The 131,905-nt window shown below is 31.2% G+C and overlaps 11 protein-coding genes, 1 non-coding gene and 3 pseudogenes across 16 annotated transcripts; 9 read left to right on the plus strand and 6 right to left on the minus strand.

Moving 5' to 3' along the window:
* Positions 1–9,207: 9,207 nt before the first annotated feature.
* On the plus strand, positions 9,208–13,368 carry LOC137830581 (zinc finger CCCH domain-containing protein 30). Of its 2 annotated transcripts, none has more exons than XM_068638015.1 (2): positions 9,208–9,571; positions 10,636–13,368. In XM_068638015.1, exon 2 carries the CDS (start codon positions 10,736–10,738, stop codon positions 12,836–12,838), a length of 2,103 nt encoding a protein of 700 aa, XP_068494116.1. In that variant the 5' UTR covers positions 9,208–9,571; positions 10,636–10,735; the 3' UTR covers positions 12,839–13,368. The 2 variants fall into 2 exon arrangements, with proteins under 2 accessions (XP_068494116.1, XP_068494118.1); XM_068638017.1 differs by having other exon boundaries at positions 9,360–9,571; positions 10,633–13,368.
* A 2,275-nt stretch (positions 13,369–15,643) lies between these two features.
* On the minus strand, positions 15,644–24,189 carry LOC137829465 (uncharacterized; annotated as a pseudogene).
* A 7,680-nt stretch (positions 24,190–31,869) lies between these two features.
* LOC137828374 (putative disease resistance protein RGA3) lies at positions 31,870–34,405 on the minus strand. The gene is made up of 2 exons (XM_068634910.1): positions 32,135–34,405; positions 31,870–32,043 (listed from the first exon to the last, which is right to left on the minus strand). Exon 1 carries the CDS (start codon positions 34,403–34,405, stop codon positions 32,153–32,155), a length of 2,253 nt encoding a protein of 750 aa, XP_068491011.1. The 3' UTR covers positions 31,870–32,043; positions 32,135–32,152.
* Positions 34,406–36,145: 1,740 nt separating this feature from the next.
* LOC137830582 (disease resistance protein RGA2-like) lies at positions 36,146–40,987 on the minus strand (annotated as a pseudogene).
* LOC137829466 (putative disease resistance protein RGA3) lies at positions 40,903–41,758 on the minus strand. The gene is made up of 2 exons (XM_068636267.1): positions 41,015–41,758; positions 40,903–40,920 (listed from the first exon to the last, which is right to left on the minus strand). The coding sequence occupies exons 1-2, from the start codon at positions 41,756–41,758 to the stop codon at positions 40,903–40,905; spliced, it is 762 nt and encodes a 253-aa protein (XP_068492368.1).
* Positions 41,759–42,119: 361 nt separating this feature from the next.
* LOC137830583 (disease resistance protein RGA2-like) lies at positions 42,120–47,533 on the minus strand (annotated as a pseudogene).
* Positions 47,534–48,403: 870 nt separating this feature from the next.
* On the plus strand, positions 48,404–52,375 carry LOC137830584 (putative disease resistance protein RGA3). Of its 2 annotated transcripts, XM_068638019.1 has the most exons (3): positions 48,571–50,293; positions 50,567–51,354; positions 52,011–52,375. In XM_068638019.1, the coding sequence occupies exons 1-2, from the start codon at positions 48,766–48,768 to the stop codon at positions 51,316–51,318; spliced, it is 2,280 nt and encodes a 759-aa protein (XP_068494120.1). In that variant the 5' UTR covers positions 48,571–48,765; the 3' UTR covers positions 51,319–51,354; positions 52,011–52,375. The 2 variants fall into 2 exon arrangements, with proteins under 2 accessions (XP_068494119.1, XP_068494120.1); XM_068638018.1 differs by having other exon boundaries at positions 48,404–51,354.
* An 898-nt stretch (positions 52,376–53,273) lies between these two features.
* On the plus strand, positions 53,274–62,538 carry LOC137830585 (protein DETOXIFICATION 42-like). Of its 2 annotated transcripts, XM_068638021.1 has the most exons (15): positions 53,274–53,694; positions 54,331–54,442; positions 56,632–56,766; positions 56,919–57,040; positions 57,778–58,086; positions 58,215–58,384; positions 58,782–58,917; positions 59,120–59,216; positions 59,336–59,436; positions 60,065–60,228; positions 61,169–61,240; positions 61,323–61,439; positions 61,511–61,606; positions 61,843–61,964; positions 62,115–62,538. In XM_068638021.1, exons 3-15 carry the CDS (start codon positions 56,735–56,737, stop codon positions 62,173–62,175), a joined length of 1,599 nt encoding a protein of 532 aa, XP_068494122.1. In that variant the 5' UTR covers positions 53,274–53,694; positions 54,331–54,442; positions 56,632–56,734; the 3' UTR covers positions 62,176–62,538. The 2 variants fall into 2 exon arrangements, with proteins under 2 accessions (XP_068494122.1, XP_068494121.1); XM_068638020.1 differs by lacking the exons at positions 53,274–53,694; positions 54,331–54,442 and having other exon boundaries at positions 56,337–56,766; positions 62,115–62,396.
* A 639-nt stretch (positions 62,539–63,177) lies between these two features.
* On the plus strand, positions 63,178–66,740 carry LOC137829467 (putative disease resistance protein RGA3; the record flags this gene model as incomplete). The annotated part of the gene is made up of 2 exons (XM_068636268.1): positions 63,178–65,796; positions 66,523–66,740. A coding segment is annotated over one exon (2,589 nt), but the record flags the coding sequence as incomplete, so codon positions are not given.
* A 1,948-nt stretch (positions 66,741–68,688) lies between these two features.
* Positions 68,689–75,757, plus strand: LOC137830586 (uncharacterized). The gene is made up of 7 exons (XM_068638022.1): positions 68,689–69,053; positions 69,146–69,336; positions 69,976–70,083; positions 70,179–72,295; positions 74,105–74,192; positions 74,496–74,738; positions 75,422–75,757. Exons 1-6 carry the CDS (start codon positions 68,960–68,962, stop codon positions 74,652–74,654), a joined length of 2,757 nt encoding a protein of 918 aa, XP_068494123.1. The 5' UTR covers positions 68,689–68,959; the 3' UTR covers positions 74,655–74,738; positions 75,422–75,757.
* Positions 75,758–77,186: 1,429 nt separating this feature from the next.
* Positions 77,187–78,569, plus strand: LOC137828376 (dehydration-responsive element-binding protein 2F-like). Its single transcript, XM_068634913.1, is given in 2 exon segments — positions 77,187–77,321; positions 77,323–78,569. Coding segments are annotated over 2 exon segments (1,026 nt in total). The 3' UTR covers positions 78,214–78,569.
* Positions 78,570–80,546: 1,977 nt separating this feature from the next.
* Positions 80,547–89,035, minus strand: LOC137830588 (uncharacterized). The gene is made up of 15 exons (XM_068638023.1): positions 88,517–89,035; positions 87,810–88,240; positions 87,520–87,613; positions 86,078–86,264; positions 85,732–85,987; positions 84,772–84,987; positions 84,584–84,670; positions 84,365–84,499; positions 83,739–83,852; positions 83,381–83,628; positions 83,167–83,247; positions 82,683–82,914; positions 82,105–82,203; positions 81,782–81,967; positions 80,547–80,877 (listed from the first exon to the last, which is right to left on the minus strand). The coding sequence occupies exons 2-15, from the start codon at positions 88,161–88,163 to the stop codon at positions 80,779–80,781; spliced, it is 2,388 nt and encodes a 795-aa protein (XP_068494124.1). The 5' UTR covers positions 88,164–88,240; positions 88,517–89,035; the 3' UTR covers positions 80,547–80,778.
* Positions 89,036–96,649: 7,614 nt separating this feature from the next.
* LOC137830589 (1-acyl-sn-glycerol-3-phosphate acyltransferase 2) lies at positions 96,650–105,564 on the plus strand. Of its 2 annotated transcripts, none has more exons than XM_068638024.1 (11): positions 96,650–96,894; positions 97,154–97,276; positions 98,506–98,545; positions 98,723–98,796; positions 99,068–99,127; positions 99,437–99,514; positions 99,942–100,100; positions 102,883–103,008; positions 104,089–104,181; positions 104,384–104,470; positions 105,008–105,564. In XM_068638024.1, the coding sequence occupies exons 1-11, from the start codon at positions 96,823–96,825 to the stop codon at positions 105,245–105,247; spliced, it is 1,152 nt and encodes a 383-aa protein (XP_068494125.1). In that variant the 5' UTR covers positions 96,650–96,822; the 3' UTR covers positions 105,248–105,564. The 2 variants fall into 2 exon arrangements, with proteins under 2 accessions (XP_068494125.1, XP_068494126.1); XM_068638025.1 differs by having other exon boundaries at positions 96,699–96,894; positions 97,154–97,422.
* A 2,564-nt stretch (positions 105,565–108,128) lies between these two features.
* On the plus strand, positions 108,129–120,809 carry LOC137830590 (DNA-directed RNA polymerase I subunit 1). Its single transcript, XM_068638027.1, has 21 exons — positions 108,129–108,310; positions 108,399–108,568; positions 108,792–108,951; positions 109,070–109,345; positions 109,801–110,016; positions 110,150–110,320; positions 110,887–111,046; positions 111,561–111,745; positions 112,607–112,870; positions 113,234–113,322; positions 113,454–113,601; positions 113,853–114,071; positions 114,273–114,593; positions 114,686–114,830; positions 115,910–116,118; positions 116,640–116,842; positions 117,042–117,240; positions 117,325–117,584; positions 118,318–118,458; positions 118,569–119,331; positions 119,928–120,809. Exons 1-21 carry the CDS (start codon positions 108,293–108,295, stop codon positions 120,522–120,524), a joined length of 4,914 nt encoding a protein of 1,637 aa, XP_068494128.1. The 5' UTR covers positions 108,129–108,292; the 3' UTR covers positions 120,525–120,809.
* A 9,348-nt stretch (positions 120,810–130,157) lies between these two features.
* On the plus strand, positions 130,158–130,231 carry TRNAT-AGU (transfer RNA threonine (anticodon AGU)). The gene has a single exon. It is a non-coding gene; the product is annotated as a tRNA-Thr (tRNA).
* The last annotated feature ends 1,674 nt before the right edge of the window (positions 130,232–131,905 follow it).

Consider the following 131,905-nt stretch of genomic DNA (forward strand, 5'->3'; position numbering starts at 1 on the left):
TTTTAGAAAAATAATCACTTAATTAGACTAACTAACTTTATCATTTGAGCACATTGCAATTACATACAATACCACTTATTGATATTTGTAAAAAAAATAAATCACTTGAAACACATTGAAGTATAAAGGAAATAAGGACGTTGAAAGAATAATTAAATTTATCTTAGTAAAAACACTATAAGAACATATTATATATATCTAATTTGAAGTTAAAAATATGGATATTCAAAACAAAAGTTGTTATAAACTAAATATCTTAAATCCATTTAAGGGCAACGGCTTTTTATAAATTAAAGTTAGTTATTATAAATTATAAACAAAAAACTTTAAAAAAAATATGTGATCAAATCTCAATAAATTAGTTTATACATAAAATAACTATAATTTTTAAAAAAGTATTTATTATTATTATTTTAAAGTGTTATGAAAAAAAATATTTATATATATTTAATATAATAGATTTAATTAGTCGCATTTTTATATTTTAAGTATAACGGTTTGATTTAATTTTATATTACCACTTCTTCAGATCAAACATACAATATTTTTGTTTAATTCAATTTTAATTTAATATAACGAAACAAATATTTTATTTTGATTTTAGACAAACTGATTTTTGTTACTATAAAGTTATTCATATCCTATAATAAAAAAATGTTAAATAAAATATCTATTATCGATTTTCTTATAACCATTAACATATTCATTTTTTTGTACTTGCTCTCACTAGATAAATTATATAAGTTTTATTTAAAAATTACAATGGTCATGTTTTTAATAAAGAAATACACTTAACAGTAATTAACTCCAAATATATAATATTATATTTTTATAAACAAACAATTTTATTCAGTTCTTAATTTTGAAACTAAAAACTAAACTCAATAATAGAATGAAAAAAATAATTTTTTTAATAGATTTACGATTTTTTGTTATATATTTGGATGGGTTATGTTTTAAAAAGTTATCCCAAAGTTTTTTGTATTACCCACTAATATGTCACCTAAAGTAGTTAAGCCCAACAACAACACCAAGGCTTCAGATTTACCCCATGCACCTATATTCCCGTCAGTAACTGTAATATTGAATGATTTTTTTTTTTTATGTATAGTAATGGTTTTTCTTTGAGAAATATACTCATCTTTCTGGGTATTTTCTAAATTTATCTCTTATATTTCTCTTAATCTTTACATTCGTTTCAGTATTTATTTATATTTTAAATTATTAAAATATTTATATTATTTTATTTTATTTTATTTTTTGTCTTTTTTTGTATACAACTTTTTTGTTCTCTCTCAAATTTTCAACTGGTTTAATATGTATAAAGTTTACTCAGATTTTCAGAGTATTTTTTTTCTTCTTAAGAGAACATTGATTACATAATGTTTCTTTTTAGGATTTTGTTGAAATGGTGTATAGTATTTCAGAGAATACAAACATTAATTAATTTCAATTAATCAAATAATTCATAAGGTATACACTTCTACTTTTACTCATTTTTAATATTTTTATATATTTATATATTGTTACTTGTTTTTTTCATTAAAATGTGTGAATTTCAATTTTAAGTGTGCAAACCTTTTCATATTATGTTTTGAGATTTGTGATTTTTTTTTATATATTTGATATTAAAAAATATGTATTATTTTAATATTGAATATTTGATAATATCATGTTTCTTAGTTTATTATAAGTGGGTGTCACTAACAACTTAAACACAAAGAACACGAGAAGATAAAAATCATCAATCTTACTTAAGTAAGTAATATTTGTTATTTAAGTAGTCGATATTGCTTAAACAACTAATAATGCTAGTTTGAGTGAATGGATATGTAAAGGGAAGTATAACGCTAACTTAAATGGATAGAAATGTTATGAAAAAACTTATTTTATACCAACTTTATTGGTGTAATGGTTAAAAAGTTATTTATATACTCATAAGACCTATATTTGATTTCTCTTAAAGAAAAATATTAATAATAAATAAAAATGTAATGAGAAGTAAAATCTTTCTTCATCAGTAATATAAATATCCTAGATTTCTCTTTAATAACTATAACAGACTATATTTAACAAAGTACACAAGATCATAAAATCCAAACTTATTGATTTAGTTAATATATAAATTTTTAAAAAAATATAACTAATTGAAAACATAAATTCAATGAATTAAACATTTAAAAGATCAATCTAAGATAAGATGCATAAAGTAGAATTATCACAATTTATTATAAATACAAATTTATTTAAACTTATCATATTAATTAATCATAATCTCACACAATTTTAATCACAAAATCATAATCCTAAAACACGTATAGAAATAGGAGTGAGACATAGAGAAGAATTCGTAAAAGGAAAGCACAGATTGAATTCAAATTCTAATCTCAATTATTGGAATCTTGAATTGATTAAAAAATTTAGTTTTCTATAACAATCATCATAAAAGAACGAACGAAGAAATCAAGAACCATTAAAAAACATAAAAGAGAATATGAAAAATAAAAGAAAATGAGAGAAACTTCAAATGCAAGAAAATGAAAGTGTAAAATGTGAATTAATATCTCTAAACTACTAGGTAAATAACTTATACTACTGTGTTTATTTCATAAAACTCTTAATATAAATCTGAATTAGAAAGAAAACTTGTGCACAGACATAAACTTATAATAGACTTTTTATCCTGAAAAAGAATTGAAAGACTTCAACCGAAGAGAGATAAACGTATAAATATTTGTCTCATCTTTCCATAACCATCAAATTCATTTAAATCCAAATTTTGTAGTCATTTATAAATTGTGAAAAAAAAAAAACTTGAAGTAAAAAATAAATTTAAAAATAAACAAAATTAAAAAAACTAAACTCAATTAGATTAAATAGCCAACAATTTAATAAATATGTGTACTAAGTAAAAAAAATTCCTTCACCAACTTACTATACACATATTTATTAAATTGGCTATTTAATCTAATTGAGCTTAGTTTTTTAAGAAGGAGGAGGTTGCATGGTGGGATTTTGGGTGAGATTGTCAACTTTGGTGAGGATTATCTCTGTCTCCATGCCTAAGGTGTAGACGCATATAAAAGGGATTTTTTTGTTGTTATGTATTTGTTTTTGCCTGGAAGGATGTTAGAGCCTATTTGTGGGATGATGTATACTTGTTTTGATGAATTATTTTATCTCTCTTATATATCAGTTTTTTTATATTTGATTGGTTCACTACAAGAAAATCATGAAATAGAAACCAATTTCTAGAAACCAAAATAATTAGTTGCAATAGTAACTAAATTAGAGACCATTTTAGAAACTAAAAAGAAATTTGGTTTCTAAATTAGTTTCTATTATTGTCTATTATTGTTAAATAGTTTCTAAATTGGTATCTAATTAGCAACCAAGGTTTTAGAGACTAAATTTAGAAACTAAATAATTGGTATCTGAAACCTTAGTTGCTAAATACTAAGTAAAAAAATTTCCTTCACCAACTTACTACACACATATTTGTTAAATTGTTGGCTATTTAATCTAATTGAGCTTAGTATTTTAAGAAGGAGAAGGTTGCAGGGTGGATTGTCAACACATATTTGTTAAATTGTTGGCTATTTAATCTAATTGAGCTTAGTATTTTAAGAAGGAGAAGGTTGCAGGGTGGATTGTCAACACATATTTGTTAAATTGTTGGCTATTTAATCTAATTGAGCTTAGTATTTTAAGAAGGAGAAGGTTGCAGGGTGGTGATGACTTTTTACGGCAAGTGCACCGCGTTTGTCAAAAGTAATAATTATCCCTAAGGACGGATATCGATCCCACAAGGAACAGTGAATTATCGAGTACAATAATCGTTAAATATAAAAACAGAACAATTAAAAGAGTTTTGAATTAATTGTGTTGGCACTGATCAATAAGAAAACAAACAAAGAATTAGTTGTTTCAATTGGAAAAATAAGGATTAGTTTCATCTCTCTCACTCTCAAGTATTTTGATTAGCATGTCAATATTAAGTTCTTTGATTGAAATTGATGTCCGTATAAAAATCATTTATATTGATTCCTCGCATATAAAATCCTTAAGAATGTCCCCTAACTATCGATCCCTCGCATAATTATAAGAACAACTTAGAACGAAGCTCAGATGTTTAATAGCAATTAACATTTCAAGTCTATTCCTAGCACTCAAATATGTTAAGTATTGTTGTTTAGGTCCGAACCCTAAAAATACCTCCCGGTCAGATTTAAGATTCTCAATTTGTCACGGAAAATTAAAAGTAAAACAACAATACCAATAATCAATCAAGAACTGAATATTAATATATAAAATATCACCTCAATACATAAGAGTTTGAGCAGATTACTCTCAATCCCAAAGGGTAGAATTAGCCACGCATACTTCTATCACCTTCCATTCTCCCAATTGGGTTACAACTCACTCTATGGTGTTTTCCTCTCAATCTGGCACACTAAGGTTGAGTCGCGCTAATGGGCTAAATGATAAAACATAAAAAAGGCCCAATCTTCCTTTGCATCTTTTTCCATTCTGGGACCTTCTATCTTTATCTTTTTAGCTCAAATCATTCATCTTTAATCCAAATCTCCAATCTTCCTTAGAAATCTGCAATTAACACCAAATTTGGAAATAAAATACTCTTATTCAAATAAAGATCATAAAAAATGTAAAAAGGTATAAATTCATAAATTAGGGATTGTTTTATATGTAAATTAACAATAAATCCTCATAAGTGCCTATATTTTAATATGAAATATTACTGAAATTAGACACTTATCAGGTGGATTGTCAACTTGGGTGAGGGTTATCTGTGGCTGCATGCCTAAGGTGCAGACACATTTATTAGGGATTTTTTTGTTGTCATGTATTTATTTTTGTCTGCAACTAGAAGGATGTTAGGGCCTATTTGTAGGATGATGTATACTTGTTTTGACGAGTTATTTTATCTGTCTCTTATATGTCAATTTCTTGAAGTTTAATTTGTTGACTTGTAGTGTTTCTTGGAACCTTTGTTGGTTAGGTTTTGAACAGTTTGATTTTCACAATTTTTTATATAAAGATTGAGACACTCTTAAAGTGTCTCATTCTATTTTATTTATTCTTTATTGATAAAAAAATTAAATAAAAAATATTCTAATTATGTTCAATCAGAATAAAAATTAAATGTCTCAAAAGTGCTTATCAAATTAATCTTGATTAAGTAAGCTAAGGTGATAGCAACTAAAAGTAAACATAGAGGTGTACTATATAGTTTTGCATAAGTGGGAGTTGCTTAACCAACACTGACTTAAATTAGAGGATAACTCAAGTGAGTAGAAATAGAGTTTTTTAGTGGACTTACTTGCATTCTTTGTTAATTTTTGAATCTTTCTCACTTAGAGTTATTTGCCTTCTGTAGGTCATAATTAGAATTATAAATATTAAATTTGGATTCTAGTGTTTTTGAGAGAAAACACAAATATCTTTAATTTTAGTTCTCTCAAACTTAGCCTAATTATCATATATATGTAAGTAAAAATTATAATTGAAGTTGGTGATTTTGCACTATGAATTAGACTTTACTGTACACAAAGTTTTTTTATATATATATATATATATTATAATTGTTTCTCTGTCATATAACATTCTAGTATTGTGTCTCTTCTTTTTATTACAGTTTTCCTTCTACAAATTTAACATTTTTGTAACTTTGATGTTTGTTGGTCTTACTTTCCAGTTGTCTTTCTTTTGAGTTCTACTTTGATTTTCCTTTTCCTTCTTCTAGATTTATTGCTTGTCTTTAAATTTTCTGGATTTTTGTCTTAGAGTTTTCAATTTTTTTTATCTCTTTAGTAGAGTTAAGATTTGTTACATCTTTTACTTTGAATGCAACACATTGGCGAGTGGATTGAAAGTTCTTCTTTAAGAACTAAATATGAATTTGATTGAAGAGGAAAGTTCATAGGTTATAGAAAAGACGTTTCAAGATTGAAACACAAGTGAATTGAGTATAAATATATAGAGAATGATGCCCATATTTTATTACTTGTGTTGACTATTTTTTTTTATATGTATGATTTTTCTTGCTTATCACAAAAGTGGTAAAGGCTATTGGGAAAAAAAAAGTTTAAAGTCTAAAAGATGTAAAATATTTCTAATATAAGATTTCTTATATTTTTTGTATTACTGGTAATTATGATGTAAAATGGAGGAGAATGTTAAAAGGAAATAATTGAAGAGTGAAAAAAGTAAAGAGAATTGTTAATATTTGTTTTCTTATTCTAACTCTTTGTCTGTAAAGATTTTTTTGTTGGAGTTAAATGATGAACTTCCTTTTCAATGTCTTCTTGTATTCCACATTAGGGAAAAATGAGTTGAAGTAAATTCTTTTTTCTACAAATGCAACTTCACTTTCTTTTGATACTTCAATTGTTTAGTTGTTTGGTGAATCTGTCAGGTATTAGATCTAAAAAATATGCCAAGTATGAATTCAATGTAAGTGTAGAAAAGTATGTAAGGAAATAAATTGATAGAAAATAAAAGTGGAAGCATCTTGATCAACATTCTCGACCTATATATATAGGAAATCTAAAATATATGGAATGAAAGAAAATAAAAAGGTCATGAATGTCTGAAAAAAGTTATTTTTGAGATTCTTGATAAGAATTTATACTTATGCATTTATTTAAAAAGTTGATAATTTGGTAAATGAGTCGAGGTTATAAGGAATATTAATTATTGAACTTATTTGAAATTTATAGATGAAGCATGTTTAAATTCTAAACTAACATTTCATTCAATTCATAAATTTATAAATCTATATATTACATTGACGATTGCCACTTAGAATTATGCAAGCACTTTTATTGGGTCATTGAACTATTATGTCAATTTATACATATATATCATTTATAAATAAAAATCACTTAAAATTAAACAACCAATTCTCATTAAAAATTTCATTTAACTTGATTCAATAAACTATTCAAATACATTCATTAACTCATTCAATTCCAAATTCATACATTTCACAACTTCTACAATTTTACATTTCAATTACAATCAAATTCCAATCTACTTAAAACAAGAAATCCTATAAACAAAATTTTTGGAACTAGTGACCACGTTACCCCACATCCAGATCTTTTAGTCTAGGGTCCTATTGAAAATTTAAACTAGCTTCCCTTGCGTGAACTTAAGCAAGTACTAACTAAGAATTCCAAATCTACCAAAAGCTTAAAAGTCACTTAACTTGCACCAAAGAACCCTGATCACAAATCTATACCACTAGGACCCTAAGCTAGCAGATACTACTCTTAAAGATAAAAGCATCACATGCAAGATTAAACTAAAGGCAAACCTAACCATATCAAAACTACTTAAAATGAGAAAGAGTCAAGAATGAACTTACTCTATCTAAGATTTTGATCGGACAATCTTGTAGAGTTTACTGCTAGGAACCCAATGACGGGATTCCGACTGTCAAACTGATGAGCGAGGAGGTCAAAATCTTCTTAAAGAGAAGATAGAGAAAAAGAAAAAGAGTTTTTAGATATATTATTTTAAGATGAAAGCTGAATAACTTAATTTCTATAATTTCTATGTATATGTTCTTTTAACTTTAATAATAAAATATCCAGGTGCCATTTTAATTATACCAATTATACTATAAAATTACTTTTATCGATCCTTATAATATTTATTATAATAATTTTTTTAATAAATTCCAATAGATTTAATACAATATTTGATTTGTCTCTTTATTTCATTCAAATTAAAAATATTCTAAAATTAATAGTTAAGATAATAACAGTTTACAAACTCATTTATGAATTTCAAAGAAGTAATTAAATGTGAACTAATTAATTAATTTGATTACTTCTATGTCATTTAAGACCTAAAACACTTGAATTTATCTCTTTGTTTTAAGTTAGTAACGCATTCTAGTTTTTAACATCTAAGCTAACAATATTTAATTATAAGTTGACTCTTTTTAATTAAACTAACACTGGAAGCGAAAACTTTAATTTTTTAATACTATATAAATTAAGTCAGAATTTGTATACTGTTCCATATAATAAATGAATATATATTATGTATATGAATTCTGAGGTGAACCATCTATTAGGTTGTGCAAGAAAAAAATTTCTATGATATAAGTTCAATTCAATTTAATTTATAATAAAATGAAATTTTAAAACTAATTCAATAAAATTGAAATAAATTTTGAAAGTATTTCAATATAATTAAATTAAATAAATAAAATTAAATTGTGTTATGCTTTGAGTGACATGTAAACTGAACTATTTTAATCCTTTTAATTACTTGAAACATATGAATTCTTTTAGTTACTATCTATATCCCATTTTAAAAGAATATTCTCCAATTTTATAGCTTTCATTTAAATAATTCGAGTAATTTATTTTTTAAAAACTAAATTAATATAATAATTTTGTGTCAATAGATGTTTTATTTTAAAATATATTTTCAAATTTCATAAAATACATTTTAATTTAGTTTAATTAGTCCTATTTAAGAGCAATTTAGTTTTTAAAAAACAAACTCATATAACAGTTCAATACATTTTCTTAATTTTTTTTTGAATAATTGTAATTTTTTACTTCATCTTTTCCAATATAACCTATTGTGATATTAGTGTGGTTTTTTTTTTCTTGCATGATCACATACTTTTTTTCATAGTTAACACAACTCATTCTCTTCAAATAGTATTTTTCATATTTAAATTTTGTTCTTACTTTTTAATCTCTTTTTTTTATCACAACCCAATAGATTTTTTTTACTAAAAATCAACATGAAATAACAATATTAATTAAAAAAAGTAAATTATGAAAAACCAAATAATAAATACAAAATTACTCATACCAAATAATATCTTCTTATCATATACCATATCATTCAAAACATCACACCAAGGCAAATTGGATGGTTGTTAAACAAATGTTATAAGTTAATATACTTGACTTAACCTAAATTTGGTGTTAAACCTAATTGGTAAACAAATCCAAACATGATATTAAGAGAAGATTCACATCAATCAACAACTGAAATTTAACTCCCTAGGAAAAGGAAAGGTGTAAAAACACATTCAGAAAGGGAAATTACAGATCTATCCCCAAAATATTAGGAGAATGACGATCGTAGCCTTGGTGTAGTGACAAGGCATGATGTGATTGGTAAATAAAAAAAGGCACAAAGGTGAGGTGCAGTGCAAGAATAATGAACCCGTAACTCTCCAGTGCGCTTAGCCTTTTTCTCCTTTTCTTTTTCATTCTCTCTTTTTATTGGTTTGGCCATTTTATCCGAAAAAAATAGTAAGAATTAATTAATTTAAATAATAAAGTTTTTATTTTTATTTTTCTATTCAAAGGGCATAGGAAATGGAGAGAGAAGAAGAAGAAGAAGTTCTCTTGCTGTCTCCTCTTTTCTCGCGATCGTTTCCTCTGTCAAACTATTTTCCTCTCCAAGTCCCAGTTTTTCTCGGAATCCAAACACCCTTTTGCTGAACCTCCCTTCTGTTGAGATCTACCTTCTCTCTCACTCATGGGTTTCTCCTCTGCACTCAACAAAACTGGTAAGATTCACTTCCATCACACTTCAGATCACCTTCAAGTTTTCTTCTTTTCATCTATCTTTTATGTTTTGCTGTTTTGATTCTACCAGACCAAACAAAACTGTTTTCACTTTAATTGTGTTTCTGTTCTGTGCGATTTTGGTTCTTTTTCCCTTTTCTTGGACCTGCTTTTTTTGTTTTTATTTATTTTTAAATGATGATGATAATTGCAGTAATGCAAATTTTGAGTTGGTGTTTTCATTTCTACTAATATAATTTTTTTAAGAGACTATATGTATTTTTAGGAGACAATCTTTGGTATCCCATGTTTTGCAAAGGTTGTCTTTCAGTTACTCATTCTTAACCACTGGGTAAACTGGAATAACCGGTGTGAGTTGAACTAGTAGTCTCAGTTCCAGAACTTAGTGATCTTATGTTTTTTCTTCAGATATATAAAAAATGGGTGGCGGAAGTATTTGTTAAAAGTTTCATCTTGTTGTTTGATCGTGAGTTTGTTTTCTCGTTAATGGGTGTCCGAGGTCAGCCGATATCTTGTTGGTTCAGTAGCTGTCTGTTTTTGACTGTGTCTTGGATGACATAATCTTGATTAATTTTTGTTGTATGTCGATGTGTTGAAAAGTGAGGATAGCCCTTGAGGACTTAATCTTGTACCGAGTGACGATCTTTTGTGGGGCTTCTGAAAATCTGGATTTTTTTAGTAGCAGATTTAATGTCGAGTGAGGTTCACTGGGTTGATCACTGTTTGATTTACATGTTCTTTAACAAATGGGTTTGTCTTGTTTCTAAGCTATGTCCTTTGATATCTTTAGTTTCTTTTTTCTTTTGAGTGTCTTAAAATTGGAAAACCATTAGCCTTTCCTTTCTTCCAGTTTAGAAGATTAATTTGATAGATAGTTACCTGCATGTCTCATGGAAACTTCGTGAAGGTTCAGTAACCTGACTGTTATGTCAAGAGTGTTTATGCACTTTGGTGCATAGTTATTTTGTTTCTAATTTCAAATAATTAGGCAATTGTATCTTTAAAGTTTAGTTTCAAGGAAGATGTGATTGTTTTTTTTAAGCAGGTAAAGCTGCTGCAGATGAAAGCATTTGGAGAGGTTAAAGTCAGTGCTGTTACCAACTCTTTTTGTTATTTTTGTAAGTGCATCTCAACCCAGAAGCCACATGATGAACCACTTGACCATTGAGACTGAGGATTCTTTTGCAAGCTTGCTTGAGCTTGCTGCTAACAACGATGTTGAAGGTTTTAAACGAATGATTGAGAGGGATCCTTCCTGTGTAGATGAGGTAGGACTATGGTACAGTCGCCAGAAGGGATCTAGGCGGATGGTCAATGAGCTCAGAACCCCGTTGATGGTTGCTGCTTCTTACGGGAGCATTGATATTTTGGATCTGATTCTCTCACTTTCTGGTTATGATATAAATAAACCCTGTGGCCTTGACAAGAGTACTGCTCTTCATTGTGCCGCTTCGGGCGGGGCTGAAAATGCTGTTGATGTTGTTATATTGCTCCTAGCTGCAGGAGCCGATCCAAACTCTGTGGATGGAAATGGTCATCGTCCAGTTGATGTCATTGTTTTTCCTCCCAAGCATGAATCTGTTAGAAACAGTCTTGAAGCACTTCTTCAAACTGATGACTCCATTGGAGTGTGTAATCTCAGGGTGATCACGGCCCCATCAAATGCATATTCTCCACCTTTGTCAACTTCACCCGAGAACGGGTCTCCTTCTGCACCAGATTTCCAACTGAAGTCAAAGTTAAACGATGGCTTTGTTTCTTCTGCATCAGAGAAGAAAGAGTATCCTGTTGATCCATCCCTTCCTGACATCAAGAATAGCATATATTCAACCGATGAATTCCGGATGTACTCTTTCAAAGTTCGACCTTGTTCACGTGCTTATTCACATGATTGGACTGAATGCCCTTTTGTTCATCCAGGGGAGAATGCTCGCAGAAGGGACCCCAGAAAGTACCACTACAGCTGTGTCCCTTGTCCTGATTTTCGGAAGGGTGCTTGCCGACGTGGAGATATGTGTGAATATGCCCATGGAGTTTTCGAGTGTTGGCTGCATCCAGCACAGTATCGTACCCGTCTTTGCAAAGATGGGACAAGTTGCTCCAGAAGAGTTTGCTTTTTTGCTCACACTGCTGAGGAGCTTCGGCCATTATATGTTTCAACTGGTTCTGCTGTACCATCTCCTCGTTCAAGTTCATCTTCTGCTATGGAATTTGCTGCAGCTATGAATATGTTACCTGGCTCTCCTTCCTCAATGTCTGTCATGTCTCCTTCACCGTTCACTCCACCCATGTCACCCTCTGCCAATGGCATGTCACACTCATCTGTTGGCTGGCCCCAACCAAATGTCCCAGCCTTGCATCTTCCAGGGAGCAATCTTCATTCCAGTCGATTACGATCTTCATTCAATGCCAGAGATATTCCTATGGATGAGTTTGACATGTTGCCTGAGTACGATGCTCAGCAACAGCTTCTTAACGAGTTCTCTTGCCTCTCTAAACAGTCTAATGCTATGAACCGCTCCGGTCGCATTAAAACCCTGACCCCTTCAAATCTTGATGATCTATTTTCTTCTGAGAGTTCATCACCTCGGTTTGCTGATCCAGCATTGGCTTCGGCTGTTTTTTCTCCGACACATAAATCGGCTATTCTTAATCAATTTCAGCAGCAGCAAAGCCTGCTGTCGCCTGTGAACACAAATTTTTCTTCTAAAAATGTTGAGAATCCTTTATTGCAGGCTGCCTCATTTGGGGTTCAAGCATCAGGGAGGATGTCTCCTCGGAATGTGGAACCTATCTCTCCAATGAGCTCTCGGATTTCTGTGCTAGCTCAACGTGAGAAGCAGCAACAATTCCGAAGCCTTAGCTCCAGGGAACTTGGCTCCAACTCTGCTACTGTTGCTGCAGCTGCTGCTGGGTCCCCAGTCAATTCTTGGTCAAAATGGGGACCCTCCAATGGTACATTGGATTGGGCTGTCAATGCTGATGAGTTAAGGAAACATCGTAGATCATCCTCGTTTGAGCACGGGAATAATAGTGAGGAGCCTGATTTCTCATGGGTCCAGTCACTTGTTAAAGAATCTCCAACTGAGATTAAGGAGAATTCAACTACAACTGTCTCGAGTGGTGCAGCAGCTGGATCCTCCAGTGAGGTATCAAATATGAGCACACAAATGGATTCTGTTGATCATGCGGTGTTAGGAGCATGGCTTGAACAAATGCAGCTCGATCTTGTGGCTCAGCAAAATTAAATAAGTTTTGCTGATCCTGAGGTAGTCAACCAGAAAAGTTTCACTTAAGATTAGAATGCTTTTGTTTTAATTTTTGTTGTGTTGATGGAAAAAGATAATGGTAAGTCTGAAAGGAAGCAGAAGAGGAAATTTCAAATGTAGTGTTACATGAGTAGCTTAGGAAGCTCACAACCACTGGGTAGTATTAATGCAACTGCTCCCAGTTTTGGCTTGCCCATAGTTTCAAATTTTAGCTTCACATTCCAGTCCTTCAACGAGTAAATGTTCTGTTTTTCTTCCTTTTTCATTTTGGGGTAGAAAATTACAAGGGTCATTGGAGTTATAATTTCCTTGAGACTCCTTTTTGGTCCAGTTTTGGGGATGAAAATACAGGATGTTGGATATCATATTTTTCATGTAATTTGGAATAAATAATAGTGAATATGTTAGGTAGTGGGTAAGTCAGGAATATTGAAAGGTTGATACTTGGATTATGTAACATTCAATTAATGTTTGTTGCTCTATTAATCCTAATGCCTTTGTTTTTTGTTTTTGGTTTTTGTTTTTGTTTTCTTATTCCATGTCGATCCATTACGTGAACTGTTCTGAATTTCTAAATATCCATGGATCTTTTATGTGCATAGGTTTCAACTAAATTAATATGTTTGCTTGGATTCTCCCTTTCAGAGTTCAGATATCCACAAACATTTATATGTCCTATAATCTTGTGGCGGTGTAAATATTGAGGACCAGTTAAACCCTTTTGTACTTCAATACTAATTTTACGTTGAGTACACAAGGTTTCATTTGGAAAACTTCTTGTACAAACATAAATAGTAAGTTTTGTGCAATTAGAGAAGAACACAAAAGTTCAATAACTTACTCTGTTACTGGCTCTTGATGTTTCACGTGACAGCTACAAATGTTTGAAATGATCTTACCCAGAAATTCAAATCAATGGCAATCACTTGGTATTTTATGATGGAACAAAAAGTTAAGAGGTGAAGTGCCCTTTAATCTTAACTTATCCCAAAGGAATTAAGTAAGAAGCTTCAGAACCGCATGATCTCCTTTTTGACAATTTTTTGGCTTGATCATGTTGATGATTTGTTCTGTCTTTTATTCCTCCTTTTGCAAAAGGAATTAAAATGGTATCAGCATACATGCATTAGCAAGTGTTCTCTTTTCAGTAAGATTTTTATACTCTTCTGACAAAACGTGTTTGTAGCTTTAACATAGTCATAGTCACAACTCACAAAGCAACATTGTTTTTTGTTGATAAAGAATTTACACTGTCGATGTTTTCATTTTTTACCCCTTTCTGAATCCCTCTTTTTCTCTCTAGCATCTTCAGATGTCAACATTGCTTTAGTTTCTTGTCATGGTAACCATTCGTTTTAGTTATAGGGTTACGATTCTCTTTTCTTCTGTTCTTCTTTCTCACATATTTCTTGTGTAATCTCCTTAGTATTCTTATTACTTTAGGATATTTTTATATAATATAAATGTACTTTTATTAACGAATGATAAACTCCAATCACTATTTTACTGCAGAGTAGGACGACACTATCAAAATGAATTTCTCATTAAATATCTTTTTACATGTAAAAACCATAAATATATATAATATTCGTAGTTGAATCCTTGAGTTTTGAAAAGGAAGAAGATAAGTGAGGTGAGATTCTAGCATCATGTGTGCCCATTGGAGACGCAACCAAAAAGGCTGAAATAAAGATAATTTTTTTTAGCCTTTTATTCCTTTTTCTTACCATTTTCATAGCTCTCAAAAAACATTTTACACTATATAACCTCAAATTATTTCTGAATTTTAAATATATATTTATAATAGTGCAATTTTAAACATATTTTCAAATATTGTAATGTGAAAATATAAAGTATAAATATTTTAATTTTTTTCAAAACCTCCATAGAATCAAGTAAACATGGGGTATAAAAAGAAATTCACCTAAAAAGAAAGCCAACCAAAGCCTGATAGAAATAATAACCCGAATGAAATATTATGAATTCGCATAAATAACAAAAAAAATTTAGCATCATTTCCCTAGTCTTGTCAGTTTCATAGCATTCTAATGTTATCATTAAGGAAAAAATTATTTTGACACTATATTAAATTAAAATATAAATTAAATTATTGAAGAAATAATCATTATAAAAAATTGTTAAGGGATTGTAAGAGTTTAAAGAAGTTGTGAAAGAATCACTTCTCTATCAGTTATGTATGAGGATAATATGTCTTCTAAGATCACCTCTCATTCTTTTTTTGTTTTAGTTTTATTTTAACTCTGGAAACATTGTTAAATGTAGTTGTCTTGGTTTTGGTTTAGTTTTTCATTTTCATTTTAAAAATATTGGTTTGACGAAACTTGTAATGGTTTGAATTGAAGTTGTACACATCCCTCCTTCATAATCACAAACTTTTCACTTGAGTTCCTTACAGTTTTAATTTTTATTTTCATTTTAAAAATAATAACTTTGGTATATTTGATATGATGAAATAGAATATCTTGAAGTTGGAAATGTTAATAAATTAATTGGACATGTTTTAAATTTATATTTATAATTTTTATTCAATTTATAAGTAATTAAAATGTCAAAAAATGAATTTTATAAATTTAAAAGTAAACTTTTATTTTTTAAAGTTGTTTTGAAAATTAATTTAAAAAAAATTATTTTTTAATCGATTCGTTAAAAAAAATAATGATATACTAAAACATCTAAAAAAAAGGACATATTCTACTTCTTTATTTGATCTACACTTCCTCTTGACACCGTTATTACAAAATTGTATAAAAAAATTGTTTTCAAAGTTCAGAAGTGACAAAATTGTACAAATTTATAAGTACATAGTTTGTATGTGAACAAGATATTCCACAACTTCCTCCTAGATTAGTTTGGAGACACTGTTAAAATGGTATAACCTGTGCAAAGAAAAAAAAACATTTATTTTAAAATTAAAAAAAGGTAAAAAATAATCATCAACTTTTTGTTAAAAAGGTTAAAATTATTACCTTCAACTTTGTGTTATTCTGAGAACTCTTGTTCATTTTCTGATTCATCAATGTCAACTTTTTGGATATGAGATATCTTGTGCCAATCCTGTCCAACTTCATGCTTTAATCTTTTGCATAATTCAGGGCAACCAAAGATTTTTAACTCTTTAAGATTTGTGAGGTGATGCATGCTATCAGGGAGTGACAACAAATTTGGACAATTTATAATTACAAGTATTTTAAGAGAAATCAGAGTTGGTAGCCAATCCGGAAGCTCCTTAAAATTGATGCAATCTGCAATAACTAATGTTTCTAAAGAGTTGGCAGATCCTTGAAACCACTGAGGCAGCGTAACCAGTTGTGGTAAGTCTTGAAGAGTAAGAGACTTTAACCTTGAATCGGGGATTTGGTTTCCAACACCCATCCACAATTCCAACTTGTAGCATTGAGAGATACTCAAACCCTTTAGATTTGTAATGGCGTCAAACGACACGAACTTTAAACTTTTACAGTCATGTAAAGATAGTTTTTTAAGAGTGGGTAGTAGTATTCCTTCGAACAATGACTCCAAATTATCACAATGATAAAAATATAAATTTTCTAATGAAGTCAAACTTGCAATCTCTCCTTTTGGAAAATCAAGTTGTTTGGTGGTTATAATAAGGTTTCGAAGGCTGATAAGATTTCTTATTCCTTTGGGTAATTTTTGTAGCTTTATACATCCACAAAGATCCAAAGTTTGCAAATTTTGAAGTTTGCAAACCGAATTCGGGAGTCCTTCTAGGTTTTCACTAACTTGAAGATTAAGATATCTTAAATGTTTCAACTTTCCAATGCAGTCAGGCAAACTCTCGAATTCATAAGAACTTAATTCTAAAATCCTCAAGTATTTGCATCTTGACAAGAATGTATTCAACAAAGCTTGATTGTTCATTCCAATAGGAAAACACAGACTTCTCAAACCTGTGAGAGGAAAAGCTTGAGCAAGCAAATTATTATCCATAAAGACTAAATGTTGGACATTCTCAGATATTTTTGGATTGCGGAGATCTATTCTTTCAAACTCACCTTTTGCAATATAAGTTGCAAGATCGTGCACCAAATCATGTAACTTAAATGTGCAATCGTTCCCCATGTCATCATAATCTGAAAGAAAAGATCTTGACCATAGTTCATGCATAAGTTGATATGTAATATCAATCACTGATTCACTTTCCTTTGACGGTGGCAGAAAACCAAGTGCTCCCCATATGATAGAAATGTGAGCACAAGTAAAACTCAAGTCCTGTGGGTAAAGGGAGAAAGAAGCAAAACATGGTTTTAAGTATGAAGGCAGCTGATCATAACTCAGTTTGAGAGCTGGCAAAATTCCTTTTTCATTTTGTTTTAAATTCCAAATCTCATTGTCTCTTATGGACTCCCACTCTTTCTTATCAACCCTCGAGAATAGTGAACTCCCCACCGTTTTCACTGCCAATGGTAACCCTCCACATTTTCTTACAATTTCTTCTCCAATCTCCAATAGTTGTGGGTGTTTTTTCTCATCTCCATCTTCAAAAGCAGACTTCACAAATAGAGAACGAGAATCCTCTTCTGAGAGACATTGTAGAAAGTACGAATTTGAGAATTTAGTGCGCATCATGGTAGCTATTTCATGGCTACGAGTAGTCACTAGGATTTTACTCCCTTCAACACCTACATCTATTATTTCCTTCAACTCATCCCATCTTACACGATCCTCGTTCCACACGTCATCCAACACAAGAAAGAACTTCTGACCTTGAATTATATTTCTCAAACGATTTTGAAATTGCTCTGTCTCAAAGTTATTGAAGTTTTCCCTAGTTGAGTTTGGAACAGAATTGAGAATTTTAATAAGCACATTCCTAAGTTCAAAATCATTAGAGACACACACCCACATCTTTAGTGGAAAACATGCATCAATGATGGGGTCATTGAAGACCAACTTAGCAAGTGTGGTTTTTCCCAAGCCTCCCATTCCCACAATGGGAATAACAGAAAGAGTTTGGTGATGAACATCTTGCACCAAAAGTTTGACTATTTGATTTTTGTCATGTTCCCTTCCTGTAACATTGGAAGGGTTTACATGAGAATGAGTCATTTCCCTCACGTGCACCACACGTGTATCTTGGTCAATGATTTGAAGGCCAAACATGGTTCTTTGGACTGCAAGTTTGGCCAACCTGGTGTTGATATTTTGAATGCGATGCGCCATTCTAAGACGATAAACAAGAGGATTACTTGTTGAGAAGAAATGGCTTACCTTCCTTGAGATGCCACCATAGGTTTTGACAACGTGCTTCCGCAAGGCTTCACACTGAAAATCATCGACTATATCTTCAGCATCAGAAAAGACGCGTTTGATCTGTCTCAGCCATTCACTCAGTGCACTGCTGAGGAAATTCTTTTGCTGAGCATCTAAGAGAACACCTCTGATGAGTGCCATAGTTGCTTTCATCTCTTGTAACTCGCTATGCACACCAAGGATCAAAGAAGCTTCTTGAACGACACCAGAAGCGAGCTTTTCTATGACCGATTCTGCTAAGCTGAAAAGAAGTGATTCGGCCATGATATTTTGGGAGAGAAGAATGCAAGGCTACAATAGTTGTGTGGTGAATGATTTCTCATGATTATGATTATGGTATTTATAAAACAAAAATGTATAATCCTGTGCTTAGTTTGGTATATCATATTCCCACAAACCCAATTAATGTGACATAAAATAATTTGTATTTGGTAAAGGCGGATTACCTTGTTATCAATATATGTTTTTTTTAGAATAAGGTGATTTCTTTAAGTTGATTTTAGTGTAAACATGTTTATGATAAGTTGATTTTAGTGTAAACATGTTGGTGTGTAAATTCTGACTAATTCAAATCTATAAAACCCATTACCACTTTCTTCATTTCTTTAAGTTGTTACGAAAATATTTTGTTTCTTAGTTCAGTTCTCACTGTCCCAAAGGGTTTTTTTTTTTATGTTCTTGACAAGTTTTATGCTACATCGGTCCAATGAAGTTGTGATAAAAAGAAATCTGTAAATAAAATAAAAAATGAAAAAATAAATTTAATGGTTTTAGTTACATAACTACATCTAGATTGCTTCTATTTAATACCGATTCTACTCAACCGTGTCAGGTACGGGAAAACGACTGCATTAGTATTTAAGAGACTTCAAGTTTTATGGTCAATCATATAAAATGTATTAACTAATTTCTATTATTACTATATTTAAACTAACATTTGTATTTGTAATTTGTAATTAATTTTTGGTAATAAATTTCGAAAGTTCTTTTTAATCATTCTTTAAAAGGTGAACACATAATTATTTTAAAAACGATTTGGATTTTTTAAATTTAAATATTAATTTAAAACTAAAACTAATAATTTACTAAATTTTGTGAATTAGAAATTAAATTACATTAAAAACTAAAAGCCATGCATATTTAGTTTCATGGAATGTCCAGAGAATGATTCGGAACGGGTGAATAATATCTCTTATGTGTATCTGTTGTTGAGAGTTTGATGTATGCTCAAACATGTTGAGTCAGACATCAGATTCAGTTAATGATGTTTGGAGGGCAATTTGGGTTGGAATTGTGAGTGAAATTTGGAAGCATAGGAACTCAATCGTCTTTAATGGAGGAGTGGCAGATGTGTTAGAAGTTTTTGCCTCTGCGCAAGTAAATGTATGGTCTTGGATTGCTGCAAAGTCCCGCGAAGTTTACTTTTCCTACCCCTGTTGGGTTATGGATCCTTTGGCATGTATACGGCTGATTCGGTAAAGCTAGTTAACGCTTGGTTTGGTTGGTCCTTTGTCCGACGATTTTGGGTGCCAAGTTAGGAGTTAGATTCTATGTGTTCTTGTAAAAGGGTTGGACCACCCCTGAAGTGGTCCCCATTTATTTATTTTTTATTGCTGATAAAAAAAAAAATGCTTAAACATGTACAATGTCATATATTAGTTTTGGAGTTGGTATGCTTGGTAGATATTAGAATCTATGATTGGATTATTGAAAAACTGCAAAGAAAGTCTTAAGATATTTACAAGGGTCAAAGAATCACATGCTTACATATGGGAGATCTAATCATCATGAGATGATTGGATATATAGATTCAGGTCATGTTGAGAATATGATTATTATGTCTACTAGTGTATGCTGAATGTTGCTATTTGACACTCTTAGCTCATTGATATACATGTTTCTAACATCTATGTATATGCATGCAAATTATGATGTGGAAAACAAATAATTTTATTGTTGATGAAAATGACATTATGTTTAAACTTATTGTAGACTTCTCATTGTAAAGTTGTATTAACGAGAATGATGATATAGTAATACATGGAAGAAAACTACTACTGCATATAAAACAAGACAAAATATCATTTTATTACGAAACTACTACTGCATTCTATTTCATAGTACATTACAAGAAAATCATTAAATAGAAATCAATTTTAGAAATAAAAAATAATTACTTGCTATATTGACTAAATTAGAGATCATTTTAGAGACTTAAATTTTTTTGGTTTTTAAATTAATTTCTATTATCGTTAAATAATTTATAAATTGATATATAATTAACTACCAAGGTTTTGACTATCAATTATTTAGATTCTAAATTTGGTAACCGAAATTGTACCAAATGTGACATGACTTTAGTCTTGGTGTTAAATAGAAATTATGCCAAGGTGATATAACTTCAAGATAATGGTTTGAATTTAAGTTGTGCAACCTTAACATGACTTCTTATTCTTGCAACACTAAAGTTGTATTACTTTGATACGACTCCACTTTTGTGTGATCAAAGTCGTGTCACCAAGATATGACTTCTTTAAAACAAAATTGTATCATGTTGGCATCACATGTTGATCTCAATAATTTTTAAAAAATGCTACATTTCGATAAAAAAAAACCTTTAAAATTACCTTACTTTTGGTAAAAAAATCATTCCAATTTTGGATCACGTGTCAAGTGTTTTTTTATCTAACCAACTTTGATTAATGACTTTTCATGATCAATCCCCCTCTTTCTTAATCAAACTTTTCACTTCAGTTCCTTGCACTTTTATTTTTTATTTTCATTTTAAAAATAATAACTTTGGTATGTTTGATATGGTGAGATAGGATTATCTTGAAGTTGGAAATGTTTATTAATTAATTGGACATATTTTGAATTTATATTTATAAATTTTATTCAATTTATAAGTAAATAAGATGTCAAAAAATTGAATTTTACAGATTTTGGAAACACGAAAAAAATAATAAAAAACCTTTAAAAGTAAACGTTTATATTTTAAATTGGTTGTTTTGAAAATTATTTTTTAAAAATTATTTTTTAATCGATTCGTTAAAATATAATGATATAGAAAACATCTAAAAAAGATATATATTCTTCTTCTTTATTTGATCTACACTTTATGTTGACACCACTATTACAAAATATTGACTTTTGCCAACACTTTATTTTGTATAAAAGAAATTGTTTTGAAAGTTTAGAACTGACAAAATTGTACAAATTTCTAAGTACATATTTTGTATCTGAACAAGATATTCCACAACTTCCTGCTAGATTAGTCGCTTATGAAGGGAAGACACTCACAAAATGGTATAACCTGAACAAAGAAGAAAAACATTTCTTTTAAAATTAAAAAAAGGTAAAAAAATAATCATCTAATAGAAAAACAAAAAGTTTAAATTATTACCTTCAACTCTTTGTGTTATTCTCAGCACTCTTCTTTGTTTTCTAATCCAACAATGAAAACTTTCTCGATATGTGATATCTTGTGCCAATCTTGTCCAACTTTAGGCTTGAATCTTTTGTATAGTTCAGGACAACCAATGATTTTTAACTCTTTAAGATTTGTGAGGTGATGCATGTTCTCAGGGAGTGACAACAAATTTGGACAATTGAAAATTACAAGTATTTTAAGACAAATGAGAGTTGGTAGCCAATCCGGAAGCTCCTTAAAATTGATGCAATCTACAATAGCTAATGTTTCTAAAGAGTTCACAGATCCTTGAAACCACTGAGGCAGCGTAACCAGTTGTGGCAAGTCTTTAAGAATAAGAGACTTTAACCTTGAATTAGGGATTTGGTTTCCAAGACTCATCGACAATTCCAACTTGTCGCATTCAGAGATATTCAAAACCTTTAGATTTGAAATGGCGTGAAACGACACCGACTTTAAACTTTTACAGTCATGTAAAGATAGTATTTTAAGAGTGGGTAGTAGTATTCCTTCGAACAATGACACCAAATTATCACAAGAACAAAAAATTAATTTTTCTAAAGAAGTCAAACTTGCAATCTCTTCTTCTGGGAAATCAAGTTGTCTGGTGGTTATACTAAGGCTTCGAAGACTGATTAGATTTTTTATTCCTTTGGGTAACTTTTGCAGCTTTATACATCCACAAAGACTCAAATTTTGCAAATTTTGAAGTTTGCAGACCGAATCAGGGAGTCCCTTGAGTTTTTTACTAAACTCAAGATTAAGACATCTTAAATGTTTCAACTTTCCAATGCAGTCAGGCAAACTTTCGTATTCATAGCAACATAATTCTAAAACCCTCAAGTATTTGCATGTTGACAAGATTGTATTCAAGAAAGCTTCATTGTTCATTCCAAAAGGAAAACGCAAACTTCTCAAACCTGTGAGAGGAAAAGCTTGTGCAAGCAAATTATTATCTGTAAAGGCTAAATGTTGGACATTCTCAGATATTTTTGGATTGCGGAGATCTATTCTTTCAAACTCACCTTTTGCAATATAAGTTGCAAGATCATGCACCAGATCATGTAACGTAAATGAGCAATCGGTCCCGTAGTCAATATAATCTGAAAGAAAAGATCTTGACCATAGTTCATGCAAAAGTTGATATGTAACATCAGTCACGGATTCACTTTCCTTTGATGGTGGCAGAAAACCAAGTGCTTCCCACAAGGTAGAAATGTGAGAACAACAAAACTCATTGTCCTCTGGGAAAAGTGAGAAAGAAGCAAAACATGGTTTTAAATATGATGGTAGTTGATCGTAACTTAGTTTGAGAGCTGGAAAAATGGATTTTTCATTTTGTTTTAAATTCCAAATCTCATTGTCTCTTATAGACTCCCACTCTTTCTTATCAACCCTTGAGAACAGTGAACTCCCCACCGTTTTCAGTGCCAATGGTAAGCCTCCACATTTTTTTACAATTTCTTTCCCAATCTCCAACAACTGTGGATGCTTTTTCTCATCTCCATCTTCAAAAGCAGATTTCAAAAATAGAGAAAGAGAATCCTTTTCAGAGAGGCATTCAAGAAGGTAAAAATTTGAGAATTTAGTGCGCATCATGGTAGCTATTTCATGGCTACGAGTAGTCACTAGGATTTTACTCCCTTCAACATCCGAATCAATTATTTCCTTTAAATCGTCCCATCTTACACAATCCTCGTTCCACACATCATCTAACACAAGGAGGAACTTCTGACCTTGAAGTGTATTTCTCAAACGATTTTGAAGTTGTTCCGTCTCAAAGTTATTAAAGTTTTCAGTTGGGTTTGGATCAGAATTTAGAATTTTAATGAGCACATTCCTAAGTTCAAAATCATTAGAAACACACACCCACATCTTCAACGAAAAACATGCATCAATGTTGGTGTCATTGAAGACCAACTTAGCAAGTGTGGTTTTTCCCAAGCCTCCCATTCCCACAATGGGAATAACAGAAAGAGTTTGGTGATGAACATCTTGCACCAAAAGTTTGACTATTTGATTTTTGTCATGTTCCCTTCCTGTAACATTGGAAGGATTTACATGAGAATGAGTCATTTCCCTCACGTGCACCACACGTGTATCTTGGTGAATGATTTGGAGGCCAAACATGCTTCGTTGGGCTGCAAGTTTGGCCAACCTGGTGTTGATATCTTGAATGCGATGCGCCATTTTAAGACGATAAACAAGAGGATTACTTGTTGAGAAGAAATGGCGTACCTTCCTTGATGAGTCACCATAGGTTTTGACAACGTGCTTTCGCAAGGCTTCACACTGAAAGTCATCAGCTATATCTTCAGCATCAGAAAAGACTCGCTTCAGCAGTCTCAGCCATTCGCTCAGTGCACTGCTCAGCGGATTCCTTTGCTCAGCATCTAAGAGGACGCCTTTGATGAGTGCCATAGTTGCTTTCATTTGTTGTAGCTCGCTGTGTACACCAAACGCCAAAGAAGCTTCTTCCACGGCACGAGAAGCGAGCTTCCCTATGAGTGATTCTGCAAAGCTGAAAAGAAGTGATTCGGCCATGATGTTGTTTTGGGAGAGAAGAATGCAAAGGTAGAATAGTTGTGTGGTGAATGATTTGACATGATTATGGTATTTATAAAACAATGGTTAGTTTGGTAATACAGCCAAAAGTCGTATGCCAGCCTAGTATACATCATCTAATGTGACATAAAATAAAGTGTATTAGCTGGAGTTGGATTATTGTGTGAATCTATGAATTTTATAATAAGTTCATTTTAGTGTAAGCATGTTGCACTCTATATTAATTCCGACTATAATTCAAATGTATTAAACACCCATTACATTACCACTTTCTTCATTTCTTTAACTTGTTTGAATTCAGAAATATATTAGTTGTTTATAGGTTTGATGCTACGTCGATCCTATGAAGTTGTGATAAAAAAAATCTGTAAATGAAATAAAAACTGAAAAAATAAATTGAAGTGTTTTGATTACATATTATTTTTTATGGTAAGTGGATCCTATTTCTCCTATATTTAGGAAATCATATCCTGGGAAAACAACTACCTACTATTTAACGACTACCTTAATTTTTTTTTTCCTTTGATGTGGGAATTCAAGTGGAGAACCGAATATTAAAAAAAAATTAATTTAACAAATTTGAAGTTTCATGGTCAATCCTTTAAAATGTATTAACAAATTTGTATTATTACTATTTTTAAACTAATTATTTTTTGGTAAGAAATTTCGAAAGTTGTTTTAAATAACTGTTTAAAAGGTGAACACATAATTATTTTAAAGGCGATTTGGATTTTTAAAATTTAAATATTTATTTAATATAAAATTAACAATTTACTAAATTATTGTGAATTAAAAATTAAATCATGTTAAGAATACTAAAAGACATGCGTATTTATTAGAAAATATTAAATTTAAATTAATTAAACAAATAATTAAAATAAATATGAAAAATATAAATAACATTAAACACAAATATTGTTAACTCTGGCGATACTAATAACTAAAAATGAGATAATCATCACCATTTTTTATTTAAACATTATAAATTATTGAACATTATAAATTGCCAACTTGTAAGTCATTGATGCTTTAAGCTGCAATTTTCAAACTGAAAAAAGATGCTCACTAAATTTTAAAACTTATTCAAATCAAATAAAACTTAATCACCTTCCACACTTTGCGAAAAAAAAAAGAGCTTAAAATTACATTCTTCTTTAGTTCACATCCCTCTCACTTTTATTTATCCTTATCTCATTTATGCAATATATGTTTTTATTTTTCTTGATTTGTTATAATTTGATTTTTTTACTTCTCTTTTTGCATGTATAATTTAGGGTTTGTGGGTTGTATAAACGCAATCGGTAAGTATATATTGACGGAATCTTTTCAAAATAACAAAGTTTTAATTTTTTTACTTAAATAATATACAGTATCAAATAATTACTTAAATAACATAGTTTAATGCAACGCTTCAGAATTCAGTTTTTGGAGAATCAAATTCTCAACATGATTGAGTGTAATTTCGCAGAAAACTAGTTCAGAATTTAGTTATTTTTGTTTTAATTTTTTTATTTAAAATGAAGGAAAGGAAATTTATAATTTTTAGATTTTAAAAAATTAATTGATTTGGAAAATAATTTCTTAAAAAAAGATTTTATATACAAAGTAGTTCTACAAAAGATGCACCAAATGTGCATAAGAGAACCAGATCGAAACATATTACAAGAAAGAGATACAAGCTTAGAGTTACATAAACAACAAAAGAAAATTAAGAAACTAGAGAGGGATAGAGTGAATATGAAGAGGAAAGAGAATGGTCAACCCAATGCTCCCTCACCCTTGCCTATTTCTCACAATTTTGGTTCATGTGTTAAGTCTTCTTTTTCTCCAACAAATTTTGATTCCCCACTTTTCATGATGAGTGTCTCCACTTTTAGTCACAAACTTTGCACATGAGTTTCTTACAATTTTATTTTTTATTTTAAAATTAATGACTTTGGTATGTTTGATATGGTGAGATCAAATCATCTTGAAGTTGAAAATGTTTATTAATTAATTGGACATGTTTTAAATTTAAATTTATAAATTTTATTCAATTTATAAGTAATTATAATGTCAAAAAATTGTATAAAAATGTACAGATTCATTCATTTATATATATATAAAACCACTCATGGAGATTGGGAAACAATAAAAAAATAGGGTTTTTTTATCTGTAAATGAGGTTATCTCACGATTGGTCATTAAGAAAGAGTATGATAAGAAAAAATATGCAAAAGATAGATTAAGAAAAAGTTATTGAAGAAACTACTCACTCTTAAGTGCATATCTCTATTATAATTGAATGTATGGTATTTGATAATCATATATGGTAAAATTCTTATATTTTACATTCTTGTATGTTTAGATTTTACATAAACCAACTTTAAAGTTTTACAGTCATATAAAGATAATTTTTTAAGAGTGGATAGTAGTTCATTTTTGAACAATGACTCCGAATTATCACAATAAGAAATTGACAATTTTTTTTTCAAAAAAATCAAATTGTCTGGTTATAATAAGGTTTTGAAAACTCATTAGTTTCTTATTCCTTTAGGTAATTTTTGTAGCGTTATATACATAAATATTGTATTTGTTGCTCTTGTTTGAGGGTGTGACCTCTCTGGTGGGGAGATATAATTGTATTTGTTGGGTTTATTTATCTTTGTATGGGATTTAAGCTTGATAAGTAGTACAATGTTTGTTGGATCCTTAGTTGGTAGGGTTCTAGGAAACTTGTTTTGGAGTTTTGTATAAGGGTTGAGACACCCCTGAAGTGTCTCATTTTATTTTATTTATTCTTTGCTGATAAAAAAAATATATACATAAAAATTAGTTTATAAGTTTTGAAGTTTCCATATCAAATTCAGAGAAACATAATGCTAAAACCTAGAGTATTTGCGTCTTGACACAAATGTATTCAAGAAAATTTCATTGTTCATTCCATATTTTATCAGCAATACTCAAGAAAATTTCAAGAAAACACATATTCCATATTTTAAGTAGGCTTATATTTACAAATGATATAAACTTATACTATTTATTAAATTTTATCTCTTTCTGAAAATAAATATAATTATAAAATATAAATGATTAAGTACAAAATTTGTTATTATGTATAAATGCATAAATATAGAGATAAGGAATCAATTATAACTGTTAAAATATTCAAAAATAAGTTTGAAAGTTATAATTTAGTAAGTTATAACTAAATCAGTTATCATGTATTGTTCAAATTGTAGATAATTATCTCCACAGTTTAAAGAAGGTACATCTCCAAATATCTCAAAGTTAAGATACAAATAAGATGTTAGTATTTAGGCTTATTATGAGAAAAATGCAATTATTCTCTTTGAAATTAGGTTTATCAATGTTGTTTTACAAAAATATGCAGTGAAATTTATCATTAACATGTACAATTATTTAATTGTAATTATTACTTTACTGTGAACCTTATAATATATTTAAATAAATAATAAAATATGAATATAATTATATTTAAGTTAATATATAATCAATGTCTATTGTTAAATAAAATAAGATAATTAAATATTACTTTATTAAAAAGATATAAAAATTTAACCTCATTTATTAAAATAAAAAATTATAAATTTATTTAAAAAATTAAAAAAAAATAAATGTTATTAAAAGATTATGAATTTTTTTTAAGAATATAAAATTTTGTAACATTTAACATGATCTTTATAATGAGATAATTATATTTTTAAATTAAATTATAAAAAAAGGCATTTTTTTAAAGTAAAATTGAAGAGAAACTGTTGTTATTTTGAGCTTCTTAGATGGATCCATTACATATGTAACCTTAGGATTAAACATCTCCTCAACATTACTTAAAACTCATGTTTATGAATATCTAAAGTTGAAGTAGTTATTTTCGTGAGATATCTAATATAAATAATAATAATAATGAAATTAATAATATGAATGCTATTAAATATATAAATAATATTAATAATTTTTATATTGTTACTTATATTAATATTGATAATAACATTAGTAAGTGTAATAATAATCTTAATATAACAACAAAATTTGATTGGTGTAATGGTTAAAATTTCTTTAGTAATTTAAGAGATTTGGCTTTGAGTCTCACCTATTGCAGTCTATTTCTAACACATTAATAATAATTCTAAAAATAGACAAATAATTTTTGTAAATAATAAAAATATTAGTTACATATAGTGATAAATATTCATATCACTAAAGTTTTTTTTTTTTTTTTTTTGCAGTGTTAGCATCAGTTTTAAGTGAAAAATAGAAATATGAAAAAACAAACTTTTCTTTTATCGGTTTGTTCAAAAATTGATTTAAAAGACCATTTTAAATATTTATAACACAAACTATTTAAAAGTAACTGTAATCGATTTAAAATGTTACTTTTGAATTTATCAATAATACATATTAAAAAGATTTCTTTTTATAACTTATTTTAAAATTGATTATCAAACTTTTTTAAAAGCTCTCAAACAAACAATGTTTAATTACAGGATATTTTGAAGTTCTTTTTTAAAAGTGTGGATCAAGTTAAATATCTCAACATAAAGTAAGACAATATATTTTTCTTCATTTGATCTACACTTAAATGTTGATACCATTATAACTACATATATGGAATATAAATAGGATCTAGATATTTCCTAATTGCATGCCATAGATTACTTTCCTTTGAGGTGGAAAGACCGACAAAGCTGGTATAACCCATAAAAAAATATTTAACTACCAATTATTTAGATTCTAAATTTGATAACAAAAATCTTGATTGTTAATTAGATACCAATTTAGAAATCATTTAACAATAATAGAAACTAATCTAGAAACCAAATTTTTTTTAGTCTCTAAAATAATCTATAATTTAGTCACTATAGCAACTAATTATTTTTTATCTCTAACATTGGTTTCTATTTCATGATTTTCTTGTAGTGTATGCTTGGTAGATACCAGAGTAATCCAAGATTGTATTATTGGAAAACTAAGAAGAAAGTCTCCACTTATATTATTGTTGAGGTTCATGAGGTTGAGGTTTGCACCCACTTATATACAATGAAAGACTCTAATCTCTAGTCGATGTGAGATCTCCAACACACACCCCCCTCACGCCGAGACTGCCAACTCGTGCGTGGGACTATTTATTATGGTTGGTCCGATAGAGGCTCGATAGCGGGTGACACGATAGGCCCAACACAAACACTCGCTAGGATAGGCTCAAAAATGGCTCTGATACCATATTAAAAAGTGGACTTTAAACCTAACTCAACCCCATAAAACCGGTTCATGAGGTTGAGGTTTATACCCACTTATATACAATGAAAGACTCTAATCTCTAGTCGATGTGGGATCTCCAACAATTGTCAAACCGCTAAGAATTTATTGTGATAATTTTTGCAGTTGTATTTTTTTTGAAGAACGGTAAGTATTCCAAAGGTGCTAAACATATGTGATTGAAATACTTGTCATTAAGGAAGAAGTTTAGAACTAGAGTGTCAATAAAACATATTAATACTAATCTTATGATTGATGACCCTTTAATAAAAGGGTTATCGCCCAAAATATTTATTGGCCATGTTGAGATATGAACATTATATCTACTAGTGTATGTTGAATATTGTTATTTGACACTGAGTTAATTGATATACATGATCTATGTTTTCCACTTTATGTATATACATATATGTGGAAAACAAATTATATTATTGTTGATGAAGATGAAAAATGAAAAAAAAATTAATTGTTTTGGTTACATATTATTTTATGCTACGTGGATCCTATTTAACACAACTACCTTCTAGATTGCTTCTATTTAATACTGGAAAACGACTGCATTATTTTCCCCCCCTTTGAGGTGGGAATTCAAGTGGGTAACCGAGTATTAAAAAAAATAAATTTAACAGACTTGAATTATGGTCAATCATCATTTAAAATGTATTAAAAAAATAATTTAAGAGACTTCAAGTTTTAAGGTCAATCTAAGAGCACACACTCATGAGTGCCATAGTTGCTTTCATATGTTGTAGATCACTGTGCACACCAAACGCCAAAGAAGCTTCTTGGACGACTCGAGAAGTGATTTTCGTTATGAGCGAATCTGCAAAGCTGAAAAGAAGTGTTTCTGCCATGATGTTATTTTGGGAGGAAAGAATGCAATTGGAAGTTGATAGTTAGTATAGTTGTGTGGTGAATGATTTCACATCATTATAATTATGGTAAAGAATTAGAAGAAACGACCCCACCATCCGTATAAATATATACTTAAATATATACTTTAGATACTAATTTAGAAAATATTATTAATGATAAAAATTACTTTTGCACAAATTTTTTGAAAAATATATATTTTTTTTAAATTTCACGTGAGAATCTCGATTGAATTTGAGACAAAGTGTGACAAATTTCAGGTAAAACGGATGAGTATTAACTTAGGAAACAAATCAAACAGTTTCACACACAAACGGACATTCCTTTTAACCCTGACATGATGAATAAAAAATTTATTGCAAATCTTCTGGGATGAATTTGGGACTCAAATCTCAGCCAAAACTCAATAGACACAATGACGAATGTCTGACAAAAATTTAAGACCAAAATACTTAAGGAGTAAGGCGTAGTAAGTCCCAGACCGAGATTGAATAAAACTGGTTTTCCGAAAACAAAACGTCCTGACCTTTCTTCCCCGTATCTTCTTTTTGTTATTTGTTTATGGACGTGCCTCCTTACCTGGGTGCAAACAATATATGAAAGTACTTGTGTGAATTTTTTCAACGCAATACGGATCAAGAATAAAATTGCAGAAAGTAGGGCGGAATTTCACAAGTTTTGGTAGATGATAAGCTTGGTTTGCACAAAATTTCTGAAAAATTCTCGAGAAATAGTTTTTTTAGATATACTAATAAATAAATAGTATCTAATTTAAATAATATAGTAACTAATTATTTTTTTATTTCTAAAATTGATTTCTATTTAATGATATTTTTTGTAATGCTTGTTTATATTAAGTCTTCAATGCGTAGTCACCTATTAGAAATCACCTCACTCTTGTCCATGCCTCACAATTTATTAGTATCTAATTAATTAGTGATATAAATTACTTTAGATACTAATAAATAATATATAATTTAATCAATATATTAAATAATTATTTTTTTCTTTAAAATTAATTTGTATGTAATACTTGTCAATATTAAGTATTCAACACGTAGTCACCTATTGGAAATCACCTCACTCCTGTCCATGCCTCACAATTTTGGATCATATGTCAAACTGTTCTTTTTCTTTAACTAACTTTGATACTTAACTTGTTATTATTAGTCATTTGTTCCTAGTTACAACCTTTGCACTCGAGTTCCTTATAATTTTGTTTTTCATTTTCATTTTAAAAGAATGACTTTGGTAAGTTTGATGTAATAAGATGAAATTATCTTGAAGTTGGAAATATTTATTAATTAATTAGACATAATTTAAATTTAAATTTATAAATTTTATTCAATTTATAAGTAATTAAAATGTAAAAAAAAAATGCATTGAAAAAAATTGCAAATTACAAATATTTGAAATATGAAAAAAGTAATAAAAAATATTTAAAAGTAAACTTTTATATTCTAAATTAGTTGTTTTGAAAATAAATTTAAAAAGCTACCTTTTTAATTAATTCACTAAAAAATAATGGAATAGAAAACATCTAAAAACGACATATATTCTTCTTCTTTATTTGATCTACACTTGATGTTTATACTACTATTACAAAATATTGACTTTATCAACACTTTATTTTGTATAAAAAAACATTGTTTTGAAATATCAGAAGTGAAAAAATTGTACAGAATTATTAGTTGTAGTAAGATATTCCACACTTCCTAGATGAGTCCCTTATGAGGTGGAGAGATCGACGTAATGGTATAACCTATATAAAGAAATAAATTTTTTCTTTTAAAATGAAAAAAAATTGTCAAAAATAATAATCTAATGGAGAAACAAAAGGTTAAAATTATTACCTTCAACTCTTTGTGTTACTATGAGAATTCTTCCTCATTTTCTGATTCATCAATGTAAACGTTTTTTATGTGTGATATTTGGTGCCAATCCGGTCCAACTTTTGGCTTCAATCTTCTGCATAATTCAGGACAACCATTGATTTCTATCTCTTCAAGATTTGTAAGGTGATACATGTTATCAGGGAGAGACAACAGATTTGGACAATCCCAAATGTCAAGTTCTTTTAGACAAATTAGAGTTGTTAGCCAATCGGGAAGCTCTTCAAGATTTGTAAGGTGATACATGTTATCAGGGAGAGACAACAGATTTGGACAATCCCAAATGTCAAGTTCTTTTAGACAAATTAGAGTTGTTAGCCAATCGGGAAGCTCTTCAAGATTGATGCAACCTGCAATAAATAAGGTTTCTAAAGATTTCGCAGATCTTTGAAACCACTCAGGAAGCGTAACCAGTTGGGGCAAGTTTACAAGAATAAGGGACTTTAACCTTAAATCAGGGATTTGGTTTCCAAGACCCATCAACAATTCCAACTTGTCGCATTGTGAGATATTCAAAAACTTTAGATTTGTAATGGCGTGAAACGACATCGACTTTAAACTTTTACAGTCATATAAAGACAATCTTGTAAGATTGGGTAATAGTATTCCTTCGAACAATGACTCCAAATTATGACAATGACGAAAATATAAATTTTCTAAAGAACTCAAACTTGCAATCTCTTCTTCTGGAAGATCAAGTTGCCTGGTGGTTATAATAAGGTTTCGAAGGCTTATTAGATTTTTTATTCCTTTGGGTAATTTTTGTAGCTTTATACATCCAAAAAGATTCAAAGTTTGCAAATTTTGAAGTTTGCAGACCGAATCATGGAGTTCCTCGAGTTTTTCACTATTTTGAAGATTCAGACATCTTAAATGTTTCAACTTTCCAATGCAGTCAGGCAAACTCTCGTATTCAGATAAACATAATTGTAAAACCCTCAAGTATTTGCATCTTGACAAGAATGTATTCAATAAAGCTTCATTGTTCATTCCAACATGAAAACACAGACTTCTCAAACTTGTGAAGGGAAAAGCTTGAGCAAGCAAATTATTATCCATAAAAGCTAAATGTTGGACATTCTCAAATATTTTTGGATTGGGGAGATCTATTCTTTCAAACTCACCTTTTGCAATATAAGTTGCAAGATCATGCACTAAATCATGTAACTGAAATGAGGAATCGCTACCCAAGTCAATATATTCTGAAAGAAAAGATCTTGACCATAGTTCATGCACAAGTTGATTGGCAACATCAGTCATCGATTCACTTTCCTTTAGCGGTGGCAGAAAACCAAGTGCTCCCCACATGGTAGAAATCTGAGAACAAGAAATATCAATGTCCTGTGGGTAAAGGGAGAAAGAAGCAAAACATGGTTTTAAATATGATGGCAGTTGATCGTAACTTAGTTTGAGAGCTGGAAAAATGAATTTTTCATTTTGTTTTAAATTCCAAATCTCATTGTCTCTTATAGACTCCCACTCTTTCTTGTCAACCCTTGAGAATAGTGAACTCCTCACCGTTTTCAGTGCCAATGGTAACCCTCCACATTTTTTTACAATTTCTTTCCCAATCTCCAACAATTGTGGATGCTTTTTCTCATCTCCATCTTCAAAAGCACATTTCAAAAATAAAGAAAGAGAATCCTCTTCAGAGAGACACTCTAGAAGGTAAAAATTTGAGAATCTAGTGCGCATCATGTTAGCTATTTCATGGCTACGAGTAGTCACTAGGATTTTGTTCCCTTCAACCTCTGAATCTATTATTTCCTTCAACTCATCCCATCTTACACGATCCTCATTCCACACATCATCTAACACAAGCAGGAACTTCTGACCTTGAAGTGTATTTCTCAAATGATTTTGAAGTTGCCCGGTCTCAAAGTTACTGTTGTTTTCACTAGTTGGGTTTGGAACAGAATTGATGATTTTATTGAGCACATTCCTAAGTTCAAAATCATTAGAAACACACACCCACATCTTCAAGGGAAAACATGCATCAATGTTGGTGTCATTGAAGACCAACTTAGCAAGTGTGGTTTTTCCCAAACCTCCCATTCCCACAATGGGAACAACAGAAAGAGTTTGGTGGTGAACATCTTGCACCAAAAGTTTGACTATTTCATTTTGATCATGTTCCCTTCCTGTAACATTGGAAGGGTTTACATGAGAATGAGTCATTTCCCTCACGTGCACCACACGTGTATCTTGGTCAATGATTTGAAGCCCAAACATGTTTCTTGGGAAACACAACTACCTTCTACGTTGCTTCTATTTAACATTAAGTTAACAAATTTGAAGTTTTATGGTCAATCCTTTAAAATGTATTAACAAATTTGTATTATTACTATTTTTAGACTATTATTTTTTTGGTAAGAAATTTCGAAAGTTGTTTTAAATGATTGTTTAAAAGGTGAACACATAATTATTTTAAAAGCGACGATTTGGGTTTTTAAAATTTAAATATTAATTTAATACTAAAATTAATAGTTTACAAAATTATTGTGAATTAAAAATTAAATCGTCTTAAGAATACTAAAAGACATGCATATTTATTAGAAAATATTAAATTTAAATTACTTAAACAAATGATTAAAAAAATATTAAAAAATATAAATAACATTAAACACAAATATTGTTGCGATACTGATGATAAAAGAAAAATATAATCATCACCATTTTTTATTTAAACATTAAAAATTATTCAACATTATCACTTAAAAAAAATTATGAAATAGAAACTAATTTTAGATAAAAAAAATAATTAGTTGTATAACTAAATTAGAGACAATTTTATAAACTAAAAAAATTAGTTTTTTTAATTAATTTCTATTATTGTTAAATGATTTTTAAATTGGTATTTAATTAACTACCAAGGTTTTAACTACCAATTATTTAGTTTCTATTGGTAGAAAAACCTGGTTGCTAATTACATACCAATTTAGAAACCATTTAACAATAATAGAAACTAATTTAGAAACCAAACTTTTTTATTTTTAAGGTGGTTTCTAATTTAGTCAATATAATAATTAATTATTTTTTATTTCTTGATTTTTATTTTATGATTGTATTATAGTATATATATTGTCAACTTGTAAGTCATTGATGCTTTAAGCTACAATTTTGAAACGCTGTCTTTAGAAATTAAATAAGCCACATTAAAAAAAGATGTTGACTTAAAATTTAAACTTATTGAAATTCAATAAAACTTAATCACCTTCCACACTTTGCAAAAAAAAGAGAGCTCAAAATTGCATTCCTCTTCCTCAACTTCTCTCTTCTCTTGTAAACCTCACATTTTCCTTAAAAATTACATTCTTCTTTAACGTTCACATCCACTTCCACTTTTATTTCCATATCTCATTTATGCAAATATTGTTCTTTTTTTTTTTCTTGATTTTGTTGATTTGTTTCAATTTGATTTTTTTACTTCTCTTTTTGCATGTATAATTTAGGGTTTGTGGGTAGTATAGACGCAATTGGTAACTATATCGACGGAATCTTTTCAGAATAACAAAGTTTTTTTTTTTACTCAAATAATATACAGTATCAAATAATTACTTAAATAACATACTCTTCAGAATTCAGTTTCTGCAGAATCAATTTCTCAACATGATTGAGTGTAATTTCTCAAAAAAATAGTTCAAAATTAGTTATTTTTGTTTTAATTTCTTTATTTAAAAAAGAAGGAAAGGAAATTTATAATTTTGAGCTTTTAAAAAATTGATTTGGAAAATAATTTCTTAGAAAAATATTAATGTAATTTTTTTTTTCAATTCAGTGTTTTTCTAAATTATTTTGATGTATTATGTATTAAAAAAAATTATATTTTTTAATTCAATCTTGATCGTTTAATTTTTTTTAACTTGATAACGTGAATTCTATCATCTTATTTAATTATTTTCATTTATTAAAAATTATGAGGTTATGTTAATAATATTTTTTTATCAGTAACATATTACTTTATATGAAGCATTATACGTAACAAAAATTATATATCCGAGGTAGTTCTACAAAACATGCACCAAATGTGGCTAAGAGAACCTGATAGAAACATATTACAAAAAGAGCTAGAAGCTTATAAGTGTTTCAATATAGTGTCACATCATTCAGGGATCGAGACCAATGACAGTTTATATACTTCCTTCACCCTTTGAGGCGTCTTTTAAGGACAAAACTGTGACTGAGCACCAACCTTCAAAACGGACAATACTTCGGATGCAGTGATTGACCCTAACGATGCTGTATAACGATTTGAGGTCGGGTCGGAACAATAGGTATCTCATATTCCCAGATTTTACGTTATATCAAATTGCAAACCAAATTATAAAGCAGCTAAATAATAATTATATTTGAATTCTGGCATTGATCTGATATGCTTACAAAATTCATCTTCTGCGAACCAGCGTATGTTTTGTGGTCACCCTATGATCCTTAATATTCAAACAATGTGGTCATAGCAAGAGTGCTCTGCTCCCAATAGACAATAGGGCAAAATTGCAAGGCCTGCTTCTGCATTTGAGCCGTTGTTGCCCATGTTACAACACCCACAAATAAACTTATGTGAATAATATAAAATAATGCTGCAGTTAGTGTAAATTAACATGAGTCTTTTATTGTTTTTGTTGAAATTTTTTTGAACAACAAGGGATTGTCTCCCTCACCTAAATCAATATATAATGGTGATAATGATATTTCCTTGGTTGTTAATAGATAACAAAATGAAAGTCATCGAATAACATGACAAATTTGTTATCTATAGACCAACAAAATGGTATAATCTGTGCAAAGAAGAAAAACATTTCTTTTAAAATAAAATAAAAAATGTCAAAAATAATAATTTAATAGAAAAACAAAAGGTTAAAATTAGTACCTTCAACTCTTTGTATTATTATGAGGATTCTTCTTCATTTTCTGATTCATCAATGTAAACTCGTTTGATGTGTGATATCTTGTGCCAATCCTGTCCAACTTCTGGCTTCAATCTTTTGCGTAATTCAGGACAACCAATGATTTCTAAATCTTTAAGATTTGTGAGGTGATGCATGTTATCAGGGAGTGACAACATATTTGGACAATTGCAAATGCTAAGTATTTTGAGACAAATTGTAGATGGTAGCCAGTTGGGAAGCTCCTCAAGATTGATGCAATTGCCAACTATTAGGGATTCTAAAGAGTTCGCAGATCCTTGTAACCATTGAGGAAAAGTGACCAGTTGTGGCAATTGATTAAGACCAAGACACTTTAACCTTAAATTGGGGATTTGACTTTCAATATCCATTGACAATTCCAACTTGTCACAACAGTAGATAAATAAAACCTCTAAATTTCTTATGGCATCGAAGGACACCGATTTTAGACTTCCACATTCGTTCAAATACAAATTTTTAAGTGTGGAAAGTTGTATTCCTTCAAACAGTGACACAAAATTATGGCAATCACTGAAAAACAAATGTTCTTAGAGAAGTCAAATTTGCAATCACTTCTTTAGGAAAATAAGGTAGTGTGGTGGTTATAGCCAAGTGACGAAGGCTAACTAGAATTTTTATTCCTTTGGGTAATGTTTGTAGCTTTATGCATCCTATAAGGATCAAAGTTTGCAAATTTTGAAGTTTGCATTTGCATATTGAATCAGGGAGTTCCTTAAGTTTTTTATTTTGTGCAAGACTGAGGTATCTTAAATGTTTCAACTTTCCGATGCAACGAGGCAGACTCTCGTATTCGGAATATTGCAAGTTTAAAATCCTCAAGTATTTGCACCTTGACACCAATGTATTCAAAAAATCTTTATTGTTCCCTGCTTTACGAAATATCATAGTTCTGAGACCTGTGGGAAGAAGAGATTCACCATAAAAATTATTTTCCCCAAATGTCAAATGTTGGGTACCCTCAGATATTTTTGGATTGTGGAAATCTATTGTTTCAAACTCACCTTTTGCGATATAAGTTGCAAGATCATGCACCAAATCATGTAACTTAAAAGAGTACTCACTCCCTAAGTCTTCATAATCTGAAAGAAACGATCTTGTCCATAGTTCATGCAAAAATTGTCTCGCAGCATCAATCGTTGATTCACCTTCCTTTGGTGGGGGAAGAAAACCAAGTGCTTCCCACAACACAGAAACTTCAGAACTAAAGATATCAGTATCCTCTTTGTAAAGGGAAAAAGAAGCAAAACATGGTTTTAAATACGAAGGAAGTTGATCGTAACTCAGTTTCAGAGCAGGTAAAATGCCTTTTTCATTTTGTTTTAAATTCCAAATCTTATTATCTCTTATGGACTCCCACTCTTTTTTATCAACCCTCGAGAATAGTGAACTCCCCACTGTTTTCAGTGCTAATGGTAAGCCTCCACATTTTTTTACAATTTCTTCCCCAATCTCCAATAGTTTTGGATGTTATTTTTCATCTCCATCTTCAAAAGCAGACTTCACAAATAGAGAACGAGAATCCTCTTTAGAGAGGCATTGTAGAAGGTACGAATTTGAGGATTTAGTGTGCATCATGGTAGCTATTTCATGGCTACGTGTAGACAGTAGGATTTTACTCCCTTCAACACCTACATCTATTATTTCCTTCAACTCACCCCATCTTGCACGATCCTCGTTCCACACGTCATCCAACACAAGCAAGAACTTCTCACCTTGAAGTGTATTTCTCAAACGATTTTGAAGTTGCTCAGTCTCAGAGTTATTGAAGTTTTCCCTCGTTGGGTTTGGAGCAGAATTGAGAATTTTAATGAGGACATTCCTAAGTTCAAAATCATTAGAGACGCACACCCACATCTTCAACGAAAAACATGCATCAATGTTGGTGTTATTGAAGACCAACTTAGCAAGTGTGGTTTTTCCCAAGCCCCCATTCCCACAATGGGAATAACAGAAAGAGTTTGGTGATGAACATCTTGCACCAAAAGTTTGACTATTTCATTTTGATCATGTTCCCTTCCTGTAACATTGGAAGGGTTTACATGAGAATGAGTCATTTCCCTCACGTGCACCACACGTGTATCTTGGTCAATGATTTGAAGACCAAACATGCTTCTTTGGGCTGCAAGTTTGGCCAACCTGGTGTTGATATGTTGAATGCGATGCGCCATTCTAAAACGATAAACAAGAGGATTACTTGTTGAGAAGAAATTGCGTACCTTCCTTGAGCAATCACCATAGGTTTTGACAATGTGCTTGGCTTCACACTCAAAATCATCAACTATGTCTTCAGCATCAAAAAAGACGCGCTTGACCTGTCTTAGCCATTCGCTCAGTGCACTGCTCAGCGGATTCTTTTGCTGAGCATCTAAGAGAACACCTCTGATGAGTGCCATAGTTGCTTTCATCTCTTGTAGCTCGCTATGCACACCAAAAGCCAAAGAAGCTTCTTCAACGGCATGAGAAAGAAGCTTTCCAATGAGCGAATCTGCGAAACTGAAAAGAAGTGATTCGGCCATGATGTGGTTTCGGGAAAGAAAAATGCAAGGCTACAATAGTTGTTTGGTGAATGATTTGACATGATTATGCTATTTATAAAACAATGCTTAGTTTGGTATATGATATTCCCACACACTCAAAATTCGTATGGCCAGCCTAATACAACTAATGTGACATAAAAGAAATTGTATTAGCTGGAGTTGGATTAGTGTGTGAATCTATGCTTTTTATAATAAGTTCATTTCAGTGTAAGCATGTTGCTGTCTATATTCATTCTCACTAATTCAAATGTATTAAACAACACCCATTACACTACCACTTTCTTCATTTCTTTAACTTATTTGACTTCAGGAAAATATTAGTTGTTTATAAGTTTTATGCTACGTCCATCCTATGAACTTGTGATAAAAAAAATCAGTAAATGAAATAAAAAATGATAAAATAAATTGAAGTGTTTTGATTACATATTATTTTATGGTAAGTGGATCCTATTTCTCCTATATTTTAGGAAATCATATCCTGGGAAAACAACTACCTTATATTTGGTTGCTTCTATTTAACATTCTACTCAACCCTTGCCAGCTACCACAAAACGACTACATTAATTTTTTTTTTCCTTTGTGGTGGGAATTCAAGTGGAGAATCGAGTATTAAAAAAATTAATTTAACAAATTTGAAGTTTCATGGTCAATCCTTTAAAATGAATTAACAATTTTGTATTATTTCTATTTTTAAACTAATTATTTTTTGGTAATAAATTTCGGAAGTTGTTTTTAATATTTTTTAAAAGGTGAACGCATAATTATTTTAAAAGCGATTTGGATTTTTAAATTTTAAATATTAATTTAAAAATTTCCTATATGGCAGATAATAAGTGTCTTATAAATTTGAGTATTTTTTTTAAAACATATGGTGATTTCTCGAGTCAATATGTTAATAATTCTAAGAGTAGTTTTTTCACCATGAATGATTCTACCAGATTTGTCACCAAAATTCAGGGTATTTTTTCTTGTAGTCATGGTTGTTTGCCTTTCACTTATTTAGGAGTGTCTATCTTTGTTGGTGTCGTTTTTTTCAACCTTTTTGCTGATAAAGTCAAATTGAAGATTGCTTCTTGAAAAGGTAAATTTCTTACTATGATGGATCAGATTAAGTTGGTCAATACAGTGATTACGAGTCTTTTAGCTTATAGTTTTAATTTGTATAAATGACATGTTTCTCTTCTTAAGCAAGTTGAGCAGTGGTGTCGAAAATTTATGTGGACTGACGATATTCTAAAAAAAGGTATAACTACTGTTAATTGAGCTACGATTTGTTCTCCCCCTTGAGAATGAAGGTTTGAAGATTATTAACCTTCACCATGAAAATAATGTATATCTTCTTAAGGTTGTTTGGATCTTTACTTATAAAGACATACCTTGGTCTTTGTTTTTGAAAGCCAGTTTAGAATGATTTTTGTTGTGGTGGAAGAAGACCAAGTCCTCGCCCACAATATAGAAATTTGAGAAATTAGAATATTAGCATGCTCTTCGCAAAGGGAGAAAGAAGCAAAACGTGGTTTTAAATATGAAAGCAGCTGATCGTAACTTAGTTTGAGGGCAGGCAAAATGTCTTTTTCATTTTGTTTCATATTCCAAATCTCATTATCTCTCACAGACTCCCACTCATTCTTATCAACCCTCAAGAAAAGAGAACTGCCCACCGTTTTCAGTGCCAATGGTAAGCCTCCACATTTTTTTACAATTTCTTTCCCAATCTCCAATAGTTCTGGATGTTTTTTCTCATTTCCATCTTCAGAAGCATATTTCACGAATAGAGAAAGAGAATCCTCTTCAGAGAGACATTGTAGAAGATACGAATTTGAGGATTTAGTGTGCATCAGGGTAGCTACTGCATGGCTACGGGTAGTCACTAGGATTTCACTCCCTTCAACACCTACATCTATTATTTCCTTGAACTCATGCCACCTTTCAGGAACCTCATTCCACACATCATCCAACACGAGCAAGAACTTCTGAACTTGAAGTGTATTACTCAAACGATTTTGAAGTTGCTCCGTCTCGAAGTTATTAAAGTTTTCCCTATTAGAGTTTGGAGTAGAATTGAGGATTTTAATGAGCAAATTTCTAAGCTCAAAATCATTAGAGACACACACCCACATCTTCAACGGAAAACATGCATCAGTGTTGGTGTCTTTGAAGATCAACTTAGCAAGTGTGGTTTTTCCCAAACCTCCCACTTTTATTTTTCATTTTCATTTTAAAATTAATATCTTGAAGTTGGGCATGTTTATTAATTAATTGGACATCTTTTAAATTTATATTTATAAATTTTATTCAATTTATAAGTAAATAAAATGTAAAAAAATGCATAAAAATTGAATTATACAAATTTTGGAAATATGAAAAAAATAATAAAAGATCTTTAAAAGTAAATTCTTAGACTAAATTGGTTGTTCTGAAATAATTTAAAATCTAATTTTTCTAACCAGCTCGTTCAAAGATAATGGTATAGAAAACATCTAAAAAAGGACATACATTCTCTTTTTTAATTGATCTACTTGAAGTTGACACTACTATTACAAAACATTGACTTTACCGATACTTTGTTTTGTATTAAAAAAACCATTGTTTTGAAAGTACAAAAGTGAAAAAATTGTACAAAATTATTAGTACATATTTTGTAGGCAATAAGATATTCCATAGTTTCCTGCTATATTATTCCCTTGTGAGGTGGAGAGAACGACGAAAAGGTATATAACCTGTGTAAAGAAGAAAACTCTTTCTTTTAAAATTAAAAAAAAAAACTTGACAAAAACAATAATGCAATAGAAAAGCCAAAAGGTTAAACTTAGTACCTTCAACATGTTATTGAGAGAATTATCCTTCATCTATATCAACTTTTTTTATGTGTGATATCTTGTGCCAATCCTGTCCAACTTCTGGCTTTAATCTTTTGCATAATTCAGGACAGTCACAGATTCGTAAGTCTTCAAGATTTGTGAGGTGATGCATGCTATCAGGGAGTGACAAGAGATTTGGACAATTGACAATTTCAAGTATTTTGAGACAAATTAGAGATGGTAGCCACTCAGGAAGCTCCTCAAGATTGATGCAACCTTCAATTATCAAGGACTGTAAAGAATCCACAGACCCTTGTAACCACTGAGGTAAAGTGACCAGTTGTGGCAAGACATTCAAAAAAAAGAATCTTTAACCTTGAATTGGGGATTTGGCTTCCACCACCCATTGACAATTCCAACTTGTCGCAATTAGAGATCATTAAAACCTCTAAATTGTTTATGGCATGGAAGGACACCAACTTTAGACTTGCACATTCGTCCAAACACAAAGTTTTAAGTGTAGAAAGTTGTATTCCTTCAAACAATGACTCCAAATTATCACAATTACTAAAATATAAATGTTCTAAAGAAGTAAAAGTTGCAATCACTTCTTTAGGAAAATCAGGTAGTGTGGTGGTTATAGCTAAGTGACGAAGGCTAATTAGATTTTTTATTCCTTTGGGTAACGATTGTAGCTTTATGCATCCACGGAGGATCAAAGTTTGCAAATTTTGAAGTTTGCAGACTGAATCAGGGAGTTCCTTAAGTTTTTCATTTTGTGCAAGATTGAGGAATCTTAGATGTTTCAACTTTCCGATGCAGCGAGGCAGACTCTCGTATTCAGAATATTGTAAGTCTAAAATCCTCAAATATTTGCACCTTGACACCAATGTATTCAAGAAATCTTTATTGTTCCCTCCGGTATGAAAGATCATAGTTCTGAGACATGTGGGAAGATGAGCTTCACTATAAAACTTCTCTTCCTCAAAAGCCAAATGTTGGGTACTATCAGATATTTTTGAATTGCGGAGATGTATTCTTTCAAACTCGCCTTTCCCAATAGACACTGAAAGATCACTCACCAAATCATGCAATCTAAAGCGACATGCACCCCCGAAGTCAATATAATCTGAAAGAAACGATCTTGTCCACAGTTCATGCAAAAATTGACTCCCAACATCAATCGTTGATTCACCTTCCTTTGGTGGGGGAAGAAAACCAAGTGCTCCCCAAAACATAGAAACTTCAGAACTTAAGATATCAGCATCCTGTTGGTAAAGGGAAAAAAAGCAAAACATGGTTTTAAATATGAAGGAAGTTGATCGTAACTTAGTTTGAGAGCAGGCAAAATGCCATTTTCATTTTGTTTTAAATTCCAAATCTCATTGTCTCTTATGGACTCCCACTCTTTCTTATCAACCCTCGAGAACAGTGAACTTCCCACCGTTTTCACTGCCAATGGTAACCCTCCACATTTTTTTACAATTTCTTCTCCAATCTCCAATAGTTGTGGGTTTTTTTTCTCATCTCCATCTTCAAAAGCAGACTTCACAAATAAAGAACGAGAATCCTCTTCAGATAGACATTGTAGAAGGTACGAATTTGAGGATTTAGTGCGCATCATGGTAGCTATTTCATGACTCCGAGTAGTCACTAGGATTTTACTCCCTTTAACTCATCCCATCTTACATGATCCTCATTCCACACGTCATCCAACACAAGCAAGAACTTCTGACCTTGAAGTGTATTTCTCAAATGATTTTGAAGTTGCTCCGTCTCAAAGTTATTGAAGCTTTCCCTAGTTGGATTTGGAACAGAATTGATGATTTTAATGAGTACATTCTTAAGTTCAAAACCATTAGAGACACACACCCACATCTTCAAGGGAAAACATGCATCAATGTTAGTGTCATTGAAGACCAACTTTGCAAGTGTGGTTTTTCCTAGGCCTCCCATTCCCACAATGGGAATGACAGAAAGAGTTTGGTGATGAACATCTTGCACCAAAAGTTTGACTATTTGATTTTTGTCATGTTCCCTTCCTGTAACATTGGAAGGGTTTACATGAGAATGAGTCATTTCCCTCACATGCACCACACGTGTATCTTGGTCAATGATTTGGAGGCCAAACATGCTTCGTTGGGCTGCAAGTTTGGCCAACCTGGTGTTGATATCTTGAATGCGATGCGCCATTCTAAGACGATAAACAAGAGGATTACTTGTTGAGAAGAAATGGCGTACCTTCCTTGAGCAGTCGCCATAGGTTTTGACAACGTGCTTTCGCAAGGCTTCGCACTCAAAGTCATCAACTATGTCTTCAGCATCAGAAAAGACGCGCTTGACTTGTCTCAGCCATTCGCTCAGTGCACTGCTCAGCGGATTCTTTTGCTGAGCATCTAAGAGCACACCTCTGATGAGTGTCATAGTTGTTTTCATCTGTTGTAGCTCACTATGCACACCAAGCGCCAAAGAAGCTTCTTTGACGGCACGAGAAGTGACCTTCCCTATGAGTGATTCTGCAAAGCTGAAAAGAAGTGATTCCGCCATGCTGTTGTTTTGGGAGAGAAGAATGCAAAGGTAGAAAAGTTGTGTGGTGAATGATTTGACATGATTAGATTATGGTATTTATAAAACAATGGTTAGTTTGGTAAATTTTCCATACAGACAAAACTCGTATGCCGGCCTAGTACTCGAATTTATCATAAAATAAATTGTATTAGCTGGAGTTGGATTAGTGTGTGAATCTATGCTTTTTTATAATAAGTTGATTTTAGTGTAATCATGTTGCTGTCTATATTCTGACTAATTCAAATGTATTAAACAACAACCACTACCACAATCATGTTGCTGTGTATATTAGTTGTTTATAAGTTTTATATGCCAAGTTGTGATAAAAAAAATCTGTAAATGAAATAAAAAAATGAAAAATTTAGATTGAAGTGTTTTGGTTACATATTATTTTATGGTAAGTGGATCCTATTTCTTCTATTAGGTTACTTCTATTTAACACCTTCTACTCAATCCTTGCCGGCTACCAGAAAACGACTACATTAGTTTTTTTTTCCCTTTGAGGTGGGAATAAGTGGAGGATAAAAAAATTAATTTAACAAATTTGAAGTTTTATGGTCAATCCTTTAAAATGTATTAACAAATTTGTATTATTACTATTTTTAAACTAATTATTTTTAAGTAATAAATTTTGGAAGTTCTTTTTAATATATTTTTTTATTTAAAAAACGAATAAATAATAGAGATATTTTAAGAATATTTCAACTCTTATACAAGCAAGTCATCCTATGGTTCCATGAAGCCTATCAAAGACAAAATTCTAAATCAGATAAAAGTAGTAGAATAATGGCAACCTAAGACTCCTTATATTCAAAAATAAAATCAACAGAAAAACTATTCTAAACTAACTACATATATCTATCAACATACCTTGCAAATCATATAAAACCACCTTCTAAAGTTGTTTTTATAGATTTAATGCATATCAGCTGCTTAAGGCACCGATCATTGTATAAAAGGTGAACGCATAATTATTTTAAAAGTGATTTGGATTTTTAAAATTTAAATATTAATTTAAAACTAAAATTAATAAGTTACTAAATTATTGTGAATTAAAAATTAAATCATGTTAAGAATACTAAAAGACATGCGTATTTATTAGAAAATATTAAATTTAAATTAATTAAACAAATAATTAAAATAAATAGTAAAAAATATAAATAACATTAAACACAAATATTGTTGACTGTGGCTATACTAATAACTAAAAATGACATAATCATCACAATTTTTTATTTAAACATTATATATTACCAACTTGTAAGTCATTGATGCTTTAAGCTGCAATTTTCAAATTGAAAAAAGATGTTGACTAAATTTAAAACTTATTCAAATCCAATAAAACTTAATCACCTTCCACACTTTGCCCAAAAAAAAAGCTTAAAATTGCCTTGTACTACACAAATGCCTTGTAAAAGAGTTATAAATAACCTAAGTAGAAGGAGAGCAAAGTGAATAAGGGATAAAGTGAGATGTGATTTGTTGTATTCATTGAAAGTATTTACTGTATTCGTAAAGCAACACAACCAATTTCAGAAAATATTTTATCTATATTCGATAGTAACACTTAAATTTTTCTTTCTTTATTGAATCATGTATATCAAAAAAGATTTTAATTAAATGTGATAGAAACACTTAGAATTTTGTGTTGATATATCAGTTTAAAATATGTATATTTTTTGGTAAAAGAGATACTCGTATTGATTTAGTTTGGATGAGATGAAAGAACACGAACTAAATGGGTCTGAGGTGAAATCAAGCAAGAGTGGTGAAGATCCTGCGATGAAAAATTCAACTCCATAAGAGAAACGAACTACCTCTGAAATTGAATCTAAGAGTTTTAGTTCTAAACAAGATGTTTCTAAAAGTCAGAACAATTTAATAGTTTCAACTTCACCATCAACATCACCTATAGGGGGAATGTTAAGAATCAATCAGGACTAAGTTTCATTTGGTCATCAACACAAGGAAGTCCCAAATAGTATCATCATACTCAAAAAAAAAAAATATTCTCTTACTTTTAAACACAGTGTAAATTCTAATTTGTCTTAATTAAACTTAATCAACCATCTCTATCAAAATTTTGATAATCAAGCAGAGCATAACACTTAATCAATCATAAATCTCAAATGTCACATCTACACAAACAATTCCGAAAAACAAGTGAAACACCCATAAACCAAATCTCAACTCAAACACGGCTAAAAACCTCCATTCCAGCCAACCCCTAAATCTTCGAACATCATAGAGAACATTGAACGTGAGTGAACCCTTCAACAACAAAACCCTTGAACAGTACAAAAAATAGAAGAATGAAAAATTGCTTACCTATTTGGAGCAAACACAGAAACCGGCACACTTCAGCTGAAGAAAAATGTTTTTGGAAGAATGGAGACTGAAGAATAAGGAAGAAATAAGCCTTCAGCGAAAACCCTGAACAGTAAAAAAAAGAACAGAAAATTGCTTAACTTATTTCGAGCAAATGCAAAAACCAACACACTTCAACGGAAGAAATAAGAAGAACGAAAAAGTGAAAAGTGAAACCATTACCTATTTGGCACACTTCAGCAGAATGAAGAAGAAATAATTCAACCGTAAAGAATTTAGCCCAAAAGTTTTAGGGTAAATTTTTTTAATACATTTAAAATTTTATCATTTGAAGACCCACGATTTTCTAACTATTGTCTCGTGGTTCACAGTGGTTTAAAGTGTTTATGATTTAGGGTTTTGTTATGATATTATAAAATTCAGACACTCCTCTTGCGTGTCAGTATTATATCGAACATCGACATTCGTATGATCTTAGTAGGATATGTATCCATGAAGTGTCCAATTCAAAAAATATTTGTTATATTTTTTATAATTTTAGTACGCTTCTAACACAATTTAAAAAAAAAATACATTAATTTTCTAAAAATTTATTGTAAATTTTTTTATTATGATTATAAAAATAAGAAAAAAAATCATTTTGAACAGTCATAAAAAGTCATAAAAAATATCTTTCTGCTCTAAAAAATAATCAAAGACATACTTGTGCATATAAATCTTTATTGTCAATTTATATAATTTATAATTATATAATATATAAATCTGTATCCATGTATCCTACGTTTTAAAAATTATACGTATCTTTGTGTCTGTGTCTTTGTCTGTATCGTATTAATGTCCGTCCTTTATTTCTGGGCTATAGGTTATGGCTGGGCTATGCTATAGGTTAAAAGGCATTTTGAAAAGTAATGAATGGAAGGAATATTAGTCAAATGGAATAAAAGGATTTTAAAACAAAATTGTACATTAATTTTTATATGTGATTGACTCTGCACAAATAGACACCCCAACAACCAAACTACTAAACTACAAAAGTCTTTACTTGGGGTGTTTGATCTAATTGAATATATTAGTACAACTGGGAATAGTGCATTCAAAATTTATTATAACTCATTTTCATTTGGGTTGAACCTCTGTAGTGTCTTCAGCGTAATATCTGTCTTTCTATGATCCTATCTCAACCTTACAAAGATGCACGTTATAAAACATCTTGTTGACTTTTCATAAACGTGTGCAACCTCGAAACCTTTGAACAAAGAATGATTTTCACTGCCAAGGTAACATCACCCACCAATTTTCATCTTCCAAAATAGAATTTTGCTACAATCAGAGCTCTCCAATATTGACTAGACTTTTCACAGTACTTCATGATGCCAAGATAAGATTCAGAACAAAACCATTTCTCTCTGCATTCTTATCTACCCAAAGTCATGGCCGAATCACTCATTTTCGCGGTTGCAGAATCACTTATAGTGAAGCTCGCTTCTCGAGCTGTCGAACAAGCTTCTTTGGCGTTGGGTGTGTACCAAGACCTACAACAGATGAAAAAGACCATGGCAATGATCAAAGCTTTCCTGTTAGACGCTGAGCAAAAGAGGCAGCAGAACAATGCTTTGAGCGAGTGGCTAAGACAGATTAGGCAGGTGTTCGCCCGCGCAGAAGACATAGTTGACAACTTTGAGTGCGAAGTGTTGCGGAAGCGCGTTGTCAACACTCATGGCAGCTTCTCCAGGAAGGTATGTCGTTTGCTTTCAACTAAGAATCCTGTGATTTACCGTTTTATAATGGGGCGTGAGATAAAAGACATCAAGAAGCAGTTAGAGAAGGTTTTAGCTTATGGGCACATGTTTGGTCTTCAAAGCAGTGACAACGACACAGTTGTTGTGCATACGAGGGAAATGACTCATTCACATGTAAATGTCTCGAATGTGGTCGGAAGAGAACATGATAAACAGAAGATAATAGAGCTTTTGCTGCAAGATGGTGATTATGACAGAAGTGTCTCAGTAACTTCCATTGTGGGATTTGGAGGCTCGGGAAAGACCACGCTCGCAAAGGTAGTGTTCAATGACACCAAAGTTGAGGAATTTTTCACGTTGAAGATGTGGGTGTGTGTGTCTAATGATTTTGAACTCAGGAATGTGCTTATTAAAATTCTTAACTCTGCTCCTAACCCCACCAATGAAAAGTTCAAAAATTTAGAGACTGACCAACTTCAAAATCGTTTGAGAAATACCCTTCACCGTCAGAAGTTCTTGTTGGTCTTAGACGATGTATGGAACGAGAATCATGTTAAATGGGGTGAGTTGAAGGAAATCATAGACATGGTAGGTGATGAAGGGAGTAAAATCTTGGTGACTACTCGTAGTCACTCGATAGATGCCATGATGCGCACTAAATCCTCTAACTCTTACTTTCTAAAAGGCCTTTCTGAGGAGGATTCCTTATCTCTGTTTGTGAAATCGGCTTTTGATGATGGAGAAGGGAAGAATCATCCAGAGTTGATGGAGATTGGGAGACAAATTGTGAGAAAATGTGGAGGAATACCATTGGCGGTGAGAACTTTAGGAAGTTCTCTGTTCTCAAGGGTTGATAAAAAAGAATGGGAGAATATAAGAGACAACGAGATTTGGAACTTAAAACAAAATGAAAATGACATTTTGCCTGCTCTTGAATTGAGCTACGATCAACTACCTTCCCATTTGAAACGATGTTTTGCTTGCTTCTCTCTTGCCTCCAAGGACTTTGATGTTTCTAGCTCTTATGTTGCTCTGCTGTGGGAGGCACTTGGTTTTCTTTCCCCATCCAAGGAAAGCAAAACAACACATGATGTTGCTAATGAATTTTTGCGTGAGCTATGGTCAAGATCTTTTCTCACAGATTTTCTTGACATGGGGAGCACATGCAGATTTAAATTACATGATTTAGTCCGTGATCTTGCAGTGTACGTTGCCAAAGGTGAGTTTCAAATATTGTATCCCCACAGCACAAGTATATCTGAGCATGCCCAACACTTGTCATTCATTGAAAATGATATGCTTGGCCAAGATCTCGTTCCCATAGGTCTAAGAACTATCATTTTTCCCATGGAAGCTACTAATGATGCTTTCTTGAATACCTTGTTGTCGAGGTGCAAATACCTCAGAGTTCTAGACTTGAGTTATTCTATATACGAGAGTTTGCCTCACTACATTGGAAAGTTGAAACATTTAAGATATCTCAATCTTTCAGGTAACCAAAAACTTAAGGGACTCCCGGATTCAGTGTGCAAACTTCAGAATTTGCAAACTTTGGACCTCAGAGGTTGCATAAAGGTACAAAAACTGCCCAAAGGAATTAGAAAGTTAATCAGCCTTCGTAGGCTGCTTGTAACCACAAGGCAACCAGATTTCCCTGACAAAGAGATTTCAAATTTGGCTTCTATAGAAACATTAGAACTCTATTCTTGTGATAATTTGGAGTCATTGTTCCAAGCTATACAACCTAGTAGTCTTAAGTTTTTGCATCTTTCTGGTTGTGGGGGTTTAAAGTCTCTTTCCTTTCATGTCATTGCAAATTTAGAGAGTTTGGTTATCTTCAAATGCAGTAAGATGGAATTGTCAATGGGCCTTAGCAACCTTAGTTCCATACCTGATTCAAGGTTAAAATTGCTTGTTCTTCAAAGTTTGCCACAGTTGGTCACTTTGCCCGAGTGGTTGCAAGGATCTTTGAACACACTGCATTCCTTGCTAATTGTTGACTGCAACAATCTTGAGGAGCTTCCTGAGTGGCTGTCAACTTTGACCTGTCTCAAACTACTTATAATTGAACATTGTCCAAGGTTGATCACACTCCCTGACAGCACGCGTCACCTCCGAAACCTTGAACATTTGGAAATCAATGATTGTCCTGAATTATGCAAAAGATGTCAGCCAGGAGTTGGATTGGATTGGCACAAAATATCCCACATCAAACAAGTTATCATTGGTGAACCAGAAGAGTAGAAGGAACTCTTGGATAACACAGTCAAGAAGTTTAAGGTATCAACTTTGGCTTTTGACAACTTTCTTTTTCTATTTTGAAAGAATCAAATTTTCTGATGTACATATAACTTTATACACCAACAATGCCCTATACATATGTAATTGAACATCATTAGCATATTGACTAGGACCCTTTTCCATATGGCAAAAAGGGCATTTTATCCTCTTCAGAAGGGACAGCAAGGGTATACCTTCAATTCACAGAAGATATGTGATAAGCCTTAGGTGTTATGGGGTTCCCTAGTTCCCATATCAGATTAGTATGAAATATTAGGTAGAGTGTTTAAGTGTTTGGTTCTTCTCCTTTAATAGCTAGCTTTTGAGGGTAAGTTCCCAAATACTTGATACTTGATACTTACCAATAGTTTAATTGCGTGACTTTCCTAGAACTATTGAAACACTTAGTTTAATTCAATGTTTTAAATATGATCTTAACTTTGTGAAACATTAAGAACATTCAGAGTTATAACTTTAGACTCTGTTTTATCTTTTCTGTATATTGACTTCCAAATGATAATCCAGTGATTCAATTCATGGCTATCTCTAAGCGAAAAGACAAAATCATATAATCATCTGGAAATATTTTCATGCATATTTTCGGACAATATTCTAACTTTTATTTTTTCCCTCTGTATTTTCTGTTAAATTTGTAGCTGTGATTTTGTATGTGATCTTGTCCACATCCCCAGCCGCTAGGCAACGATAAATAACAATGGCTGAATTCCAGATCCCCACAGATTTTGATGGAAGGCTCTTTTCTTGCTGATGGTTACGAGACTCTTCTTAATGATGTGTCCATGTCAGACGTCCGTATCGGATACCGACACTCATACGATACTTGTATGACACATATAGGTGAATTGTCAAATTCAAAAAATACTTCTTAGATGTCTGACAATTCTATACGACCCTAATACAATTGTAAAAATGAAAAATACATTAATTTTTTAAAAACTCAAACTTATTGTATAAATCTTTATTATGATTATAAAAATAAGGAACAAATCATTTTGAATCATGAGAAACATCTTTACGATAAAAAAAAATTAAAACATATTTTTTCATATAAATTTTTATTATTAAATTATATAATTCATAATTATATAATATATAGATATGTGTTTTACATTTTAAAAATTATATATATCTCCGTATTATATTAGTATTCATGTCAAAATATCTGTGTTATATTGATGGGCTATCTCTTTATGTGCAAGTAAGAATGTTATTCTTTAAGAAAATATAAGTTTAACATAAAAATTTACTGTCAAATTTTATGCATAAATATTTGACTAAAATCTAAAAAATGAAATGACTTTTCAAATTCAAGATTACATATTATCAGAACAGCCACAAAATTGAAAACATACATTGCAGAAGCAACCAACAAAGTAACTACATTCAATTCATTTATTTCTTGATATCTTCTTTGCCATCTGCAAGAGTATGAACTTAGCGAATCAGTTGAAATAAATATGAAGGAAACACATTTCATGGAAAAGAAAATCTGTAAAACATTGGCAAAAAGAAAGATGCTACAGTAAATGATAAGCAAAGAACACTTCAATGATTAAAATTGGGATTAGAGATCACTGCATGATTGATGTTGTTCAGTCTATCAGAGATGATGTTAGTGCAAACCTTGACATGTGTGTCTAGAGGCACCGTCACACTGATTCATTGGATCTTCTGTAACACCACTTTGCTGTTTGACATAACTTATTAAAATATCAATAACTTTATATAAAAAAGTAGATTTTATTAATTAAATTATAACTTTGAATAAGATGAAACAGATTCAATTGTTAATGGCCCTGATGGGTTTATACAAAAATGGAAAAAAGAATCTATTTATAATCCATTAAGTTTGACTTGTAGAACTTAAGGCATGTTCTTAGATACCTTAACTTTCTCCTAATCACACAATTTTTTTATCTTGCATGCATTCTATTGCAATGGAAGAGAAGAAAACCTTCATGCAAAAAGTAACCTACCCCACCTCACTTGCATTCTTTTACCCTTTTAGATATTCTATCAAATTCCTCTTCCCAAATGTTTCTCATTGTCCAAAAGGGTTCCATTATTAACAAACAACACCCCATTGATCATTTCTCATTGTCACCAAGGGTAATGGTTCTCTATCTCATTTCACATATTCAACTGTAGAAATGAGGTTCTTATAGCATTAGAAGATCTATAGAATATGACAGCAAACAAGTTTCATTTGTCTTAACTATGGGAGGTTTGAAGGCCTCTAAGATAGAACTTGTGAGAAAGAAGGTTTGGGTTCCATTTAGTATACATAGCAAAGGGTTGAAGGGTTCCAAATTAGCACTGGTGAGATCAAAAGTTCTTTTCTTTATGTTTTATGTTTATGACTTTCTTTGATTTACCAAACTGCATCATTCCCAACAAAATTGTGAATCAAGTTCTTTTGCAAAATTATTTCATTTTCTATATATAACATTGCATAGCTTTACCACATCATTCCAATTCAACACAATATGCATACGGCTAACATTATCCACAAACCCAAATTTTGAACACAATTTTTCTTTTGTTTATCGAAAAAAAAAATTTACACAAATATTTTCCAATCATATACTAATTTAGAATCTAAAATATTAGTAATCTGGATAACTAATTTAGATACCAATTTAGAAATTATTAATAATAGAAATCACTTTAGATATAAATAATTTTTTAGTCTCTAAATTAGTATCCAATTTAATTAATATAGTGACTAATTATTTTTTGTCTTTAAATTTAGTTTTTATTTAATATTTTTTTTTAGTGTGTTTGGATTAGGTTAGGATAATTTTACTTGAATACTTTTGATTTTGGTTCAATAATTTAACTGTCTAAATGTTAAATTTAGGCAACTAATTGAGTTTTTATAGATTATGCATATCATGGTTTTGATACAAATATTTGTGTTGCTATATATTTGGTTTTGAAGTTAAACATTTGCAGGTGAAGTTGAAGAATGGCGCACTCATCTGCGAACTCAATTTCAAGATATATAGATTTAGAAGAAAGCAAGTAATTTATTTGAAGAGGAATTCATCTTTCATTTGAATCTTGGGTAAGCAAAAGCTATATTTTATAATAAACCTAATACGTCATTATTCACTAATTCTCACACATAATTAGAGAAGTTTTGTGTTACTTCTTAAGATGGTAAATAAGATATATCTTGCAAAAACAGTGAAAAGGGATATTGTGTGTACAAACTATTCTCTTTAACCCTTTCAATATAATGATATTCCATATTAAAGCTAATTATATCAAAAGTTGTGAAAACAAATAACCAAACAAAGTAAAAGGAAAATATATCAATGAGAGAATATTATTGGATCAAATTTCACTAAACTTACTTATAATCTTTTTCAACAATGCATGTGATTACTTTCATTTCCTATATATTGAAGTTGTTAATATAATTAATTATATTTTAACTCTTTTTAATAATCATCAATTCCTCCATAATAATCAAAGAGAATCGGTATTAGTGTTTCTAGAAATCTGATTAATTAAGTAATTCACCATTTCAAATCAAGTTCGAAATTATGGTTTTTCAATCAATCTTTAAAATCTGAGATCAAGTTTTGATTTTCCAAATATTCCCAATATTAAGAATAGAAAAAAATCAATAACATAAAGAAAAAAAATCATATATATATATATATATAATTCTTATTTATTTTCTATAATCATTTGATATTTATATAATTGTATTTCTTGGTACTTGACATGAAAGAAGAGGAAATATTTTTTATTTGAATCATTGATAATATTATGTTATTTTTTTAAACATGAATGGTGAATGTGGCAGGTACAAATATATGGGATAATCAATAAAAATGTACTGAAAAAAAAAGTTTATATCCATTAAATATAAAAATATAAATAGAGATATATTTTTACTTAAAAATGAAGATAAAATTAGTGAAACTCAAATCAGCCTTATATGTTACCTCTCAAACCACACTCCGTCTAAATAATACCCATTATATGTTACAAAAAATTAACACAAGATGTTTACAAAATATTTTAAATTTTATTTTTATTTTTTTATTTATATAAATTTATTAAATATTTACTGATAACCATTAGTACCATTAAATAGATATAAAATACAAGAATAATCAATCACGTAACGCATACATGATTAATATAATATAAACGTTTGAGAATGCACGATTGATTCTCGTAAAATTAGTATGAAATAAATATATCTACAAAAAAAATGAAACAAAAACAGTATCCAGATCCAAAAGTCACTTGTAAATTAACAGATTTTTTTCTGCGATATTACATTTACGTATGATTGACCAACATTAGTCTAAAATAATTAATTGTCATTGTTAAACTTAGATTAAAATTATTTGAGTAATTTCTTCATTAAAAAAATTGAAAATATTAAATTGGTCCTTCAATTGACATTGAATTAATTTTCAAATTATAATTTTTAACTATTGCATGACATTGATATTTCATTCAATAAATAATTTTAAAAAAAAATAGCCCAGATTTCACACCTTTGCAAAATAAAACACAAATTCTGATTTTTTTTAATTGAATATCCAACAAAAAAATTCATATAACGAGTTTTCATTAAAAAAATATTTTGTTTAGAATTTTTTTATTACAACTTTTCACAAAATAACATGGTCAAACAGAAAAAAAAAAGTTTGTGTTTGACACTAATTAATGGTAACTACAGTTACCCTAAATAAAACAAAACATTTTTTTTATTGAGGATTCCATAAATAATTTTTTTATTAGATACTAAAACTTTATTTAAGTCTAAAATTTATATTTGAAAAAGTTATTTATTATAATACAATTTATACATTTACAAGTGTATTTAAAATATTTTTCTTGTATTGCAATGAGCATAAGTACTAGTTATTATAATATAATATTCATTGAACTTTGTATAATCTGGGTTTTACTTAACTGAGGGAGGCTTCTGTGAATTTTGCACCTATCTGGTGTCAAACAGATGCAACCTGTTCATCATTTTATGTTGATTTTCCTATCTCATATTCAATTAAATGACATAATATAATAAACGTAACATGATTTAATTTGCTCCTTTGCTTCAATATACTGCTTCATTCACTGTGTTATCTGTGAGAGAAAAGCATGGGGTCATGGAAGCCTTTCGATCTCTTTTAGCTGTGACATATTCACAATTTTTTCTTTCGTGTCAAAGTGGTGTTCATTGTTAATCCAAATCCTCATTATGTGCTCTTTGACTGTTTCTAGTTTTCATTGGTTGTTTGTTGATCAACTACTGAATACTAGAAGAAAGGTGGTAAACTTCTATAAGCGAATTCCATTGTTTGAGAGGAGGTTGTTCTCAAGAAACATGCCCCTTTTAATGTTATTTTCTGGCATAAGGTAAAGATTATTGCTTTCACTGTATTTGTTCTTTCAATTCAACTGTGTTTCTTCATCACTGCACTGTTTTATTACTTTGATTCAACTTGGATGAAGTTTTCCTTGTTTTACTAGTTGTGGTAGATATTAAATTCGTGATGTTATGCTTCCAGGAATGCTCTGGCAGAGGATGAACTAGGCCTGGAAATACTGCATATTTCACTCCCCACTACTCTGGCTTTGGCAGCAGACCCTATTGCTTCTCTGATTGATACTGCATTCATCGGCCACATAGGTTTGATTAACATTTTCCTCGAAAACTGTTATACATTTAACTTTTGTGAATATTTATGATGTTTGGTTCTGACTAATAATGCTACCTGTTTGGAGATTTTGCTTTTTCATATGCACAAGTGGTGTCTAAAGTCCAGTTTTAGGCCTACAATAAGATATTGGTTGTGGATTTGACCTTATCAAGTTTCATATTTGAGGAAAAATTTAGATGCCCACATTGTGAATGCAGATATCCATTTTTTTTTATCAATAAGTAAAAAGTTAATAAATGTGAATATTTCAAGATATTCAACCCTATTATGTACTACATGACCACCTAGTTGGATAAGGCCTTTGTTTTTTATGTTATATTATGAATGCTGGTGATGAAGAGGACACAGGGTAAACTTGTGAAAGGTCATAATGGTAACATTTTCACCAGTCATAGACTTGAAATCTAGAAAGTAGGACATGTCCTGGAGATTGAGGGGCCTATAGCAGTGTTACAAATGTAGCTAACTATGTTTATTGTCTTAATACTTCTCTTCTCTTGTGTCCTTGCTCATAAATAATTGAAGTGATGGAACAATGATAACAGCAAAAGACTATCCCATTAGGGATGAAACAATGCTAAATATTTCCATGAACTGTTAGATCTATAGATAGGAATTTCCCTTTCATATTTTTTTTTGTCCATTTTCCAGTTATTAGCTTGTGATTTGACTGCATTAAGTTATATTATGAAATGCTATTTTGTAGGTCCTGTGGAGCTTGCTGCTGTGGGAGTCTCCATTGCTATTTTCAATCAAATCTCAAAAATTACAATAATTCCACTTGTCAGTGTTACAACCTCTTTGGTTGCTGAGGAAGATGCTGCTGAACAAAATCATCAGTCAGAAAAAGAAATTCTGCTTGAGGAATCTGTTGTAAATAGGAGTGTAAAGGTGGATATACACCACCAAGCAGAGAAAGCTGGTAATCATCAGTCAGAAAAAGAAATTCTGCTTGAGGAATCTGTTGTAAATGAGAGTGTAAAGGTGGATGTACAGGACCAAGCAGAGAAAGCTGGTACATATATTTTTCAAGGATAAAAGAAACCACTAAAATTTCTGAATTTGTATTTGATGGTTCATTCAATTAAGGCTTTTCTGGTTTACTCTGTAAGTATTAATTTTATTTTTATCTACATTTTGAAGGCAACACTTTTTCAAAAAATGTTGATAAAAAGGCTACACTTGACCGTGGCAAAGCCTATATTCCATCAGCATCATCAGGAATAGTTATTGGTGGTGTGCTTGGGGTTCTACAAACTCTCTTTCTCATTTTTGCAGCTAAACCAATGTTGAATTACATGGGCGTTGATTCTGTGAGTACTTTCTAAACAAACCATGAAATGAATCACTTGGGCTGGCTTAATAATGTGTCTTTTAGTCCCTAGAAGTTAATCATCTTTGGTTCTATTCCCTGACTTTTAAAACTCTTAGTTTTCATCCCTATATGCTTAAATACCCAAAGTTTAGTCCTTAAAATCATAAGTTTCTGTCCTCTACATCGTTAGTTTTAACTAAAGTTTGGGTATTTCAAAACTCTAGCGAGGAAAACTTATGGTTTTAAAAGTAAGGGACTAAAACCAAAGATGACCCATTTTCCAAGTAAAAACACCATTAACCCTTGAATAATTGTTTGAAGGTAACTTTAATGTTTTATTTTTTGTTTATAGCTTTTGAAGACTTTAAATCACTGTCATATTACTTCTCATGCAGAATTCTCCTATGTTCAAACCAGCACAACAATACTTGACATTGAGATCATTCGGTGCACCAGCAGTTATTATCTCTATGGCAATTCAAGGAGTTTTTCGTGGAATCAAAGATACCAAAACTCCTTTGTATGCTACAGGTACTTCATGTTTTCTTTTACAAAGGGACTAATTAGCATTTCTGTATATTCTTTATGTTGTTTCATGTGCATCAATTCAAATTTCTTGAATCAGATCTTGACAGAGACTAGAGGATTAGTGGAGATCAATTAAAATTTATTTCTAAACACAAATTAAGAACTACCTTATTCTCATTCAGTAACTTGTGAAACTTGATTGCAGTAATGGGAGATGCAACAAATATCCTTTTGGATCCATTGCTTATGTTCGTAGTGCGGTTGGGAGTCAATGGAGCAGCCATTGCCCACATTTTCTCCCAGTAAGTTCAACTTGAGAGTCATTTATGATTAAGGATATACCCCACAGACAAGATATTCCAACTGATGTCACATTGCACTCTTGTTTCTCATTTCACTTACTGGTGACATGATTTAACAGGTACTTGATAGCCATAATGCTGCTGCGGAGTTTGATGAAACAAGTTGTTCTTCTGCCTCCCACAATGAAAGACTTTCAATTTGCGAAGATTCTGAAAAATGGTTATTTACCTATTCCTTCTCTACTTTTAAAATCTCCTGCTTCCCAATTTCTTATAATTAAACAGCTGAACCTGCATGTTAGTTTTATCAAAACAGGCTTTAAAAATTTGATCAGCAGAATCACTTGTTTATCCGATAGCAACTTTCTTGCTTATGATTTTATTGTGCAGTCTTCTTTTCAGTAGCTTACTTCAGAAACTTATCTGACAGTTCTCGTTTAATAATGTCATCTTTAATGTGCACTGCTTTATGTTTATAACGAGTGAAACTGAAACTTTGGTTGAGTTCAAAAATCTATCCTAATATTGAATGTTCCTTTTCTTGGACTAAATAATCACAACAAAAATGGCTTAATTTGGAAAATAGTGAGGATCTTTCAATACCTCTTATTACAGTTAAATATAAAATGACAAGAAAACGCAAGCATCCTGATTCTTTGGGCTGTCTGATCTGAATGTGAAAAGTTCCCTTTTCTCTTGTCATAAATTTCAGGGAAAGAAACAGTGTTATGGGGATCCTAAACTTTTTTTCCTACTGCTTGAACTTGATCAATGTCTTGTAGTGTTCTAAATATTTTTGACACATTCTTAAGGACAAGTTTCTAACTCAGTTTTCTTCCTTGTTGTAGGGTTTCTGTTGTTGGTTAAAGTTGCAGCTGTGACTTTCTGTGTGACCTTGTCTGCATCCCTAGCAGCAAGGAAAGGATCAACAACTATGGCTGCATTTCAAATCTGCTTACAAATTTGGATGGCAACATCTTTGCTTGCTGATGGATTGGCTGTTGCTGGACAAGTATGTAATTGATAATTTCTCCAAAAACCTACTTCGAAAGTTTATTTGAAATACCAAAATAAATACACTACTATGTGAAAGATTTGGCACAAATGAATCCCGAGTAAACCCATGTAAAAGAGCATACATCACTTTCAACCCAAAACATTAAAACAATAACTTTTTGAGTCTTTTTTGTCTTACATTTTGTTCTTATTGTCCATTTCTATCTAACATGGGACTCTAACTCACACTTCTCCATCTGACATCTAAGATTTCCAATATTTTAAATGGATTTATCAGTGATAGCAAACTATTATTAACTGTTATCAGACATTTTTCTGCCTAGATTCAGCTGATGTCAATACCATAATTGGCATGTGCCAGGAAGACACATTGAAACTTCTTAGTGGAACTTCTATACCATGATTGTCAAGCCTATTTAAAGCATATACAAATTTCTTATTGATTGCATTTAGTGAGTTTTTACATGCTCCTGTGTAGCATTTGCCTCAGAATCTTCATTCATGTTAAACGAAGACAGCTTATACCATAAACCATAACATGAAAGGGAAGAGAAAGAAAGCAATTTTTGTATTGGTTGCATAACCATACTATTATCCATACTTGATTCATATTTAAGGAAAAAAACATGACAAATCTGTCTAAAATCATAAATGTTATCAGCAAAAGATTACAAATCTGTCCAAAATCAGACTAATTCTTCTACTTGACTAAACATTACCACTAACACAAACAAACATAGCTATAACAGTAAAAACAAAGGTAATTTTGAAGAGTTTTACGTAATGTTGCAATTAATTGCATGCATTCCCATGTTCTCCTTATGATATCTATCATCATTCACGTATCAATCTTCACTCCGGATGTTTTTATTTACCAAATGTAAGTTCCTTTTATACATTCAAGTCAATATAGATAATAGTGAGATTCTTTTCAGGCTATCATTGCAAGTGAATTTGCTAAAAGGGATTACAAAAAGGTTATCGAATCTGCCTCCCGTGTGCTGCAGGTATTTCAACTTGTCACTTTAATATTTTTATTTAGCTATTCATGCTCTTAATTCACCTGTCTTGAGTAATTTTATTTTGCAGCTTGGCTTGATTCTTGGGCTGGTTCTCTCAGTCCTTCTTTTGAGTCTACTTCCCTTTGGTTCTAAGTTATTTACAAATGACAGCAATGTTCTGCAACTTATCAGTATTGGCATTCCAGTAAGTAATATCAATATTTGCTATTTGCTTATCTGTTTTTCCTCTCTTTTACTTGATGAATACTTGTTCAGTATGTTGCTGCTACTCAACCCATCAATGCTTTGGCATTTGTTTTTGATGGAATCAACTATGGGGCATCAGATTTCACATACTCTGCTTACTCAATGGTAAGTTAATCAGAAAAATTGCTTCTTCTGTTGTTCATGGTTCATTAATACTGATCAGCCTTTTGCCTTTGAAAACAAGGAAAAAAGGATATTGTGAACATTGACCTACCAGTTAATTCTTGTTATCTTTTCCTTTTTCATAATTTTCACTTTGAAAGAATTATTGCAACTCCTCCTTTCTGCTGTGAATCAGCTTATTTCCCCATTGTGGCTTATGTACTTGCTATTACTCCCAGATTTTGGTGGCATTGGTGAGCATATGTAGTTTATATGTGCTGTCCTCAAGCTTTGGCTTTACTGGTATCTGGATTGCGTTGTCTATTTACATGTCTCTAAGGATATTTGCAGGGTTTTGGAGGTAACTTCTGCTACAAATAAAAGACACCCCTGAGTTTTAGAGACATTTTTCCTTCATTTCTTTTGAGACCACTGTTCTTTTCAAACAAAAAGAAATTGAACAGAAGTACTAACATAACAAATTATAACGTTTATGAACTTTGGTATGCAGGATTGGTACTGCATCAGGACCTTGGAGCTTCCTTACTGAAAACTCTAATTCGATCCAGTAGTTCCATGCTGTTTTTAACCATTGTGAGATTTGGTATTCTGATTCTAACGTGCACAGTAGAAGCAGCATTGAAGAGATACCCCATCATGGAGTACCACTGCTTCAGCTACTTCTTCCTCTTCTAAGGGTGGTGGCTCTTTTGAAATGATTGTTTTTATCTGAAGTGATTTTTTTACTCCACATGAATTCACTTGTATATATGTATATGAAAGGCAATGTTCGTATATAGATGAGATTTTAGGAAAGAAAGAGCAAACTATATCTGCTTTTTTAATTGAACATGAATGCTTCGGTTCTCAATTGGAAGATCTTGAACATGTATCTAAATTGTTTATGGATAAGGATGCAAAGAAGTGTTGATCTCATGCTTGGGACTAGATAAGTGATCAAGGGATCTAAGGATCGTTAATTCGTTATGGAATAATCATTTAATTGAAGAGAATGATTTTGCTGTGAATAATCAAAGGATTTTGCATCTTGAGTTTCATGTGAGTACCCGTTCAACTCAAATCTATTGGGAAAGTGAAGGAAAAAGTTTGAACTAAGGTAGCTGGGTAACACCTATGACATCTACCCCTTCTCTATCTGAATTTTAACTTCTTAAATATAAATAATAATAAAAAATTATCCTAATGTAAAAATATTTTTTAAAAACTAAAAAATTTCCTAAAAACTAATTTAAATAAAAGGATATTATCATCTTCTTATATAAAAATATCTATATGACAATGATTTATGATTCAGCTATCCATCTAAGCAAATAGGGTGTGCCACCCCAACCCACTGTATTTATGATGCAGCTACTACTGAACTACATATCATAGATATTTCTATGAGTAATTTAAGAAACATTTTTCTTATATAAAAATATATCTACATCAAAATAAAAATATGATATTATAGTGATTATCATATTCCTATTTTCTTTTTTCATATTATCAGAACCACTCTTCAACTACATTTAATGGCTATACCTACCTTGTATCAAGTGAAGAGATGAAACTATTCAAACTACACCAAGTTCTCCTTGCATTCCCACCTATCTCCCAAAACACACATCATGGCCGAATCACTTATTTTCAGCTTCGCAGAATCACTCATAGGGAAGATTGCTTCTCGTGCAGTTGAAGAAGCTTCCTTGGCGGTTGGTGTGCATAGCGAGCTACAACAGATGAAAGCAACTATGGCACTCATCAGAGGTGTGCTCTTAGATGCTCAGCAAAAGAATCCGCTGAGCAGTGCATTGACCGAATGGCTGAGACAGGTGAAGCACGTGTTTTCTGATGCTGAAGACATAGTTGATGATTTTCAATGCGAAGCCTTGAGGAAGCACGTTGTCAACACCTATGGTAGCTGCTCAAGGAAGGTACGTCGTTTCTTCTCAACAAGTAGTCCTCTTGTTTATCGTCTTAGAATGGCGCATCGCATTCAAGATATCAACACCATGTTGGCCAAACTTGGAGATCAAAGAAGCATGTTTGGCCTTCAAATCATTGACCAAGATACACATGTCGTGCACGTGAGGGAAACGACTCATTCTTATGTAAACCCTTCCAATGTTACAGGAAGGGAACATGACAAAAATGAAATAGTAAAACTTTTGGTGCAAGATGGTCATCACCAAAGTCTTTCTGTTATTCCCATTGTGGGAATGGGAGGCTTGGGAAAAACCACACTTGCTAAGTTGGTCTTCAATGACACCAACATTGATGCATGTTTTCCCTTGAAGATGTGGGTGTGTGTCTCTAATGATTTTGAACTTAGGAATGTGCTCATTAAAATCCTCAGTTCTGCTATAAACCCAACTAGGGAAAACTTCAATAACTTTGAGACAGAGCAACTTCAAAATCGTTTGAGAAATACAATTCAAGGTCAGAAGTTCTTGCTTGTGTTGGATGACGTGTGGAACGAGGATGGTGCAAGATGGGATGAGTTGAAGGAAATAATAGATGTAGGTGTTGAAGGGTGTAAGATCTTAGTGACCACTCGTAGCCACTTGACAGCTACCATGATGTGCACCAAATCCTCCAACTCTTACCTTCTGGAACGCCTTTCTGAAGAGGATTCCTTCTCTCTGTTTGTGAAAACGGCTTTTAAAGAAGGGAAAGAGAAAAGCTTTCCACAGTTGTTGGAGATTGGGAAAGAAATTGTGAACAAGTGTGGAGGAATACCGTTGGCAGTGAAAACTTTAGCAAGTTCACTATTCTCTGTGGTTGATAAAACCAAGTGGGAGTCTATGAGGGACGACAAGATTTGGAATTTGCCACAAAAAGAAAGAGACATTTTGCCTGCTCTTGAAATAAGTTACAATCAACTTCCTTCACATTTGAAACCTTGTTTTGTTTGCTTCTCCCTTTTTTCTGAGGGTTCTGAATTCTTTAGTTTTTATGTTACTAAGTTGTGGGAGGCACTTGGTTTTCTTCCACCACCAAATGAAAATGAGACAATGGATGATGTTGCCATTCAATTTTTGCATGAGCTGTGGTCAAGATCTTTTCTCACAGATTTCACTGAATTGAGCCATGGTTACAGTTTTAAATTACATGATCTAGTTCATGATCTTGCTATGTATGCTGCCAAAGGTGAGTTTCAAACAATATACCCTCGCAGTTCAATAATATCTCCCAATGCTCGACATTTGGCATTCAGTGAGAATAACTTGCTAGACCAAGCTGTCATTCCCACAGGTCTGAGAACTATAATTTTTCCTGATGAAGCTTCCAATGAAGTTTTCATGAATACATTGGTGTCAAGGTGCAAATACTTGAGATTTTTGGAATTAAGTAACTCTAAATTAGAGAGTTTACCTCCCTCCCTTGGAAAGTTGAAACATTTAAGATATCTCTGTCTCTTTGGGAATAAAAAGCTCAAGGGACTCCCTTCCTCAGTATGCAACCTGCAAAATTTGGAAACTTTGAACCTTAATGGATGCACAGAGCTACAAGAATTGCCCAAAGGAATGAGAAAACTTATCAGCCTACGTCGCCTACACATAACCACAAAGCAACTTCATTTTCCGGACAAAGAAATAGCAAATTTGACTTCTTTAGAGACTTTGACATTCAATTCTTGTGATAATTTGGAGTCACTGTTTGAAGGGATACAACTTTCTACTCTTAAAAATTTGTCTTTGCATCACTGCGGGAATCTAAAGTCTTTGTCCTTTCATGTCATAACAAATTTGGAGAATTTGGTTATCGAGAGTTGTTGTGAGTTGGAATTGTCAATGGACTTTGGCAACCAAATCCCTGATTTAAGGTTAAAGTCTCTTGGTCTTAAAAGTTTGCAACAGTTGGTCAGTTTGCCTCAATGGTTGCAAGGATCTGTGAACACACTACATTCCTTGGTGATTGCTGACTGCAACAATCTTAAGGAGCTTCCTGAATGGCTGTCATCTATGATTTGTCTCAAACTGCTTGTAATTGAGTACTGTCCATACCTGCAGTCACTCCCTGATAACCTCACAAATCTTGAAAATCTAGTGATTAACAACTGTCCTGAATTATGCAGAAGATACCAGCCGGGGGTTGGACAGGATTGCCACAAAATATCTCACATCAAACAAGTTTTTGTTGGTGAATTGGAAGAGTGATGACAAATCTTTGATAGCAGAAAGTTTAAGGTATTGAATTTTGTTTCTTTGGTTTCCATAGCAGATTGTTGTTTTAGACCACCTTTTTGCTATTTTGGAAAGAAGGGATTTTCATTTTTACATAGTAAGTTATTTCATCAACAACTTACGTAGCAAAGACACGGATACGACATTGACACGGATACGACATAGATACAAATACAGAGATACATATAATATCTATATATTGGACATGGGAACACAGATACGTATAATCTCTAAATGTAGGACATGAGACACGAATCTATATATTATACAATTATGAATATAAATTGACAATAAAATATTTATGTGCACAAATATGTTTCAGATTTTTTTTAGCAGGAAAATATTGTTCATGGCTAGTTCAAAAGAATTTGTTCCTTACTTTTACAATCATAATAAAAAAATTTACAATAAATTTGAGTTTTTAGAAAATTAGTGTATTTCTCCTTTTTAAAATTGTGTTAGAACCATGCTAGAATTGTCAGAAATCTAACAAATATTTTTTAAATTGAATACTTCACCGATACATATCCTACGAGTGTCGGTTTCCGATACATATATCCGACACGAACATGTTATTTAAGAGAAGTATTCAAGCCAGCAAAATCCTTAATAGATATTTGAGTTTGTTAAGGATGTTGACTAAATTGTTTCTCTCAATTCCTATAATCCATCACTTTCTTGGAAAAAAAGAGATACCCTTTAAGGAATTTTATGAACTTTGGTTTGCAGGAGTGATACTGGATCAGAACCTTGGAGTTTTCTTAAGGAATGTATAAAACATTGTACATTGGAGCAGTTATCTTGGAGTTATTTTTCTGTTAAAAGATCAATTTGAAGGTATGAGAATTAGTTGTTATTGGTAGTTGTATTTGTAACTGTTGTGTTTGTAAATTTTCATACTATGAAAAATAAAAGAATTCTGAGAGCATTTTCTACTTTTTCTTTTCTTTCAAATTCAAGTACAGGAATCAAACTATAAACTTGACTCCTACATCCAGCAAATATGAAAAAGTTAAATTATATATAAAAAAAAGTCATAGACTTATTATCTTAAAATTTCTAAATTAAAGATTTTGTTTGATAACTTATAGGTACTGATTTTTTCTTGTATAAAAAAATATATATTTATATATATATATATAATGTAATATATTACAATATCTATAGTGTATATTAAATACATAACAATACATATTATTTTATATATAATATTAGTAAAAATTGACTTTAGTTACATGAAGAAAAAAAAAGTTTCTTTAGTTTTCATCTATGAAAAAGTTGAAATTTTGCTTCCACCAACATATTGCCAAAGGTCATATTTTTAAAGATACCAATACTTCAGTGTTATTTGTCTTTCACACAAGTTCAATGATGGTCAACGACAATCCTAACAATGAATCACATTTATCTCTATTATATCTAAGAAGAATAAACACTAAATAAGATTTTATCTTCTTCTTACTCAAATATTGTTTCTTCCATCACCTTACTGCCCCAACTTAGGTCACAAGCCACTATTCCTAGTTCAACAACAATTAGTGTTTATCATTACTTTATATATCCTAAATAATTACATTATCCGTCAGATGTGGGTTTTAAAGTCATGTGTGTTCTTGGCTAAAGATTGCAAATAAAAGCCTTAATTTAAAATATTTCAAAATTATGAGAATTAAATATTAATAATTATAACTAAAACTAAAATTACACATAAATTAATATACGTACATCAAAAGTTAAAACAAAATACACAAGGTTTTTTGAAGTATGATTTTGTAATAAAAAAAAGTATGAATTATATAAACCAACTACCATCAATCATAAGAAATATGCAAATATTGTTGAAGTGTTTTATTAAGGTTCTACTTTGGAGGAATTTAACAAAGGTTAAAAAATTCTATTATTTTTGTTGAGATTTTAGAATAAACCTTTTGAAACTTATCAAAAGTTAAAATGATCCCGTTAATTTGTTAACGTTTTAGTAATTTAACGAATGTTAAAAAAGCCTATGTTATTTTGCTTAGATTTTAAAATAAATATTATGAGTTATTTTGCTAAGGTTTTAAAATAAGTCTTTCAAATTTAACAAAGGTTAAAAAAACTTATGTTATTTTACTAAAGTCTTAAAATAACCTTTGGAACTTAAACAAAGATTAAATAAGTCTGTTAATTAAATTAATTATTAAATTATATTAACCTCCGTTAAATAATTTTTGTTAATTTTCTTTTTCTTGTATTAGAATTAATAGATTTATCAATATTTTTTAAATTGATTTGATTATAATTAATTTTAAATTAAGAACTCTATACTTATCTTTGTTGACAAAACAACCAAGGGGACTTGAATTTTCAGACACAAAATAGTAATCTTTCATTTGAAGTTATTATTTGTATATATCTCTTTATTATACGTTACTAACTTTGTAAAATAAATAAATTATTATTAAACTCTCTACTTTTTAAATAAGTGATTTTTTTTAAATGTTTCAAAAATATATATTTAAAGTTTAACTAAATCGGTCCAATACATGTTATCATTATAAAAGATAATCTGATAAATAATATATTTTGATATATTATATTTTTAGATTATAACTCTTTCCATCAAAATTTATGTTAACATAGGTGCATGAAGAATAACATAAGTAATGATTGGATTTGTATTTTTTTCATGATTAATTTGTTATTAACTTTTTTTTCAAAATGTTATTATAAATATTTTATACTAAATTCAATTCATATATAATTTTATAGGATAATTTTTTTTTTATAGTGGACCAAGTAGAAAATTTTACCATTTCAAAAACTTTAAATATTAAATGTGAATTTAATTTTTTTATTCTGAAATGTGGAAAAAATGTAAGCATTCATTACCCTTACTCCAATGGGTTTAAAATCAATCACAGAGAGATTTGAAATAGAAAACGCGATTCCTATTGCAGAAGTGCTTCCCAGCTTTCTCTTCGAACCACTCAGATTTCTGAAACCAAAACGCTATTCCAATTCAAATCAAAATCGCATTTTTCAATTCCTCTTCGCAACTCCCATGACGTATTCACGTTCCGCGCGGGAATGAACGCTCCCGCATTCTCTGAAACCCTCGAAGAGCGTTGGTAACCACAATTCAAAGCCATTTAAGGTTTCGGTGCACTAGAAAACACCATAGACCATGGACGGTGGCGAAGATCCTTCAGCATTGGCTTGGGTTTGGGTCATTGAAGCTCTATCAGCCTGTAAAGCAATCTCGACTCCCATGTTGCAGGGTAAAAAGGACCATACACGTTTCTTTTCCTTTTAATTTCGTTTTTGGTGAAAAATTTCATGATTAATGCAGTTGTTGTTGATGATGATGTAGGTTTGATTGATTCAGCACCTGTCGGGATGGATAAATTTGGCGAAATTACAAAGGAGATAGTTTCTTTGAGGTGTTTGGAGGAACTGCCCAGTAGTGTGGTTGAACGTGTAGCTTCTTCTACATCGGATTCCAGAGCTAGATTTGACATTTCGCGGGGTTGTCAAGATGTCCTCCAGGAAATATTGAATGAGGTAAAACAATTTCAAATTTTAAGTGTGTTTGATATGATCATATCACAGTAGGAAGTGTTAGAATTGAGTTAGCCATGGTTTGATTTTAATATAGACAAGGTTGTTTAGTTATTGTTGGGTAAAATTGATTTTGCATCTAAATCTTGGTTTGACTAGGACTAATTAAAAGTAAATTGATTTGAGGTGAAAAGTCTACGCTTAAGTTATACTTGAAACTTGCTTTTGAGATAAAAATATACAAGCATAAATTACTTAGCTTCAAAGTTAATATTAACCCAAATCAATTTTGTAAATGTTCACCCAAATACACACTAAATCTCCTTCGATATGTAAATGGCATAGTTTACTTTCCCTGTATAATGTTGGAAGCTATTTGAACTAATTTGAATACTCATATTGTGTTTCAGTTTGTTTTGGAAAATGTTTCTTCTTTTCATTTACTGTGTTCATATAAACAATTACATCACTGGCACTTCATTTTTACTTTATTTCTTGTTTAAAGATTTTATACTGGAAATAATCAAAACGTGATTTTTGTTGTTTCCAGACTCTAGTATTTTATTTTATTTTATTTGAAGATGGATCTTTATGATTATGCTAATAAATCTCCCTCTATTCTTTATGTAACGTATAAAGCAGACCCCATTATCAAATCTGAAAATGACTGGAGCAGAGCTTTTGAAATCAGATGTTTACCCGTTTATAAATCACAAAAGAGCTGGCAATTTGAAATGTCACTTAGAGCAGGTAATGGAAGTGTCCTTTGAGAACTCTCCTGTATGAGATTTGTACATTTTCATCCCATTTTTGTATGATCTGTTTCTTTTCCTAATCCTGAATAGCTGAGACAAACAATCTTGGAAGGTACTCATCCTCATACTGATTACTTGAAAGAAAGGAGTGGATTATTTCCTCGGAATAATGGTTATTCGGTGATTGTAAATGATGTCAAACGTGATGATCATTCAGCTAAGGAAGTTGGGAACTCCACCAATACTGAAAATATGGTAGGAAATGATATCTCAGTGTCCTTAACTTTAGAGAATGGGAATAAAACTTCCAAAGAACACTTGCTTGATAATAATTCTTCACCCTCCACGAGGAGTAGGGTTTACTCAGCTGATGATTATCTTACAGAACACTTTGATAGAAAGCAAGTCTGTCTAAATGAATGTGATGATTTCTGTAGAACTTCAAAGAGGGTTAAATTTTCTGCATCTACAAGTTTTGAGTCTAAGAAAGAGAAGCCAGTTTCTCAACTCAAACAGGAAGTGTCAGAACATTTAACTGAAAGAATTCTTCTAGTTTCTGAACGAGGAGATCATCATGTAGAAAATAATAACAAAGAAACTCTGGGTGGTGGGTCCTCAGAGGATATTCCCAATAAATGCACTGTTTCAAAATTGTGCCAACCTAGCAGCCATATTGAAGTTCCCCGTGATGAATCAAATACTCCTTTTAATGATGCTTTGATGCTTCAACCTACATTTGGTGCTGAAAATTCTAAGCAACTGCAGGTCGAGTCAATTCCACATGTTTCACTCGCAGATGGAATCCTGCTTGAGATTTCCGGAAGTAAACATAGGTCTAAACATGAAAAAGATTTACAACTCAAAGATCCAAATGACTCACAGCAGCAAATTGCTGGTGTTAAAGCTCCAGATCATACTGGGAATGGTTGTGGGGTAGAGAAATCAGGTGATATTGTGTATCAAGGTGAAAAAATTAGCCTTGAAATGGAAAAGCAGGCAGAACAAAATCTGTGTTTGAAGTGTAATGAAAGTGATCAATTACCAATTTCTGATGTAAATGTCATCCAATCAGTGGTTACTGAATGTTGTCTTGGTATGACAACTACCCTTCCAACAAATGATGCTAAGGCAGAAAAAAATCAGCAAATAATTAATCTACAGCAACCCAAACAGACAGAACCAGATATCGCAGCTTTAAATCTCTCCCAGGAGCCAGTTGTTTGTGATAAAACTATAGTTGGTGCAGTTATTGGTTGTGAAGCTGAGCAATCAAGTGATAGTGATGGATATCACAACGAAAAAAAATGTCTTGAAGCAAAAAAGCATGAATTCCTGCGCTCCCACTTCACAGTTGATCAAGATTTCTCAGCAATGAATGAACTAAATAAACAAAATCTTTGCATGAAGTGTAATCAAGGTGGCCAATTACTGGCTTGTAAAACAACTACTTGTCCATTGATGGTGCATGAAGACTGTCTAGGTTCATCTGTACAGTTGGATGCAGAGGGCAACTTTTTTTGCCCATTTTGTGCATATTCTCGCACTATTTCAGAATATGTTGAAGCTAAGGAAAAAGCTTCCTTGGCAAGGAAGGACTTAACCATCTTTATTAGTAAAGGTAAAATGAGTCAAGCTGCTGACAATCTTCTTTATGAATTTCGTACGCAAGAACATTGTTTTTCAAGAAAGAGTAGTGAGTGTGAACATATTCATGTAAAAAACAACAAAGATGATCAGTTGACAAGGTGTGAAGACAATAGAGAAGATCATGTTGGTGAGCATGCAAATGAAGCCAATAATCTTCAGTTTGGAAGAAGTGAGCAACAAAATTCATCATGCAGAGAAAAGGAAAATGTAAGCAATGGATCAGTTGAAATTTTAAGAGAAGAGAAAATTGGTGAAATGCGAAATGCAAAGAACATAACTGGTGTAAGAGTTGAAGAAAATGAAGTGCCAACTGACCATGTAGATGGACATGATGTTGACACATGTACTGGTGAAAAAACAAATAATGCCCTTGTTAATAAAAGCAATGCTGGATATGAAACTCCACAAGAAATGACAAAACAGCAAGCTATTGATGGAGCAACAGAGCCAGTTTGTGCACATAATACTGGAAAAGAGGAAATGTCTGAAATTGAATGTGATAAACATAGTACTTCTAGTTCTAGATACTCCATGAGATACCGTAAACATGAAATGCAATGGTAAGTTCTTAAACTTTCCCTACCATATGTGATTATTAATATCTGAGTAGTTGGGCTGCTAAGGAGTTCTACCATATTTGGTGAAGGGAGTTTTAAATACTTTTGGCAACAATATTTTCTTAAGGATGCATTTTCTTTTGTTTCTTATGCCATGAATATTTTGTGTGATGTTGTGGAGTCAGTTACATGGATCAAAAGATGGCAATGTATTTTTTCAAAACCAATGGTTTAACTCAACATCTACAATTTTTGGGCTATCTTCAATTAGATCAGCTCTCTTAACTAGTGTTGTCATTGGTCGTTTTTACATGTGTCTAAACTATCTTAGTCTCCACACAGTTTTACCATCTTTTCCTGGTAGGTATCATTTTATTAGAGTAGTTTTACTCTCTTTTTTCGTATGTTCTTTCTACAGCTGTAGTCCTGTAGAACTCTATAATGATGCAATATCTATCTAGTGAGTTGAGTGCTTAAGCTCTAACTGATCTAGTGTATAAAAACTTCTTGTATCTCTGATTCAGTTGGGTTCAACAATATTTTTCACTTGAGTAGAAATACTTCTTTCAACTATTCTCTAATTCTATTACACTTCAACTTTCTCTCTAATATCCACTCTCAATCATATCTTGTATGAACACTCTTCCAACTTACGACTTGGATCTTATGCTCTTGTTGGCCCTTGTTGCGACACATTCAGTACTAAAAACATTAAAGTCTTAGAAATGGGGTTTAGACCTAACTCAATCCTTCAAAACCAACCTATAAGATGAGGTTTGTACTTATATACTTTGTTTTAGCCATATCACTAGTTAATGAGACTAAATTACACTCCCCCTCAACCCCACAAAATTGATGTGTAAGATAAGGTTTACATCTCGGTTATATACTTCATTTCAATCGTATCATAGTCAATATGGAACTAAATACCATCCATGAGGTTGCAGGAAAGGCTGTTTTCAAACATAAATAGCCACTGGATTTGTGGCTGTAGTAAAGTTTCCTTTAAGCTTAAGAGAGACCTTTCTATGACAAATAACATCTGATGCATTCTTTAATTTCTTTCATCCAGCTTGAATGATTTATATCTCACTCTATTTCTCCATTTCCTTTTACAAAATCATGATAGATCATGGATATCTATACTTGTGGTATGGTATGATCTCTAATTTTCACCTCCTTCCCAGTGCTAGTGGGTGTTTAGAATCTTCTGAGTGTCAAATTCAACTTTGACAAACAGAACTAATAATATCCTTACGAGAACAAGTATGATGTAACAAGATTTGCATTGATATACATTAACAAAAGCCAAAATGAAAAACCTTACCTTCATTCTGTTCTGCAATCTCAAATCAATTTTCTTGAAAACTTCGTCATTTTCCCAAAATAGATCCCATCTCAAATTCTCAGAAATCCTGAAAACCCCAGAACTAATAATCTCTCCCTTCCAATGCTTCAACTCCATTATTGGTTGATGGTATACTGAATGATTTGATGGGGTGCCAAGTGGAACTATTCCTCAATTTCTAACAATTTAGAACTGTTCCCATGACAGAATGGGAATGATCTCGTCCCCCTTTCTCTAGTGGAAATGATTGTGGGAGTCCTAATTTATAAAATATCTCTGTGAATAAGTCTTTCACTGGTAATTTTTCATATCTTATACTAAATTTGCGAATGCGTCATCCCACTGTAAGATTTTGGGGATGCAAAAATAAATCATGGACCAAATGCTGCCTTATAGTAATAATTACGTTTGAAGGACTGATACTGTTGTAGTCATTCTAATTTAATTGGTTATTTGACTGACAGCAAACCCCAGGCACGCCCAGTATTTCAGGGTAATCAATTAAGACGAAAAAAAATTCCGTGGACAGCTGAGGAGGAAGACATGTTAAGGGTATCATTTTTCTTTCTTCCATACTTCTTCTAAGTAGTATGATTTCACACCTTATAAGTAGCTAATTACATTATGTTTCTGTGTAAACAACACTCCTGGGACATGTATTTCTTTTGCTTCCACATCAATTCATTGTTTAAGAACAATCTCATACTATGATAGAAAGTTAAAGGATGTGGACCCTCCTATGTGTTTCTTTCACCTTGAGTTTTTGAGTTTTAATGTATCTCAACGATATTATATATATTGTATATGTGTGTGTGTTTTCAACTGCTGTAATAATTGCTTGTTTTCTCTGTGAAGGAGGGAGTACAGAAGTTTGGTTTCGATGACCCAAGGAAGTGGAAAAACATTTTGGCTTTTGGTTCTCATGTGTTTGAGAAAGTTGGTAAGCGTCGTACATCACAAGACCTGAAGGATAAATGGAAGAACATGTGCAAAGCTCACTCAAAATCAAAATGAAAGGCTTCATCTCAAGTTATGCTTGAAAGAGTGGTCATCTGTCTGCCGCCATTCCTCATCCGACTGCCAGTAGTCGAAAATTAGGTAAAATTAGTATTCTCTATACAAGGTCCCAGGTCTACCCAAACTACTTAAATTTTGTATCTTATTAGATGTGGACAGCCTATGTGCCATGCACTTCCTTACTGGTTTGATGATTATCATTACCGTGTTCTTTCACTTCAGGAGATATTTAGTCCTTTTAAAAAAGAGAAAATGTTGCATTAATTCCTCTTTTGATAAAAAGGACAGGACCCATATCCACAGTATCTGTACCAACATATATGGTTCAAACGAGGGTTTTGTGTCGTAATATCTTGACCTCAAAGCACAAGAATTATGGTTTGTGGATCTTTATTTATAGCTTCAAAATTCAGAAGTTAGTAAAAATTGTAGCTTGCTTCTTTGCTAGTCCATAATGTTCTATGAATGAAAACAAAAAATAAAGAGGCAGATTGCATTTGCATCAAGATGTTGGTATGGAATATGTATTCACCTTTTGGCTTTTGAATGTGCTCAAATTTCGATATTTACAAAATGTTCTAATTTGAATGTTCAAATTTTGTATTCACCTTTTGGCTTTTGGCTTTTGGCTTTTGAATAGTATCCTAAGATCATTTTGGTTTACCAGATTAATCTGGTTGAGCCAAGTGTATGACATCTAGTTATTTATACATGTATGTATATTGTTTGCTTATCTAATGCATTCCATTTTTTCTTCCCTCAAGAAACTCGGCAGATGATCTCCATACTGTCACACCTAGTCTCCTATTACATGTACGGCATCGCCTTTACCCTTACAAGAAAGTTGCAGAATCTTTTGCCAAGAAAAGAGAATCATGGAAGTGGTGCTTTGCATGAGATTTAACAATTAGGTTGATCAGCTCTGATGCCAATAACAATGTTGATTCAGATCTACCATTTAAAATCAATTGTCGGTGTAAATTTTCACATAAAGTAGTCGCTTGTATTATAAGGTTCTAGTGAAAATGTGAAATCTCGATGGTATATCTCTTAACTTGTTTTACACAAGTGCTTTATGTGAATTATCTTTTCACTTACAAGTTTATCATTCTTTTCCTCCTCGAATAATCTATTTCCTATTTGTCTCGTAATCGTATTTATAGTTGTGTCATACGATTGCCTTTAGCATCAGTTTTACATTACCATCACTTCATTGTAATGTCTAAATTCGCTTTCTTTAGTTTTAAGTGGGAATTTTTAAGGCCTCAATGATAAGAAAGTAATTCACAGATGACATAGCTATGTAAATAGAGGAAAATCATGGGATAAAGGTGAAGTAGGTCTCGAGAATCAGGCTGTGAATAGCAGGAAAACATGTGAAATGTTGCTCGTGATATTGGAAAATGTTGAGGTGGATCTTTCTGATAATCTTCCCCTTAAGAGGTCAAATTCAGCTATTGTATAGAATCCAAAGATGAGTGTCAGAGTTCATTCAAAGCACTCACAGTCACTTGGAAAAACTCTTTCCATGTATATACTGTAGTCACTGCCTCTACATTTAATAACCTTATTTTCTATCCTCATGGGATCAATTATAGCTCTTCATTTACAGATCCTTATCTTGTAACATTGCTATTAATTAAAGTTTTTTGGAGATGAGAAACTGATAAACTTGTGTATATTGCATAATTCAAGATGGTTCTCCTGCCATGTGAAGTTTATTTTAAGCTGACACCTAAGACGGACTACTGTTAAAGTCCCTTTGAGCTGTCAATTCAATTTCAAAATCATAGGTTGACCAGTTTATATATACAGTTCATAATCGATCCTACTAAGAACTATGGATGAAAACCAACTTCCTATATGGGATATTTGCATTTGCTATTTATTGACCAGTTTTTTACATGAATATATATATATATATATATGTATGTATGTATATATATATATATATGTATGTATATATATATATATATATGTATGTGTGTATATATTTAGCTAAATTACAATTCTGTAAAAATGAGTATCAAACATAGAATGGCAAAAATAAAAATAGAATGACCAAAATTATGAAAAAAGAAACAGAAAGGACCAAATAACATTTTATTCTAAGGTGTATTTTTTTCTGTCTGAAAAATATTTGGTATATATGCAGCAACAATCCTTTATCCGTGACTTCCAATTACAAGTAGGTGAATCAATTAAAAAGCGTTTGACCATAATTCCAAGAACATAAGTTAGTAAAAAGTTTATTCTTTTTCCAACTTTTCAGTTAGACAAGTTATCTTTTGTTTAGACAGCAAAAGTATTGTATGAAAAAAAGACAACAAAAGTATGATTATCCCCACCACATGTTAAGAACATGCAACTCTTAGTTGCAGTAAGCAACACGTGTAATTTGCAAAGTTGACAACAACAACAAAAGAATTCACTCAACCCAGAAAATTCTAAGTAAAAAGAAGAAAATAAAAAATAAATAAACACTAAGGATTTGAAGCAATCTGTGGCTTCACAAAGCACAACGGTCACATGGCCACTTCTCCAAACGTGACAACATTTAACACCAAACTTCACTCTTGCTCCTACATATCCCGCTCCATTCCTCCCACATCATGCATCAATTCCAAGTGTGTCATCACCACCACCTTGCCTTTCTCAATTCCCACCACTATCCACCATGGAGGGCTGCAAAAACTCCCCTCTAAAACCATGGAAGAAAGGGCCAACAAGGGGCAAAGGTGGTCCCCAAAATGCCTCATGTGAGTATAGAGGTGTTAGGCAGAGAACATGGGGCAAATGGGTGGCTGAGATAAGAGAGCCTAAGAAGAGATCAAGACTCTGGCTTGGCTCCTTTGCCACAGCAGAAGAAGCTGCCTTGGCCTATGATGAGGCTGCAAGGAGACTCTATGGTCCTGATGCTTACCTCAACCTCCCCCACATGCAACCAAACCTCATAAACTCCACCACCAGATCTCAAAAGTTCAAGTGGTTCCCTTCCAAGAACTTCATCTCCATGTTCCCTTCACGTGGATTGCTCAACCTCAATGCTCAACCGAGTGTCCATGTCATCCACCAGAGGCTGCAACAGCTTAAGCAAAAAGGGGTGGTTGCAACAACAACAACAACTCAACCACCACATTCTACTCATCCAAGGGTGGCAGAACTTGAGAACTTAGTCAGCCAAAACCACTCAGAGACTCTGCCTCCACTTCCCCAAGATTCTCAAGTTTCACCACCAAAAATAATTGGTGATTCTGAGGAGAAACCCGAGATAGACCTGCTTGAGTTTCTTCAACAGATGGGAATACTAAAAGATGAAAGAGAGACAGAGAAAACTGATAGCTCGGGAAGCTCAACAGTGTCTGAAGCTGCATCAAGAGATGAAAATGAACAAGCAGGAGTGTTTTCTGACATGAGTAGTGTTAACTGGGAGGAATTGATTGAGATGCATGACCATGAAGTTGTGTGTAACTATCTTGCATCAGAAGAAATCCAGTTTGAAGCATATGACATAAACGAGGACCTTACTTTCTCCACTTCCATTTGGAACAACTAAGTTTTTGAACAAAATACACCTACTTTCCTATGGTTGAAACTAGTTACACATTGGTTCTGAGTGGATCAAGTGTTCAACCATGTTATAACTATGATCAGAAGGTGTTGAACCTTTGGTTACTTATCTGTTATCGATTGTGTCTTTTAGGATAAAATTTCTTTCTGTTGTTTATTAGAGGGAAAATAGTTTATCATAAAAAAAGTGGCTGAGTGAAAAAGGAGCTTAGTTCAGTCTTCAACAACAACAAAATTGACAACTTTATCAGGATTTTGGTTAAAAGGTGTAGCTCTTTCTTGTGATTCCTTCATCTTATTCTTTGCTCTCTCTTAACGAAGTGGATCATGCTTTGGATTTAAAGGATCTAATTTTTAGTTACGAATAAAAGAATTGTTAAAGAATATAAAATACTTTTCTAATTTTTATTTTTTGGAGCATGCTTTTTAAATTATTGTCCAAAATGAAGTTAAGAAAGGAGTTTTTATCTTTAAAACAGATTAAGAGAGAAGGAAATATATAAATTGTATTCAATTAAACTATTAATTAACCGTATAGGAACAATATTTATATATTTATCCATTACTCAAAAATAATGAATATACCTACTAATAAATAAACACATAGCACAACTGGGAAATATCTTAAAAACTAACTTTGATTATTCAATTATTGTATAAATAGTTTTTATATTTGATAATTTCTATGCATATTTTAACATACCCAAAAATCTAAAAATATAATCTTATAGATTTAATCTAAAAATATAATTTTAGCATCATTTAAACTCAATAATTATTTATTTATTATTACTGGTTACTTATTTATTATTACTGATTTCTCAATACATTTTTTATTTATTTATTATTACTAATTACTTATTTATTATTAATGATTTGAGAATCGGAGAACTTTTTTATATTCACTTGGAACAATTCCAATTCATCAAACAAGTGTTCCAATTCATCAAATAAAAACATAATATATAAACAAAAGTTCAAATTTTAAATCTTATCTCCTAATTTTTCACTGCTAGTGATGAAATGGTCTTACTATAAGAGTTGTTAGAGAAGTGCAAGAAGGAGAAGATAGTGTGTTGGAAGATTGTGTGATATAGTAATACTTGATTGTAAAATATAATAATTGCAATAATTATATAACTTTTTCATGTTAAGGATAAATTATGAATGTTCAAAACCCAATTGATTGATAAATGTAACTAATATACATCTATTTGGATCTTATTTTTTCAGAACTGAGACCCAATTTGTATACAAACCAAACTTTATTATTTAAATACTATTATCTTACCTATTATTTTATTTGTATACAAGAAATACATGTGTAAAAAAGGAAAACTTATTTCTATAAATTTGTTGGAGTTGATGGAATAGTTTTTTTATCATGGTTACATTAATAGTCTCATAATCTTGGGGTAGAAGAGTGTTCAAGTAAAATAAAATATTAGTGGAATGAAACAATAAAGGGATTGAATTTTATATATTTTTTATTATGAATATCTTGTAATATTAATAATTGTGAGCATAAAGTTTCTTAGACTTACCTACATCACAAGAGTTATATATATAGTATTTATGTAACAGTGTATAAATACAACATAATTATTTTCGTAGCATTAGTTCACGTTTCCATGAGATTTTGAGATTATTAATTTTGCTTATGATTATAATTATGATCTTACCAAACAAATAATCAATTTCTTTCCCAAGAATAGGTCTTAATCAATATTAAGATCAGTTATATAGCGATAATTACTTATATCAGTATAAGGTGTAACACCACCTTGTCAACCTTATTCAAAAATCTGTAATGTCTATTTGGTAATATCTTTAATAATTTAAAATATTTTATTTGTTTTTCAGATATTTATATTTATAAGTCAAATCACAAAATTTCAGACATGCAGGTCCAGAATTAATGTCACTTCTAGATTTAGCCATCCAGAAGCTTACCTAGATAACATAAATGACATTCTGAATGTCAAGCTCCATAAGCAGCATAAATGAGTTATGAATCTCAATCCTCAACACCATTTACAACACCCATTTCGGACATGAAAATCTGAAACTCATAACTCATTTCTGGATATGGTCATCCATAAGCTTAAATGAAGCACAAAAATTATCTTCCGGATTTCTGCATCCTTAAGCAAACATGAAATCAAGGACAATATTAGGTTTTAAATTTTACGTTGGATGTCAATCTTAAATGATATGGTGCGGGAGAAAGAGCCGTAAAATAAATACGGTACCATTTTTCTTTCTCTTTCTTTCACCATAAAAATCTCTTGTGAATGACAAAATTTTACAACTGCAGCCTTTGAAAAAAGAACTGTAAAATGCAGTTAGCATATATATTTATGTGAAAAGGCACAAAGAATGATGTATGTCCGACCTAGTTGAATAATTTTCTGCACTGGAGATGGAAACATCTACAAAGGAAGTTGATGAAGTTTTACAAATGATGTGAAACATGGTATGAAAATTGATTGCCAAAATGAAGCAGAAAGGTTTTCCTTTCCCTCCGGAAGTATCTTGGTAACCAAGTTCCTCAGCTGGTGGTTACCAGACACTGGTGAGGTAATCCAAACTGTTTGTTGTGGCGAAGTTGTTTCCTCCAAGGCTCATTATGCAACTTGTAATGCAAAACCTTGTTTAACACAAACACTATTAGTCAAAAGACCAAACATATATAGACAAGGGAAATGACACAAAAAATGTTGTATATATTATGGTACATGCATCACATCTTTATAGACAAACATGCTCACGAACTGCAATGTAGATTATTTATTTTCCAGTTTGCATATAATGTTTGATGATACAGCATCACGCTTCTGTTCATCCACAATTTTGGATTTTTTACCAATCTGATAAAATTTTACCTCTTAATTACTAAAATGAGTAAATTTTTAAAAAATTACCGATATGGGTAAGTTGTGCCAACATGACACGACTTCATTGTGAAGAAGCCATGTCAAGGTAGCACAACAAGCCGTGTCAAGGTAGCACAACTTTAGTGTATTTGAATTTGAACTGAAGTCGTGCCCAATATAATCAAATTTAAACTAAGTCGTGCGAAGGTGGAACTACTTATCCATTTTGGTAATTTTTTTAAATTTTACCCATTTCAGTAATTAAGAGATAAAATTGCACCAGATTAGTAAAAATCTGTACAATTTCTACTGGTCATAATATATTGAATTTGGAATTACTTGCCACATAACCCAACAGCATAATTATATCATAGGAAACCATCTTCTCCTACAGTCTCATAACTGAATTAGAAATTGGAAATTAATCTTTTTTGTGAAATCTTATAGATACCCACTAGTTAGAAAGTAGAAAAAATGGAGTTAATTAGTTGAGTGCTGGAATAATTAAAAAAAAGTAAGGCATCTTGCATATAAATAGGAAGCCAGGTTGAGAACAGTAGTTTTTGTTTGCTTCCAACTTTATTTTCTTTTTATGTTCTCAGGGTTTGAGTACCATAACACCTAGTTGATAACAGCTTGCTGAAATTTAAAATGGTTTTGACAAATGAAGAAAAGTACCTGTATTAAAGTAGCAGAGACATCATCCTCAATCAGTTTTAAGAACTCAATTGCCCAATCATCAACATATCCAATAGCAGTTTTTTGCCTTTCAGCTTCAAGCAAAACAGAATCACGGTACAAGAATCTTTGCCATATTTTCTGAACATTTGCCAGCTTGAATTTGATTTCTGTCTCATTGAATCCCTGCAAGAAGACATGGATTGCAAATCACTCAACCAATGTTTCCTAGGATGACAACTTTAGGCAGTGTCTTGATTTAATTTGTATGATAAATTATGCAATAACTCAACAACTAGAGAAAAAACAGGGAAAATAAATACCCGAAGAATCTTTAACAAGTTTGGAATTTCCTCTTCAGATAGTCGAACTGCAAAGCTATCATAGTTGAGAATATTCTCGTATGGTAGGAAAATCCCATCCTACAGAACAAGAAAACAAAGAGCCAAAAGGAATGCAGTTATCATCATTGCTAATTTTAGTCATTTAACAATTACTTATGAAACACATAACAGACTATTAACATAAAAAGAGAACATAAGCCACTTTCAACACTAACCAATAGGAGTGAATCATTTCTAAAGTACTCGTGAGATTTAAAGTGATGAAAACATTCTGAAGATGAATAAGAAATAATTCCAATTCGTTATGAACAAGCTCATCAATCGACACTGAATCGTGAAACACCAAACTATTTTTTGAATCGAATTATGCTAATAACTATGGTTATGAATCATCATTTTGTTAAGGCCCATTGCTAGCTGAGTTCAAATGCAATAGGATTTTTCATCTAGCCAAATGACATACACCTCCTTAGCAGTGACAAAGTCAGGACATTGGATAAAAAAACTGGCTAGCAATAAACTAATGATAAGAAATGATAAAGAGTTTGAATTACTACCTGAATGACCACAGGAATGCATCCTTGCAAAATACTATCTTCCATACGACCACTCCAACCATCTCCAGGAAACACTCCACAGAAAACAGAACTTGCTAGATCCAGGTGGTAGTTTTCAGTACGCTCTTGGGTCACAATGACGTCTTTGGCATGCTGTTTCCCAAGTTTTCCATCCTTGTTAGGACTTGATCCAAACTCCTCTGCCAGCTTCTGTCTGATACCCATGCTATACCTGCACCATTTCCAGCAAAATTGAAACCAGATATCCTCTATAACATTTAATAATATATCTAACTAACTTCAGCCGACCAACAACATAATCAACAATGTTTGATGACAAGAAAGTGAGAAGCTATTCAATTTCATAAAAAACATTAAGCAACAGGAAATCAAGGTTAATAATTAGGGAAAATGAGAACATGTATATGCCATATTAACAGCTTCCTTCTACAAATTCCAAAATATTTCTCTACAGTAAACTTACGAATCTTCGGGTCTTCCATGAGGGTACGCTGGTCCTAAATTCCCGTTGAAATAGAACAGTGTCTTCCGCTCCTCATGGGTCCTGAAAACAAATTGTAACATGGTTGTATTGTTTCATTTGAAGAACTTGAATGAATAGAATACAAGATCAATCATGATCAGAAAAAAAAGAGCATATGACTGAGGTGAAAATTAAATTTTGGACAAGTATGTACCGAGCCCAAAGTTTTGAAGTCAACACGTTAGCATCAGGAACTTTCCATGCAGGAAGCACAAGATCTTTGTCAGGGTCAAAACATGGATGAATGCCTCTTTTGTCGGAAGGAATTGTATCCCAGTTGTCAGCCCAATAGGCTGTAGTTGAATGGTTATGCTTTGAATTTGTGTTTCCCCAGTGAACTAACATCATGCTATTCCATATCTCCTTAGGAGCATAGCAAGCACCTTCATCCCAAGAAAAAAACTGCCTTCAGAAACAAAAGCGAACTGATTAGCATATGCTTCTCACAAGAAAATACAGTATAAGTTTCTTCGTAAAAAAATGTTCAACATGGGATAAACAATTCTCCTTACCCAGATGTGGTCCCTTCCTGATGAGTGATTCCAATAAGGATATTGATCAACAATGTGAGTATATGCCTTCTTATAATATTCCAAAGTGAGAGAGCTCCTCAATCCCATATGCTCCTGAATGTTATAAAACAAAATGTAAGGAGAAAAATGACAGTGTAAAAACAAGGAATCTGTAACCAATGCTTCATAAATATATAAGTATATTATATGTATGTATATATATATATATATATATATATATTACAAAACAGATCTACAACCCTAGAGTAGCATAACATAATATGAGCATTACTGATGGTAAGAACAAAGAAGTAATAGATAACTCAGGATATTAATATCCTTCCATTCTAAAAGGGAAAAGAACATCGCATGCAACTGTCTTTCCCATTTTGAAAGTAATTCAGGAACATCAATGGAAGGCAAATCCATGCACATATCATAACATAGATGTTAGTGTTGAATGACACGCCATCCAATCAATCACAGATAACTCAGAATGATCTAAAAGCACTGCGAGCATGCACAGGCTGAAACACTGATGCAGTTAGTCTTTATACACATGCCACGTGCAGAAACAGATACTCAACAGATATATTCTGGTAAAAATAACAATTAGTAAAATATACCTGCAAACTCAAGTGGGGAGCATCATCAGCACGAGTTATTATACATGAATCAAGAACAGGAACGAAGAAAAAATCTGCCTCTTCACCATTTACTGTTCGATGAGGACTAGCTAGCAAACTTTCATAAAGTGCCATCTGCAGACAAGTACCCGCACAGGATAAATATACTGCTATAAATGTTATATTTTATCAAATGAAATGCTCAAAGTCATGAAATACCTGGGCACCATACAATTGATCTGTCCATATTGTTACATTTTTGTCATCATAAATTCTATTTACGCACTCTAGCTTAAAATGGCGTCCCTGCAGTAACCAAAATTGAATAAGTTAAGAAAATAGAAAGAAAAAAAAGTAAATTTTTTTATCTTAGATGTAATCAAGAGTGACATTCAAATTATCCTGACCTCAAGAAGCAAGCTGTTGAACTCTGGGGGCAAATCATAAACATATATAAGAGGCCTTTTCTTCGCTACCACAGCATTGAGATTAATCATTTTTCCATTGGCATGAGTATCGTCAACAATATCAATCCGAGCAGGACGAAGCCAACTAGGCCACTCTATTATAGAAGAAATGGCAGATGGCATGCTGCAATCTACTCCATACCAGCCCTTATCACACTGAAAATACACTATATTCACCTTATTTACTGACATTAGATGGAAGTGAGCATTCTCACACTACATATACACAATGTTTTTATCTACATACAATGAATGGACATAGATTGAATTTATTCAGCACCGAAAAGATGAGTGTAGTTTTATTTTATCTTACTGCTGTTCCCCTATATAAACTTGTGGATGTCATTTAAAGGAACGAAGGTAGACACTGTTTTGGACAAGTAATAACTGGCATTTAGTGTTCCAAAGAGATTTCATTCTAGTAACTGTTAGTGTCAATTAGCTTCACAGTATATAGGCTTCTTAGTTCTACTGAGTGCAAAGTCTCAACACTGATGACCAAAACCACAAATTATCTAAAACTGAAACAGCATCTGTACAAAGGTTTTGAAAGTTGTGAGTCTCTGCTATTTTGTTCATGAATTTTCAATCCTTCACTGATCTTTCATTCCTTTGTCTTGTTTAACTGTTTGCTTATAGGCTTATTCTCCTTCAGTTTCAATTACTTGATTTCTAAATAAACATGGTCAAACCAACTTTTCTAAGAAAAAGACATTTCAGTATGGGCTTAAATGTTATAAAATAATTTCCTTTACCATATATGTATTAGTAGTAATTTATTTGCCACTAGTCAATCCCTACAAATAAAAAATGAAAACAATAGATGATTGACAGTTTTTCTCCCAATAAACAGACAACAAAATCCAAGTGCCCCAACCCAATAATAAAGAAAAGAATCACCTGACAAAATCCACCACGACAATGACCATGTCTAGAGCATTGATTAATACAAACAGATTCTACAGGCACTTCACAAAGTCGGCCCGAAAGGCCATCATATTTGCAGTCGCATTCTTCTTTAATTTTTGCCTTTCCAGCATATGCATCAGCTGGGTCCACATTACACCAACCCCGTATGCTACCATTAGTTGTGAACACATCTTGGTCAATTTTTGTCCAATTCACTATTTTGGGACCATCAGGTTCAGAAGGTGGACTGAAACAGATTAAAGGAGTGATATTTGAATAATACATATTGAGAAACTTCACCAATGAAACTCAATGCCAGGAATCTGATTTTACATACATATATTGAAACCCACATGTCTCTGCCAATGGTCTATTTGGATATTTTGTGCCTTCTCCACAGAAGCACATTGCTCTTGTCTTGTCACAATTGGCAGGGCAAATAGAGACTACCCATCGCCCAAATTGAAGATCTGGTGATCCTTCATAGTTGCATTCCAATTGCCGTTGTTCAGTGCACCCATCCCCTGTCACCTCAGAAATTAGCACGAGTTCAGGCCAACTAATGAATTAAATATGCCTTTGTCCAATAACCAAATATATTCAAGAAATGGTAGTGACAAGTTATGTAATTTGTTTTGTTCTGAAATGTCTTTGTGCAATAACCAGATATATCAAAGATTATTATTAGTCAACAAATTTAGAAGTGACTAGTAAGAGATTTGAAATATTAAAAAAGCTTAAAAATTTTCTGATTAATATACAAGGGGAACAACATATATATATTAGTTCTAACCTATTATTTACAGAAAAGAAAACAGAAACAAATTTACTTGGAAATATGCTGTTCACATGGCACACAAATAACACATTATCTCCATCACATTTATTACATGTCAAGTTGGTGAATGGATATCTATTATTCCTTGCTTGCAAGAAAGATCATGGAAGCACTGCACGGAAAGCTCCTTAGTTAATATAACTGTTAATTAATATGTTGCTGCTGAGGCCACTGTCCGTGAAGTGTAAGCCTATCTGTGTTTTGTGGTACCATATTGGCCTGAATTCTTACAAGCAATGATAGTGGTAGATTTGTAGTCACATAGAAAATCTCCCAAGGGCTCCATTTTTTGTTGAGGTCTTCCAGAACTACCTTCATCCACAACCCTCGACATTTAACCTTGCAACCATATTTTGTTTTGTGCACCTCCATTCACCAAGTTACCACTTAAGAAAATGTATTATCATGAGGTGGATCTCCTATCAACAATGGATCCGACATAATCTACATGTGTATACACCTTCAATGATAGCTCGCCCCGCTCTTAAATAGAAATCCATCCTTGAATAATCTTCAAATAATGAAGAATCCCAGTTATGACTTGAAAAAGTCTCTACCATGGATCATGCATAAGCTGGCTAACTACATAAACTATGTCAAGTTGGGTGTGGACTAGATAATTAGCTTTCCAACAAGCATCTCATATTAGACTTTGTCAACTGTTGGAATTCCTTATTCGTTCCCAAGGTACCACAGTGAAGGAAGCTAAGGTTTAGACATGGAAGCAGAGCCCTCAAGGAACAATGTACAAGCAAATTACATATATATTCTAGATTTAACCTAGTATAAGTCCACAAACAGGAAAAAACACATCATTCATTAGCTGGTAAAATAAATGTTTGTCAAAATGAGTAAACCTACCATACTCACTTCTCGTTAAACATGAGGTAAGCATGATGTATCAGGTTAATAAAATGACAGAAGGAGGGAAGCGAACTAACCAGAATAACCATGAAAACATCGACACTGTCCCAATTCTCGATTACAAACCCCCTGGCCGCTGCAGTCATTTTTGCAGTTATTGACACCTATTATCTGTTAATCAACAATATTATTACAGAGGCAAAAAATACTTTTGATAAGAAGATATCAAGTCAATGCCAATAACAACCATACCTCTTCTGAAAAACTAACTGGCAGAAACATGAAGCCTCTAAATTAACAACTCGAAGAACACAAGAATATACACACAAAAAAGACCGAAATAATAGAAAATGGCATCAGTTGTCACCTCAGTAATGTTGACTTCCTTAATAACAGAATCACAAGCAGCAAGCCAATGGCCAATTTCAGCCTTCCATGGTGCACCCTGATAAACAACTGATCCGTGCAAGTCAGCTGGAAACTGAAGCTTGAAATCAACTGCAGGTTGTTCCTGATCACGGTTGCTCGGAAATTCAGCCGAAGCATTAGCTTGGATGCAAGAGTCTTTAGCTATCTTAAAATAATTGAAAGTAGGTGTCAAAGGGAACATGAACAAATGTACTACAGAAACCAATGCCACAACAGAAGCAATTGTCACCGCAAGGGACCAAGAACACCTCCATTTGTTCTTGGACAACAAATCCAACAAGTCCCTTCCCATACTTAACACACCACAACACAACACTACAAAACAAACTCAAACCCTTCTGATTCACCAGGCTGCCTTGACATCATAACCTGAAATGGCATCAATAAAATCACTCTTCATCACAATGACCAACATCATACAAAGTTCAACTAGACCCAATTGCCTAAAACTACGAAAGCCTTTTTTTTTCCTCGTAATTAAACGAAGAGAAGAAAGCAGTCGCAGCAATTTACTACAACTATTGCAAAGCACAAACCCATTTAGATTTTAAACACAAAAACTGAAGAATCCTGAGTTCAATAAACAAAGGCAACCATCACATGATCCTACATTAGTATTCTGACGTCTGCAAAGCGTTGACTCACCTTTCACGGATCTGAATCTCCAAAACACAGAACCTCATCCGCAGTTTCAACGTGGGCAAGAACCAGTTTGCCCAATTCAACAGCTGAGTTATAAAGGTGGATCCTTTGAAATGCCAGCTACCTCAAATCACCAAAGGGTCAACGAAAATACCAAAATTGATTTTTTGTTTTAATTTTCCTGCTCTTTCTTTTTTTTTGTTCTCCGGCAACTTTCTCGACCCACGTTGTCAGCACTTCAATTAAGAACATGGGACCACTTCCTCGTTGTTGGCTAGTTCCTCTTTAATGTAAAATTCAGTTCAGTTTCGGTTTCACATTTAAAGAGATTGGAATGAGTTTTCCTCATTCAGAAACCGCCAAAGGTTCTCTTCTCTTTCTCGGAAATGAATCATGTCCCAACCAAACTGATTTTCACGTTAATGTATGAAAATACCATTTTACCCTTCTGGCATTGAAACTCCAAATTATCACAGAACAATCATTAGCTATAAGGCTCAGACACCGAGACACTTATACCACACAGAACACACGTATGACAATTGTAATAAGATAATTCTAACATAAATTTAAAAAGTAAAAATATATTAATTTATCAAAAATTTAAATTTATTATATAAATTTTTATTATAATTATAAAATTCAAAATATCTCTGTGTTAAAATATATTTATATATATAAATTTTTTATCTTACATTTTAAAAATTGTATATATCTTTTGTGTCTATATATTATATCAATGTCTATTTCTGTATCTATGTTAAATAGATTATTAGTCATGTTTGTATTATCGCCTTTGTACTTTTGCACTGGAAAACTGTTTGATGAGAGAGTTCTACTGTATGGATAATATTGTCAATGGAAATAATTATTAAATTTGATTAACACTTATGAATAAGTAGTTAATTTAATTCCTAAAGTTATACATTATTGTCATATTACCTTTTCAAAAATAGGAAAAATTAAATAATTTCCAGAACATCGAAGTTTTATTTTAGTTATAAAATTAAATCTTAATTGTTATTTTGGTAGCTGCTTTTACGGTAATATTGGCATACTTAGAAATCAACGTTTAAAAAACATAAGTTGTTTTAGAAACTTGAAAAAAAAAAATTATCAGATTAGATATTATGAGACTTCACATATTAGGTTAACATCTCAAATAACAACAATAATTTATCAACACAGAAAAAAAAATATTATTAAAAGAAAATATAGGAAAACTATATCAAAATTCATATATTAACAAAAACAGCATATGGATAATTTATATCTATTAATAAAAAAAAATATAAGAAAAAACTAAATGAAAGTTTATTAGCAAGTTTATCAGTACATATATTCCTTTTAAAAAAAAATGTAAGAAATCTTAAACATGGTTTTTCCACATTAGTTAAGATAAGTGTTCTACCTATTACAAAACATCCAATAAAACATAATCACATTCAAATCATAAACTAGTAAGACTCGTCTTTTAAACTTGTTCATAATTTTATAAAACTCGACTACCAAAACAATCTTAACATCAAGAATGTAAAATAAAAAAAATATAGTTTACTCGATAAATAATTAGTGTTAAGATATAAATAAATGAAAATGTCCCTCTGTGTAGAAAAATGTCAAAAGGTTCCAATTATTTAGAGAAATTAGTCCACATGAAGATTTGGTTTCCAAAATACTTCAAATGAAAATTTTATCATTCTAGAGGTTTTGTAATATAAATTCTATCGTATACTATTTTGTTTATTACTCGTAGTTATGCCAATATTGGTTTAAGGATTAATTGTGAATTCATTCCTTATAAAATTTGTATAATGTTAATTTGATACTAATTGTTAAATTTAAAACATTTTGATGGATTTAAAATAAAATTTAGAAAAATCCTTGATTTGTTTAAATTTAATATTAATATTACATTCAAACTAAGTCTGTGGGTTACTTTTCAATCAAAAGAAAAATTGAACCATATCACTAACATATTTTTAATTATACATTTACTGGTGCATTTATTACTTAACAATATTATTTGACTTTAATATTATATTAGAAATTAAACAATACTAAACTGAATGTTGATTTTATTTTGAGTTTTCAGTAAAAAAACAGACTAAAGCATTAATAGACATTTATACCCTTGCAAAGTATTCAACAAAAAATTATAAATTATTTTTATACATTTATTGTAACAAGCATCATGTAAAGACTGTGTAATGAAAAAAAAATAAAATATATATATATATATATATATTTAGAAATTATTTAACAATAATATAAACTAACTTAGAAATATTTATTAGTTAATATTTAATTTAATTTCTATAGCAATTATTATTTTTTTCTCCAAAATTAATTTTTATTTCATAATTTTTTTTTATATTATGTTACTAAATGATAAAATAATAATATAAACACATCATACATCTCTCAAACCTAATAAATTATTTGAATAAAAACAAAAATAACAGTAATTTGAGAACCAATAATTGGTTGGCCTGCATGTAGCACAGTATAGCATATTGGGAAAAGTAGTCCAAAGTTAATAAATATAAAATAATGAAACAAACATTATTTTTATACTATCATCATATTAAGATTGGAATATATATATATATATATATATATATATATATATATATATAATTTTATATATATATATATAATTATACGGTATAACTCTACTAAACATGTTGTTAAATATTTTTGTATTGAGTTATTTTTTAAAATTGATGATTACATTAAAAGTCTTTTCACACAAACCAATATGCAAAATTTAATATTAAGTTTAAATTCTGATTTTTTTTATATAAATAAAAAGTAACGTAATATATATATTAACATATGAATCGTTTAACTGTTATACAATTTCAATAAAATACAACATAAATAGTTATAATAATATAAAATTATAATTTAATAATTAAATTAAAAATAATTGTTTTATAAATATATTAATGATATAATATTCAAGAAAACTTACACGGGTACAACTTAATTTATCTTCTATATATACTATCTAATTTTTTTATCATTGGATCAACTATAGTCAAAAAATAAACCATAAACTTAGTTTTATATATAAGTAATGTTTTATGTATTGTAATGTTAATTTTTAATTAACTTTTTACGTCTGTAATTTCGTATTTTTTTATACTATATATCTTAAAATTTTGTCAATCAAGTTTAAAATATAAAAAAAAAACATACTTAAACAAATATTGTTTTCTATAATCATGCGTTGATTAATATAATAATGGGATCGCACTTTTTAAAAAAAAATGAAAAACAAAAATAAACAATTAAAATATAAAATTGTAGAATTTAAAAATATATAAACTATTAAAAAATATTAGTACACTGTAGAATAATAAACTTGCCACGTATTAAAAATATTTTTTAAAAAGTAGCAAAAATGTTGTCTTATTTTGTGAGGGCAGTTATGGGTTTTCATTGTCTTATGCTCAGAATGATTCATTCAGTGATGTGTAATTTTGTAATTTAATTTGCAATTATTTTTCTATACAAAAATTAAACTATTTTTCCTAATTAAAACTTACAACGCAAATTTATCTAATAAATTAAAAATAATTTTGACTAATTTGAAAATAAACACATATTATATTTAACATCTAACTGTATAATAAAATCTTGTAGAGTGTAAGACTTTTTAATATAACTTAACGTTGAACTAAACAAAATGAATTTAATGTATAATGAAAGAAATAAAACGTTATATAAATTATTCAACTCTTCCATTAAATTACTATTAATATTGTTATTATTATTACTATTATTATCATTATTATTATATAATAGGTTTGGCCATTTGGTGGACCCATTCAATCCTTTATTCCAATATTAATATTCAGATGAGAAAAATCATCATCTGGTTATGCAGATTTATTCTTTATATTTTTTTAAGGAATGATGCAGATTTCAAAAGCCAAAGAAAGGGTCATGTATTTTCATTGCAATTAAAAATGTTTATGAGCATTGATTCTTGTAATTCAAACTTTTTATTATTGTTACAATAAAATTATCAAATAAAATTTAATTTTAAAGATTAAAAATAATTAATTATTATATTAAATAAATTAAATATTATTTTATAAACTAAAAAATATTGATATATAAAAGAGTTTTTTACTATCAAACAATGCCAAAAACAACTTGGCACACGATCCTACTACAATTATTGTTCTAAAATATGGCTGATTCTTCTTATACTATATCAATTTATATTTGCACCAATACACATGAAAAAGTCATTTTTGTCCTTACTTATTTAAAATACTATTTAGGATTCATCGAGTCACACTTCACTTATTCATTCTCCTTGAAAACGACTATGACGAAGATAAAGAGTTGTCGATGAGAAGGCAATGTTGATTGGTCGTGATCATCATACATTAATCTTTCCTTAATTTTTCATGTATAAATTCATGATATTCATTGACAGCATAAAAAAACACATATCAGAAGTCTTTGTCTTTCGGATATTCATACCTTTCAAATCACGAAGTTTTTGATATGCAAGTTAAAAATTAGTATGTTTCTTCTGAATATGGTCATTCAGAAACTTATTTTGACAATAAAAAGTGACCTTCCGAATGTCAACATCCGAAAAACAATGACCTCATTTCGGATTTGAAAATCCAAAGTACACATAGATACTTTCAGATTTCTTCATCTGTAGGCAATGTTTCAGATCGTGATATCCGGTAAGAGCTTAACACCCGTTACAACTGAAAAAGCAATGTGAAAACAAATTTGCTTACCTCAAAGACAAATGCACAACACCTAAAAGTAATGGCTTCGCTTCACCACTTGAGCAAACCACTACACCACAAGCACCTCCACTCAAAGCGCCTTCACCACAATAAAACACCTCTTTTGCATTTTTTTTTAAATATATATGACAATGACACTTTGGAGTTTTAAATTTTATGTTGAGTGCACATTAAAATTGAAATAAAATAGTACAAGAAGAATTAACCACTTTTTGGTACTTAACCCAAACATAATATTACTCGAGTTTCTAGACAAGTCAGATTGCTCACTTAGTTGAAGGTCATAATATTACAATCAGCCAATCTCTTAGCGTAGTAAGTTGACAACGAGAACAATAATATAAGTAAAACATTATTAAAATCTATGAACGCTCTCCCCGTAGGCCCATGACATAGTTATAAATAAGAGAAACATTTAAGGTAAAAGGTAATGAAAGTTTTAACACTTAATCACATTTAACTTCATTGTGAGAGTATCTTTATCGTTACTTCTACCTCTATCAACAAGATGAGAAACTGATAGACAAATTGAAGAACTTGATAGAAGATAAAAACATTTATTATTATTATTATTAAAAAATTATAAATTTAGTATATAATATTAACTATGAAAATTTTAGCTACTAATTACTTTAAATTATAAATAAACTTAATTTAAAATCTAAATAATTAGTAACTAAATAATTGATAGATACAAATTTAAAAACTAATTTATAATTTTTTATTAATAATATAAATTATTTTAAATATTAATATTTTAATTTATAAAATAATATATAAATTAATATAATAACTAATTATTTTTTATTTTTATATACTAAACAGTTGTATCATACATTTCTTATTTGTTTTAATTAAACTAAAAATACAAGTAATGAACTTATTGAAAAAAAATGAACTAAAATTTTAAATTATGATATATAAAATAAAAGCACAATACATATAATTAAGAATATTTATTTTCTTACCCTTTATTTATTTATGTACTGGACGAGAGCGCTCAAAGCTCAGCACTCGGAGGTAAAACCTCAGCACTTGCCATAAACAGGTTAACTCGGTTCTTGGGTCAAGTTGGTGGGCTATGTGATTGGGCCCCAAAACATATGTATTCGCCCCTTTGTATGCTTAAATTAACTTTTCGCGCATAAGGCCTAGGTGGTTAGTGAGGGGTAGTGATGAACTTAGGGGTGCATTTAGTGCGCGTAGGGTCCAACACAAGTAAAACACTTTCTTTTAAACCCAAGTCCATGTGTGCTAGGACATGTAAAGTCTAGGTTGCATGTATGATGCATAGAGTCACGCTAATGGTGCCTACGTAAACAAATTGGACCCGTGATGCTGGTACACGAGTTGGTACCTTGGTGGTTATTCTGTTATTATTTTATGCACCCTTATAGGAAAGTTTCTGATCTGTTGCACCAGTGTGAGAGTAAGCCCTTAAACAAAATATTTCTTTTCTGTTGAGTATGCTTTCAGTTGAGATTATATTTTCGTTATGGAAAACTATTATAAGAGGTCAATTATTAGAAGGGACTTGAGATCATAGGTTAAGGGAGGTTGTTTCTAAGACTAAAACTAATTACTTTTTAAATTCTTATAAGCCCTGCACTGACTTGATTGTCAGATTGCAATGAACGAACAGGTAGGACCATCTGTTTCAGCAGAGTTACGTTCCAAAGGAGCAGGAAACAGACGGATGTAGAGTTTGTGATTGAAATCAACCAACGAACAGTCAACCGACAATAACAATATAATATATTTTTTCATAGAAAAAAATTTGCTAAAAAAAAATGTGAAAATGTTTTAACTGTAACTGAGAGGATTTGTTATGTAGAAAAAGAAAGATAGATTCATATTCCCATACATATAAATTATATAAAAACAAGAAAATTCTTAGATTTTTTTGAAAAAAAAAATAGAAATTTTTTTTTAGGAAAAAGACTATTCCAACTAGAATAGTAATAAAAAAAACTTATTAAATGAAAGAAAGAGACATCATATATATATATAATGTAATTTTTATTCTATCAATAACTTTATATAAAATATTAACTTTGTAGATTAAAACATTGAATTATAATTTTATATCTATACCAGTTTTTTTTTTCTTTCAAAAATTGAAGGAATAATGAAATAGTTTATATTTAATATATATATATATATATATATATATAACTACTAATTTTGTTTTATATGAATCATACATCAAATACGATTTATATTAAAAGAAATTTAAATTTATCACTAAATTAAAAATAGTGATGTCATTGAAAATTATTGAGCAGTGTAACAATTAACTATTGAATTGTTTAATTGTTCGTTAGAATTTTGGATCTATCCAACATTATTTTATAGATAATTGGTATATATCAAATAGGCACACTATATATTTTAAAAATATACTAAAACATAATAATTTTATTATCTTTTTATCATTATTTTAATATTTTTTTATCACAAACAATATTATATTATACTTCAGCAATGACCAAATTTAAAGTGTTTAAGTTCTTTTTCTCATGTTTATTCTTTTATTTATTCATATGAAGTTCCTTTTCCTTTTATTAGATTCTCCTTCAATCATATTTACATTAAATTGACTCCCATATCACTATTAAAATTGAAGTCGGTATCACAAATGAATTAAATAAAAATATTTACTTTATTAAGTGCCCAAGTTATAAAAGAATTAAATACTACTATTTAAAAATCAACCATAGAAACTTATTTAAAAACCTTCCCCATGTCATCCTATATTTCGACAATTCAAAATTTTAATTAAATATAACAAATTTATATAAATGATTGATTGCAAGACTAGTTTGTGAGATGTATTATTTCTAATTTTTTAATGGCTTGCGATTCTTTTATTTTATTATTATAATATCTTTTTAATTTCATTTTATTATTTAATATAATTTCTTTAAAAACTAGTCAATATAATATATTTTTTTATTAATTTTACGGTGACATTATTATAATTACACATCTAGTTAACTATGTCACATATTTCATTAATAAACAATTTTAATTAATATATAATTTATTTATATCAATCTTTATTTTTATTACGAGTATGATCATCTATGTCTTTTCTCTTGATTAGTTAGGAGAATTTTGTTTTTGACAATAAGACTTGTGATGAAGATTAGGAATGAGTTCTATAAGAATTGAAACAATCATTCATATTTTTTTATTGTTTAATATCAATAGAAAAAAAATAAGTATAATGAAAGCGATTGTATTAACTCGTTTTAAAAAAATTAAATAATCAAATCATTATAATATAAAAATATATTAAATATATAATTTAACATTTAATTTATACCTTTTCATAGTTTAAGTTGGAATTAAAATAAAAAAATAAAGTAACTAATAGAGAGCACGTTATCAGAAGCAAGAGACGGTGAGGTACACGCACTTAGGTAGGCATAGCAAGCATCAGCGTAAACAAGATCGACAACAGTGCAAGAAACATCATCAAAATCATCGACAAATCGAAGTTTCAGAAATCCGCTGGCTATGACTGCAGCTGTTGTCGTTCCACTGGGCCTTCTCTTCTTCTCCTCTGGCCTCATCGTTAACCTCATTCAGGTTTTCTTTCTTTCTAAATAAATCAAAATCCCTATTCTTTCACCATCAACCGATCCATTTCACACTCTTTTTTATCATTATTTTATGTTTTTGCATTTTTGGTTATTATTCGAGATTTCGCTCCGCCCCTTCTTGTTGGAACTCCTTCATTTTGTTCAACTCGGATAAAGTTTTCTTCACTGAGTATTAGTTGTTTGTCGATTAATTGATGATAATTGGTACTGTGGGGTGTTAAAAAGTTGTGGTGTGATGCTCTCAGGCACTATGCTACGTGTTTGTGCGGCCGGTGTCGAAGAATTTGTACCGGCGGATGAACCGGGTGGTGGCGGAACTGCTGTGGTTGGAACTCGTGTGGATTATTGATTGGTGGGCTGGTGTTAAGGTTTAGTTTCTCTTGTCTTGGTTAATGTTGTTGATTTTATTCATAGTTCACTGGTGCAAAGTGTTGTTTTGTGCTTTACTTGCTTGCTCTGCTAGATGGTGTGGCTTTGGAGTACTGAATGAGTTTAATAGGCGTGCAATGGCGGTGTAAGTTTTTATACTGTTAGTTAATCAGAGATTATCTTTGGTATGACTTTTAAAGTAGCTACTGTAAATTATGGTTTGTGATTGGGTATGTATTATTTATCTTTACTGAATTATTTCTGGCCGGTTTCTTGAATTGGCATTTGAATTTTTAAACCTTGGGTATTTATAGGCGGGTGTACGATTAGACCCTAAGGTTCGTTTGAGTGAAGGTTGTTTAATTGGGGAATGAACCGGGTCGTGATGTTTAGGATACTTAAAAGTGAAGAAATGCGAAAGTTGATGCTTGGCTTGTATGATGTCGACTTTCAACTGAAATGAAGCTGTTCTAGCTTGTGTTTATTTTTAATGGGGGAATTTAATGGACAAGACAGAATATAACTGCTACTTTTCCATGATTACTGCTGTGGCAATGGCTAGGATTAGAGATTGTGAATTTTTTGGGTTAAAGTTACTTTTTCTGCTCATGGACTTGAAATGATTGCAATACAAATATCTAGTTCTTTAGTGATTAGCAGGTTTGCGCAGACACTGTAATCTTTTTTTAGTTAAGGGATTTTGGCATTAAAATGGAGGGGAGATCTTGCACAGTGCTAGATGGGTCCATACGGTGGGAAATTGGATTGAGGATTACAATTATTTTTTATCATTCTTATTTTTGTGTTTACTTTTCTCCTTTTGTGATAGATTTTGTTTTTCCCTTAGCAACTAAGCTATGAAAAAAGTAGAGATTTAGGATGACTGAATATTACTGCTTGCAGGCATGTTTTACCAACCAATTTGGCACATTTATCCATTCTTTTCTCTTCTTGATAGACCTTCTTTTCATTTAAACTATAGGAAAAATTCAATCCTTCTGATATCTCTTCTCTTTTGTTGTTTAATGTTTTTGATCACCCTGACTCATGTTCTAATCCTATTATTTCTACTAACTAATTTGAAGCGTATTACAATGTGTAAAACTGATTTTTCATCTAAGAAGAAAAAGTAGTAATTTAAATGACATCATATATGAATTTAACTTAATTGTTCTTATTGTTGCATTTTGAATAACCAAATCTTCTTTTGGAACTTTTATGTCTTCAGGTCCAAGTATTCACAGATAGTGAAACTTTTCGTTCAATGGGTAAGTATCTTCTATTGCATTTGGTGCTTTACGCTTTCCTACCTCTCCCTCCCCCCTTCATTTTGTTTCTTCTTGTGTTGTGCACGTGTTTTGGAAAAGGAAAAAGGAGTATATAAGGTCTCTGCATTTTTCTTAATATAAATCACTTGAATTCTGATTCTGTCTAGAATTTTCCAGGTAAAGAGCATGCTCTTGTCATATCCAATCACAGAAGTGACATTGATTGGCTCGTTGGATGGGTTTTAGCTCAGGTGATTGTCGTATTTAGTATGACCCCTTTCACATATTCAACACAAGAAAATTAATACTAGAATTTACAATGTATTAGAATCAATTGCATATTTCATTTGTCATTCTGAAATGTTTAATATTATCTTACTAGGACAAAAGTACTCATAGTTGAGGCCTACTTATAGGTCTATTTCATCATAAATGTGATATTCTTAGATTTGAATTGTGTTTCTTGACTCATCTGGGTTTGCTTCAACTACTGACTTATTTTTGAACATTATTATTCTTCAGCGTTCAGGTTGCCTTGGGAGCACTCTAGCTGTGATGAAGAAATCCTCTAAGTTTCTACCGGTATGTTATGTTAGAGCTTGTTGAATGGTACTTGTTTTCCTATGTTTATGTTTTAATGGTTTGATTAGGGGTGATAGAAATTATATGATTTGAAATTGGAATGAATTGTGAAATGGGGGCATTTATTGTATGCATATATTGATAATAACGGGATGTTCCGTTTGCTAGTTTTGTTTATCACATGATCTATGTCTGCTTAAGGCGTGGTTGGACATGGATGCTTTTGAACCTACTTGAACTTTTGATAGCTTCATTGATCATATCATCATTTATGTCAATGTTGATCATCAACTAAGTTAAAATGTGCAGGTTATTGGTTGGTCAATGTGGTTTTCCGAATATCTTTTCTTGGAGAGAAGTTGGGCCAAGGATGAAAGCACACTAAAGGTATGGGATACTCAAATATAATTGATATTTGCACATGTTATTGTTATAATTGTAGAAATAAGGATCAAATATTATATAATTATTAATATTTAGATTCTATATGTATTATTAAGAACATTTTTATTTATTTTTGTATCATATCTTTATTATTAAAGGATATTAAATCTCCTCTATTTATTGTATTAATTCCTTTCTCTCAATACAAATAAAGCATCATTGTCTCAAAATCACGCCGTTTCAGCTCAATGTTTGTTTTTTCCTATAGTTTAACTGTTATATTAATGTCTTCTTATTTATTCACCTAGATGTAAAAATTACTGTAAATTTTCTGTCTAACCCTTGCGCTGTCCACGTCCTCTATCTCTTGGTATGTTAACTGTTTTACTATTGTGAACCTCATTTGAGTCTTGCAATATTGTATTTGCAGTCAGGCCTACAGCAATTGAGGGATTTCCCTCTTCCCTTTTGGTTGGCTCTATTTGTAGAAGGAACTCGCTTTACACAAGCCAAACTATTAGCTGCTCAGGAGTATGCAGCCTCAGCTGGATTGCCTGTTCCTAGAAATGTTTTGATTCCAAGAACTAAGGTTGAATATAATTCCTTGATTTTTTTGTCTGTCTTTTTTCCTTGTCTTTTTTCTTTCCACTGTTTGAAGGTTCTGCATGATTCTTGTCTAGTTAATTTTCAGGCTCAACTAATCCATGTTAGCATACTTTTGGAGGGATTTTATGTGAAAACATATTACTTCTCTACTGCTTATAATTTGTTGTTGTCACTCTACCTGTCAAGGGTGGTTAAAGGGGTTGTCTTAATTTTGAGTTTTAAAATGGAGAACTAGTTTTCTTTTTAATGATTCAGAATGGTGATACTTTGGATACTTCTGTGAAATATATGCTAGGTTAATATGGACAATTGGTCATTGATTTATCTAATGTTTTGAGGATTGTGAAAATTGAATTTCATTTGTAAGATGAGTTATTTAGATTCTTGTGAATGTATAACCCTCTTATTTTGTGGAATATTCTTACAGCTTTTTCATCAAAGTTGATTTAATCCTATATCAATTTTGTTGTTGTACTACAATATAAACTATATTTAAATAAAAAAAAAACCCGAGACCCTTTTTTAATTTAATTAGGGTGTCTTCATTTCACTCTTTGTTTCACCTCGTATTATTGTCTTCGTGACTTCTTGACTCTTATTGTAAATTTGGTCTGTCTCCCAAACTAGACAATGTAGGTTAGAAAAATAATTAGGGGTTCTACAAAAACATGTTTATTTGGGTTTTCTTAGAAATGATCAATCATATAAAAACAAGAAAATTGGAAGTTCATCGGGTAGGAAATTTTGCACGCTGTTGGATGGGGGTTTAGGTCCAGTTGGTAGTGACTGTTTATTTTTAATTTCATTCTAACAGTTCTGGTATTGGTTTACAACCATAGATTCTATGTTTGAGCTGTGGTCGCCCAATGAAAGAATTAGGGTGTAGAACTAGACTTCTAAGTTTCATTCCAATTCTATTGCTTGGATGTTTGAGATAGAAATTAAAAAAGTAGAAGTCTCATATTAAAACCTATTTAATATAGTAGTAAATTAAACATTTTAAAGACAATAAAATAATTGTTATCAATAACATATTAAAAAAAGTTAAATACTCCTGTAACTTCAACTTTTTTGAAGAAGTGGGGAGGTGTGTCTTTTACCTTTCCAATTGAGTACAATTTTTAATTCCAAAAGTGTAGGCAATTTAAAATACTCTAGGCATCACATTTAAGGGTAAGGACTATGCTGCTGATCTTCAACTGTATTAGTTTCACACATATTAAGAGCCAGAGCTAAATGCAATACTTTTGCATTTGATTTATCAACTACATTTTCCTTGTTTTTCCATGAAACATTATTTCCTCCACTCTGAACACAGTACTCAAGTTGATAATCTATCGCAAGTGGAGCCTGCCTAGTTTTTATCTGTAGTGGCCCATATTTTTGTACATTAGATCCTTTCGAAGAAAACCTATATATCCCTGGATATGAATGACTTTATCCCTATGTTGCTCACTTGAACATTTTTGGACTAGTCATGGCACGGAAATTTAATTTTTCCGCTAGTATTTGATACCTACCCAGGTCTGAATATAACTCGTCAATTGTATATTTTTTAACATTTGCGTACAGAAGTATCAATTGGTCCACATGATGTTTGAGCTAATCTGAAGCTGGAGTAGAGACTTATGTATCAAGGTAGGTCCTAGAATTTGCATTTAAGGCCTAATTCAAGCTCTCAAAATTGACTTTGAAGGTGTGGACTAGCTAAGCTTTATAGAGCTTATTAAGTTATGTCAATTGTTAATGTGGAACTAAACCACCACTCATGAGGGCTACAATTAAAGGTAGCCCCATTGACGCCACAACTAAGGTAGGCTAGAGATGATCGCAATTAAAGTAACTTTTGAACACTCTCCTTCACACATAGGGCCCAACGATGATCTAAAATAGGTTCTTAATTTTAGGGTTTGGGTTTATAACTCGTATCACTAGATGATGCAGGACTCAATCACACCCTTGAGGCTGCAATTAATACCCCCAACGAGGCCATAACTAAGGTAGCTTTCCAACAGTAAGTTGAGGCATTTTTGGGCTTTACTAGTGAGGTGAAGTAATGAGAGTCCTCAAAGAAAGTCACATTTGCAACATTTAAAAGCAACACATTTGAAGGGAATACACCAATATCCTTGCTGTTTTATTAAATTCTTTTTTCTGTCCAAATTGGGTTTAAATTTTGTTGCTTAAGTTTTAAAAAACAATGAAAAAATCTTAAAATTCCTCCATTAAAGATACCCAGTTATATCTTAAAAAATACGTATGCAAGTGACAAAATACCTGTACTCTTCAATGCAACTGACTTTAAAATCAGGTTGTTGCTGCCCTTTGCTGTATTTTGTTTGAGAAACATGCAATCTTGCCAATGTCACTCTACCTTGCTGTGGAGATGGTTGTGTTTTAATTTGATGTTTTGCCTTTCTGATTTTGTGTTCTGTCATATATTGGATTTTTCTGTTTGGGAAGATATCACATCCTCCTTGTAGCTGTACTTTCACTCTTTAAATCTTCAAATTACTTGTTGTAAAAACTGTCGAAATGGTTTAAGCTACCTGTTACAGTAAGTTCACATGATTTTAATGTGATTTCGAAGTAGATATTGACTTCATCATTTCATTTTACTTTCATGGTTTGGCTTCTTTGTTCTTCTAAATTTACTTGACACATTCAATGTCACATATATGACCTAATATTGCTAAGCATTGTATTAGGTTTTATTGTTCTTTTCTGTTTGCTCTGAAATATTTACTCGGCTATGTTGCTTTCAGGGTTTTGTTTCAGCAGTAAATCATATGCGCTCATTTGTTCCTGCCATTTATGATGTAACAGTGGCAATTCCCAAGAGTTCACCTGCTCCTACAATGCTAAGACTCTTCAGAGGGAAATCTTCAGTGGTGAGCCTATCAAAGTAGACATTTAGAAAGAACAAAATAAGAGCAGAAGCTATCAAACATGAGACTTTCATCAAGTTTCTTTTAATTTCATTGTCTTCACTATTCTCCTACTAGTAATTAACGTGAAGGGTTTTTAACTGCAGAATTAATTTAATGTGACCATAAATAAGAATTAGGTCAGGAGGCAGGAAAAGGAGTGTTCTCAATGTGTGTCTTGATTTATGAATGCCTCTCTGATCAATCTGTATTCTTTGGTACTATGGTAGCCATGAAGAAGGCGCATTAAGATTAGGAGTCCGATGCATGTAGGTAGAATTGATTTGTTTTGTTCTTCCCCAAATTATATGCTATTTCCAGAGCATATTTTTCAAAGTGTGTATGGAATAAGATTTCATTTTTTCTTCTTTGATTTTTGGTTTTATGGTGTTGAAGCCCAAAAGAGACTGTAGTAAGAAAAGTGAATCAAATAGAAGATTGTCTGGTTAAATGGATTGAAAGAAGACTAAAGAGAACTTCAGAAGAAACTATTAAAAGACATTTTTAGCAGATCTGAATGGTGTTTATTTATCCATATTGACTATCTCCCTTAGTATGATAAGACTTGGTTGTTGTTTAACGACCATTGTAGGACACCTGATAATCTTATTTTACAAAACTTTATGCTGGAGATTTGGAGTAGGCTTGTTTGTATTTATGGAAAACCATCCTATTGCTGGGGAATTTGGAGGCAATATCGTTGTTTGTTAGAGGAAAAAGAGTTTTGACTTGGCATTTGGTACTTTCGTTATTACTTCAAAGAATAACGGAACTTTTTAAGGATCCATAGTTTTATTTGCAGCTACCTTAGCAATTGAGTGCGTATGTTTTTAGCTTTTACTTTGAAGAATAACGAAGCTTGTAAGGATTCAGATTTTTCTGTGTAGCTACTTGACCGAATGATATACACCACTTCAATATGCCGTTTTTCCTTAGTTTGCTTTTGTTCATCAAGAGGATTTCTTATCTTTCCTTCATAATCTTATATATTTTCTATATTGAATGTATAGTTTAGTTAAAAATTTACTCACTTTACCACCGTAGGTGCATGTGCATATTAAGCGACATTTGATGAAGGATTTACCAGAAGAAAATGAAGCTGTTGCTCAATGGTGTCGAGACATATTCGTGGCTAAGGTGTGTTAATTGTAATTTTAGCTGTTAATTGAAGCATGTAGGCCAGTCTGTATTTTTTTTGTTGATAACTGTGTAAATAATGTTACTATGTATTAGTTCCCACTGGTCTATTTGCAAGAATGTTTTGATATACTTTGTAGCTTCTAATTTTTGTATTACACTTTTGGCACATTTTTCACTCCCTATTCCATTGGGACACCAGGATGCATTGTTCGACAAACATATAGCTGAGGACACATTTAGTGATCAAGAGCTGCAGGATACCGGTCGACCCATAAAGTCTCTTGTGGTGAGATACTTCATCTCATCATGTCTAACCTTGCATATTCCTTATTTATCAGCTTTGTCGTATTGCATAAATTGTACTCTTTCTGTCCTTTTCATAGAATCTAGGTTGGTCTTTTATATAATTCAATCTAGAATGTCTCCTGCCTTAGTATTTTTTTTTCACAAAAATATCCTCAACGACTGGTATTTTTCTGAGTTCTACTATATATTATAAGTGGAATGCATTAGCATCTTAAGTTCTTTGCAGTCTCTAACTCTCTCATGCATAAAAAGCATTTTGGAACTTTAACATTCACATGCATAGCCAATAAATATTAAAACAACAAATATTTTAATGATGAAGGCTTAGAAGAATTAGATCTAAAAAATATGTAAAAAGCAGTAAAAGTAAGTTTTATTAACATTAAGAGTAATATTAGAAAATATATAAATTATAGACAAATTTAATACTACTAACTAACTACATTTACTAATTTCCTGTAAAAAAGATCTTGGGGGGTATTATTTTTCCTGACAAACTATTTTACTGTGGGAACAGGTTGTCTTGTCTTGGGCTTGTGTGGTTGTAACAGGGGCCCTCAAGTTCCTCCAATGGTCTTCACTACTATCTTCCTGGAAGGGTGTTGCATTTTCAGCAATTGGTTTGGGAGTTGTGACTCTACTCATGCACATCTTGATTCAGTTCTCACAAGCTGAGCGTTCAACCCCTTCCAAGGTTGCCCCAGCAAAGTCCAGGAATAGGGAAGAGCTAGAAGCTAGAGATAACAAACAAGACTAGTTCACACAAGTTACCTGAATATTCTATACATAGGTAGGGAATTCTTCAGTGGTCACATCTTGAACTTGAAAATTGCACTTCTGTGGTTTATAAAAAAAATTGCATTAACGTGTCTTTAGGGACTCATTATTTGTTTGTTTTGGAATTCCACCTCGTATGTGTTCAGTACTACGGATGTACTACTCATTATTTTCAGATTAATTAGGATGAATTTGTATAGACAAATATATAGGAATGGCGTACAAAATCCTACCTAACATCGCACTTTTTTTGGTCACTTGTACACTTTCTGTTTTTGGACTATTATTTTGTGGTTATTTCTTGCTGTTTTCCAAGTTTCTAAATGTCTGTGAACTGTTGTCTGCCTTTTCATTTTGTTCATCACAGTAAAATAGTTGTGAATGGACTTTTCCTCTTTGGAAAAGCATGTAAAATCTTACCATTTTGCGAATAAAGCATGGTTGGTCCAACATCTTTTCATCACTTCATCAATGCATGTATAGTCTTCATTATTTCTAGCAAATCTTTGTGGAGAATCCGGGTTGTAATGTACTTAAGGTTTCAGATTTTAATGTTATGAATAAGTATGATGGCAGAAGAGATTCTAATATGGGTTGTTAGTCAGGTTTATGCTGAAAAAGAAATTTTGTAACTTGAATGATTCACATAGCTTCTTCATTGCTTTTTGAAAATTTGAAGTATCTTGGTCCCTTTTCAAACTTTTTATTTACTTCATCAAGAGGATTCTTCAGTTTTCTTAAACAATCTCAGATGCACTTTTCATAAACTCAAGTTTAATAAACAATTTACAAACATTTGATTCACTAGTTACTGCTTAGTCCATTTTCCTTTTCTGCAAAAAATAATTGTAGCAGTAATAGGTTCACACTGAATACAGCATAATGAATTATTAAACTATTGAATAATAAATGATAAATAAAACAAGGCCTCATCTGGTATCAATCTAGCTTATTCTAATTTGCCTTATGCTATAAGACTTTATATTGTTTAGATCTTTTGAGTTAAAAGCATAACAAATGGGGTTCGAATTCTCACCTCAAGTGGTAAAAATATAGGTTAAATTACATATTTTACTACTCAATTATAATGTTTTACAAATTTTATAATTTAAGTTTGATTTTCGTTCATTTCATCTTTATAATTTTCACTTTTCTTGCATTTTGTACAATTCTCAATTACAATTAGTTTATTGTTAATTGACCCTAATATTAGACATATAATAGAGCTAAAAGGTAAAATAGGCTCAATTTTAAAGGTAGATGATAAGATGCATACACTTTTAAAGTTTTATGTTATTTTTTTTTCTTGTATATTGTAGGTGTGGAAAAGTCTAAATTGTTCATTGAATGGAAAATTATGAATTGCACAGTGTCGATATTTATGCTGGATTACACCATTCAAAACTAAAAAAATGCATTTAAGTTTACACAATTTGAGTATATATTCTATATAATGTGATCTGATATATATTTGCAGATTAAAAATATATTGTAAAGTCTAGATTATATAATCTAAAAATATATTTTAGATTATACAATTCAAAATATATTAATTTAAATATACATATTTGGGTGGTTGTACAATCTGTTTTTAGATTATGCAAAATCTAAAAATATATTTTAGATTATACAATTAATTTAAATATACATATTTAGTTGTACAATCTGTTTTTAGATGGTGTAATTCGAATCCCTTGATATTTTTTTAATAGAAAATAAATGACTCAGTAATAAAATACTTCTATGAATTGAAAGCTTAAATAATATAGAAGCATATAATATAAGTTTATATTATAATTAGAATCTCATCCTTACATTTATCATGAATTGAATTTATTAGAGACTTGAGCTAACTATACCATTAACACGAGAACAACATATATTAATAAAGAACAAAACAAATAAATAAGGTTGAATTTTATATAATATAGAAACATATCATGAACAAAATAAATAATAACATAATGTTAGATAAGAGCATAATAACAACAACACATAATAGAAGAAATCAAATGTAAAAGGTGAAGAAGAATTATGAGATGGAACCATTGCATGTCACTTGAAGTTTATTTTAATAAGTTTTTAAGTGGAGCCAAATTTTATGTTATTTATAAATACAATTAATCTCAAACTTACAATAAAATAAAATAATTTCAACAAATTTTAATTCCAACAAATACAAAGTAAATAAATATTTTTGTAAATAAAAACATTATTACTTATCATGTTTTTTAGGATTTTTCTTGAAATTAATTTTTCTTGTCGGTATTTTATTGTTGATCTCTCCCCTCATCACATAACACATTAAAAAAATTGTAAAATACATATCAATCTTACACAAATAAAAATATTGAGAAATAGTAAAGAAGAAATAGATGAAAAATAAATTATTAGTGAGAAAGCAATAACAAAGTTTAAATTCACTCATTGAACCACAATATATATACATAATATTCAATTGTTAATTATTGTTTTGTTTGTTGGATCTATATCTTCATTTTTCATAAATAACTTAGTGTTTTTGAAAATTATAAGTAATTTAATATCAAATAATACTTGAGTATTTAAATATTTAAATATTTAAAGAGATTTCTTAATATTATGTGAGAAAGGACGTGAATTATACTTGTACGTGACAGAAAAAAATTATTTATCAGGGTTTATATTTTCATACTATAAACTAGGAAACTTAATTTCCTGTTATTTTTTAAAGATAAATTAAAAGTGAGAAAATTATTTTTCAAACTTTATATTCCCATAAAACTAAAAATATTTATTTTTTAAAAAACTCTAAATGTAAGATAAAGAAGTATCTGATTTATTTTTTTTATACTGATTTAAAAAGATACATAAGATAAGATGAATAAGATTATTATTGGGGTGAATATAATAAAACCCCTGATTCCTAAAACCCCTAAAATCAAAGACCTATTTTTTCTTTTAACACTGAATCTTTCTTCTTCTTCTTCGTGTATCTCTCCGATAAACCCTTGACGACGTTTGGACCTGTTTTGACGGCGCCGCCATGGTTCTCTTCACCGAGGTAACGGTCCTCTCTAAATGATTCTGGTTTACATTGCAACTCTCTTCTTCTTCTTCCGTTAGATTTGTCTGACGCCGTGACCTCGCAGGGCGTGACGAATTCCGTTAAGGCGGTGGGGTTCAGTTTCTTAACGAGTGACGAGTTACTAAGGAGCAGTCGCGTGAAGATAACGAATCCGATTTTGCTCAATCCGCTGCTTAACCCTGTTTCTGGTGGACTATACGACCCTGCTTTGGGTCCGCTGGATGACAAGTCTCTGTAAGTTCATATTTTCATATTTCATCGATTTTTACTCTGATATTTTGATTGAGGTTTTATGTCTTATTGGCCTCTGGTTTTAGAATATTGTTTTTGACTTGGTTGGGTGGAGACAAGTTGTATAGAGTAGTAATTGATAGTTTTCAGATAATTGAAGATGTTTATTTCATGTTGCATTTATGTTTCATGGCTTGAATGAGACATGCCTTTTTGTTTGATGCAGTTGCAAGTCATGTGGTCAAGGTTCTAAACATTGCCCCGGTCATTTTGGTCATATTGAACTTGTTTCTCCTGTCTACAACCCTTTGATGTTCAATATTCTTAGCAGTATTTTACAGAGAACTTGTTTCTCTTGCCATCATTTTCATGCTAGCAGGAAAGAGGTAAATTTATGTTGATTTGTAGATGTGATGTGGTAGTTGTATATGTTTGTCCTTATATTTGTGTAAGATATTTATATATTTCTTAGCTATTGTTTGTTTGTTCTTGTGTTGATGTAAGGTGGAAATGCGTACTTCTCAATTTGAGCTCATAATGAAAGGGGATATTATCAGGGCCAAAAGTTTGGATTCTATTATTTCAGATGAATCCAACCACTCAGGTGATGGTGATGAGAGCCAGGGTGTTGAGCAACTGGGAGAAAATTGGTCCTCCCTTCAATTTAGTGAGGCAATGTCTGTTCTAAGGAAATTTCTGCTCCGAAAATATAAGAAGTGTCAAAATTGTGGAGTCGTGAATCCTAGAATCAGTAAACCAACCTTTGGATGGTTTCATATGGTAAATTCATTGCTTCTTGTTACTTAGTTTATTTTCAGAAATTAAATTATTGTAGAATTTAAATCGTTGTAATAATAAAAAATTTAAATCAGTGTAATAATAAAAAATAGTTTGCTGTCAGTGCTAGCTCCAAGTTACTTTACATCTTTACCCTACACTTTCTTTAGATGTAATAATACTTTTGTGATATTTAAAAAAATATATATATTACAAATATTAAACGAATCTTTTTGTACAGTTTAGAACTGGCAATTTTTTTTTTTGGAATATGGATGATGACTTAGTAAGTTTGAAATTTGAATACCATAAAGTCCATATCTCTACTGTGGATATTGTATTTTTTTTCATATGAAGTATTTATGTTTGTAGGTATTTATAGTTGCAGTGTCTAATTCTTACCTTTCTTTTCATTTCCTTTCCATTCTCCTTTTTTGGTTTCTGGTTGATGGCTCAAGAATGTCCTATCTGATGATGAGGCTAGAGCAAATACCATGAGAGCTCTGGAAAGTGAAACAATCAATGATGATATGTCTTTAGGTGGTGGGGAGACTACAGAAGAAGAAGATATAACATCTACTGGGACTGCAAAAAGAGATAAAAGAAAAAAAGGGAAATTGTCTTCCAAGCTAGCTGCACAAAATAAACTTTCTGGGTCGTTGCTACCATCACAGGTTAGTTTCATGCTTATATTGACCTATTCTATTTTGAAGGAGAATTGTCTGCTTGATGACATGTTTAATGTAATAATAGATGCTGTTTGCAAATGTGTGTGGATATTTTCATTTAATTATTTTCAAATTACAGGTTAAAGGTATTTTAGAGCTTCTGTGGGAAAACGAGGCCCGACTCTGCTCTTATATTAGTGATATTCAAGATCAGGGGTTTGGAAAGAAAGCCGGTCACTCAATGTTCTTTCTAGAGAATATTTTTGTGCCCCCAATCAAATTCCGTCCCCCAACTAAAGGAGGTGATGATGTACGTATGCCTTTTCTTTATCTGTTAACTACGTAACATAAATTTGTTCATTCAGTTCCTTTACATCCTCAATAATTTACTATAGGTGTTATTCTATTAAAGTGTTTTTTTTTTCTATTTCTAGATCATGTTAATACTGATCTTTGGTGAAAAACCAATTTGACATCTTACCCAACAGATTAACCAACTTTTAATTCTAAGGAATAAAGGAATGATTATGTACCCTATAATTTGCTTGTGTTTTTTAATGGTATAGTTGAGTGTAGTAGATAAATAAAAAAATTGAGTAGTTGGCTGGAAATTTGTGGACATACAGGGAAGGATAAGATTAGGGCTGATAATGATTATATGTATGTGATAAGATTAGGGATGATAATGATTAATGATAAGATTGACCTTTTCCAATCTTCTAATTTCTCTATGTGATGAATCCACCTAGCGTGAGACTTGGTTGTTGCAGAAATTAGGTTAGGATTGTAACTATTGATTTTAATTTTATTTATTTTGTTAATGTTTGACCATTTTATCCTATACTTCTTTTAATTGTGTAGTGAATGCTTATGTAGGTGATGGAACATCCTCAAACTGTTTTGTTGACTAAGGTTTTACAAGGCAACATATCCTTAGGAGATGCCCATATAAATAAGTTAGATCCTTCTAAAGTACTGAGCCGGTGGATGGATCTTCAGCAATCTGTTAATTTGTTATTCGACAATAAAACTTCTGGTAATAGTTTCTTATTGTTTCATTTTCTTTAACCTGTTCAAGATTTGAATGGTAATAAGGAACTGCCTGCCTTTGGGTGGGTTTTAATTTGTCAATAAAAACATTGACCAATATTATTATTAATAGATAATAAAGCAAATGCAGAGAATGAAAATAAAATTAATCTTATAAGTTTTAATTTGTGATAAAATACTTTATAAGATGATCTACCTAAGAATGGAAAATGTAAAAAATATTTTAAGAGAGCTCAATTTTCTCTTGTCTGATTCATTCATTTATATGGATTCTTACATCAATAAAATAATATGATAATCTAAACATAGGTTATACAGAAGATGAGTTAACCTATTCTAACATGTTAATCCCTTCACATAAGTTGAGCAATGCTGACATATCTGTTATTTGTGATTTGATGAATAGTTTACTATAAACTGAGGAATGAATCATTACAAACATGGAACAATGCTGTTAATGGTTCATACATGAACTTATCTTTTCTTTTTGCTTGGTCTAGGCCAGGGAGAAGTAGCTGCTGGCATTTGTCAATTGCTAGAGAAGAAAGAAGGCATCTTTCGCCAGAAAATGATGGGAAAGAGAGTTAATTTTGCGTGCCGTTCTGTCATATCACCTGATCCTTATTTGGCAGTCAATGAAATTGGGATACCCCCATATTTTGCTTTAAGGTTATCCTATCCTGAGGTGAGGGTTGTAACTAGGTATCATTCAATTTCCATATTTGTTATTTTCTTTGTGATGTTTATTCATTTTGGCTATAGCGTATAGGATCACAACATGTATACTGCATACATTTGTGAAGTGTTCTTGTTTAATTTGGAGGGAGATAGAATGGAATAGCTTGAGTGTGAAGTGGTTAGCTTACTAAGAACATCTATATAGATTCTTAATAGACTAAGTAGAACTGTTTTCTGTATAAGATGCTACTTCACAAATACGAATTTCTATTAATACTAAATGCATTTAACTGATGCATGAACTGCATGTCAGAATATTTTGGTCTTGTATTTCTCTTTACTTCATTTTCGGCTAATAATATATAAATCTAATAATCTTAGACAAGCACACCATCTTTCCCTTGGTGTGACCCATATAATTTAAAGAAGGTAAATTGATACTGGGAAGTAACTGTTCTCCTATAAGTACAAGGGTTTAATTATGCTCTGAAATGCAAACACAGTTTAATTCAATCTTCCAATTACAAATCACCAATATTATGGCTTTTGAGATTGTGGTGTACTATGATGATAGTATAAAACTAATTTACACTGTCGTTGTAAAGTCTTTTTCTCTAAATATAACTGCACCAAACTTTGGCCTAATTATTATCACCAGAGCACCAGAAATGTATATAGAATGATAAATTGGTCCAGAAAGAAGTGAAATGTTCAGAATTTATTAATTACTCTATACAATAACATGCTGATAACTGATTATTATACTGCAATGGTCTTATTGGACTCTACATGGAGTAGGTTATTACTAGTCATTATCTTCATATCTCATTTTGTTTCCTGCCAATGCCTTTATGTTAATACCTTTCAGAGAGTGACTCCTTGGAATGTCACGATGTTAAGAAATGCTATCCTTAATGGCCCTCAATCCCATCCTGGTGCTACACACTATACTGATCAACAAGCAACAGTCAAGCTTCCACCAAATGGGAAGTTGCTTTCTTTTATATCAAGAAAATTACCATCGTCAAGAGGAGTTATTTTGGATCATGGGAAGATTTCTGATCAGGAATTTGAAGGGAAAATTGTGTATCGCCACTTGAAGGATGGTGATGTTGTGCTTGTCAATCGACAGGTAATGCATTGTCTCATCAGATGTTTTATAGAAATAATGCAATTTATATTTATTGTGGAACTGTCTTTGATTCCTTTAATGATTTTTTAGGTATAGAAAAAACAGAAAATCTAGTATCACACCAGATTGCTGGATGTATGTTGTTTGATTATTCTCATCTACAATTGGAAACTGTCAAGTTGATGTGGTTCTTGAAAATGTGTGATTTGAGTTTTGTTTTTTCATAAGTTGGTATTGATAGTATTGTTTGCATAACTTTGTATTGTATACTACAACATAGAAAAAATGTGAAGATAATATTGAGTAATGTGTGATATGAATGAACAACATTCTGATGTGAATTGACTTTATATTCTGTTGCAGCCAACACTCCATAAACCTAGTATAATGGCTCACGTAGTTCGTGTTCTGAAGGGAGAGAAAACTGTACGGATGCACTATGCAAACTGCAGGTAGTATTTAGTTTGAGATTGGTGTGATTGTGCTATAAATTATGTATCAATACATTTGACTATCTGACAATCATATAGGGTAACTAATGTCAAAAAAATTGTTTCTTATTTTTTCTTCTTTGTGATCTCAGTACATATAATGCCGATTTTGATGGTGATGAAATTAATGTACATTTTCCACAAGATGAAATTTCTCGGGCTGAAGCTTACAATATTGTAAATGCTAACAATCAATATGTGAAACCTACAAGCGGGGATCCAATCAGAGCTTTGATTCAGGTATTTGCATAAATTTATTCAAAAAGGGCGGATCCATGCTGCAGGGCATAATGATCCCTCCATTGTGGGATCAGGGGTTGTTTCCCATAGTTGTATTGTATCTATGACCAGTAGGTCTCTATGTGACAACATTGTTTCTGAACCTCCTCACCTTCTATTTGCTTATTTAGTTAATCCTTACATATTTTACAAAACTTCTCTTCTTTGGGGTCCTAATATTTTTTCCCTCTCATTTTGCTCTATTTTTCCAGGATCATATTGTAAGTGCTGCTCTTCTTACCAAAAAGGATACTTTCATAACTTATGAAGTGTTCATTCAACTACTCTACAGTTCTGGTGTATCTATGACTGGGCTAGGCTCATTCTCTGGCAAACACGGGCAGAAAGTTTTCATGACAAATTCTGAGTTTGAAATGTTTTTGTTTCCTCCAGCAATATGGAAGCCTGAACCCCTATGGACAGGAAAACAGGTTGCTATCTGTTACTCTTATCCTTAAGACTTCCACACTTCTGATGTTTTAGCAAATTACTTTCAACATAAACTGGGCAGAAGCTTTTTCATTTAATATTTTCTTCCCTTGTATTATTTCATTATAATTTATTAAGGAATCAGTATCTTTGAATGATATAATGGTTTTATCAAGTACATTTGGTCTCTTGTGTTTTTCTAGGTTATCAGTGCATTGCTATACTATATCACCAGAGATTCACCACCATTTACAGTTGAGAAGAATGCAAAAATACCATCAAATTTTTTCAAAACTCAGGTCAGGGATGGAAAAAGACATACACGTGATAAGTCAAGGAACAAGGTTGAGCCTGATGATGAGGATAAATTATTGATTTATAAAAATGATTTGGTGCGGGGTGTGGTTGATAAGGCTCAATTTGGTGACTATGGTATAATACATACAGTGCAAGAACTTTATGGATCCAAGGTTGCTGGTAACCTACTCTCAGCATTAAGTCGGTTGTTTACTACCTTTTTACAGGTTACCTACCAATTCAATCGTTTTGCTATTGTGACATTTTTGTCAGTACTTATTTAGCCTACATTCTTGCATGGTTTTGTTGTTTCTTTCAGATGCATGGGTTCACATGTGGAGTAGATGATCTTATGATAACTGAAGAAAAGGATGTTGAAAGAATGGATCAACTCAGAAGTTGTGAGGAAATTGGTGACATTGTGCATCGGGAATTCATTGGAGTAATGAATAGTGATATTATAGGTAATTGAAATAAATAATTTTATACAAAAAAATATTTTAAAATAATATTCCATTTCCAAATATGATAATTATTAAGAATAATGAAAATAAATGTAGGATTAATCCCCCCTGTGTAAAATACACACATAAGGTTGTTTATTTATAGATGGAAGTAATAACAAAATTATAGAAACTACTGGCTAAGCTCGTTAGAATGAAAAGAAGACATCTGCAAGGATATAGGGTTGATGGCAAATGGAAAAGTATATTCATCAAACAAAACATCTTTTGAAATAAAAAGTTTTCTATGTGAATCCAGACATTTGTAATCATTGTGACAAGAAGAATATCCTAAAAAGGTTCAAGTAGTGGATTGAAACTCAAGTTTATGATGATTATAGGGACGAGTTTGTGGATAGCAAGCACAACCAACACTTTAAAGAAATCATAATTAGGAATTTTATGAAAAGCTTTGGAGTAAGGAACATAATGAAGCAAAGCAGAAGTAGAAAGTCTATTAATAAGATAAACAACAGTGTGAAAAACATGATCCCAATAAGTCATGAGAAGAGAAGCTTGGGAAAGAAGAGGAAGTCTCATTTCAACAATATCACGATGTTTACGTTCAATAACACCATTTTGATGATTTGTTGGTGGAATGTTCACCGTCTAAAATTTGCCTCAAATGTATTTATTTCACCTATTGTTCCACGAACAAAAGTAACTGCCCGGATATGGAGATGGGTGCATGCGTTGGATTATCAATATAATTTGTAACCATTGGTATTTGGTGGCTACTATGAATGAATGTTCTCCAAATGTGTCCTGAATGGCCATCATCGGTTGGGGTTGTTTTATTCTGATGACATCAGTTGTATACTCATTTGATGTTAGTTTAGTCTTTGTGCTTGTTATGGAAACTATTAGAATGTGTCTACAACATGCTCATGCAATAGTAGAAAACTGAAGAAAAACTTGTGCTCTTACAGATTTTATGAAGGATTGACAGTTATCTTTTAGGGCTGTACATGGTCTTTCCTTACTGCCATTTGATATTTTTTGTGTGAAATTGTAATGCTTTAGTATATTTTTCATTTCAGATCCAATAACATTGCAGTTGAATATTGAGAAAAAAATACGCAGTAATGGAGAAGCGGCCTTAACATACTTGGATAGGAAAATGACAAGCAATCTTAACTCAAGAACAAGCTCAGGAATATTAAAGGATCTACTATCTGATGGAATATTGAAACCTTCAGGAAAAAATTGTATTTCCCTTATGACTACATCTGGAGCTAAGGGTAGTATGGTAAGTGCACTGTTGTCTAAATGTTTGTCTACATTACTCTCTTTTGTTAGTTGTGAGTGTATTGTTTTATGATTCAGAGTACTGTAGATACTGCACATGCGTTGTTAGAAAAACCAAGACCTTTCTATTAATATTATAAGTGGAGCGTGGCACAAGTTTCTTTAATGCTACAGACATTTGAAGTCCTAAAATTTTGTGCATGAGAAGATCCTATTGAAACCATTATTATGTGCTACACATTTTAATTATGATGAGACGAGAGTTAAACCATTATTGTGTGTTTTATAGTTTTTGAAATACAAGATCATATTGAAGAGTAAGTAGATTCTTCTCAACATTCCAAATTATAGAAGGAATAGCTTGAAGTTTTATCTTTATACTATGATTATTGTTATTTTTACATGTTTTCATTCATTTTCATTAATAGTTTACAAGGTTGTAAAATTAGCGTGGTACAAATCAATTATGCATCATGTTTATGGCTTAGTTATTTGAATTTGATTTCATATTCTTTTAAACAGGTGAATTTCCAGCAGATATCTTCTCATCTAGGCCAGCAAGAGTTGGAAGGAAAACGAGTCCCACGCATGGTTTCTGGAAAGACCTTGCCCTGCTTTGCTCCCTGGGATTGTTCCCCTAGGGCTGGAGGGTTCATTATTGATCGGTTTCTTACAGGCCTTCATCCACAGGAATATTACTTTCATTGCATGGCTGGTCGTGAAGGGTATAAAAATTACTTTTTACATGATAGAAAAAAGTTCAATATGCATGTTCATGCTTCTTAAGAAATGATTAGATCATCAGTTCACACCATTGTAATTTGCATTTTTAGAACAATAATTTGCATGTGAGTAATAATACTAGGGTAACCTTGAAAAAGTGCTATGATGATCCTAGCGGATAACCTCTTTTTTGCTCCACAGGTTAGTTGATACTGCAGTCAAAACATCTCGGAGTGGGTACCTGCAAAGATGCCTGATGAAAAACCTTGAGTGTCTTAAAGTTTGTTATGATCATACTGTCCGAGATGCTGATGGTTCAATTATTCAGTTTCACTATGGTGAAGATGGTGTTGATGTCCATCATACTAGCTTTATCAACAAATTTGAAGCATTGTCAACTGTATGAGTGCTTATTATTTTGAGAAAACCATAAATTACACATAATTTGTAGCTTGCTTATATGTTTCATTATTTTTATTTTCAGAATAAAGAATTGGTTTATGGCAACTGTTGCCGTCAGCTAGACAGATCAAGTCCATATATTAACAAATTGCCCGATGCTCTCAAAGAAAAAGCAGAGAATTTCTTTCGTGACTCCTTAAAACAGAGAAATCTTGGTTCTCTGAAACGAGCAGAATTCTTAAAGTTGATGGAGCATAAGTATGTCTCTTGTCTTGCTCAACCAGGTGAATCAGTTGGTGTATTAGCTTCTCAATCTGTTGGCGAACCAGCTACCCAAATGACGTAAGATTTTTGCATTCTCGTGAACTTTGATCCTCACTATGTGAATATAACGTGTTGTCACCTAGGGGTGCTCTTTATGCATTGTTTTATTATTAAAGCGCATGGAGAAGTATGAATTTGTTAGCAGAACCATTCTTTTATGATTACTTGAACCAGAGTTAGCAAACACAGAATGAGTTTTACTTGTAAGGTTGGAAGTGGGTGATGAAATTCTGAGGTGAGCACTTATGGAAGATGAATACTGGAATGCCTTTTTACAACTTATCCTGCACTGAGCTTAGGATAAGAGGATAACTGTTTGACAAAGCAAGTCATTTGTGAAGTCAGCTCCTTTCCTTAATGGTTTTTGTTTGATATAAACTCTATAAAAGCTTTTATAGGGTTAAACAAATGTGGGTGTAATGAGTTTATGGAATGACTTGGCCTTGATGTAAACGTAAACTAATTATATCTTAATTAACAAGTATAAGCTTATATGGTATTATACAAGCTGCAGTGCTTTCCGATGAGCACATACTGAAATTTTCATAGGGAAATCTTCAGATGTGGACAACTTTTTTGTATGTATTCCTGGTGAAAGTTTAAGCAAAACTAGAACAATGTCTTTATTTGTGTCTGGTGTTTATATAGGTTTGTTCTCGTTGCATCTATAAAATTCTCTGTAATGATAAAGTAAGATTAATTTGTACACCTGTGTGGCTGATTAATTGTATTTTTGGCTTCTTTTTTCTAGTTTGAATACTTTCCACCTTGCTGGTCGAGGTGAAATGAATGTGACACTTGGAATTCCACGATTGCAAGAAATTGTCATGGCTGCTGCACGTGATATCAAAACTCCGTTTATGACATGCCCCTTGAGATCGAATAAATCTATGTGAGATACATTATCTATAGTTTTTGTGTGTACATTATTTTTGTTTCTGAAAACTTATTGCTTTTTGTACTCCGACATGCATAGGGTTTTTATGCTATTGTTATTTGCAGGGAAGAAGCTATTTGTCTTGCTGACAAATTGAAGAAAATCACTGTAGCTGACATAATTAAGAGTATGAAGGTTTCTGTTGTACCAGTATCCGTTCTTGGTGGTCAGGTTTGCAGTATATATAAACTTGTGATGAAGCTATATAAACCTAAACAGTATCCAAAATACAGTGATATTACCCTTGAAGATTGGGAGGACACTTTAAGAATTTCCTTTGTGAGAGAGTTGGAGGATGCCATTGAAAATCACATGGCACTGCTTTCTAAAATTAGTGGCATAAAAAAATTCAAGACAGATCCACAATCACATTCAAACAGCTCAGAAGATGCTCACGGCAATGGATCAGAATCAGAGACAAAAGGTAAAAGTAATGATGATGACGACGATGATGATGTTGTTGAAGACACTGAAGGGTATGAAGATCTGGGATCAGATGCACAAAAGAGAAAACGGCAAGGTACTGATGAGGTTGATTATGAGGATGGTCCTGAAGAGGAAACACATGATGGTGTGCTGTCAGAGGAAATTGAAAATGATGAGGATAATGTGGATGATAACATGACACTTGATGCTAGTGATTCTGAAGGACTTGACGAATTATCCGAGTCCAAGTCTATTTTTGAAAAAGATAGTTTGAAACGGGAAAAGAAAAAATCTAGACCAACAACAAGAAAATATGACAGGGCAGTTTTTGTGAAAGCTAAAGGGATGCATTTCCAGATCCACTTTAAATTTACCGGTGAACCTGATATTTTGTTAGCTGAGGTACTTTTAGCTCATTTCTGTTTAATACGCTGTATAAATTTTGGGTTTCATGTCTTTCTATACTGCTATCAAAGTTTAGGTTGTGTTATTTTCTTAAAACTAAAAATAGTTTATTTTTATATTCTTGGATAAATGCCTAGAAGCACAGTGCCTTCTACACTGGTCAGGTACCCTGGGCATTATAAATGCCTAGAAAAACAGTACCTTCTTCTACCACGCTAAAATTAGTTTATTTTATATTCTTGCCATTTTTTTCCTACCATAGTATGGGTGCCTCTATTCTGACATGGAGTCAGTCATAGAAGCAGTTTAATATTTTGTAAAATATGGTTTTTTGAAGTTAGTGTTAGTTACTTTTTCATTCGAAAATCTTGGCAATGTTATATATGTGCTAGCGTGTTTTTTTTTTAAGAAAAATATGAGATGTGATAGTGGCCATTCCTCGATCTTTTATTATCCTATGTATATGTTCTAAGGAAAGTGAAGTGAACTATGACAAATATGCCTGCCGTTGCCTCTTGGGGGCATATATATATATGTTGTCGCTACCTATTTTGCTTATAAAACTCAACTGTTTTCAAATTAACTCTATGCAGATTGCTTTGAGATCAGCCAAGAAGGTTTGCATTCAAAATTCTGGAAGGGTTGGTGAATGTAAAGCTGTTACATGTAAAGAAAGTGGAGTAATGTACTATGGTGAAGATAGCAGAAAAAGGGATGATATTCCAGCCTCTGTGAAAGAAAAAATACCAGCACTGCAGACATCAGGGGTACATTTTAAAACATTCTGGGAGTTGCAAGATGATCTTGATGTTAGGTATATTTATTCAAACAACGTGCATGCTATGCTAAATGCTTATGGGGTGGAAGCAGCCAGGGAGACCATCATCAGGGAAGTGCAAAATGTTTTCAAATCTTATGGGATATCGGTAAATATCCGGCACTTGACACTCATTGCTGACTTTATGACGCACTCTGGTGGCTATCGTCCTATGAACAGAAACGGGAGCATAGCAGACTGCACATCCCCTTTCATCAAAATGTGCTTTGAGACAGCTTCCAAATTTATTGTTGAGGCAGCTTATCATGGGCAGGTGGACAACTTGGAGACACCATCTTCCAGAATTTGTCTTGGTTTGCCTGTGAAGATGGGAACTGGGTGCCATGACTTGATACAGAAATTGGAGATATGATGTAGCCGGCATGTTCTTCAGCACCACAGCTTTGGCCCCCGCATGCCTGGAGGTCATGCGAAATTTTGATACCATAACTGCTACTAGGACAATTTCCGAGTCCATTTTTGTCTGTGGTTCGAAATTAAATTGTTTGAGGTAGAATTAGCTTAGTCTGAAATGCCATTCATTCTCCAATGTACACTTAGGTGCTGTAATGACTAGTGTTCCTGTGACCTTGATTTTCCGGTTGGTCTATATTTTTTTCACATATATAATTTGATATTGATTGTTTTTCTTCAACAATAATAGTCTTATCTCACCAACTGAAATAGGTTGCAACTTAGGACAAATACATGAGGCCATGGTTTTAGCATTTACTCCGTTGTTCAATGGTAATATATCATTGGGGGGATAGTTAATTTGGTAATGTGAACTGATTTTAGAGAATCATTACATCCTGTGGTAAACATTTACTAGAATAGTGATGTTTTCATAGGGAAATTACGTTAACTCGTTATACAAAATGTTTCTGCATGTATATTTTTTTCATGTAAATAAAGGAAGATATTTCATCAAGGTACTGGAAGTAATAAACATTGATTTCATGAAACTGAGTCAATTCAAACTTAATGAACAAAAAACCGAGATACCTCTTAATCAGAATCTATTGTTTAAAATGATATCAAATAGAGCATCAGTGTTTTCACTACTTGGAAATTTCAACAAACAGATTGTTGGAATGCGGCTTTAGTTTGAGAATGAGAAATATTAGAATTTTAGAGGAACAAGGTATTTATACAATAGATTATTGTTTCTTGTCTTATCCAAATTTTAGGAAATTCATGATTTTATTTTTATTTGTGGCTCCTCACAAAACAATGGTTAGGATTTTGCTAACACTTTTAATTTAATGATTACAAATACCTCTAGGACTTTTTTTTTGCAAACATTAACCTGCTAAAGTATTCTAAATATTTCTACATATCATAAAATTATCTCCAAAATATTTTTTTCTAGAACATGCTTCTAAAATGTTTCTCTAGAACAAGCTAACATGTTTATAGAAATTGGGATTTTGTTAATGACAATGAAGACTAACAAAATCGAGTTTATATTTCAACCCAATCTACATGGTTGTTGATTTTTACTTGTGGAAGACTGCTTTTCCAAAGTTTAATGATAAGCTCATTCGTAATAATTAACATAGGTCATGGCTAGGGCATATCAGATTATGATCTCTCTGTAATACATATGATGTTTTTTGAGACATTGCGTATTCTCTCTGTAATGGTAATTATGATTAGAAACTATCTGATATAAGAACATTTTTGGCTAGTTCTATGGTATGACATGATATTTAATAATTTATTTCTCCTTGCAAATTTTAAGATCATAAAACAAACGAGTCTTATGATTGTTTCACTATTCTTTAAAAAGGGTTAAACATCACTGCTTAATATAATCAACAAATAGTTAAGAACTGTCAAGTCAATTCATCTAATGTTGAAACAGAATAAGAATTGATTAATGTTCAAATATCCAATAAACAAATCCCATTTAAGATGCACTTACATTGTCTAAACTTTTTTCAACATATCTAAAACTTTTGGAAGTAAACATCGACCAATTTTTGGTTTTCATTAGAAATCATATTTTCATTATCATATATATATTGAAAAAAGTGTGTAACAAAAAGTATGCATGTGTATTACAGCTCCCCAAAAAAACATTTGGAAGATTCAACACAAAGTGACAAGTTAGCAATTATGGTCTCAAAACAGGTTAACTGTGGTCTGTCCGAAGCCACCGAATGAAAATGACACTATTTTTGGACTGTTGAGAGGGAGCAGTAATGACACTCGAAGCTGTTGTCCCCTAATTTATCATTTTCCCTTCTTTCTCATCATATCAGAGAGCCAATGAAGAAACTGAAGGAAAATGACTTGAAAAGAGATGGAAAAAAATGCATCAAACTGTGTCTGTATTTTATTTAATTCATCACCAACTCAGTAGGGTCCTTCTACATTGTCCCAACTCACAACCCTTCTCTTCACTCTTGATGCTCATTCTCTTTCTCACCTTTTCTACATAAACCAAATCATAACATTGATATAAATATTGTAAATGCATCTAAATAAAACTGGAAGATAGAAATTTGATTCATAAAGCTGTGTTTATTAAACGTTTCATCCAAAAGCAGATAGAAATAAAAACAGGAAAACAAAAGAGAATCACGTGAGGGACCCGTGGGACAAGTGGTGAATAATCCAATAGTAAAACCTTTGTTCATCATGTTGAATCTTTTGTTTGGAATATGACAAAACATTTTAAAATGAAAAGAATGTTGCTGTTTAACTACATTCCTTCTGACCTGTTAGCAACTAAAAACCTATCCACAGCATTATATTTAGATAAACAATGTTTTAGTACACTGAACAAAAATCCATCCACTGGTTTTTCTTTTCTTTGGCTTTCAAACTTATTATAAGAGAAAATACTAGACAAACTTTAAGAAACTTTATAGTTATCATTCAACCAGAAACTCACATGTATATGATAAATTCCCTGACTTTTACAGAAAGAAATTGTATTTTAAATATGTCAAATCATAACAACAAACTTTATGTGAAGCATTTTGATAATAGTTTTTCTTTGACAGAAACTGTTCAACATTTAATGATTTCTCTGTCTTGAAAAGGATTAATGTAGCTAAGTTTTAGGATGAACTACAACCTTAACACATAAAGAGAGTGTTATTCTCTATAAGAATACATAGATGAATGCAGTGTACCACACTCTTGAGATAAAGTACACATATAATAATACATGATCTAGCTGTATATTTTGGTTCTTTAGAGTGGTGTTGATGAGCCCTGAATGATGCTTGATGCATGCATGCCTGGTGGAGTGAATGTCTCTCTCAAGAACAGTGATTTCATTTTAGGGTCTACAGAGAAAGAAAGAAGGTGATGTCACAACTATGTGTCTACAGTGCCTCTCAATCATCTATGGCCATTCAAACTGCAATCTCTCCTTCAAGATTAAGTGCCACCAACACTCCTAATCTATACCTACCACACAATATAATTAGTATCAGTTCCATTGTCACTTTAATTATTCTTTTGCTCAACATAGAGCTTTTTTTGTAACAAAATAGTTTTTCACAACAATGCTAGCTAGACAAGAAAAGTTACACCTATTAATTTTGGAGAGTGTATTGCTGAGATACTTTAATTCTATTTTAATAATTAACTATTCTAATTCTAAATTAGTTACTATAAAAATTAAAGTAATTAATAACTAAAATCTTGATAACTAAGATTAAATATTAATTTAAAAATTAATTTATAATTTTTTTATTAATAATAAAAATTCTTTTAAATATCAATATTTTTTTTAGTTTATAAAATAATATCTAGTCATAAAGTAATTAATTGTTTTTATCTCTAAAAATAAGTTGTGATTTAATAATATTTTTAGTAATTATTACTTTTTTCTTTAAAAAAGTTAAAGAAAACTAGAAATAGTCACATTATTATCCAAATCCAAAGAAGAGATTCACTTTATAAAGTAAAACAAAAATTGAAATCATTAATTTAAAAATTAGCTATTAAAATATAATTTCATAATTTATTACATTAACTTTACCTCTATCTTGATTCACTACAAGAAAATCATGAAATAGAAACCAATTTGTAGAAACCAAAATAATTAGTTGCAATAGTAACTAAATTAGAGACCATTTTAGAAACTAAAAAGAAATTTGGTTTCTAAATTAGTTTATATTATTTTTTATTATTGTTAAATAGTTTCTAAATCGGTATCTAATTAGCAATCAAAGTTTGGCTACCAAATTTAAAAACTAAATAATTGGTAGTTAAAACCTTAGTTGCTAATTAGATACAAATTTAAAAACTATTTAACAATAATAGAAAATAATAGAAACTAATATAGAAATCATTTTTCTTTTAGTTTCTAAAATGGTCTCTATTTTAATTCCTATTGTAACTAATTATTTTTATCTCTAAAAATTGGTTTCTATTTCATGATTTTCTTGTAGTGATTTAACACGAGACTTTTTTTGGTTAAAAAATATTTAATGTTTCTTAATAGATAAATATAATTTATCAAGTAATTATTGTTTTCTTAAAATACTTATTAACTTTTTTTTCTGTAAAAAAAGCAAAAATATTTTTGAGAGGCCTAAAATTATGGTTTTACTGTCCTTATCATTAGGCCAGATTTCTATCAGGCTATCTGAAAAGGGATAAATAAGCAAGCTATCATGTAATTGCAATCCTAATGATCATCACTTCATTAATCAGCTAAATATTTATAATTAATCTTTTTATTATTTTTTACTAATAAAAAAATATAAATTTATATATTTCGACCAAGCAAAAGTCCTTTGCAATGTTACTAAAGTTTACAAGTTACAACAACATAACTATGTGGGTATTACTTTTTATCTTCTAGGAGTTTCCCTATAAATATTTATAGAGATAAAAATAAAAAATAATATTAGTTATTTCATATAAATTAAAATCATTGTGTTTTTTTAAACACTTAAAAAGAAATGGAAGAAATATATTTGAGAAAAATTAATATATCATGTCTATAAATTTGAACAAATTTATTAGGTACAACCAATTGGAATATGTGTTATTTTATTTTTCACTCTTGATTGAAAGATAGCGACTAAACACTTGGGATTCATTTATGAGATTGTCTCTTTCAACATATATATTTTTTCCACAAGTACACACCATTGATGAAACTTCTAACAACATATTTAAGATACAACTTTATTTTGTGAATCACATTGGAATATTTGTCAATTTTCACCATATCTTTTCTAAATCTACCATCACATGCTTCATTGCGATTCAAACCACTAATAATTAATTACGTATAAGTTCCAATGGGACCACACCAAATTCTAAGGAATATTATGAAGGAATTAAGGAGCAATAAATTAATTCATAGAGTCTATTGTTAATTTATTCTTTGCAATGATCATAGGGATTAGACATTGTAGAACATATATATTAATAGTTTGGAGGTTTTCTGAAGACAGGGACGTATGAAAAGTAGGAAAGATGTTAATTAAATTATTCTCTTTCTACAATAATACTACACTATTAATTAACTCAGAAAATTCTCTTTCAGAAGACATGGAACATGACCATAACTTAGAAATGATGCTTAATTTATTGCTTATTAATTAACTATATTATTCTGATGTTATTGCAATAATATTATTATAAAGTCACTCGTGTTGTCTTGGGAATAGAAAGGACGAAAGAAAGCATGCATGGGATCTTGGTCAACACAAATACCCCTTTTCCTAAAAAATGTTTTATTGTGTCCCCTTTTTCCTACACAAATTTAACTTGTATCCTTGTAAAACCTACCCTAACTATGCTATACACTCTATATTGTTACATTATTTTTTCATCAGTGTCAAACCTATGTGTATAGTGCTTCCCCCACTCCTCTTATCCAACTATCAACTTAAACTTATATCTTATCTCTTCCCAAAAATACTTTTATGTGTTCTCAAATTTCGAAAAAAAAAACCTAACTTCAATTAAAGAACTTAACTTTCCAAGAGTTTTGAGCATCATCATGGTGTTATCTTTACCTCTCGGGAAGACTCATGAACAAAATTTTTGTAACTTTGGTTAAGTTTTTTTATCAATAATAAATTTTTTTAATAAATGAAAGTATTTAAAGGATACTTTAACTCTTATTAAAAATGATACACATAATTGTATTTAGGGTTTAGAGTTTAAGTTGTTCAGACTGTATTTGTTTTTGTAAGAAGTTAGTGACAAACTTTTGATAAGAGGAATTATTCGTTTATGTGCAATTTTGTACATAGGTTGAACTAAGGAGAAAATTTTGAAATGATATACCATTACACCTTTGAAAATGTCTCAAAACTAAGTTGATAGATTTAGGTATATAACACATATTGAACTGAAGGAAATGTGAATAAGAATCTTGAGGACTAAACGACATGAAGAATCCAACATTATAATAAGTAGTTAGTGATTTGATTTACTAATGAATTATTTTTAACTTACTGCATGCACATGTATAAAGTTGATAGTGGTGGTGAAATTGGTAGAAAATGATGTTTCACGCATCCATTATTTTGAAGACTTTACCTATGAAGCCATGCGTGTGAAATTGAAAAGTGCACATCATAATTCAAAAGATTGAATGTTCATAAGAAGACAGCAGTATGTTTACCAAATCATTAATGGTGATAGCCACTTTTCAACTTTCACTTGCTTCTCTTGGTACGCCATCTATTGTACCTTCACCAATGACTCAATTCTTTTATTTCACTTTCTTTTTAAGAAAAGGTCTCAAGTTAAACATTACAGAATCATATATGTAAGTTTTCTACCCAATATCAAAGATTGCTGTGTATCAAACATTGTTATTAAACCATAAAAGGTAAGCTTTTGGTCCTTGATTTGTTGTATACAAATGTTGTACACATTGTTAATTACTTTGAGAATCTGCACGTGGACACACATTGTACTCTTATTAGGTCTGAATGTGAATAGTAACAATGTCATTTCCTATAAGATTGTGTGTTACAGTGTTGCACAAGCGAGTCATAGACTCATAGCATGCATGTGCAATATGAATGTTCATCTGAAAGAGAATGTAACAGGGTTGGAATGATACATGAGGAAAAAGAAGAAAAAGGAATGAGAAAGAGGAGACATAGATTGAGCAGAAGAAAGTGTGGTCCTCCCATTCACGCTATCGAGTGAATAGAGAGATGAATAAATAAAGCCTAGATTTATGGTGTAACTGTAACAAACATATCTCATGCCATCACCAATGCCCACCAAGTCATCACTATACTACCAAATTCTGTAGCATATGTATGGCAGAAGAATAATGTTCTTTATTATACATTTACCATACAAGTGTCTAATTATTATGTCATGTATTTGAGAGAAATATAAAAGAATGTGGACTGTATTATGAAGTGAATGTTAAATTTACTTCAATGTCACAAAATCTGTTAGTAAGAGGAGATTTGCATTCATTTTCTTATATATATTGTCATTTAGTTTATATTTTGCATTATGTCTAGTTTTTTTTATCAACAATAAAAAAAAAATTTAAAATGAGTACTTGGAGTGTTCCAACCCATATACAAAATATATTTACATGTATGTGAAAAAGAAACTATTGTACATGTATGTGTATCATAGTCATCTCACAAAAAACAATCAAATTAGCCTTAACCTTCTAACCACCTTATGTCTAGTTAATGTCGAATTTTCAATACATTCTTTTACACTAAGGATTGAATATTTGGAACGTGAATTATATACTTATAGGTGATTCGACAACTGATAACGAGTGAGACGATAGATCCAACAAATCTCATTACACAATTTTGTGCGTGGAGGCTTCTTCTTAATAGGTTACCTACCAAAGATCAACTAGTGAGAAGAACAATTAATGTTAACAATAACTTGTGCCCTTTGTGTGTAGTTGGTGATGAAAATGTCAAACAATTTTTTATGTGTACCTTTGCTAACAGAGTGTGAGACAAATGTAGTAAATGAGTGGGTATCAATAATGTTATGCATTCACAAGTTAAACAACACTTCAAGGTATGAGCTCTAAAGAAAATAGAGTATGAAAATGTATGTGGATGACCATCATTTAGGTTATATGGAACCATAAGAATGATATAAATTTTAAAGATAGAGTGACAAATTGTATTGAGGTATTCACAATTGCACAATGTAAGATAAGAATGTATTGTTGGGTAGAGGGAGCTTCTTGTCCTTAATTTTTTTGTATTCGGGTTGAAACATCCTTAAATGTTCCAATTTATTTATTTTATTCTTTTTGTTGATAAAAAAAATTCATAGTTGCACAACTGAGGTATAATTAGTAAGCATCCCAAAGCCAACTTCTCCTACACAGATTGATTGATGTTTGTGCCCTTTTATGAGTCTTAAATTCTTGTAGTTCGAGATGACTATGAAGGGAATGAGTCTGTTAGGTAAATCAAGCAACCTTAGTTTGCTCTATGCAACAATGTTTGTTGTTGAATATTAATGTTTTTGCTTTTCTTTTGCTATGTTGTTGTTGACTAATTATGCATGATAAGTATTTTTTGTCCCCAATGAAGAAATAAACTCTGTCTAGATCATATGGTGTCGAAAATTGAATCATCTGATCAAAGGATTTACAACGAAGAGAAGAAGCTGGTCGAAATCATGAACAAATAACTAATTATCTTTCTTTCTAGATCAATTGTTTTTGGTATCATATGTTATTTGCATGTGGCTCCTGAAAGTCAAAATGCATGTGTACGAGATTCAGTGTGTAGTATTTTTTTTTTACTGAGTATTGAAACATAAATACTTTATTTTATTGAATTTATTCGTTGCGGATAAAAAAAATATAAACATTAATACTATATTAATAGTGAACTTTAAATGTAATTCAAATTCATAAAATCGATATGAATAAGATTTGTATTTATTTATCTACTATAATTTGAAGATGGATTTTTTACCATATGTAAAATATGTAAAAGTTAATTAGTAATATTTACATGTTTTTCTTAATTTGAATCAATTTGTTTACTCGTTTTGTGGTTGAGTCAATGAATCATTCTAGTCTAAACATATTTTTTAATCCAATTTTTTCATGATTCTGCTGCTAGAAATTTTATTTCTATAAGGTATATTTTGTTGGCAGTCATACTGATCCACTATTTTGAAGTAATTGTTATGTTATATTTAGTTGAGTTTTCCTTTTTTTATTATACATATACATAACTTATTTTTTTAATATGGTTGATGTATCCTTATTTATTCATTCTTTTACTAATAAAAAATATTTTTTATTATTATCTTTTGAGACAATATTTAATGAAAGTATAAGAAAAATTGACACATTCAATATCCAAATCCAAAATAATTAATTTTGGAACAACTTACTAAAAGTTGAACCACTCACTATTCTACCTGAATCTTTGACTAATCTTGTTTTGAAACATTAGTTTTTGTTACATGATTTATTATTGATAAAAAATTATTAAGTCACAAGTGATTCTTATAATTTAGTAAAATTTAATAAATTTGAATTACTAAAGTATATAACATTAGAAGGAAAGCTTATAATAAAATTATTATAAGAATAAAATAAATATAGGTATAGGTTATAGATTATGGTGTGTAGCCGAATTTTATTTATAGTGAGACACACCATGTGTCCGTAGCTATATAGCTACAACCAAACATGTGTCTATTTAATTCTGAATATATATAAAATGTGATGATAATTAATTAATTAATATATATATATATATATATATATATAATGTGATGGTATTGTTTTATAGTTTGAATTTAGAGAAGATGCACTGTTGTGAGACTGGCCTAGGCTGAATTGATGAATAGAATGCATGTCAACATTCACATTTCTTCTACTTTTACTGTTTCTCTCACCAATCATAACAACCACTTTTTATCAACCCTCCAAAAAAATAAATGCTAAATTCACTATTAAACTACAACACCATGCAAACTACTTATATACTATATATGTAAATAAACAAAATTCAAAACCTAAATAAACTTATTTTATTATCAAGCTTTCATAGCTCAGTTGGTTAGAGCACCCGTTTAGTAAGTGGGAGGTCTTGAGTTCGACTCTCAATGAAAGCATTTTATTAAAATTTACGAGCTCTTTCTACTTTGATTGGTGTCTTGAATTTCTCGGTTGTATGAGGTCAATAAAAAAAATTAATAAATACATGAAATACATCAATTTATTCTATTATTTTTTTAATAAATTAATTTAGAGTTTGAATTACAATGTGATTTGACAATGAATAATGGGCAAAAATAAAAAGAGAAGTTGTTAATGGTAAACATGAAATGATTAGCTACTAATTAATATGATGAACAGAGTTAAATAGAAAAAAATAAAAAAAGTGTGGATGAGGTGTGATTAATTACTGAGTTGAAGAGCAGAAGAACAGAATTGGAGTTGAAAGGGGCAGAGTAGTGAGCATTGAAGAGTTGAAATGTGAGAGTAGGTTTAGCCGACCAGAGTGCACAGACCAATAAAAATGTTGGTGGCATATTGGAACTGTGCTTGCTTCTTGTCTCAAACAGATTCTATCTTTTATGCCTCTTGTCTATCCTCGGATGCCTGCACTACTGTCCCTAAATATTTTATTACTTCTTTCATTATCACAAAACTATCTTATTCTCTTAAATCCTAACTTAACTAATCAAATCTTCTATTCTTTCCAATCTTTATGTAACATCTCATGTCTTCTACACATCCTTTTACCCCTCCAAACCACAAAACACAATATAATACAAACAAAACTCTCAGATTTTTTTACCACAAAACCACAAGGCCTTCCAAGTTTTTTTTTTTTTTAATTAATAGCTTTTGGGTACTCAAACTCTCTCCTTATAATCACATATTTCTAACTTTCTAATCTGATTTAGAAAGGATGATGTTATGAAAAAAAAAGATGCTACAAAAATCATCACATAGCAATCGAAAATGTGATTGTTAAACGATTTAGGGATCGCAATTGGTCACTATTCTTAATTAATAATTAATTACTCTGCACTAACATTTGATAGTTTTTTTTTATTGAAAATTGATTCTGATAGACAGATGGGACTTAGAGAACTATTAAAGTTTTCGTCTTCCTTCTTCGGATGGACAAGTTGTTGGGTGTTTGAATGTGGTCCTTATCGTTTTCGTGCTTCTCCTTCGACTCTCGGTCTTTGGTGAACACCGAATGGGAGTACCTGCGGAAGGCACTCCGACGCTCAAATCAGTAAAGTGGGTGATCGGTATTCAGGTAGGTGCAAAGTAATAAATGACGTACCTTTCTCTTTGAAATGTGTGCTATTTATATTATTTTAATGGACTTACCTTATTGAGCCTGATTAGTGAAATGGATCTCACTTATGGGTGTATTACCTAATTCTTAATAACAAATTAACTTCATTGACCTTGGTTTGAACGTTAATGGATGTATGAGTCAGCCGACCAGACCAACCGTAACGATTTCTCTCGCCTCGACCAAGTTTCCATGATATCAATCGGATTTCACGGATCTCGGTTAGAGTGATCGGATCCTCGGTGACGCCCATACTAGTACATAAACCACAAGTAAATTATGTGAAATAACTGTACGAGTTAGAAAAAAAAACTTATCATTAATATCATTTAGCTCTTAGAAAAAAAAATTAAAAGTTTCGAAGTGATTATAAAAAACGATTACATTTTATTATAATTCCTCCAACAATTTCTTTTAAAATAAACTTATATATTCACATTTAATTGATGATTAAGAACAATTGTTTGAG

This window comes from Phaseolus vulgaris, chromosome 7, assembly GCF_000499845.2.
Source record: "Phaseolus vulgaris cultivar G19833 chromosome 7, P. vulgaris v2.0, whole genome shotgun sequence".
Classification (NCBI taxonomy): Eukaryota; Viridiplantae; Streptophyta; class Magnoliopsida; order Fabales; family Fabaceae; genus Phaseolus; species Phaseolus vulgaris.

Coding starts and splice junctions, on each gene's coding strand:
- LOC137830581 (XM_068638015.1), top strand. CDS start 10,736: ATGATGAACCACTTGACCATTGAGACTGAGGATTCTTTTGCAAGCTTG.
- LOC137828374 (XM_068634910.1), bottom strand. CDS start 34,405: ATGTTTGGGCTTCAAATCATTGACCAAGATACACGTGTGGTGCACGTG.
- LOC137829466 (XM_068636267.1), bottom strand. CDS start 41,758: ATGTGGGTGTGTGTCTCTAATGATTTTGAGCTTAGAAATTTGCTCATT.
- LOC137830584 (XM_068638018.1), top strand. CDS start 48,766: ATGGCCGAATCACTCATTTTCGCGGTTGCAGAATCACTTATAGTGAAG.
- LOC137830585 (XM_068638020.1), top strand. CDS start 56,609: ATGTGCTCTTTGACTGTTTCTAGTTTTCATTGGTTGTTTGTTGATCAA. Junction 59,437..60,064: donor TGCGAAGATTCTGAAAAATG/GTTATTTACCTA, acceptor TCCTTGTTGTAG/GGTTTCTGTTGTTGGTTAAA. Junction 61,965..62,114: donor ATATTTGCAGGGTTTTGGAG/GTAACTTCTGCT, acceptor TTTGGTATGCAG/GATTGGTACTGCATCAGGAC.
- LOC137830586 (XM_068638022.1), top strand. CDS start 68,960: ATGGACGGTGGCGAAGATCCTTCAGCATTGGCTTGGGTTTGGGTCATT. Junction 69,337..69,975: donor TCCAGGAAATATTGAATGAG/GTAAAACAATTT, acceptor CGTATAAAGCAG/ACCCCATTATCAAATCTGAA. Junction 70,084..70,178: donor TGAAATGTCACTTAGAGCAG/GTAATGGAAGTG, acceptor AATCCTGAATAG/CTGAGACAAACAATCTTGGA.
- LOC137830588 (XM_068638023.1), bottom strand. CDS start 88,163: ATGGGAAGGGACTTGTTGGATTTGTTGTCCAAGAACAAATGGAGGTGT. Junction 85,988..86,077: donor ACATGTGGGTTTCAATATAT/GTATGTAAAATC, acceptor AATCTGTTTCAG/TCCACCTTCTGAACCTGATG. Junction 81,968..82,104: donor ACTTGTTAAAGATTCTTCGG/GTATTTATTTTC, acceptor GTCTTCTTGCAG/GGATTCAATGAGACAGAAAT.
- LOC137830589 (XM_068638024.1), top strand. CDS start 96,823: ATGACTGCAGCTGTTGTCGTTCCACTGGGCCTTCTCTTCTTCTCCTCT. Junction 99,128..99,436: donor AATCCTCTAAGTTTCTACCG/GTATGTTATGTT, acceptor TAAAATGTGCAG/GTTATTGGTTGGTCAATGTG. Junction 99,515..99,941: donor AGGATGAAAGCACACTAAAG/GTATGGGATACT, acceptor TTGTATTTGCAG/TCAGGCCTACAGCAATTGAG.
- LOC137830590 (XM_068638027.1), top strand. Junction 113,323..113,453: donor ATGCACTATGCAAACTGCAG/GTAGTATTTAGT, acceptor TTGTGATCTCAG/TACATATAATGCCGATTTTG. Junction 118,459..118,568: donor TTGAGATCGAATAAATCTAT/GTGAGATACATT, acceptor TGTTATTTGCAG/GGAAGAAGCTATTTGTCTTG.